Genomic DNA, 120,101 nt, shown 5'->3' on the forward strand with positions numbered 1-120,101 from the left:
ATTATGCCATACTATACTATGACGTTTTTAGGACTTTTTATGCCTTATTATACTATGACGGTTTTTTGACTTATTATGCCATACTATACTATAACGTTTTTATGACTTTTTATGCCATACTATACTATGAAGTTTTTTGACTTTTTATGCCTTACTATTCTATGTCGTTTTTATGCCATACTATACTATGACCTTTTTTTTTACTTTTGATGGTTTTCATTACTATGACATTTTATGTCTTAATATACTATGACATTTTTTTGACTTATTATGCCATACTATACTATGACGTTTTTAGGACTTTTTATGCCTTATTATACTATGACGGTTTTTTGACTTATTATGCCATACTATACTATGACGTTTTTATGACTTTTTATGCCATACTATACTATGAAGTTTTTTGACTTTTTATGCCTTACTATTCTATGTCGTTTTTATGCCATACTATACTATGACCTTTTTTTTACTTTTGATGGTTTTCATTACTATGACATTTTATGTCTTAATATACTATGACATTTTTTTGACTTATTATGCCATACTATACTATGACGTTTTTAGGACTTTTTATGCCTTATTATACTATGACGGTTTTTTGACTTATTATGCCATACTATACTATGACGTTTTTCTGACTTTTTATGCCTTTCATTACTATCACTTTTTATGCCATACTATACTATGATGTTTTTATGACTTTTTATGCCTTACTATTCTATGTCGTTTTTATGCTTTAGTATACTATGATGTTTTTATGACTTTTTATGCCTTACTATACTATGACCTTTTTTTTACTTTTGAGGCCTTTCATTACTATGACGTTTTATGTATTATTATACTATGACCTTTTTTTGACTTTTTATGCCATACTATACTATGTCGTTTTAGGACTTTTTATGCCTTTCATTACTATGACTTTTTATGCCTTACTATACTATGACCTTTTTATGCCATACTATACTATGATGTTTTTTTTACTTTTTATGCCTTACTATACTATGACCTTTTTATGCCATACTATACGATGACGTTTTTTTTACTTTTTATGCCTTACTATACTATGACGTTTTTAGGACTTTTTATGCCTTATTATACTATGACGGTTTTTTGACTTATTATGCCTCACTATACTATGACCTTTTTTTTACTTTTTATGCCTTTCATTACTATGACTTTTTATGCCTTACTATACTATGACGTTTTTATGACTTTTTATGCCTTACTATACCATGACGTTTCTATGGATTTTCATGGCTAACTATACTATGAAGTTTCATGCCTTACTATACTATGACGTTTTTTGACATTTTATGTCTTATTATACTGACATTTTTTTGACTTTTTATGCCATACTATAGTATGTCGTTTTTTTTTTTACTTTTTATGCCTTACTATACTATGAAGTTTTTTTACTTTTTATGCCATATTATACTGACATTTTTTTTACTTTTAATGCCATACTATACTAAGATGTTTTTATGACTTTTTATGCCTTACTATACTATGATGTTTTTTTTTACATTTTATGCCATACTATACTATTACGTTTTTATCACTTTTTATGCCATATCATACTATGATGTTTTATGCCCTACCATACTATGACATTTTAGGCATTACTATACTATATTGTTTTCTTATGGTGTGGCAGTTTGGCACAGTGGGTATAACTGTTTCCTTTCGCCGAGAACGTTGAGGGTTCAAATCCCAGTCATAGCTGGGTCTGTCTTCCTCCATTCTCAGAAAAGACATTATCTCATACACATAGCTGTTTTGGAGACTTACAATAGTATGACGTTTTTTGCCAAATTATACTATGATGTTTAATGATGTTTCATGACTTTCTATACTATGAGGAGTTTGCATGTTTACACTTTGCCAGCCCGGGTTCTTTCTGGATACTCCGGCTTCCGGATGCTCTGGCTTAATTGGCGACTTAATATGTCTCATCTGATTGTCTCACTGATCTTTCATTTGTAGAGCTCCAGATGTAAAACTACACTGAAATGGTTTGTGGTTCTTAAACCCACAAATATATCTTCTTATGCATCAACACTTCAAATAAAACACAGGAGAAGAGTAAAATATGGGACGTTTAAAGACCAGTGTGTTTTGGGCTGAGAGCCACAGACAGGATTGGGAAGTCAGAAAGTATTGAGAGACAAAAATAACACAGTGTTGGTTTGGGTCTGAACTTGAGATTTATTAAAGAGAAGAAAAATACAGAGTAATACCAACCTCATATTTAAAAATGATGATGCTTTTTAATGAATGTATTCATTTTACTCCAGCCAAAACTCCTGCACAAAAAATTAATAGATCAAACCTGCACTTGGAACAGAGCTCTTCATAATTTACCACATTACAGAGTTTAGCTGAGCTGGTGGACACTCTGTCTATATCTCCTCTGTTTTATCAAGTCTCTTTGTTGTTTTGCATTTGTTGTTGACGTGTGCCTTTGACGTCGCTTCACGTTTCCTGTCAGGGTAATTGATGGTGACAGTATCAAGAGACTGGAGACCAAACAAAATCATATCACAGTAAAGTAGTAGTTGCCAAAACTGCCTTGTCATGGTATAAATATTTCATAGGCATATACAAACAGCATGACATGGGTGGTACACAATACTCCTGTTACTTTTTCATAAGTTAATTAGTCCCAATTAGAATTTCTGGATAGGTAAACAACAAGCATGAAATGAGTCCCCCCCCCCAAACCTTTGCATTCCCAATATATCAGCTGAGCAAAAAACAAAACAAAACAATGAATTGTTTATGCTTTGCATCCGTATAAAAGTCTCAAGTGGGTCATGTTTAGCTTCCTCTGTCAGTAAAACAAACACTGCACAAACTAATGCTGTGAAAGAAGTGCAGGAGCAATGATAAGGAGAGATGCAATCAGCCCCCCCGCTCATGGCAGGATGGCTTCATTTATACACAGTCCAACAAAACAGAAGCTTAAGAGTGGTCATACCTACTATAAAAGAATGTTAGTACTGTAGTTTTCATGAGTTGTGTGGAGGTTAGGACATTGTTGTATTGAAGTACTGTATAGGAGCAAGTCTAAGTGTGAGGGTGAACTGAGGCACAGTGCAGCTTGTATGATAATGCTAACGTCAGTGAAAATGTTAACATATTATATAAAGCAGTTATAATGTTTACTATGTTCACCATCTTTGTCAAGATCAAACCACAACAATCTCTGTCCAGATGAGTGTTTTGGCTCTGTATCAGAAATAATCCCTGTGTATGCTAACACGTTTGAAAACACACATCAGATGACCATTCACAAACACAACGTATACTTAAAAAGTTAAAATAAACCCAAAATAAAACCAAGTTCTTGTGATCAGGTATGAGGGTAAAGGATGTGGCAACCAAGGAAGCACTGATTAAGAAAGAGCATTAACAATATTTATTACACAGGTTTAAAAATCATAAAAAGTCATAAAGTCATAAAAACACTTTAACATCCCAATAAAAACAAACTAAAAGTCCATTAGGAAACAGTCCTAAAAAGTCCTTTAGCTTAGCTGCAGATCATGGGGTGCAGGGACTTGGTCGTTCTTGTAGGTTGTAGATGGAAGGGGGGGGGGGGGGTCGAACCAGACTGAATAGTGGATAGCGCTGGGGGACTTGTTCTGCTAGGCCTCCTCGGGTCACTGGGAAAAAGAAAGGCAGCAGTCACTGATTTTATAAGGTCATACAGTCATGCACAGTCTCGCCCAGGGCAAGATACTCACTCATAAGGGCAGGGTGCTAAACCCTGTTTCCCGTGTTGTGGCGAGTATTGTGGACCTCCGGTCAGCTGACTTGCTGCTGCTGCTGCCTCACGCTGCCGCCTGCCAGCACAGCCGTCCATCACCTTTGTCTTTACAGTTGAGTCAGGCACCCGTTCACTTTTCCGTCCGCTGTCTCCGCTACTCCCTGCCCAAAAAGACCGCCACCGCCTCTCTTCAGCAGTTGCAGAAAATACTAGGAGTGAGGAACAGCAAAGACAGTTGTAGCGTTAAAATACAGAATGTAACTGCACAAAAGCAGCTAGCAAAGACAACAAGGTCAGTAATGTTTGTCATTTGTTATCCATGTTACATTCACCACTGGTAGTCGTGACTGATAAGACCCAATCAGGGGGTGAACACGGGTTTTCAAACTAAAAATTGGTCAGAAGCATTTCAAAGTCTCTTTAAGATAAAGACTTCATCCTCTGGGAACAGTGAATGTCTGCACCAAATGTTTTTCCAATCCCTCCAGTAGATGTTGAGAAATCTCAGTGATTAAGTCAAGAGTTCAGTAGACCTGAAAGGTCATGGGGCCACTAAGATAGTACACAAAACGATATGGTTATTAAAGCATGTGTCACCCAGTCACACCACTGGTCTCATAGCTCTGAAACAGCTGAGCCAATCACAGTGAAGTATTACAGATTAAATCAAAATTAAACCAATAAATACTGAAAAATAATTTGCTGAAGCTGTTTAAATGATCGCATCAATCCAATATTTTTTTTTTCAGTATTCATTGTACTCTATCTCATATTCTTTCTAAATGTGAAGCAGCAGTATTTGCATTGTAAGGCCTTTCAAGAATAAAACATGAACCACTGAAAAAAGTGCAAACAAAGTTTGGGAATAAGGGTCGTGATGCACAGGATCAATGAGCTCTGGTAATCCCGCATGACGAGTCAGGATCCAGAGTCCTAACCCACCGAGCTGAAGTGTACAGAGGCGAGTGTGGTTATTTCTGTAGCAGCCTGGTGTCATTTAATAAGAATAAACACGGTGGATGGTCGTGCTAGACTCTTATTAGCGCCGCCTGTGACTCAGAGTGTAATTCCAGTTGAATTAACACAGGAAGATGGTGTCACAGAGCATCCACCTTCTCCCAGCAGCCGCCCACCTCCTAAACTCCTGTTTAAACACTTTGCAGTGTGAATCCTAACAAGAGGGAGAAAACTGTCTCTTTAATTCTATGGCTGCAGTTTCCTCTGGTGTTCCTGCTTCCTAGTTGCTTATTGCACTGATGTATATGCATGAAGATGTGTTGCATCAACCTCCTTGGCAATAAAAAAAAAAAACCAATAGAGGACTAAGGTCTTTTATGGCAGGTCACCTATCACATTTGTATTCATGAGCGGTTAAATGACTGAATTGATGAATAAATGCATAACAAGAATCCGCTAAATTGTTGCATAAATGTCAAAGGATGCACGTGCCACCGAAGCTTTGTGATTTCAATTTGCAAGGTGGAGGGTGGGCGGGGGTGGTGGGTGCTGGGGTGGTGGGCGCTGATTGGCCGTGGAGTGGTGTAAATCAAAAATAAAAACCCCAAAAAACTACATCCTCAAGAAAAATGCAGCGCGCTTCCTGACACCAACTGCGTTGAAGGTATTATTAGTCGGCTGTGAAATACGCCTGATGAATGTAAAGTGCACATTCACCTGCAGCCGACTGTCTGGAGAGCAGTTGTGGTATGGAGCACAGACTACACTGTTACTCGGTGTGTTATCTCCCTGTTTGGCTCTTTGTGTCTGCTCGGGTGGAGACACGACGGCTGTGTGGAACATTCAACAGCAATCTGCTTGAACAAGATGGCTCGGTTTGTATACACGCTTATCACCAAGCCAGGCAGCAGGGCCAGCGTTTGACTGTTATTATTCATGATAGGAGACGCCTTTGATCTGGGCTGTGGCGCTCTGCAGAGCACTTTCTAACTAACTTGCAACAACACACGCACCCGCGTTGCCAAGGCCACTCGTTTAATAAGACATGAGCTTTCATGTTTTTTGTGGTAACCGCTGTGTTGAAGTCGTCCTGTTGTGCCTCCGAGAAAATCATCGTTCAAATTTATCGTCGACAGTTTTTCAATACTGAAAGGTAGAGGAAAGTTTTTTGGACATACAACAGAAATGATTCTTTAGCACCCTGAGGGTCTGAGTGGGCGGGCCAGGTATGAACATGTTTGATTGACAGCTGAGCTGAGATGAGATGTAGAGAACATCATTGTGACTGGATTACATTTTGGGATATGTTGTTAAATTAACTATTATGTCCCGTTTGTGGTGGTCAAGACACAACATGAACACCACATCTTCCTCAACTCCCAAGCAGCCACAAGGACAAATTACTAGACTATTAACTGGTGTCTTTATTTACAAGGTGCTTTTCAGATTTAAGCTTCAGGGTAGACAAAGGCCAAAATAACAAGCAAATCTATCTGAAAAGAAAACACCAAGATAATCTGTCCGAATATAACTAAAAAACAAATTACACCTCTCAAGCCACAGGGGAAAAAACATATAGAATAAAAAAACAAAAACACAATACGACCGCAGCGGTAACATTTACACATTTGGTTAGTGAAAATATCAGTGTAATATTCACAGTCAATATATTTCTTTTCTGCCAAAATATCTGATCCATCAATATAATATCCACTTGTAGTGATTAAATATATATATATATATATATATATATATATATACAGGCACACACATAGAGTAAGTGCTACAAGGACTTGGAGCTCCTGAGATAACTTTTTGTTTATTTCAAAGCACTAAAATCACAACACTTTAAATGAACTGTTACCCTAAAATACCTGTCTGTGTTTCCACAGTCTGATATATTAATTAACTGTGGGTCTGTCCTCAGTGAACCACACTGTTGCACCGGGTGAACATGAACACACATGCTGTGGTTTATTTTGACTCAGTCCCACATACACCGTCCTGCTGCCAGAGAAACTAACCAGAGCACCAAATATGGATTAATCCACTGCTCTTTACCAAAGTGCCATAGCTGCCTAAACCACAGACCGGGCCGTGGGTGTGAGGTTGGGTTCCGTTGTGACAGACCCACCTCCTAAAGAATCTGCTGCCGTTAATAAATGTGCAGCTTCACTCATTGAAAATCCAGCACATTTCTGTTCTTCACAAAAACTGGGAGCTACTGTTGCCACCAGAGACTGATGATAACTTTGACTCTTTATTTCAACAGGGAGACAAGCATGAATGTTTGTCTGGTACTAATAAGCATAAGTATATATAACAATATAAGAATGACACTATTCTAACTAACTCACTAAAGGTAAGTGGAATAGGTGTCTGATGTCTTGTACCGAGGTGAGTCAGGCCGGTCACTGTCTGTGCAGTGTTGTTGTGTTGATGGTTTTGTTTCTCTTGTGTTTTTATTTTCAAGCCATCAATCAATCAATCAATCAATCAATCATCTACATTCCAACTTGTTAATGCCTGGATATGGGATGCTGTTATGAAACCAAAAGTTTTAAAATGTAAAACCCTTTTGGATAATGGGCACCGGACATGTCGTTTACAAGCATATCTGTATGATTTAGTAGAAAGAAAAAAAAGACAAATTTCAGCTGGACTAATGAGCCTGGCGCTTGGGTGAAGTGCTTGACATTTAACAAGCTGCTTCCCTGATCTCTTGAAATTAATCAGCCTCTTTTGTTCAGCTTTTGTTTGTTTGGATTTCTGCTGGATAAAAATGAGTTTTTAAGATGATTAATGCGGAGTCTGTGTTGCTGTAAGACTTCCACTGTGGTAATGAAAGTAAAATCTGTTTGCATGACGTGTATGTTGTTTTTTATTATCAAAGCTGAGCTCTGGAAACATGGATCAAACAGTTCCTGGAAATCTGGAAGGTCTTCCCAGACACGGGCTGCAGATGTGGTGTGAGGATCCTCCTATCAGAGCAGGAACGTCAGCTCACTGATAAAAGCCACTGCTGCACTATAACATCATGTTAAGTCCTGTAATTGGTCATGGCAAGCCAGGCATCGTGTGTGTATGTGCGTGTGTGTGTGTAGGTATATGTGTGGCTTGACAAAGCTCTTCAATCAATAGCAATTACGAAGTCACATGGCTGATTGCTGAACTCACTAACAGAGAGTGTGTCGATGTGCATCGTGTTTCTCCTCAGGTCAACACGCCACCGCGGCGTGTTCGGTCCGGGCTTGAGCGGTGCCCGGGATCGGTGACAGAGGTGGAGCTTGTCTCAGCAGTTCAGCAGATTAGCATCAGATGGAGATGAAAAATTCATCCAAACACCTCTTCAGTACATGTTTACTAAAAAGGCAGAACAGACAGCGCCTTGATGTTGTGCTGCAAGTGTGCAGGAGCTCATTTGTTGAAATAAAGCAGATTAGTCCGTTAGTGAGAGTGATGACACACACACACACACACACACACACACACACACACACACACACACACACACACACTGGGCAGACGCAGCAGTGAATCTGTACAGCTGGATCAATCAAAAGGAATTACGGTGAAATTACAGCGTAGTTTTGTGATATCAATACATGTCCAGGCCACACAAGATTGATACACAATTGTTTCACGACCAACAGCCACTTTACGAGAGCTTAACACCAAACATTGATTTTCTGTGTGAAACTTAAGCCTTAAGTCTTGGACTAAACTGAAACTGGATCATTTATTTTCAATCTTTCACATAAACCTTGTGTGTATCCTCGAGGCCTGTCCAGCAGCTGCTTTACTCACAGGTTGAAAACAAAAACTAGAGACACATTTTCACAAGAGAGAGAGAAATGATAATAACATTAATAACTTTGCTGTTTCTGTTCACTTATCTGCCCCCAACACCGGCCTATAAACAAGTAAGTTAAGAGGTTATTGATGCATTTGATCTGTACATTGGTTGATCATTACAGCGTCACAGACCTGCTGCCGTGGCTGGAGCTGGAGCTTTCGATCGTATCTTCATCAGCAGACGCAGTTTGTCCGGTCATCATGGAACATTTTTTTCTTTTAGCACTTTAAGGCCTGCTAATCCGCGTTGGCTTAAAGCAGAGATTTAAAGGTCATTCTTGACCTCAGACCTTGACGAGCCAATCTCACCACAAGGTCCATTAAGTACCTGCTCTCGAGCCGAGCTTCAGAACGTGGCTGGAAATGTGTCTGACAGGGGGAGAGACACCAGCAGTCAGACCATCAGACCAATCTGATCGACCCAATTGTTAGTGACTTTGCAGTTTGATATCTCAGCAGTTACTTTGGTTGTTATGATATTGTCATATGCCTTCAATCTTTTGGAGGTAATTTTCATCCCGACAGGCCGATCAGAACCAGTCAACACAATTAAACCAGTCATAACAACAAAGACACATTTTTGTTATTTTGTGGCTGTACAACTATTTGCAGAGATGAAAGCATCAGGATCAAAATGACCTGCAAACATCATCTTTGTAACAGATCTGATACAACACATCGGCCAGGACTCACAAGGTCATGACCTTAAAGGAGCTATTTGTAGGTTTTGCTATTGCTACATAGCTAACGTTAGTATTAACAGCTGTTTACTTACCAGTCTAGAAAAAACGTTGCGAGTTCAGCATCAAACTTCTTTCCTTCACTCGCCAGCAGCTGTCTCCAGCGGTGGAAAGCAACGCCAGTGTTAACTCTCGTCTCTACCACGTCTTTTCTTCTGCTGAAGTTAGCACGCCAACCAGCTAGTCCCGGTCTCATCACTTTCCAACAGTGACTCAGTGCAGCCTCCAGTCTGCCCTGAAGACGTAGCGCTGCTCAGAGGTCGTGTTATCACCTCTTGTTTTATGGAAAAACATCGATGGCTGAAGCTGTGGTCAGGTGACAACCAGCGCCACCTGCTCCTGTCAACAGACCTCCTTCTGTGGAGGAGAAAAATTACAAATAGCACCTTTATATAAGGAAAAGTCGAAGACCGAGTTCGAAGCACAAATGGTTTTCAGATGAAGACATAAAATAATTTTACACAGTTAAATACATAAAATGTAAAAAGACAATGCATTTTATCGTGTTTTTTTTACAAGCTGTTTTTATGTAGCTGTGTCCTGTGAGGAACCTCCATCATTTGACGTTTACTGTTTGAGAGCAGATCATAATAAAAGTAAAGTATTGACAAACAGTATATCAGCCTGAATCACCGGCTATAACCTGCAGCGTCTCGATTGTTTTTGTTGTTGTCTTTACAGGCGGAGGCTTTGTGTAAAGTCTGTACATTCATGGTAAACACTGCAGCCCAGACCTCACACAGCTGCCTCAGATGTGGTCAGTCAGCCTGTGTGTGTGTGTGTGTGTGTGTGTGTGTGTGTGTGTGTGTAGGTGGCCAGTGCGTTGCTGCAGTACACTGTTAAGCCCCGGAGAGATACACAACCTGCTATGCATCAGTCCCAGCCCCCCTCAGCTGTCTTTCTTCAGCCTTAGTGGACATGGCAGTCTGCTCACAAGCATTTTTCCTCCACAGGGACGGACACACACACACACACACACACACACACACACACACACACACACACACACACACACACACACACACACACACACACATACACAAACATTCCCCGACAGTGCTTTCCCTGCCGCAGCTCGGATCAAAGCCATCCACACAGTAAATAAACAAATCAAAAATGGCCAACCAAATACCTGGTAACTGCTCTGAAGGAAAAGAAAGAAAAAAAAAGACTTGAGCGACAACAAAGTGAGGGCTCTTGGCGATCGGATCACAGGCGAGAGGAAGCTGATGGACGTGGTGTGAAGATATGAAGGTAAACACGTGCAGGGAGAGCCGGGCCTCTGTGCTGAAGGCCGGACACAAAGATGTCATATAGGCTAGCGAGCACAACGCTGAGGATTAAAATATATACGATGCAAAATATAGATGTGTGAGAGCTCGCTTTGAAATGCGCCCTGAAGTCAACTACAAAGAGACCGCGAGGAGCTTTTAGTGCAAGATCAGCAGGTATATTTGACGGACGGGTGGGGGGGTAAATAAAAATATCTTTTATCAGAGACACTCAAATGTTTGTGACCAACAGCCTGCAACTGTTTCTCTGAATGTATTTGTATTTATAGGCTTGGATTTAATGTGGCAGATGGCATTTCCTAATTTACTGACATCTTACTTTTAAATCTGTCCTTCGGGTAACGAGTCCTTTTTCTTTATCACATAACTGTTTCTTTGAGCCTTTGTCCTTGTACAATTATTTTTAATGACGATGTAGATTTTCTGTACAATCTTTTGTTTAAAACTCTAATTAAAACTGTGATTTATTTAGTTATTTTCACATCCACTTCCTGTTATCAATCTGTAAAATGTGACATTAGCTAGCACACGGTCACCTGATGTTTTTTTCTGCAAGTTACAACCCCATGGGTCGTCAATGGAAGCAGCTTATTATTACTAATGGCGAAGGAGGATGTCAGGTGATGCAATGTATAGAGGGCCACACTCTGCATTAGGAGGAGGAGGGATAAACAAACATGTGCATCAGGTGTCCAGTTACAACGTCTGTTCCGAGACATTAACAGAAAAACCTGCCAGCCTGTTGGAACGGAGAATCCTCAGCTGCCGTAAAATTTGATAACTACATCTGCTGTGGTTTTATTTTGACTCCTGGGGCTCTAACTCTATGAAAACTACACAAACCTGTAAGATTTTTTTGGAAGACAGAAACTTGCGCCAAATACAAGCCGACATAATCTCATGTGCACATCCCGTTTGTGTTCAGAAAACCGTGTTACGTTTATCCCAGTCTTTACAACGTGCCAGCTGATTTAGGTAAACTCTGAGCTACGTACACATCCTGCCAAGACTGACTCACTGTTGCTTTCTCCTCAGATCACTTGAGAATTATACACTGTAGGTCTACTGTATACCGAGTATCATGTATTCATTACATGCACTTACGATGCCAATAACCTGGACCCCTCCCTTTCATCATAACATAAATGAATTACGGTTACCGGGAGAAGTAATGACTTTCAATAGAGGATCCAGAATCTGTGTTCAGCACTTTATTTCACTATGAAAGCAAATCAATTTATAACCAGGATTTATTAATGGGGAGTAATTGTACGTGGTTTTTTCTCTGTAACTTGCAGACAGCCAAATAATGAAACAAAGTGGATGAACTGAGCAGGATGAAATACTTGTAGACATATAATATTTATCGGTGGGGTGGGGTGGGGTGGGGTGGGGGGGGTGGATTCACAGTGATGTTTAAGAACCAAAGCCCTGCGTGTGGTTGTCCAAGCCTTCAAAACTCCAACAGCCTGATCCATTGTTCTGAGCATCGTGTTGGGTTTCTTTTTAATATGCCAATGAAATCTGGTTGATGTAATTCAAACGTGGGCCCCATGCCGAGCCCGTGGCAAAGACCAGGGGCTGCTTTAATAGTTTCTGACAGGGAAATCAAAGATCAAGATGGAGAGCTGTACTAAATGGCAGGTCTTTATAATTACAGGGCAGGTGGGCTTCAGCCAGGCAGAAATAGAGGCTTGACTCGTAGCTGCACGGAATTTGGCTTAATAATTAATGAAGCAGAGCCCGCTCCCTGCAGAGTGGCGGGGAGGGGGGGGGACTAGTAGACCAGACGTCAGAACATGCACTTCACTTATGATGAAATACCACCAAAGTTTAAAGACATATTTCCACCTGCTACATGTGAAATCCTCGTCCATTACTGCAGATGATCAGGCCTCTCGCAGACGACTGACAAGCTTCGTTACTGTCAAATACACGGCACAAAAAAAAACCTCCACCTGCAGCGATCAATTAAAAACAAACTGAACTACAGCTCTGGTTTTTATCGCAGTGGCAGAATACAGCTGATGAAATCCAATAACATTTTGCATTGAAATCGGAGCAGACGCTTTCTCTTTGGGTAAATTCTGCAATAAACGAAAATAACCAGCTAATGTCGGAGCTATTCCCTCTTTGAAGTGCAGCGCTTGTTGCAACACAAGTGGAAATACCACATCTGTCGCTTTTGGGAAGCAAGAACCCAACATTACACTCATGTGTATAACATGAAAATAAAACACATGCTGTTGCCCAACCTGCGTTCGACTGCAGGATAAAAGCGAACTGTGTGTTTTCAATTAACGTGATGCAAATGAAGCCTGATATGTGCTGCACATATGTATCCGTTTTAGGTCAACCATCCCAGGTGGCTTTACTTTCAGTTACATTATGTAATGAATCCATCAAATTAAGTCGGACAAATTAATGAGAGCAAAACTGTGCGGAGCACTTGTGACTGTAAATGTGAACTTTCTCATGCTACAAAACAAGACATCAGAATTATTAGTGAATCAAAACAATTAAATTAAGTCATATCCTGAAGGAAATTGTTTCCACTCAAAGGAGGTGGGGTGTGGGTGTTGGAGGACGGGGGCCAAGGGACTGGGGGGAGATCATTGGCATTAGTTTTGAAAGCATCCTCACTTTAGTTTTAGTGTCTGAAACATTTGCACATGTACTGTATATCGGTACAGTATATGTTCTGTATATACAGAGTGTGCACGCACAACTTTTATTTATTGTTCAAACTGTGTGTGTGAGGAGATGAAACAAGTTCTGGCTTAAAGGAGCTATTTGTAGGTTTTGCTATTGCTGCACAGCTAACGTTAGCATTAACAGCTGTTTACTCACCAGTCTAGAACAAACATTTCCAGTTCTGCAGCGGTGGAAGTAACCCTCTTGTTTTGCTTCTATTTCTATCACCTCTTTTCCTTCTACTGAAGTTAGCATGCTAACCAGCTAGCCACTTTCACTTTCTGATACCGAGTCACTGTATTGTCCAGTGTGCCCTGAAGAAGTAGTTGCTCTGAGGACGTATAATAACCTCTTGTACTGTAAATGCAACAATGATTGAGGCTCTCAGCAAGCGTGCAAGCTAATCAGCTGTTAATGCTAACGCTGGCTATGTAGCAATAGCAACACTTGCACATAGCTCCTGTAAGGTCCAGCTATTGGGTCTTTGTTTTAATCTTTTCAGGGCAGCAATTCATCATTTTCAGGCTGTGTAGCACTTGGAACATTTCTGGCTGCAGTTTTCATTATTATTTAGTCTGAAGAGAAAAGAAAGTGTGAACAATCACTTCAATTTTCAATATTGTGGTGAAACAAAACCTGGCCTCATATTCAGAATCAGAGTCAGATTATGGTGGTGACAAATAAATCTCATCTGCACATGTTGAGTACACTGATATGTACTTTAAATTTGATCTGTAATATAAATACATAAATATGTAAATAGCATGCACAGTAAATATAGAGTTTAAAGTCTCGATAAACTGACCTTTAAAATCAACTTATATTTTATGGCTGGTCTGTTTCCCTGTAGACAAATTGAACATTGTTGCATGTACAGGTGACCTGTTGTGCTCTGACTAACAGACTGGTCGCCTGAGCAGTGACTGGAAGCCGTTTAACACTGTGTTCATTTTCCCTATAACAGCTGTTAGTACCAAATTGTATTGTCCTTTCTGGGGACCACTAAGAGTTGTCAGTTATGTATTGATTTCTGTCTAGGAAATTATAGGGAACTGTGACACTTAAAGACAGTGTTAACATCTTACCACACATCCTTTCTGTTTGTGTGGCTCCATATTTTACAATAAAAAAACAAAACAAAAAACTCAAAATTATAGAGTTAAGCAATACATTTTCAAGACATGATAATAGATGATATTGTCCGAGATTTATATCACTATTTTGAAGTTAAATCTATCCTCATGTTTTGTATTTTATGGGTTAATTTCTCCTTGTTGTTCTTCTCCCTCGGAGCCCCGTGTCCACGTCTGACAGGAGCAGATTTAGTATGTTAGAGTCAAACGGGGTTAACGTCTAGTCAGACAGCAGCTAGGTGGCCACACACAGGTTTGTTTGACCCCTGACCTCTGAGCATTATGTCCAGAATGAGGGCAGGGAGAGCAGCCTCTTTGGCTGATTTGCAGGGAAGTGGAGGAAACATCGACCCAGCAGCTCTGGGATGGATTTTCTTCCTGGTGCTGAGCTGCAGTTTCCTGACTGATTACTGCGAACTGAAGTAAAGCAGACCGACCTCTCTCTCAAACGTAAACACATGTGGTGTGGATTTATGTCATATAAAGGCATGCATTCTTCGCGGCCTAACTAATCTGGAGACAGCATTATCTTGAATTCTCCACCGATACAGTATTTATGTCTGGAGTGCCAAAGCCGCCCAGGAGCCAATGATATGACAAAGCACTTCAAACAGCTCCTGTGCTGTGGCTCCTGCAGACAGGCCGGCTGCCTCAATGGCTTCTCATTGTGAGCCATTTTAAAGAAAGAGGCTATTACATCTTCACCTGTGCGCCGTGGGGGGAGAGCGGGAGATGAGGAGTGATGCGGCTGTCGGCTCTGTCGGCAGAGCGCTCCCTGTTTGTCTCGCGCTCGCCATCCACTGAGAACAGCGCGCGATTTACTCTCTCTCCAGCTGAGGTGTCCATTTATCTCAAGGAGAGATGTCAAAGGTGTGACAGATGAGAAGAGGAGCTAATATTTCCTTTAGCTGATGCCCAGTCAGACAACACACACACACACACTAACTGCTCTGTTCACATCCACCACGTTTCCATTTCGTTGTCACTTTCACAGATGAGCAAGCAGAGCCAGCTACACCCTCAACTACCACCTCCATGTGCAGTTCAGCTGTTGACTACACCAACGACAAAGACCTACCTTTCGATGGCAGCAGTAGCAGCAAATCTCTCTTAAACTCAGGGTCTGTTCTGTCTCATGAGTCAGTGCTGCCTGTCTTTCCTTTCCTCTCCTGCGTCTCGCCTCGCTGCCTCGACATCTTCACCTTTCACCTTCCTGACTGAAGAATTATTAGGATTATTCCTTTGAACTGACATTAAACATTCGCATGTGTAGAGGAAACGTATCTTAAAAAGCTCTGACAGCGTCGTAATCCAGCGATAATACAGAATCCTGAAATATACTGTCTCACACTCCTCAAAGGCACTGCAGGTATTGCACAGAGCGGCGACGTAGGACAAAGAGATGGGTTCAACAAAACACAGGGACATCGGAGAGAGTTCGATTCCTATGTGAAAGCGGCAGTTGACATTGCAACCATGACAACCGAGGTCCAGTATGCATGCCACTGTAGGGGCGCTATTTCAGGAGACACTCCAATAGGTTGTATCAGAGAGTTGGAAAAAAAACCCAAAACAAAACGACCTGTATGGTTGTTCAGGTCGGAGGAGTTTATGATTTAATGTATGACATCATCGGGCGACTCTAATGTTGAACATATTATCATAGTACAAAGGAGGCCAAAGGAAACGTATGAACACTAACCACCAATAATATTATGACTTATTGACTGGGAGAAATGCAGTGCAGTCAGGAGAAGTTTTGGTTCCACCCAAAGAAATTTAACTCAATTTGTGATGTAATTTTTCTTCTTTGTATGACTACAATCTGCAAGGAGGAAAAAAAAGGATATATGAAATAAAAAAATAAAAAAATAATGAAAATAAATGAAATGTTTTTTTCCAACAACATATGCTCCAGATACCAAATAAGTGCACGATTGTTTGTATTCATGCTACATTCCACATGCCTCAGTGCGTATAATGTAAACAGCACCGTTACATTTGAGATTTGAGGATGACTCAACAAATACTTAACATTAAACAGCTCACTCAAAAAAAAAAAATGAAAAGGCTGAAACTGGAGAGCCAAGACTGTAATCTGTGATTTCATACAGAACTAAATGCACAGCTTGGACCTGCTCCACTGACATGCACAGCAGACTGATCCCTCTATAAAACATGCAAAACAAACCTTATCCCTGTAGCGTGTTTTATTGGGACTGTCTCTGTCGTGTTAACTGTCTTTTCTGATGCATTTACTATCCTGCTCTCCTTTTGATATGACACGCTGTAACAGATTAAAGGACAAATCCTTTCTCTGGTTGTTTGCAATGGGGAACAGAAACAAACACTTCCTGAAACTGCCCCACAGAGGAGATGATGTATAGGAGCAGAATCATGTACGTTAAAGCTGCATTTGTAAGGGTTCTTTTCAAACGCAGAACTTAGGTTTGACGTATTATCACCTAATACAGTTGCTATGGCTAAGATGTTAGCAAACAGTTGCCTGCATATTCATCAGACATGGAGCGACATTAGCATTCATTTGGAGTATAAGTCCAATATTCACTCTAGTAAACTTCAAAATCTAATTTGTCCCATTTTCAAAGCTTCATTCCTTATGATTGCAATATTACCTCCGGCCAAAAGGTCACACATCTATTATCTCTGTGTTTTCTTTCTGCTTTCACAGTATGTTTGTTTGTTCCCTAAAAATAATGTGACAGGTAAATATCAGCAGGGGTTGGTGAATTCTAGTAAGTAAAACAAAGTAAGAGCCAGGTCCAGAGCTCCCAAATACTAAACTCCCTGGGGTGAACGCGCTGCATTTTATTTTATTCTATTTTTTTCCTCATTTGAAGCTGCTGATCGATACCAGTGACTCAGCATCTGCTCTGGTGCCAGAAATGTCAGGGACTGAGATTTCTACCATTCAGACTTCTGCTGAGTTCTGCTGCAATAATTTTCAACGTTTTACCCCATATAAAGCTATTTGTATTTAATCTGCTCAGTGGAGGATGACATATACGAGATGTTTCTTTTTCCCCAGATGAGACCGTCTGCAAGGATTCGCCACCAGTCTGACACAGAATACCAGTCAAGTCTCCAAGATATCCCCTAGCCGCATTTGGGCTGTGTCCTAATTCAGGAGTTGGATCCAGAACACAGCTCACTGAAGACCAGACTGAACCTGCGCCTCCTCTGTAAACGAGATCCTCCTGCCTCACACAGATCAAAACTAATGGTGTGTTCAGGCGCAGGTGCATTTACAGGACCGCCACCGGGAAGTTTTCTCTCAAACTGACAACAAAGTGGAAATCTCATGGTAAACTGGGACAAGTTTCGTTGTGAGTTGTGAAGTATATCCGACACATTACACTTTGTGGACAACTGGCAAGTACAAGGGAGGCTGTAGCTCAAGCGTTAGAGAGAGAGCTGGGCTTTAAATTCAAAGTCAGTGTTTTAATCCCCACATGTCAGAGTGCCCTTGAGCAAGACACTGAACCTACAAGTCGGACAAAAGTAATTAACCGCATGAACGACCTCCTCAGATGAAAATCAAGTGTTTGACCTTGTTTAATATGTCTATATGGTGTTTTTATATTACACAAGACATATCATGAGTGGAATAATCAGTCAACACCATGACTTGACATGAGTGTTTCCCCCGTTGAACTGCAGTGAACTAGTGACAGTCTCATAAGAGCAGATTCAGACAGCCGGGGGTTTCATACAGCACAAACCTAACTTGCACGAATGGGGAGCAGGGCACAGGGCCGGATCCAGATTTCTCAATGAGGAAGTAAGAGTAGATGAGCTTCAGCCCCATTTTTCCATATTTTTTTTTCCACTTTTTATGTGGAAAACCATGTGAAACAAAATATTAATCGCAGGATTTTTACAGAGCTTGAATCACGTCTGGAGAGGAACTGTAACGAGCAGAACAAACTGTGGATTTCCTCCATGCATCCCCAACCTTTGACCAGCACATTGGATACTGCTTAGACCGATAATAACTGCCATTTTTTTTTTTTTTTCCGCTTCCTTCATTCATATTGTGGTCATGTTATCTGATGTTAAGCAACATTATGCAGCAGGTGGCCCGGAGTGAAGAAGTGCGAAAGCGAGGGTTTGAACTTCTTCTTGGCCCCATTTCCACCTGGTATTAACATGTGATCTGTATCACGATACATTATCTGGAGCAGGACATCTGAACCACAGGCCTAGTGTTCACGTTATCTCATTTCTGTCTACGCTGGGATCAGATCTTAATATCCAGCTAGACGGGGCTGTTTTTGAATTGTCAGCAAAGCAACGCCGTTGGAAGACGAGCTACTGCTACTACATGTACTGTAGTTCCTGCCAGCCAGGCAGCTTAAGCTAGCTAACAATGATCTGATTACAGTGGTTTCTACATGCATTTATACCTGCCATTAATATTTATTCTTCCTTATCTAGATCATATACTCAGATTACATGGATGTCTTCTAAGATGCAGCAGAATGCTTTCATGGTCTGTTCCTATTCGTAGGATTTATGGTGTTAAGACTCATGAAAGACAACACAAACCTAGCTCCAGACTATATTTTACTTACTACATACTTGTCCTGTGTTTTACTTTGACGTGTTGATCCATAAGAAGATATATTTGTGGTTTTAAGAACCAAAAACCATCTCAGTGTGGTTTTACATCTCCTCTCTCAGGCTTCTCTCTGGAGCTGTAGCAACAACAGGTCGGGGAGCCAATCAGAAGAGAGGAGGCTCTGAGACGCTCCCTCGATTGGCTGACTGTTTTCTGAATGACATCACAAAGTTACAGAAGTCCTGACATGGAAATCTGCCTTTATAAAATATGGGACCTTTAAATCGCTTCTAAAAACAGATTTCTTTCACAAAGCTTTTGAATAATCTCTTTTAATTTTCCCGTTTATTTACATTTTTACATTTCTAATTTGTGTTTTTATTTTTCTTTTGACTAAATTGCTAAAGTGCTTGTGTTTGTTGCTTTATCCTTGTGGAGCACTTTCTCATCTCTTATTATAAATAAAGTCTATTATGAAAAGACACAGAACTCTGGGACAGTGATTGGCTGTGGGTGGGTTGCAGCCAGGAGGAAACTTCAGTGTGGCCACTCGAAACATTTTTTTATTTACTTGCGTTCAGAAGACACACTAGTTTGCCTAAAGCACACTGCGGCCACCAGTTCACAAGCTGAGACAAATGGTATGAACAGAGGATAAGAGTCTACAGACACAAGTCGCTCCACAATAACATGGTTGAATAACAATTCAGCTGCTTATTCAACTGAATTCTCCATGTGCTGTAATACTGTGTCCCAGGGTAGAGTCTGAGAAATTATACCATTGCTGACATTAATATTTTAAAGATTGTGACAGCCGCTATTTTGTGCCAGAATAATAAAAACAAATAAAAATAAAATGCAAATATTCAGTGTCTCTAGTGGGATTCTGTTCTTTGTTGAGTGTAAAATCTTTCAGACAGCATTAAGAGCCTCACAGGCCACTAAAACCTGAGGCTTTTTATCATGGCATGGCTAAACAAGGCGAAAAAATATAACATCAAATCACACGGGACAGAACATCAGTGCTGCATGTTCGACATCACAGAATGTGCTGCAACAAACAGTGTGTTTATTTACTCTGACGCAGGTGATTCGATTATATCCAGATTAAAGCTATGTTGCCATTATTGCAGGTGTTATGTAAACACCTTAACAAGGTTATATTAGTCTTATAAAGGCTGAATTGAATGTACATAACCTGATTAACACACCGGGATAAACTGTCAATCTTTCAAATTACTTTGGCTTTTCCACAAGGTGGATATATACGCGGCCACCTGTACATTTTAACGCAATAATATAATAACCATTACAATAAAGGTTGAACGGTCATAATATTCAGATTACACTTTCATGTTACAGTGTTAAAGATGATCAGCAGTACAGGGATTTTGTAGTTGATTATTTTGTTTTATATCTGTGTGTTTTCTATCAAATAAACATGCATACAATCTTGTGTTGTGACATGACTGCTGCCTGTGATTGATCTGTTTATAGGTAAGATGCATGCACACGTCATACATCATATCATACCACCACTCACCTACCCACCTACATACACGTGCATCTACAGCACCTGAGCCCCATCCCTTGCCCCAGCTCTCACGTTACCTGTCATTAGCCCTCGTCACCAGAATCCTCGAACCAACTTAAAACCATTAAAGCTTTACATAGACAGAGAAAAACGCCTGCACAACGTTTTATATTTTTGCTATTTCCGAGCTGCTTCTTTCAGTCAGCATCGAGCGTTATACACCATGTGATCCGGAAGAACCTCCCCTTTCTTTCTAGTGCAATGTAAAGTCAACATCAAGCATTACCTTTGTGTCAACACATGGTATTTGACATAAAAAATAAAAAAACTGAAGAAAACAACACCCAGTGAAAAAAGTGTGTGATTTGTTGTACAGCTTCATAATAAACCAGGTGATTTTTTTTTTCTTTGTGAAAAGTTGTATTTAGGTGTTATCGAGCACTAACGCTATTGAAGGGCCTAGTTGCCTAGTTGATGGAAGTTTTATACATTGTGTGTTTTTTAATTAATAGTCTTCTCCTTTCAATTACTCATCTGCAGCTGCTTATTTTCAGGTGACAGCAAAAATGTTTTTTGAGTGTTATACAATGGCTCAATTAATTAATTAAATTAAATTAAATCAAATCAAATAAATAGCAGTAAAAATGACAGGGGTTGTGTTGATGTGGGCATGCTGCTCTAGGTGTTGGTGAGAAGATATATACCCAGGAAGTTTATTGTGAAGGCTTATAGTATAGTGGTGCATGTTAACTGTCATAGACTGGTCTTGTGCTCTATCTGAGTGCGTCTACAAAGGTGTTTTCATCTGGTCACTAAAATACATGAACCAATAAGAATGATACAGGTGTAACTCGTCCTTCCCCAGGTGCAAAAACCAAGTTTTGTCACTCTGTGATGTTTCCTGTACTTTATCTAACCACCGTCCATGTGTGGGTGGGTTTGTATCCAGTCAGTTTTTCTTATGATGGCCTTCCTACTAGCTGCAAGAATTTTGACCATGTAATTATCTTCCTTCAGCACCTCCATAATTATATTTCCCAGGTGTATAATGGAACAATACTGACTTCACTCTATCTCAAACTGGCTTTTGGGAAACTCTGCATCTGTATGTCCACAACGCCTGCAGCATCGTTGTTGCTCTTTATATTATGTGTAATAAAGAAGCAAGATTATATTCAATCTATATCCCGCACACTAACATTCGTAAGATATATCATCACATCATCTGTGAAAAAGCTAATTCTATGTTCCCTGTGTCCCTGTGTAGTTACTCCCATCAGTTCCCTTTGCCGACAGAAAGACGTCTCTCAGATACAGAAACATTCACCTTGCAGTAGGCTGCTGGTAAATTGCTTTGATACACTGAACTAAATCTTCCATGAAGTCAAACCTTGCCAGTGTTTGATATAGAAACTCCCCAATTAACCAGATCGACAGCCCTTTTTTTTGCTTGAAGGCTTATCAGTGATGCACATATACTTTCCAGTTCTTATAATATTGTCTTGTGTTTGTTGGCCTGGTATAAACCCAATCCAGAAGTAGATTCAGTTCATTCCAAAACCTTTTGAACCGTTCTATAGGGAAGCCGCCGTCGCCGCCTCGGGCCTTGTTTGTTTGATTGCCTTCTCTATCTCTTCCAGTGATATTTCTGCTGTGGTTGTCTTAGTTTGTATCTTGCCAATACAGGGTAGATATAGTGCGCTTAAAACGTTCATCATTGATCGACTTTTGAGGTTTGTGTATATAATTCTTTATAATACCCCGGGAAGATATGTTCTATTTCTTTTGGATCGCTCTTTATTTCATGTGTATAGGGGTCTTTAATTTTGAGAATGGCATTGTCAGCCTGTTGTTTCCAGGCAAGTAATTTAGTGGATTTAGGGCCCAGCTCGTAGAGCGTCTCTTTTATGAATCTTATTTTTTTTCTCTACTTCTTGACCCAACATTTCATCCATTTAGCTGCTCAGATCTTCGATTTGTTATATGAATCTTCTGGTCCACCTTATTTTATTCACTTATTTTGTTGTAAATTGTATTTTCCTCCATTTTCTTTCTTCTTCTCTTTCGTTCCTTTGTCCTTTTTCTTTTTAGCTCATCAGTCATCTGTGAAGCACTTTGAACTGAACTAACCTGTATGAAAAGTGCCATACAATAAAGTTTGACTGACTGATTGATGGATATGACTTATTATCATTTTATTGTTATAATTGTGATACTAAAACTAGTAATAAAGAAATGCATATGAAGTATTCAGAATAAATGTTTCAAGAATATGAATGAATAATAACCTATAGATACTGCAATGTGCTACTCTGTTTGAATCAACTGTCTGCTGTGAAGCATTTTCAAACCTGATTCTGTAACTATTTCCTCTCCCTCACGCTGGGATTTGACAACACTCTTCAAACAGCTAACAAAAGGATGCTTCATGACAGAGACACAGAAAAGCCCAAACCTCAGGAACCTCCAGTTGTATTTATTCAGCAATAAGATGAATTTATGGCTATGATATCAGAGCTGACAGGACTCTCATGATAAAACGATGCATGGGGAAACTAATCAGTCGGACAAGCTGTTACCAGTTTACCCTGTACTGTATATTATGTCTCCTTGTACACAATATCCAGATTTTTCACACTTCATCAAAATAGCTCACTTTTGCAAAAAACACAAACCTGGCAAATCTGCATAGATGTGTTGATTAGATTAGACTGTTTGAACTCGGATGAAATATCAGCTGGGGGCGATTCAGCAGCGCCATGGAAACAACACTAATAAAAAGGACCTGCAGAGTGTCAATCAAGTACAACTTTCACACACTCACCCATTACTCACATCAGGTCTAACCAGGTAAAATAAGTGATGCGAGACCTTTGTCTACAGCCTCTGCTCATGGTTCCCAGACCAGGTTCCTCCCCTCACCTCCCCAGACACACGTCCTCAGTCTTTCCTCCCTGTTTCCACTCTCCTGACTGCCACGCCTGTTCACATACCTGTTTCCACTCATCACCAGCCCTCATTCTACAATCAACCTTGGACTAAATATACCAGTTCTCTTCCTTTGTTCCTGGTCGGACCATCTGCTCATGTCCCCGTTTCTGTTTCCTTGGTGTTTCCTGTGTACCTGCTACCTGTGTTTCTTTCCCCAAGTGTCTGTACCTGGATTCCTGCCCGCCATCTTGTCCACCCGACTGACTATGAGCCTGTTTATTCTTATTAAAAGCTACTTCACTGCATCAGCGTTCCTGTGTGTCCGTGTTTAGGCCCCCTGCCTGCAACGCCACAATCCAGCACTGTCGCCTAGAAATCATTCATACATTCCTAAATTGTGTTCCCAATTATGTTGGTGGTTACAAAGTTAAATCCTGGCTGGGTTACGTGCAGAGACAACGGCGGTGGACTCACTAGGATTTGGTTGGGGTGATAGTGGGTGCACAAAGCAGAAAACTGTGACACCAGGTTTCACATCCTGACTCCTGTCTGTGGTTTGGTTAACGTTAGTGAAAGACTGTGGTTTTTCTGTATTAAATCCGATCTGAATCCTTCCTTGATCTTAAACAACTTAAACAGAATCATAAATAAGGTTCCTTAAGCTGTGATCGCAACAAGTGGATAGTCTATTGCAAGATCGGATATTGAGGAGGAAAACAAATACATTGTCTGTGAACATTTTAGTGACATTTTCAGTATCAACATATTTGCGACTTGCCAAATACGACAACAACCTCACTGTGTTAATGTTAACCTTCGCTATGCAGCTTTATGTGTCCTTCAAAACACATTTGCTGTTGCAAATAAGTTGTGTAAAAACATAATTTCTAGGAGACAGGGTTGCACAGATGTGAAAACAAAACAATAGTTTTATTCTCTGTGACAAAATGTGTTGTGGAGCTCGTTCTGTGAACATGTGGAGGTCTCCATCAAGTCACTGGGGAGGCTGTTCGATACAGAAAAACTGTCTGTTTGAATGCAGTCAAACACAAAAATGATCTCAATACATGTCACATGATCTACAAACAAAACTAAAAGTTAACAAATGTCTAATCCACCATGTAAAAATGGTTTATTAATTATAGTTTAATCACAGGGTGACGAGCTATCTTGATCTTGAAATTACACCTGAATGCACCCAAAAGCCAGATGTCCCAGTTTTCCAGCAGCATTTAAATGCAGCAAATATTTTTACAAAAACTGATTTACTATCTTTACTGTTTGGTAACCATGGCAACAGATGATAAATTCCTAAATCAATGTTCCTCTCCTAACTATCCTAAAGACAGGAAAAGTGTATTACATGAGCTTCCCATCTTCCCGAACTCTCAACTCTCATAACGCATAACCATTAATCTGTCCTTACTTTCACTTTTTCACCACTTTGCTAATTTGTTTCATCCATCTCGCTGCTCTTTTAATGCTTTTACACAACCAGAGAAACGTCAAGTTTGATGTCAGGTGGAATTTATCCATGGAGAGGCTCGTGGCAAACCTTAATGATGTGTTGGGGTTTGATGAGAAGACGCTCGTTAACAGATACAGGCTACCTCGGGCCATGATCCTGCAGTCAGCAACTACAACCAGCTCTCAGTGGCTTGGAGCTCCATCAAATATGGTGCAACTGACAATTGTGTTTCGTTTTTTTCTTTTCTTTTTTTTTTTTTTTGCTAAAGAAGATTTCGAGAGTGAAGTGGCCACAAATACAAAAATACACCAGCGAGATGAGATGAGATGAGAAAAGTAACTTCGGTTGCTAGGTAACCGACAGAGCGATGTTGGATTGAGTGTTTAGGGTTTCCTAACCTGAGATAAGTTAGGATGAAGTGAGCACACACATTGAACAATCTGTAAATGAGCAGGTTTTACCAGATCTGTGAACTTGAAGTTGTTTATATTCATGTAAAATACTGATATATCTTCTGGCTGTGATGTATTTATTTGTAAAATTGCTTTACATTTGTTCAAATTGTTTGGTACACACCTGTAAATCTAATTCTTATTCGTGTATCATTACTGGGACTCATTTCTCTCCCTTCGCCCAATAATTGGAGCACTTATTCCCAGTGAGAATTTCACCAAAATTTCATCCTCCACTAAACACCCCTAACTAAATCATTCTTAACTTAGCCCTGTAACCCCGCCCCCTCTGACCCTCACCTGACCTATTCAGAAACTGGAGGCTGGATGAATGAATATGCAAATGAAAAAAAATCCACATTCAGATTCTGTCTTCATCCTCTTTGCTTTGACTTTCCTTGTCTCTGTTTGTCCCCTGTTTTTTTTCTTTCTTTCTCTAAAGCACTTAATGACACCCTTGCTTGTTAAAATGCTCCCTATAAATAATCTTGACTTGACAGCATCCTGACTTAGCTTTTTTTTTTTTTCTTTTTTAAAGATGGATGCACGCTGACTGAACACTGAGGATAACAAGATATCTACTGTTTGCCACCTCTCCTGCTGACAGGAATGGCATTAAAAGTTCATCGCCAAATGCACCTGATACATGATTAACTATCTTTTCTGTATTAAAACACACTTGCGTAGCCATCTGCCAAGTACAATTGTGTTCAACCACTGAAACCGTTTCATGAGAAAACTCATTTTCAGTCTCTTAATTATTTTTCATTACAGTGGCGCTGAGGAGTAGATTGGAATTGGACAGTAATTGCCCGGCCTGAGCGGCGAAACAATTCTGATGCATCAGTCTAGATCAAGTGTGACAGGGAGACATCTCACCACTGTGCAGCGCCCATTATCCTGCTTCCTCCTTTCTGATCACCTAAACCCCCCCCCCCCCCCCCCCCCCCAGATTGTGGTCAGTGCAAGGTCAGTGCTGCAGCTTTTCAGGGCGGCAAGGTGCCAGCGGCGATCTGCATGAGATGCTGATAACCTTGTCGCCGGCGTTGCGACTGTTTCTTAAGCGTGCGTGTTTGTGAGTGGCTGTCACACGGTGGTGAACTTTACTATTCTCCTGGAGCTGCCACTGGAACTAAATGGGGCAGCTCCTGCAGGTTTAAGAAGGATGTGTTCAGCACAGCTTGTGAGGCTGCTGTTAGGATTATCTTTTTTTTTTTTTTTCTTTTTAGCCCCCCACCAATCTGCGCCGTGATAGAAAAGCTTCTCCAAATGCACTATCATGAGCAGTGCTGCCAATCAATACAGCTCACTCTGCAGGAGGTAAAAAAAGGGGTCTGTGCTGTCATTTTGGCTTCGGTCCCCCTGACTGTCCTGAAATCTGGGTTTATCCCCCTTGTGTCGGCCAGTTTCATGTTGGATAGTGGAAATAAGAACATACTGCGTGTGCAACAGCTTGTCATACAAATGTCCAGAAAATGGCATGCAGAATAAATGCTGTGTCAGTGGCTGACACAGTGTTAGCGGTTGTGCTAAACTCCCTCTCTGCCTCGGCAATAGAAAAGTGAACAATCGGCATTCGCACCCAGCGCTGATGTAAACACAACACCCGGGTGAACACGCTAATTTTTTTTTTCCTGCTGTAAAGTCTTTCAGAGCACAAACACTGTAAACACGCCTGTCACCTGTTCGGCACGTAGCTGTTAAACCAGAAACGCTGCAGCAACGCTGAGCTCGGGGATGAAAGAGTGAGCCGCAGCCGTGAAATACGTTTCAAAAACACACGATCACCGATCGAAATGTCTCATACAGGAGAACAGTGCATGGGACTAATTTACTTCTTTCCACCGTTCAGTCACATCCCCTATTCTCTTGCATTTGCTTCATCTGTCGAAGCCTCTCTCGGTGTCTGAGTTCAGCTTTGAACCACAGTTAAAGTTGGAGACTTGGAGTCACTCTCATTACTTTCACAGTCTGCTGGTAAAAAAGATACTTTAAGTCACAGGAAACTCGAGCCATTTCATGACTGGTGTAAACATTAAAAGGAGTGATACACATGTAACCAGGGTTCTATGAATTACTGCTATATGTGCTATCTATACATTGACATGGCTGACACTTGGTTAAAATTAGTGTTAACTGTCGCAATTAGACTTTTTATGAGTGGGTACAGATTGTGGTTACGGGTAATGAAAAGGCAAACGTTAATTGCAGGTCTGTGAGAGAATGCAAACTCCAGCTTCCTGTAAGAAAGTCTGAAGCCCTACATTCCCAGCTACCACCTCAGGCTCCGCACCCGTCCACCACGCTACATAAAGACACGCTACTTCCTGAATTGGCACTGAAGGTAGAACCATTAGTTGAAATTGTGAGGTGGTTCAATCATCCAATGTGAGCGTAATTCCTAGGGTACTGTGCTGAGCGAGGTTATTATTTGTAGATAGCCGAGATCGCTCACAATCAGGTGTGGCTTTTGTTTTAATGGACTGTCCAGGGAAGTGACTGGAAATGGACGCGGGCTCTGACAGAGAGTCTGCTGCAGGGGTCCCGGGCTTGTTTTGCCTTGAAGACTTTGCAGCTGCAAGCCAGGTTTCACACATGAGTGGACAATGACCATGAAAGTTAAAACAAATCGTTCAGCCACACCTGAGCACTCGGACGGCAAGGGAGATCCCGCATGTCTTCATTCCTCACCTTAACCCAGCTGTATCAAGGTCAGGCCTCTGCGCTGTGAAACAAGGACAAGCAGGTTTTTCCTCAGGGTGACACACACAGCAGCAGCAGCTCTGCTCCAACAGTTCAATAAATGCTCAATAAAGATCTGGTGGCCTCTGATAGTTCAGCCAGGGTCATTTCTTACGAGGGTGATGGGAGAGCGCTGGGCACTGAGAGCAGTTTACATGAGGCCGACACATAACAGAGCAAACTCGTGAAACCGATGCAGTGGTTTCTGGTTTTAAAACCTGTGGCCTCAAAGCAGGATCTCTTTGCCTTTGGTATTCAGGGAGTTACTGGATAATGAGGACAGATCAAAGGACGATTAATCATATCATTTTTAGCAGTGGTAAGTGTGATCAGTCATGAGGCAAAACCCTTTTTCCTGATGAATCTGTGGCCGAATTCAAAAGCCAGGGTTCCCACGCGTCCTGGAAAACATGGAAAACAGTTGACCAGTTTTCTAATCATAGAAAACACGTGGGAAGATGAGAGAAAAGTAAAATGTCCTGGAAAATATTGTGTTGTCTTTGAAAATGTTTCAACATTCTCCTATTTTTGAGCCAAATTATGTTCACTGTCATGTTGACATTCAAATGGAAGCCTAGTTTATGGATGACAGTATTTTTGAAGAGGCTGCTATTGGTTTTGAACTAACACAAACATTATCTTTTAAATGTACATAAGTCACTGCTGGCTGCTAACTGTGGTAGTTCTCTATCAGTTTAATAGATTAATGTGTTTTTCCCAACTTGTTTTAAACTGTTGAATAATTAGGTTAGCATGTTTGGTTCAGTAGCATGTTAGCTTGTTTTGCCTGTAGCTAAAGGTTTAAGGTTTGTGATCCCACTCTGGGGGAGCAAATGTTTCAAATGTGAGTTGGTTTTGCTGAGGGTTGGATAATAATAAATATGAATACAATCATACAATGAATAGGAGCCCAACTGTATGTTAGTCAAACACCAGCTAAAAACTCGCTAACTGCACTAGCATCTTTGTTAGCATCACTTCAAACCCAATGCTGCGTTGTTCAGGTAAAACCATAACATGAAATGACATGTTTAACTGTTGTAGGTGGCTAACAGGGGGCTTGATTAACCTTGTTAAAGACTTCACTTCCTGTTACTAGCAAAGGGGCTAAAGTGTGACAAACTGATAAGATAAATAAATCTGAGCAAATTCAACTTTGAATTGTACATTTCCCTGTAAAGTTCAGTCAAGATTTTTCAGTAGGTAAAATCGTAGGCTACTATTTATTTATTGGTGTACAGGCGGAAATGGTTTATATAATTTATAAGAAAAAATTGAGTCAGGTTATAAATTAAAAATGAACTTTTGCCAAGCAAGCGTTATGTTACAAAGAGATGATCTCATGGATAAGTATAGCCAAGTATAGACTACACTTATTTTGAATCAGACTTCCACAGATAGGAACATTTTGGTGTATGAGATTCCTGTCTGTCATATGAACTAGATCATCATTGAAAACGTCCTAGAAAAGGATCTTGAGGTGTTAACTAAAAAACTAAAATGCTCAAAATTAAGAGCAAATTTCAAACATGTGAAAATAGCTCTCACTTACTGTAATTTAAAAAGAAGGCTTCATTCAGACTGAAAATAGTGGGCCTCTTGTTACAAGCACCAAGTAGGAAGATGAAATATGATCCAGGAAGTCCGGTTTGAATTACACATCAAAGAGGAGGCTTTCACTCTGGCACAGCAGCAATTATTTGGCTGTAGCAAAGTGTTACACGGCAAAAGTTGATCCCGTCCAACCTTTGTTGCCAGATGACCCTGTTCTTTTTTTTTTCTGTTTCCCAGAGACCTCTCCATCTGGACCCCTGGTGTGCCAGCACAGTGGCCTCACTGAAATGAATGAAGAGGCTGTGTGTGTGTGTGTGTGTGTGTTTTTTTTTTTTTTTTTGATGCAGTGCTAATGTCAAGTTGAAGTATTGATGTATTAAAAGAACCGTGTTTCATGATGGCACCACATTCAGGCTCAGTGTACTCTGTCGAGATCACGCCACACAATACAGCCTAGTAATGGAACAACCACGGGTGTCTGCAATGAACACAAGCACTGGGAAGGCAAATGCTGTTTTTCTCCCATGTAATGTGTGTACATGTAAGAGGCTTTATGACTAGCTTGTCAGCACATCCATCTCTTGCCTAGTTTCCTGCGACGTGTTCATGCAAACAGGGACATTATATTGTTATTTTACTACAGGGTGAAATAAGTGCTGTGTCAGTGAACTGCACCGGAGTCAGCAGGTGGTCTGGGTGGATGGTGGGTGTACACGGCACTGTGACTCCAAAAGCTCTTGTTCACCTAGAGTCATGTTTTTTGTTATATGTAGTTCTTTGATTTAGCAACACCTGCTTCCTGCCCCCCCCCCTTTTGTTACCCCCCCAATCATTGATTGTATCTCTATTTATCTCCTTACTACAAAATAAATATGCATTACCAATCACGTCTCATTTGTGTTGCTTCCCTTTAAGTTAAATAACGCTGTAATTATGAGCTGACTGGATATTTTGGTGCAAAAAAAATTTAACATTTTACTAAGACAGTAAAACTTTTTCAGACTAGTTAGATGTTAATTAACATTTTCCTCATTATGTCAGTAGAAAAAATAATCCTGGCAGCATTACGTTTCCTTCTAAGTGTATTTGCTGCTGCAAATGAGCTGTATATAAACATCATTTTTAGAGATGAACAGTGAAGTTGCTCCTTTCTCCCACAGACTTTTTAATTGCTATTGAACCTAAATTCTGGTAACAAATAATTGTTTGAGTTTATTCATCCCTTTATAGCCATTTCTTTCATGATTAGGACAAGCATGAGGAGTCATGATGATTGACTGTCTTTTCAGGTGTCGCACCACCTGCAGGTCTGAGTGGCTAAAATCAACCTGAAAAATCGCCCTGCAACTGCTCCTGGCGTCTTGATGATGTAATGTTCACTGAAACCTCGAATCACAACTTTGACTAAGATCCTGGGAGCATGAATGTTCTCAGCAAATTTTTATTTTAATCTGCTTATGCAAAACCTTGTGAGCAAAACTGACATTTGATGCAAATTGTGTATTCAAATTCAAATGAATTGAAACAGCTTTTAGACACTAAAGAACACATTCATATGTATTCATATTCATATATATATATATATATATATATATACACATACATACTGTAGGCTGTCATAACAGATAATAGACATCCAAATTTTGCTTTTTAACCGTTCACCTACAACTGGAATAACTTGCAGGTTAATGTGAGCTTATCCTCATTTTTATCCACAGGGCATTTTAAAAGTTTCATTTCATCTTGTTTCACTTCTAGCTGTTCTTGTTTTAGCTGACTCATTTGCTTTAAAATTTTAATTGCTATGTTTATTCCTTGGGTTTAACGTTTAATTATTTTTTATTATTTTTTACTATGTGTTGCCATTTTCCCCACATGCAAATGAGATAAATACAGGCACATCAATAGATGTTGATATTATAAACAGTAGGGTCCAAAAGTCTGAGACCACGTTCCCAGAATGAGAAGATAGACATGTTTAAAATTAATAATAAACTATATAAGAAAAACATTTCTAAGCATTTGCCATTGCTGTTTTAATAAAAAAAATGTATTTAAATATGAAAGAAATTCTTCACCATGTATTTCATATATGTAATAAACGTATATATTCGAATATGCAGAGGATGTATATATGTGATAATAATATAGATGACATGTAAGGCAACATCACTCTTGATATAGGGACATATGTCATATTTCTGTATAGGGATATTTAATTTTCCTTCTTTTATTTCATGGTCCCTTGGATCTTTTTGTTCATTTACTCTATATTGTAAATGAGGTCTCCTCCTCTCTTCCAAGTTAAAATAAAGGTTGAATGGATGCTTTTTGTTTCATTGCTTTGTCACAAACATAAGAAACATACCTGAAATAACATTTGTTAAATTAACCGTAAACAGCCCTGTCAATTGTTCCCTATAAAACATTGTTTTTCAAAGCCATTTATTTTGAGTTTGAGCTTGAGATTTCATCATAAAGACGGATTTCTCGTACAAGTGGGTGCTATTGCAATAAAATATTCTGCCGATGTGTTCAGTGAATTACTAAATATACAGGCACATAAATGAACAATAAAACATTTCATTCTTCCCCAAGTTTCCATGATTGAGAAAGGTGCTGTATTCAATTTGTAGCCATACATTATGCAGGGAAAGTGAATGGATGGCTTTAAACAACAATGTGCTTTGTTAAAAGTCATTTATGTCCATTTAGATACTCCAGAATAATACACAGAGGAAGTGCATTATTCTCCTGGCAGAAAATGGCCTTGTTGTTGGAGAAAAACCTTCCAGTTAAAATGAATGGAGTTATTTTTGTCAGGTTTTATCTGGAGAGGGTGGTGGGAGTGCTGGAAAAAAAACTTTTTTGCTCAAGAGCTGGGAGTATTGTCTAAGGGTCGGCTGATCTGTATGCTTTACCGCCTAGAGAAGCCACTTACTCCATCATCGCAGCAATCCCTGCAGTACATCTTTCCCTTGTACATTTACAGCCCTGAGTTCAGGCCCGTATCCCACCTGTCAAGACAGAGAGCTAAACATGTCCATCTTACTCCATTTGGCAAGAAAAAAAAAAAAAAAAAAACAGAGGAAAGAGCTTGAGAGGTGTGCTTCTCTATCTCCACTTTTCCCTCTTTCTTCATTGTACTGTAATCACAGGGGCGAGTGGGTTGCATATTTATAAATTCTTTATTGGGCAGCTAATGGATTGCACTTGGAGGAAGAGTGCCCACTTTGGCTATAATTACTCTGGCACAAGATACTGCATGGTTTCATACGGGAAGTCCCTTTTTTTTCTTTCTGCCTGAGTGTACTCAATTAAAATATCCATAAATATTGTTGAAGTATTGTCTCATATAGTATTGTCTTGTAATTCAACAGTAAAGTGGTGGGGTGGGGGTAGGGTGGCATTGCCATGAGATAGGTTATGTAAGTGCTCGTAAGACTAACTGTTTGATATGATAAAATCGCATATTCGAGCGAGGCACTCGCACCAGCTCCTCATTGTGATGTCACAATGGGAAACAAATAAACATTCATTATGTAACTTGGCCTGGAAATGCGTCGCCTTTTCCTGGGCAACGAAGGCTCCAACAGGTGGATTCTTCATGGCCACACCTATCCCAAGATTCATTGCACACCGGTAATAAAAATATATAATAATATAATAATAGTAATAATTAATTCCAGATTAATTCTGAATCAGCTGCTGAGCGGCACAAACTAGTAATGACTTGTTCATTACTAATTACTTAAAGGGGCTATTTGTTAGTTTTCTTTTGTGCATGATTTCTTTGGAGCGGATAGTGGTGATTGTTGCTTGACAAAAGCTTTGGCCATTGTTGTCTTTATTATATAAGAGGTGCTACGGCTTCAGGGCTGATGGGAGGCTACAGTGACGAGGCGGGCCGAGGCTAGCTGGTTAGCATGCTAGAAGAAAAGACGTGATAGAAATTGAAGCAAAACAGGAGGGTTGCTTTCCACTGCTGGAGACAGCTCTTGGCGAGTAAAGGAATGAAGTTTCCATAAGTAAACAGCTGTTAATGCTAAAACTGGATATGTAGCAATAGCAAAACTTTTACTACTACTTTTATTTCTATTAAATCTTGAAAAAATACTACTACCCTATAACTACTTTGTGGTCTATCTGCATGTCACTTGGGTCTTATATTTTGACCTCTCTTTGTCTTTATTTCGGTTGTTAATGGATTAAGTTTTTTCCCTTCCTAAATATAAAAAATGTTGTTTGTCTTTAAGAGTTCAAATTCATTTTCCAGTAGAAATGTGTAGCTACATCATAAGCTTCAAACTTGTGTGAACAGGTAAATGTACTTTTAGGAAACTAAGACAGATTACATTTGTCACAGCCCATGTATCTGCAGTGAGTTCCTGCACAGAGCTTCACAGATGAGCTGTAACAGTGGCAACACTGCAGGATTTTTAATGAAATGTCTCCCGGATTCTCTCAGGAGAAAACACTACAACCACTCAGTGATGTGCGGCTGAAGAGTTCACTGTGATTGCTAAGATGAGATATCACAGCAGTTCCTGATCATTGCTGTCACAACAACAACTTCCGAGCGTGCACCTCAGCGAGGCCCAGAATCCCTAAACTGCTCCAGTGGTTTTCATTGTTCTCTCTCCTCTGAATCATATCACCTCTCCCTCACCTTCCTCCTCTGCTTAATCCAATATGCTCTTTACTAGAGCCTCACCTCGCCTCTTCACTCACATTTCTCTCATCTCTTGTCTAGGACGTCTCACTCTAGAGTAACAGTAATGTTGCCAGGTCTTTCAATGGGGGTTTTGTAATTCTAAAAACATTTAATTTAGTATCGCACTTATTTAAAGTTAAAGGGCTTGTGCGGCTCAAAAGAGACAGATTTCTTAACAATGATGAACAATGACGCATCAGGGGCTGAAAATCCTGATGATTAGTAGCTAGCATGGATCAAACTTTAGCCAACCTGGATGCTACGTTTCCCGTTATCCCACGCTGGCAGGACACAGTCAATAGGAGATCCACTTTTACAGCAAAAGGCCAAAAACCACACAAGTTTGCGTACATTATTTCAAAAATGATTTTCTTGAAATTTGCTATGCTCATCTTCTATGGCTCATACCATTAATTGTTTTGTTTTTTTACACTGACCACCTGCATTTTGCCTGTTAGCGCCCTCTGTGTTTCTCTGGTAAGCGACTTTGATTAGAAATGAATCCACGTTTGTGCACTACATGTAAGCTAGCATGAGAGTCTCCAAGATAGCGCTGCAGGAATGAGTCCTAAAACATGGAAATTAGTTAGCATTTTAGCGGTTCTGTCCTCCTGAAGTCTATGGGTTTATTGAATGGGTTTTTGGTCACGTTTTATTCATGCTTCAGTAAATTCCCCGGTCCTCATTTTCTTTAAGCTTTTATTTCTCTTAAAAAAGCACAGTTGCTAACAAGCGTCCAAATCAGACTGCAGAGGTTGTGAGGGGCGATTAAAACTGATCTACTCACCAGTCCACCTTTACAGCCTCGTTGTGTTTATACTTGCGCTCTTACAAACTGTTTCTAACTGTGTAAGAGGAAATGCTTTTGTAGACGAGATCAGAGCTAAAACCAAATTACAATTTGAAGTTTAGTGGTGGTGACACTGAAGTCATGTGACTGTGGTGTAGTTGGTTTATAGCCTCACATTAGCTTTTTACTTCTGCTGATTGTATTTAGGATTCAAACATCATAAAGTGGTGTTCATTAGTGAAAATTATCCTGCTGAACTAAACCTGTCAGCGTCATAAACTATTGTTTGTCAAAGAGTTTATTTTCTGCAATAATCCAAAGGCCAATGTAAAACTCAGGGTATTTTGAATATTGAAGGATTTATGTGTGTTGGCTGCAATATCATATAATTATTTACTGCTATGTGAGCTGCTAAGCACAAGCTTGGCAAGCTCCATGAGGCTCGAGGGCTGCACAGTGATTCATAATGCCATATTGCATCTTTCCATGTCCCATAATGAACCTTTTTGCTGTATGTCGTAGAATCTTTGCCACACAGTTTGTAATCTAGTTTTCAAATCTGTGGTGGTCAACCCCCCTGATTAAATCACCCAGGAAAGTTTTTAGATTGTTGTTTAGTTTTTGTCTGATTTGCTGAACTGATGAGGAACAGACAACAAGAGAGACAGCCATCAGTACATTTCTTCTAAGTATCAAAAGAAATGTCATTGTTTTGGAGAGATTTTTGCTCGATCTTTGATCTTTCCTTATTACCCCCCATCAGAAATCCAAATTAGGTGGGTCCTGCTAAAGTGTGGATCAGTTTCAGTGGACCAAGCACATATTTTTGGGTTTGGTCCATATGATGAGCTTTTGTGGAAAGGAATGGGCCATGCAGATTTCAGGTCCAGAATCCCTGAGTATGATTTCCCCTTTTACCTTACTGTACCTTGGAAATATTCCTACTTTGTATTATTCCTACTCGCAAATGTCCCCGGGCAAGATACTGAACCCCAAATTGTCCCGGTTGACTGTTCCATCAGTGTATGAATGTGTGTGTGTGAACGGGTGAATGTGGCATGTATTATAAAGGGCTTCGAGTGGTCAATAAGACTAGAAAAGCGCTATATAATTGTAATCAGCCATATATAATTCTGAACCTGAAACTCGATTTTTTACTTTACTGTACCTTGGGAATATAAATATAAATTCCATCTACTATTTACAACAAAGCTTTTGAAGAGTTTTTATGGCCGCTAGTAAAAACAAACAATTGGCTACAGAAAAATCCTCCTTACGTTTCCCTTCTTATCAACAAAATAACTCTATTTACTCAATGGAGTAAATTACTCTTGGCTTTCAAAAGGAGAACGGGGATAAACTCTGGGAAAAATGGGATCATAGCATCATCCAGACTTTTAATTGTTGCTCTAAACATCTGTAAGTATGTCCTGATGTGAAAAGCGATATACACACCATCCTTTAAAATGACAATGACTGGCCTGATGAGGGTGCTACAATTAAAGGTTAATTAAATTTCCAACTCTCAAAAGTAGCAACTGTCACATCACTGAGGTTATTTTAATGAAGCTCGGAGAGATGACGCTATTATCTATTACCGAGCCACGGGGTGCTCGTGTCATTCATATTTCACTGTAATCCCTGTGATCAATGAATGAAAATGGTTTCTGAGGTTGTGTTCTGACTGAACCTGGCAGGATAAAGGCAGTGGACATGATGAATTTCAGAACGTTTCAACTTGAGTCAAAAAAATCTGCACAAGCTGAGGCTTTAATAAAGAGTAAAAATAACTCAGAACTGGAGTTCATGATAAGTTTCTCTGAGGTCGTTCAGTCTCATCTCTCAAGAACTGGTGAACAACGACTCACTGTACACTCACACAGGGTAGCTACAGTACATTAACGATTCGTCATGAATAAACATGGACTGCACGGTGTTAAAAATTCATGTGAAAAAAATCCGAAATTCAGTTTACATCAAAATATGGCAGTGCCGGTATAGTCACACTCCTCTATTCATTTTTTAGCTGTCAAGCTAAACACATCTGATTCAGCGAAAGCACTTACAAGGTCTTAAATGAACAATGCAAACACTTACGTATTGTCATTGTTCTGGTCCAGTCAAACCACAGGAACCACCAGACTGGGCCAATCTGTTCTTTTAAGAAGAGCCAGATAAATTAAATTAAGTATGAGACTAAGTATTAATTTTACCAGTTAACACAAATTAGACCATATCAGTCTTTTTTTTTTTTTTTCATTAGTGTCTCCTGAAATAGCCTCCATACGGTGGAAGGCGTACCAGACCTTGGTTGTCACGGTTACAACAATAAACACACGTAGCGTATCAAAAGCGGCACGGTTTGGTTAAGTTTAGACACAAAAGCTACTTTTAGGAAAAGATCGTAATTTGGGTTTAAATCAGTACTTCTTTGACATTAGATGATCTTTGTTGTCATGGTTACAATAATAACAACATGGTTAACTTTGTTGGAACGGTCATGGATAAGAGAAACAACATAAACTGCATAACTGTCCATCCACCCCAACCTCCTCCTATAGCACGGACTCTGTCTCTCTTTATTCTACGTCACAGAACTTTTCCCTTTGCTCCTGTCATACCTACTACGACCACTAGATGTCGCCTGGCAACATGTAACTGCATTGCTTGAGTTCAAAGAAGCGTAGACGTTATCTAGTGTACAGCAGCCAAAGACGACACATTGCAAGACGTGGTGGCTCCTTGATAATACATTTATATAAACAACACAAAGTCTGCGTGCAGGTACTTGCATGCCTGTTGCTGGATTATGAAAAAGAAAAAGAAATGCTGACTTTGTTTGGGGTGTAACATTTACAACTATACTGTAGCACCATATTCTGTTCTGGTGCACCGGGGGGACCAGTGAGTGAGTAATGTAAATTCCAATTTCGGATGACAGGGAACAGCGAACTGAATAATCCTGCGCTGAGCATTTCATGGATGACCTTTCCAGTCTTCAGCAAGAGCGGCAGTAATGTGAAAGGCAGATGGAAGGGAGAGTGATAGGGGTTCAGGAAGGGGGTGAGCAGTGCCCTGTGGCTCCTGCTCCTGTTAGGGTGCTATGAATCTCCAATGGCTTTTTAATATATCAAGAGATGTGCTTAATCTGATAATGATTGCATCAATATGTGACAGTGAGTCCCCGTCGGTGAAATCCAGTGTGCCACCAAATTCTTCAGCCGTGCTTTGAAAAGGTCTATCGTTCAGAGCTGGCCAGCGAGATGGAAATCAGAAGTGAGTGAAGTTAAGCTTCTCCACAGGATTCTGCGCTAAGCGGGAGTTAATCTTGATAAATGCTGGATGTCTATATGAAAATGCCAAAAGTGTATTCAAGATAAGAGGCCGTACGAGCCACATTGTACGCCTCAGATTCTGACTCTTTGTGGCGTATAAACACATTCTTGTTTTCCCTTCTTTTCTGCTGATTTATAATGCCCGAGAAGCTTTTCTTTCAAAGGTGTTATCTTTTCTTTCCACCTTAGACCTTGAAAATCTTCCCCTCCAGTGAGTATTGAAAACAAAGACATGTCCATACAGTAAAATACGGTTGTCTGGCTTCAGAGGCTTTGACAAGGTGACTCATAAGGGGGTGTTACAGACAGAGAACAAGACACGCAGGGAGAGTCTGGAAACTCAAACCCTCTTAGCTTTAGTGCTGATGGATGTTCCGTAGTGGACCATCCATCTGTGATGCAACCCCATAAAGATGTCATGTAACCAAATCAAAGACAAAAAAGAGCCTGTTTTACTTACTGGCAGTCCCAAAGACTTTGCAAGTGCATGTTTGTCAGGAGCGACAGATAGAGAGATCACCGGGTGAAGTGAAAATCACTCACTCATCAGGAGCTGTTTTTTTAACAGCCGTTAAATGATGCCTTCCTGGGAGTATCCCCCCCCCCACACCCCAAAGTCTCTCATTATGTCCTGTAGAGCCCTTTATGATCTCAGGCATGTTTCTTACGATGCCCCATCTGTCTGTCCTGCTGTGACAGAGGGGCCCAGCCCCCTCTCATTCCTATCGGACAGCTCCATCACTCATCCCTTGACTGTCGCTGTCTCTACATCAAAACAATGCCGTGCCAGAGTGAAATAGTATGTCCTTCACCTTGGGTGGATCCCTGTCATTACTTCACCCACACTCAAGGGAAGATGTTATTTAGCACATGTTACAGGAAGTGCAACATTGGTATGTCCTCAAGAGCCGCAGGCGCTGAAGTGTGTGTGGGGTTTACAGGTGAGTATGAGGACAATTCTGCACAAAACACATCAATGCGTTTAATCGACGTGACTGTAAATGAGTAGTGTGTGCCTTAATCCTCAATCACCATGTCTTTGAATGGCACTGACAAAGCATTATAAAGGTGAAGCAGAGTTCATGAAACTCTTGAGGTGATCACTGTCACTGTTTGGTAAAATGTTATTCAAATGAGCACAAACTCTAAGGAGCAGATTATGTTTAGTGGACACAGTGGGAAGATTACAGCGCTCTGCTATGAGCGGATTATGTGAAAATGGAAGCCTATGTGCAATCTTAAATTATAGCAGAAAATGGTTCTAAGTATGACTTTGGAATTAAACAGAAAGGTTCACTCTAGTTTTACTTTAAAGAAGTGGAAGACAGGGAAAAAAAGACTTGCTGCATGTTCATATCATAGACTATAAACTGCCATTAAGTGTTTTAATGATAACAGCTCTTTTTAGACTTTCCAAATGACGGTGAATTCAGAAAAATGTATTCATTGTTTTGCAACTACCTCATCTTGAAGATAGTAACATGACATGTTTACTTACATATTGTACCTGAGCTCAACCAGAGGAGGGGAAAGATACACATCCGCGGGACAGCTGGAAAAGTTGCCTGCAGTTTTCCCAGGAGTGGAGAAGATTAGCAAGTGGCTAAAGAAGCTAGCGCTGAGCAACCATTTAAAATGAGATTGAGTCCTCCTGAATAATTAGCACAAGGAAAGTAAGCTGTTGAGACTGAGGATAAGGCTCAGCAAAGACGGAGGATGAGTCAAGAACAAAGTAAATGAAAAGACACACGAGATTTATACAATAAGGAACCTTTGATGTAATGAATATCAATTCTCAATGCTGAGAAAAAGTAATCACATTACTGTATCTGCTGTCATTTGTATACCAATATAAGAAATGTCTCCAATATCCAACCATGGTTAGTGACACTACAGTTGTCAGTATGGATACTTAAATCATCCTATTTTTGAGACACTGGTGACTGTCCATCATCATGCGGACGTACAAAAAAAATGTGCATGTCACACCTGACACACATGCTAACACACTGTATAATAACAATGACACCAGTGAAGGTATCATGGCTCCCTCCTCGACAGTTCTGCTTTGATGACCTTGCTTCTAAACAGAAAACCGTTGCAGCCCTCGCTGCTGAGCAAAGGGAGCGGCGCGTCCTGCGTGATACAGATCGATACCGGGCCCCGCTGAAGTGCACCTCCTTTATAGCTGCTGAACCTGAGCAAGAAGGGTTAAAGGAATGAGGGAGGGCAAGGGCAGGCGTGGACGCACACAGAATGCCTGATGAGGAGGAGAAGCAGGGTATGGAGCCAGCATGCAAGGCTGGGCCCCGAGATGGCAGCAAGACTGTCTGTACACTCTCTGCTGCAGGTTCTGGGAGGAGAAGAAAGAGACAAATAGTCCGTGAGACAGGTGGCAGCAAAAGAAGGACAGATAAATGTCCAAGGAAATCTTTGAGAATGGTTTAAAAAGGGAGAGAGGATGTGGGAGGCCTACAGAAGGCAAGGGAGGATAAACGAACCAGGAGCTGCATTTACATTTCTGCTGGGTTTGTTGTGGAAAACAGGCGCAATCTTTTATACAGTGCTTAGGAGGAAGTGAGACTCCTTGGCTGTTAGTAGACATTTCTCTGAAGTCAGCAAAACAAAGTGAACGCAAGGCAAAGAATCAGAACCCCAAGTAAATAAAGAAACATTTTGTGCTATGGATGAATTGGACTGAAATAGACAGAACCCAATCCTTTATAAAAGAGTGCAAAAAACAACTGTGAAACCACTGAGCAAAGAGCAGCAGTGATATATGAGTAAAAATACAGCACCCAATCTAGCTTCCATATGTTCTGAAAGCCCCACTGAGGTCAGTTTACAAGTCTTAAACGTGTTTTCATATGGTCAACCATGATGGAAAGCCAGAGCCGTGACATTTTGGGTCACTTGTGGGTGTTCTGTCAGGAAGAGCCAAGAGCTGTATGGCTTTGACCGTGGGGGGAGAGATGGAAAAGCTGAATCAGAAGCTGAGAGAACGGAGAGGTTTAATCGGCCTGCGGCGGATGCTCACGTTCTGCTGTTTGCGTGCTTCTCCAGGAAAGACAATGGACATTACCGGGGAGCAACACATGTCTATAAATAAGGCAGGAAGGCACGGAAGGTAATATTGACAAGGGAAGAGGCGGTGTAGGAGTCCATTAGTCTTATAAAAAATGAAGGCAGGCGTTAGTGGTCAGGCTGAGAAAACAACCCAGGAGTTGAACAATCAGAGTGTTATGCTGAAGACAATGCACGCAAAGTCAGTGACCTGAACCGAATCCCCAAAACTTCTCTTTCCCCTGGAGTTGTTAATGGAAAAAAAAAAAAAAAAAGAAAAGCAGCTGAGATGCATTCACCAAATGCTGTTGCTTTACTCAGTACTGTATCTGCTTCCATTCTCTTTATTTTAAAGGCTCACGAGTTTGAAACACATCTCCGAGAGTGTTTCATTTTCCCCCGTGGGCAAGCGCTATAAGGAGGTTATATTCAGCACAAAAAGGGTTACATCACAATTCGCTCATTATGTATGGAGGACTGCAATGAAGGGGAGCAACTTTTGCTTTGCAATTTAGCCATCATTATAATCAATCACCCAGATGCTGCAAATTACCAAATGAGACCTTTTCGCAATGTGATCAGTGCTATTTGTCAAAGGACATGAAGGGTATGAATGTGGTGGCTGATGAGCGTGTCGTAACATCTGACTCAGAGGAAAGGCTGAATACTGCTCTGAATGTTCAAAAGAAAGCCACTGAAGCCACACTCCAAGTCTCAGTATAAGCCTTTTGTTTTTATTTAGGTGGATGCTATTTGCAACAAGGGTGGACAGTCAGTGTGGCTATTTACACCCAGATTTTTTGGCTCCTCTGGAACCAGCTCAATGAGTCACATAGCAGTGGTTCTGTCAGAAAGGCTTTCTAACCCGTGGCTCAGGAAAGGGTCTATTTTCAAACCAAACTGCGACTGAAAACTCCAGCGCTTGAGCCACAAACCTCCTCCCTACGTGGACTTCATCACCCTTTGTCCCGTCTCACCTGACCTCCTCCAGCACGTTTAATAAGCGCCTGACAGCATCAGATGTTTAGAACGCCACCTGACGTATGGTATTTATTAAATGGCACATCGCAACAACTGGGCCATTGGACGTTCCACACGCGTGTAAAACGCCGAATAGCTGCCATTTGACTATTTTCACCTGGGTTCACTTAGTAGCATCGTGTACAGACTGAGAAGAAATTCAATGTCTTCTGAAAAAGTTCTCAGAGAGGCAGGGAGAACTCGACACCTGTCTCAGAATATAAGAAAAATGTGCCTTTCTTCAATTCTGCGTTCTGATGACTCTGATTTTTTTGTCATATCAGATAGAAAAGGAAACAACTTTTTAAATTTCGCTCATCCCTTCTTGATAATGAAAAAGAAAAACAATATTATTTGCATTTCAATATTAATTTTTGTGCTTTTAATGGGCCAAATCAGATCAAATAACCACTAATTACTTTGTAAAAGATGCTTAATTCAGACTATATAATTGCTGATAAACTTTGGCTGAATATTACAATCTCATCTCATCGAGTAAATCCCAGTAGGAATGATTACAGATGTTACAAATGTTAATATTGATGTGTATATGGAGGAATATTATAGTAGGACAGATCTTAAAAAATCCGAAAAAAACATTTACATCACTTATCCTTTCATTCAGAGCAACTGACGTTTAATCATGTGAAATTATTTGATTCTTTGGCTACTTCTTTAGTAGTAGCCAACAGTTAGAAATAGTACAGAGTTCAGGACCCAAGACTGAAAAACTTAAATAACAAGAAAAAAACTTAAATAACAAGAAAAATGTCCAAAAGTTACAGACCAATAGAAGCGCTGGGAAAAAACAGAGGAACACGAACAGAGCAGGAACATAAACAGTAACTCCAAGCAAGTGGCAGACACAAAAACACTGGGGGAAGAAACACAGGAACAAAACAGAAAAGCCAGACTCTGGGAGCACTGGGAAACATGAGGGAACACAGACGAACAAAGACAGGAGTAATTGGGAACAGGTGAAACACATCAGGGCGGGGCAGACGATCACAGAAGCTGGGGGGGGGGGTAAAAAAAAAAACACAAGACACACTGGGAAGTAATTTCAAAGTAAAACAGGAAATGAGAGTCCAAAGAGTCACACAAGGGGGCAGATGGTGACAGAGAGAGAGCTGTCAGAGAGCTGGACATCTGTGTTACTGTGGGTTTTCCTGGCGGAGGGAAAGGAGCCAAACAAGACACTGACTGGTCCAGTCTGTGGGAGGAGGGGGCACCAGCTAATTAGTCCTGGAGCTAACATCAGAGCGACAGTTACGCTAACTGTGTGCACCTAGCTTTGAAGAGCTACTGCAGCATAAAGTCTGAAAGGATGATCCAATTAAGTGGGAAATGTTATCTCCTCTAACTGAGCTGAGGATCTATTGTATGCAATAAAATAAATGGAAAAATAATTAATAAATCAGGTAATTTTATATTTGTTTTATAATTTTATCAGGTTTTATTTCATAATGCCATTTATGTCTTTGTCTGCCAGTCAATACAGAAAAGTTTATTTTATATTTTGTATTCATTCATTCATATGCTTACTTTTGTACTTGTTTTGCAATATCCTAATTAATAATTTAATATTAAAAACTTTGGGCCTCTGAGGATTGACTATGATTTTGTGACCTCACCTGACCTCGAGCACCATTACACCAGAACTTCCAGTATAGTAAATATATCCAAATCTAATTGGCCAATTTTTTTTGTTTTTTTACAAAAGTAGCTGAGCATTCAAGTTCCCCAGAGGATAAACCTTTTAATTTTAATGACCTTAGCATCTTTTTTCTAGCACCACCCTCAATCTTTGGTAAGCACCCAATACTTCTGTGTTGTTAGGTAATATATATATTTCTGTACAATCAATATTGGCTGAAGTTAATTAAGACCCAAAATCCAATTCTTTTCCTACATATTTTCTCTCTACACAAACTGTTTTCCTACATACCCACATTATAAGCCCTACCCCCTCAATAATATCAGTGCTGCTTTGTCTTCACACAAACCAACATGTTGTCAGTGTCTTGAATGTTGTCACTTGATTACAGGAGTCTGTTTTCGGATGATTGTGACGTAAAACATTAAATAGATAGATTATAAATAAAAGAGTTAGAAAAAAAAGAGGTTTAAGTAATATGTGTATATATATATTATTTTACAGAAAACTGAAAACAAAAATACAATAAAAACTAATTAAAACTCTAATAAATGTATTTCTCTTTGCACTTCCTCTTCTTGTATCACTACACATTATTCCATACCGCACACACAAACATAGAGATGGAATAAAAGAAAAACTAACTTAGTAGCTCCACCCCTGTGTTGCCCTTTTCCCTTCCTCTCTCCTTCAGATGTTGTTATTTTTTTTCTCTTCCCCTTATGGCTTCCTGCTGGTTTAATGACACATGTCCCACTGCTCAGCAGAAAGAAATGTGCATTAATTCTCACTTTCCTGCGCCTTGTCTTTTTTTTCTTTTCAGTTCAAATTTGCACTACATTAGGGTGGAAACATGTGGACTGGTGTTTCCCTGCTGAGCTACAATGGAGGAATAGTGACACAGAAGGAAACTTGTACTGAATAAAATACTAACATTGGAAGATTTACACTTGATTTGAGTAATTCAGACTCCAGAAGTCTGATATTAGCCTCAGCTGAACTTTGAAATATAGTATATTGTTGCATAGATCAAGAATTGTGGATTTCGTTCTCTATAACTCACACTGGAATTGAGTTAGAAGGGAATCTCTTCATAGCTGCTACTTACAGGTGAATATGTTAGAAAGTGTGGTGCCTGCAGGAGGGCTGACAGCTTGTAACTTAATGTTATACATGCTGCAGGCTCGTTCACGAAGCCTATATGGTCGCTGCTTATATTATGTGTATACTATGCATGTTAAAAAATCCCCAGCAGGTGTTCCATTCTTCACACCTGCCTATTTATTGTAATTTATGACAATGAGGAGAAAGCGCGCGTCTGTCGGAGAGCTGCAGTCAGGCTGCTTGTTAGACTTTCCTAATGGAGACAAGAGATTTATAAAGAAATGTGAGCTGTTATTGCAAACGATAACACGTCCAGTTATCACAGGACAAATTGAATGCAGGCTTCCCAGACTCAATCTGCTTACTTAGTGTTTGCCTTTGTGTAACTTGGCAGACTGAGAGAAGGCTGCACAGTTGTGTGGCGGGAGTGTGGGGCATTTTTTTTTTTTTTCCCACTCAGACACCAACTGGACTAAATGGATGCGGGCAGTTGTGATATCATGTGAACAGTCAAAACGAATGTCTGTGCAATTTCTTAAAATGTTATTTTTCTTCATTTTCTATTTGTGGCCACCGCATGTACGTACGGATGAGTGATGATTGTTTATTTGCGGAGCTAAAGGAAGTGGTTAATTATGCTGTCAGCTTCTTCCTACAGAAAACTGATGAAGTGCGTCTGTGTCCCGACGTAGTGCTGAGAAATGCAACCCCAGTTAATCAAACACCAAGTGGTGCGGTCACAGTCTGTCGTCTGACTACACTCACTTTTCCTGCTAATAGCTAATATACAGCTTAGTGTGCTACTCATCAAAAAACCTCAATTATCATCTGTGCTGCACCTAAAAACTTTTCATGACTAAATAAGTAACAATTAAAGTTAAAGGTCCATATTGTATAAAGGCAGATGTCCATGTGTTGTTTGATTATAGATCAGGTCTTCTATATTAATACTGTGAAAGTATCAAAGTGCTCAGTCCACAGAGAAACACACTGCATTCAGAAACTGAGTCTTAAAACTGAGGAAACAAGGAAGGAAAGGAGGAGTGGGGCAGAATAAGGCATGAGCATTATCCCTCTGCACTCTTCACTTACGTGGCGTTTTCTGAGGAATAACGTACACGAGCTACAAGCATCAAGTTTCTGTCCGAATACAGACACATCTGCATAATCGCCCCGATTCGAACTCTGAACTTGAGCTGAAGGGATTTGACCAGCCCCCTCCGATTGGATCGGGACCCTCATCGAACTTTTATCAGTTTCCTTGCACCCATTTTTATCTACCTTGCGAATTGTTCTTCTTCACTGTTGTACAAAATTATCCTAAAGCTAACTTGGAGTATGCAGCGTCAACTGTTGCACGGGGTCTACGCATCATCTTTCCAGGGGCACCTAACTTTTTTGCAAGGGATTGTAACTGGTCCTTGTTCCTCCTCCAGTACGTTATCTGTCCAACACGATATGGGAAAGTGCTACATCTGTGCTATGGTTCAGTTATAGGAGCCTATAAATCCCATGTCAGAGCCCCAATCGGCTCATCTGACCAAAGTGCTTATTCCTCTGGTCCCTATTTATCAATCTCCCCTGCAGTGAGGCAGGGCTGGACTTAGGTATGTGATGGTGTGGGCGGAGCATTCCATTCAAGAAATGAACAACCGTTTTCATCGCATGGACCGGGTCTGTTTTATGAAAAACTGTTCTGACCTGGATGAACTCACAAGTACAGTCACAAGCTACATTTCCCTCCGTTAAAGCATGAAAATTTTCCCAGGAAAACATCAACTATACATCCCAAAAGTAAGGCCTTAAAAGGCGTTGTTAACCAGGAGAAACTGGCTTTCTACCATGGGGATGCCACAGAGGAAAGGCGGGTCCAGCAGCTTGTAAAGTGGGACATTAAATTGGCTAAATGAAGATATAAAAACAAGGTAGAGAATGAATATTCTCATTCTGCATGGAGGGGTATAAAGACGATGATATGGAAAGACTCAGTACTAACACAAATAAATCTGATCTTGGTCTTGCAGACGAGTTTAATGACTTTTTTTAAAGAGGTTTGATTGTCATGATTTTAATTGTGAACTTCAGAGTTTCAGGGTAGGAGGGAGGGTTGTAGCTAGGTAGTAAAGGGAAATTGCTTTAAAATTGTGCTACGACATCAAGTGGCATCATCTTAGTCATTTTTCAGCTATCCCCAGGCCAGGCCAGGCTACCCCCCCCCCCCCCCATCTATAGGGAGGGAGTCCCGTCTCTTCTTCTGGGACCCTCAGAGATTATCTTGTAGAAAAGATGGGGATGATGCCAGAGCTTCCCTTTTAAATTTGGTTCTTTTGGAGGGCAGCAAGAATCACGCACGTCTGCTTTTTATCGATTTCTCCTCCGGATCCAGCCCCACATTCTGGAACAAAGACTTTTTATGATCAAATTTTAATTTTGATTTTTAGCACCGTTTGCTGGCTGGTCGATTTTTTTTACGAACAGGTCGCAGATAGTTCAAGTTAACAGCTCAGTAAACTACTTTGTTCTTGTTTGTTCTTCACACAAATGACAGCGTCAGTGCTCAGAGCTGTGGGTATGTCTTGAATTTTGCAGATGATTCATCCATTATTATTATTATTTTTGGAGGCAGGTTCATGATTTTATTCTGCATAATCTATTATTTTATTGTCTTGTTCAGCATTAAAACCTGGTGTCATGAACAACATTAACTAAACTTAACTCCAAAAGTGTAACACAAACAAACATTAAAGAGGACATCACCAATTTACAGCAAAGTTGCCAACATCCATCAGTGGAGATCAAGATGCAGATGGTGTTGCTAGGGGGAAAAGGTTTATCTTTACGGTGGCATTAATGTGCTCAGTAAAGTTCATGGTAATTAATTAGAAAGTTCTTGTGTAAAAAGGACAGATTTTCACCTGACCGTGCTGCAGGACGAAAGACGTCAGTAACAAATTGATGGTTTGCAGATTGTAAATTGAAGGACACAAAGACAGAGAGGGAACAAGGTGCTGTACGGCTGTAGTGTGGCGTTCCTGGGGGGTCCCCAGCCTTTGCTTTATGTCACCCCCCCCCCCTTTCCTGTCTCTCTCTCTTCACTGCAGCTGTAATAAAGACTAAAATGACCAAAAAAATACTTAAGAATGTATGACAATTTTGTCCTTGGGTTACAAACTTACAAAATGTGGAATCAGCGCTACAGATAACTTTGATGGGACGGACAGGTTTTCAACAAAACACACAGATCAGTCAAAATTATTCAGACGAGATGGTTTTCAGTTAAATATAACTTCTCATGGATCAACACCTCCAATGAAACACAGGAGAAGTGTAAAACATGGACCTTTAAATGAAGTTATTTGGAATAACAAGGTGATTGATTCCACTCTACAATCTTTAACACATGTGGCCGGTATGGCAAAATGAATAAAGGTATTCTAGTATCATACTGAAGTTTATGGATGACTCCCTTCACCTCTTCAATAATAAAAGACTGAGTCTGAGCAGCAGGAAAAAAAAAAGAACAAAAATATTTGTGGTAGTGATCAAACGTGCATTATATGAACAAGGGTCCTTAATATTAATATTGGCGAGAGCGAGGCGTTTCTCTCGGCACATTAAAAACTGGAGATGCATTAAATTAGTTTCACAGACAGCTGTGCTCAGAGAGGCGCCTCCATTACACCAGTAGAGGAAGACACAACTGGCTGATGTCTGATATTCACTCGCACACCAGTCCAATATAGACTCTGATCCTGTTATAACTTCAATCTCCCGGTTTCTCTTTCTTTTTTCATTGCGATTTTCCCATGCAGTAAATTAATGTAATGCTCCTGGACCGTGCGACTGCTATGCTCCGCTCAGGAAGACTAATGAAGTGCCATGAAAAAAATCACACATCACTCATCTGCGCAGGAATCCACACATGCGGTGTGTGTTCCTTATCACCAAAGAAACACCTTATTCCCCCCTCTTTTGTTTTTTTTGTTTGTTTTTTTTTCCTATTATTCTCACCTGGTGCACAGAATCAGTTTTTGCATGAGAGGCTAATCTTTTCAGCTCCTGGAACACAAACATTATCTTGATACATCTGCTATTCCACTGTTCATGGTGCCCTTTTTATGGACCTTGAAATTTTGGCCCAAAGTCAAGTCCCGCTGTGTGCGACCAGCATAAATTCCAGAGGTCTGCTTTACTTATTTATTCTCTTTCCAACAGGTAAGCATTAACCTGCTGCCTGCTTATAATTAATATCATAGCAGTTGAAGGTGAAGCGGTAATGCAGAGTGACTTCTCTTTGTCTCTTTACCTACTCACTGCTTTTCTCCAGCTTCATCCACCTCCTCATCCGCTCTGACAGTACTGGTAATTGTGCATTATAAGGCTCGGGCGCAGGTTGCTGTTTAGTATACAGGAGCTATAGTGAGGACCTGATACTCCTTAATGCTGCAGCTATTAAGAACCAAATCACATTGCAAACACTTCATTAAACAGCCTGAGGCGCTGTCATTGTTTAATGACATATCGATGAGTGTGTTCAGTGGACAACAACCGCAACAGCACTCTCTCTCTCTCTCTCTTTTTTTTTTCTTCCCCCCCTGCGCTCCCTGGGGGTGTCATCTGTCACTCCATCTCCTGCTAATCGATGTCTCTGGAGAATGCTGCGGTAGCCCCACTGGTGACAAGGTGCATTAAAAATGTAGCGCTGTTATCTCTCCCTGGCTATTCATTAATTTTGCATGGTCTGGAGAGGTCCTCGGAAAGCGTGTGATTCATAGCGCTTATTGTCCTTGGTAAACAGGAATTGTGGTCTTGTCATTAGATATTTTGACACAAAGAACTTAAAGCTCCGCTGGTAATATGGGCGATGGATTAAATGGTGCCATGGAATGAGAAAGGTGTGGTGATAGTTCCACCGTACTCTTTCTCATATCATACTCCCATAGCTAATTATTCTTTTTTTTTATGTTATGGCCTCTAAATTGAGCCTCATATCTGGCAGCAGCAGGCAGCCGCTTTCCTGAAAGAAAGCTCTGACAAACCCACAACACACTGCATGTACAGCACCAACCGGCAAATAGACAAAAGTTATTGACTGGCTGCTGAACAGAGAGGGGCATTTAGCCAGAAAAAGACATGTACATCAAGTCAGTGTTTTCTGACCAGTAGGCACATGGTCAAAAGGCCTAAGAGACCTACTGGCAATGTAGTGATGGAGACGGTCACAGATGTACACAGATGTTCCTGACCATGAAGGGCTCTATACGTGAGAACAAGTATCTTAAATCAATGTAAAGACTGTAGAATTGGTGAGATGTGTGTCGCGTTGAAGCGTTTTGTCAATGTGCTCTGATTTTCCAGACCCAGAAACAAGGTGAAATAATCACAAAAACTAAAAGTTTCAGGGGGGATTTGACATATCCACAAACCAGCAACAGCCTCAGGCAGACAAAACTGGTCCAACAGTCCAACACTAACTTGTTCCTTTCACTATCTGTCAAGATTATGCAAGCACAGACACGCAGGACGGGCCTTCCAGGGGAGAGGATGTCCTGTCACTACCTTCAGTGTAGCTGCCCGTCTCTCTGAAAAGCCTGTGTCATTTAACATGTTTGGGCTTCGGGTTCAAAATAACACTAATGGCCTCTCTGAGATCTGGAGAGATCTGGAGAGGAACTTCCGAAGGGGGAATCTGTTACACCACTCAGCAGCACCGCTCAGCCCTGGTCCCCCGGCGGCGTCACACGTCACATTATTTTGATGCTGCATAAATCATCATGGCTGGTTCTGACAGGGGCCAGTGGGTGATCTCATGGAGGTCAAGAGGGTCACCCACTGGCTTTTGAAGGCAGGCCTATGCAAGACGTCTTATTAGAATTCCTCCCCTTTTACCTCACACCGTGACTCTGGATGAACTTCCTGGCAGAGGTCATGACTTGTTTTTCTCTTTGGCTATGCATATCACTGATACATGCCAGAAAACCTGAATTTCATTTTTGAAAACTGACCAGCTTTATTCTTCAAACCTGTTGCTGTTATTCTATACGCTGGAACTAATTTAAATGATTACACGTCCAGTTCTGTTTTACTGCATGCTCTTTGAAAGGAGGCCTCTCGAATACGAGGCTGCTTGTCCCGATCTGCGCCTGAATCTAGGGGCTAAGTTGTGATGTGTGTTATGTCTGCAGGCTGGAGCTGTCACCTGTGCTTGGCCAGACCCCAGAACAGCCTCAGCACTCGCTCTCAGTGTCCCAGCTGTGCCCCGGTCAGACACAATGTGGGGAAGATCATTAACACCCCCAGCATCCATCAGGCCCTCTGGTTGAATGGCTGTTTGAGTAAAGGCCCACATGCTGCACATGCTGCCTGCAGTGTGTCCAGTGAGGACAGAGAGCACATAAAATATCCACATAAAAAAATAAGTAAATAAATAAAAAATGATGTCCACATAAAATATTATGTAAACACCAGACTTTTCGTGCATTAAATCTGAAATCAGGGATTGTGAACCACATCTGCAGAGATATTTTACCTCAAGTGTAGCAGTGACAGTGTCGTACATTTTTATAGGAAACTGGACTCTAGGCAAAGAAACAGTAATCAGTACAAATGACAGGTGGATCTGCCGGGGCGGGAGGAGTGAGTGAGACATTTTGTTCCATGAAAGAGAAATCTAACAAACCTTAATGACAGAGTAGTCAGTCAGTAAGTGGTCTGTTGCTGATTCCAAACAACCAACATAAATGAGCAATTCCAGATCAGGCACCCCTATTGAACATTGTTTGTCCTCAAAAATGACAAATATGACAATATAAAAATTTAGCATTTTCAGTCATTTTCATTTTTGTGACTGTGTCCCGTCGACAAAGGCTGAGGATTGTCAAGCAGATAGAGGAGAAGCATTTTTTGGATGTTTGCGCATTGTGGTTAATCCTGGGAAAAAAATCCTGCTAATATAAAACGGATCTGTAAACACACAAACAAATTCCACTGATAAAATCATACCTGTGAATACATTCAATTAATTTACGAATGAATGAAAAGCATTTGTGAATCAATTGAATAAATACACAGGGAACCAATTAACTGATTAGGCACAGGTGGAACAGAAAAACGGCGGGAAAAAAAACCCCATAAAGACAGGAAGTAAAACCACAACAGGCACAAATGGACATTAATTTCAAAATAAAACAGGAAACAACAAACAGAGTTCAGGCACGAAGTGATGATAACGTAATTTTTTTTTTCTTTTCTCAAATAATCAGCGACGATTAACTCGCACTACATTAACAGTGGTAAGACATGACAAGAGACAGCACCTTGATTAAAGGCCTTGATAGCACAGCTGTTGGCATTGATGATTGTTCTTATTTAGATATAGCACATTGTGATTTTACTATTCACTGTTATGTAGTCTATGCTAACGTTAACTAATAAACCCATACAGACGCCCTGCCCTGCCGGGGTAAGACTGGGGCCATTACACAGACTGTGCTCTCTTTCCCTCTAATTACTGCCATCGCTTTCTGTACCTTTATTTAAAATGCCCTGTGGAGTCGTTCATACACCTCCGTCTGGAGTTGGTTTAAATCCATTTAAAAGTCATAAGTGAAACAACTTCACTCAATGAAAAACAAACTGTCGCTCGGCGCTGGAGAGTGCATCGTTCCTTGCTTACAGGCAGCTTAGAGAAGGTGCCCTTGAGCAAGGCACTTAACCTCTGCTTGCTTCAAGTGAGCGTGTTCGGGCTGTAATCAGCAGGAAAGTCTGATTGCATTCTGCATGTGGATGTGTTTAAATGTGAAGCAGGACATTAGGGAAAATGTGCAGACGTGCTCAGCACATCTTCACAGCTAAAGAAAGGTGAGAGACATTAAATCAGGTGGTGAATTCTAATTCTTTTCTAGAAGCATGAATTCTGTCAATTCTCTCTTTTTTATTTATTTAGTTTTAGTCCATGGAGATTTTGAGGTCTGTTTTCAAAGATCTTCTTTGACTTGAGCATGGACAACATGCTTTTTAAGAGCATCCATAGGGCGAAACTGTTTTGCTTCACTGTCAACAAAAAATGTGAACGTGAACAGGCTCTTGACAAGGCTGAACATACACATAAAACTCCTGGTTATCTGATATGCTCTGGCAGCCCTTGATATCAGAGGTTTATCAGTCAATTTCAAAGTGAAAACATATCTTTGTTTCACTGCAGCCAACGCTGAACAAAAGCCAGGAGAGACGCATTAGTGTTGCATCAGAGATCGGAATGAAGCTTTGAGGAACAACAACAAAAAGGCAGAGAGGAGACTCTGCAGGATATTTTGTGTGTTGCTGCATTGGGAGAGACACGACCGGTACACAGCGGCACATTTCTCAGGATTTTCTTCTTCGTTCTGTTTTGCATCTCTAAATTATGAGGGACGATTCTGGCTTTGCGAAGATCAGCTACCAGCAGAGGAACCTTTCGGTATGGATTCACCGCTGACAAATTAAAGTCTCATAGCCAGTGTTCAGGGCACGACTATGCATCATTATTCATGAATACTTCTACCTCGGTGACTTCTTCCTGTCCTGTACAGGAAATACAAAGATCAGGATATGTACTAACCTTATGCAACATGGATTAATGGAGTGATGGAGAAAGGCCAAAACCTACACAATTCAAAACACTTAAAGGTCCCATACAGTCTAAAGGTAGATGTGTCAGTGTGTAGTGTGATTATAGATCAGGTCTAGGTTCTATATTAATACTGTGAAAGTATCAAAGCCTCAGTCCACAGAGAAATGCACACAGCCTGTATTCAGAAACTGAGCCTTAAAACCAGCCGTCAGGACTTCTGGAACTTTGGGATGTCACAACAAAGCAGTCACTGCTCTCAGCCACGCCCCAAGCCCCGCCCACCCGGACACACCATCCAATCACGCTGGAAGATTCCTAACCGAGTGAAATGACCCAGACGTATCTCAGTAGCAGCCATGATAAGAGCTTGTTATTTATTCAATCACACTTTATTCAATAGTCAGCCAATCAGAAGGGAGGCTCAGAACCTCCTCTCTTCTGATTGGCTCACTGACCTGTCGTTACTAGAGCTCCACAGAGGAGCCTGAGAGAGGAGATGTAAAACTACATATATCTTCTTATGGATCAACTCTTCAAATAAAACACAGCAAAAGTGTAAAATATGTGACCTTTAAAACTAAGATATAACTTAAGATGACTGAGTTGTAATGACAAGTTACTTAACTGGATCGTTGTCAAGAATGAACTAAATCTGGCATGAGACTATGAAAGTATGAAACGTATCCCAGGGAGGGAAGGCAGCAGTCGCCACATTATCTCTCCTGCCAGCTCCTAACAAAGTCCTGTAATGCTTTTGAAATGCATGACACTTAAATGTTGTGCCAGATACTTTGAAGAGTGATGGATTATCGCTAATGTACAGGCGAGGGGGGTCAAGCTTTAGGTGAGGTGGTGGGGGGCTGCTGCTGCTGCTTGTCCTCAGGCTGTATAGAATTCAGTCTGATCGTGTGCAAGATGCATGAAATAACAAGCAAATGCTAATACGCTGAAAAAAAACCCAAACCTCATCTCCTATGGTTCTTATCTAGACCGTAATTTATCTAACAAAAAAAATCGATTTCACTTGTTTTTACACATTTTCAGTGAAGCATCAAAAGGAGCTGTGTTTACATGTTTACACAGTGATTTATTTCTGATTGTGGGCTTGAACCAAACATTTCACTTTACCGTGTGGCACCTCAACTTCCACGTTGGCATCACACTATCCGAGGTTTGACGGGTTCAGTTTGACAGATGAAAACATTTCTGTCTGTTTAAAAGGAGAAGTCACCCAGGCCGTCTCCAAAGAAAAGTCACTAAACAAATATCTCTGTGCTGATATTGAAATTTTCAGTATACTGAATACAATTCTATATAAATAGCCTTGTTTTACACTTACATGCATTTTCACTTTTCAACCCACTGAGTCCATTAAACTGCTCCTCTATACAGACACAGTATAATGTCTTCTTCTTAGAGATATTATGTCAGATATTGTTAACTAAAAGTACAACTACACACAGATTTAAATGAACACAGCAATCATAGGTTTTTCAAAAATATCTAGTATAGTACAATAACATAAAGTAACTTAATTGAAGCAATATATATGGGTATGTACTGTTAACGCATAAAGGGTGGTATAATGTCCAATAATAATACAACTACAATAGCAGAAAGCTTGATGTAATATAGTGCATCCTTTCAGAGTGAACAGCGGATTTGAATAAGGACACTTCAAGTTGTAAAACACGTATCGCGCTATATAAAGTTATTATAAGGACGGCAAGGCAAAGTTGTTGACGAGTTAATCTGACTGTAGAGTGCCAATTAAAACTCACTATAGAATCAACAGTGTCAGTTGTTAGTTCAAACACTTAAAAGACCTGTGGTTTTCGTTCTCCTCTTGTGGCCATGAAAATAATCACTTGCTTGTCAGAAGCTAAGTCGGAGTGAATGTGATGTTACTGTAGCAGCGTATGACTTCATGGAGGAGGAGGTCGGGTGGACGGGCGGGTAAACAAAGTGTTTGAGAGACTTGCTTTTGGGTTCTTTTAACCATGACCACCATCCTTGCTTAACCTTAACCATGCACTTTTAATTGCCTAAACTTTACAGAGCGAAGTATGATTAAAATGTCAAATGACCTATTTTTCATTTAAAGTTGGAGGACTTATTTTCAAGGTAACAAGCCTGCATAGTTTTATCTAAACTATTAGTCTTGTACTTATGGATTCATACAGTTTTCTTTATGCTCATATGGTTTAATCTCCTCTCGTGTTTGCAGCAAATTCTTTTGAGGTAACGCTGCAGACCTATGTTTATAGAACATGATGTGACGGACACATCGACACGTCTCAATAAAGCCTCCTATCTGTATTTCTCACATCCGACAGATCGGTGCACTCTGCTGAGAGTGCATTTCATCATCCTGCAAAGTCAGGAAATTCTGATAAAGACTGCTTTAATCAATGTCACCCTACTCAAAGGTATTGTCATGTTGATGTAAAACGTAAAATGATGCCTCGTGGCACTTCCTCCCATCCTGCGTGCTTTGACAGAAAGTAACTTCAAAGCTTTTAACTGCGTGTTTTACAGAGTGAGATGTTTTGAAGCCCATCCTTTGCTCATTTCAGGCCTCGTAGAGTGAATCCGTTTGCATCTTTGCATTGGCTTAGTCAGCATTCACATCACATTCAATTTTTCCTTCATATACCATGACGGTCCTTTAACCACTTGATATACAGTACTCCCCTTTTGTTCCTCTCATTTCTCTCTGTCCGACACTATCGTATATAATCCGTCTTCATTGCAGGAACATGATGTTTATGTTGTGTGAAATATTCAATCACAAGACTCCATTCTTATGACTGTACCTTCAATTTGTTTTTTAGATAATCTTTATGTCAAACTTAAGGGAAAAGTATTTAAAATGATGCATATTTGTTATCTTATGAAACTTTTTGATGTCCACTAGAATAAAAGAAGAAGAAGTTTGTCTGCACTGCATGAATTTGTAATGAGTGTCTCATTGGTCATTAGTGAGCTTTGAGACTGTCCTCTGTAGTGAAAAAATCGCAGCTTCAGCTCTTCGTTCAAATGCCTGAAAGCGATCTCTAGAGATAGTAGAGATCCTTTTGATTGTTGGTTTTCAGGAGGAGAAATGGAAGTAGCCTCACGGCAGCAACCGTCCACCTGCTTCTCCTCCAGTAACGTTTTAGACGAGTCGTCCAGCGGAAACAGATGGTCGTTCGTCGTGGTCGGAAGAAAAGGAAAAGTGGAGCAGAGAAGGAATGAATTAAAAAAAAGAAAAGATAAAGCTCTTTGGTGCAGATGCATCTAAATGCAACAAAATAAACAACCTGTTCTCCACTTAGAGACCATGAGATCATGTTTTCAGGTTCTCTGTCCATCCGTCTCATTGTGGTGAACTCAATGCCTCTGTAACGTCATTTGAACTCAAGGATGAACTGATTAAATTCTAGTTGTAGCTTATGTTCAATTCCAGTGAAAGTGTGTGAAGTTTTTTGACACCTTTTGATATACTTGATGCGTGATTATAAAGATAATCATTTAAACATCTGAGCTCTGTCACTCATTCTCTTTTATAAAAGTGTTTTTGACGGTTCACCCAGAGCCACAGCACACCTTGAAAACTGATTATTCAGACAGGCTGCTGGCTGGTCAGTCATTTTGTAATCTGGATATCTGTCCTCCCAGATCGACACAGTGGCCATATTTAAGAGTAGTCGGGTAGCCGTTACATCAACAGACAGGGTTAGCCTACAAAATGAGCAGCCTGATGGTTTGCACGACCTGGGATGGGGTCAAATTCCCAGCCTGGATTAATGTTTCAGTCCACCCCTGTTGTTGAGTGTCATGAAAAATGTAAGCTCTAGGAGGCACTAGCTCGGCAGCACAACTCCTGACCTGTTTATGCATGAAAACCACAAACAAACAAGCTGAGCCCTTCACAGAGGTCACACGGGTTGAGGTTTGGTCAAAATGGAAGTCAGTTATTATTGCAGTGTTTTATGGGAATGCCTTATTTATGTGCTGAGGATTTCTCTGTGCCATGAATATGAAGCAGGCATCGCATGATAAATGGGAGTTATATGGGGTTGGGAGGATGTAGTAATAGCTGAACTCAATGTCAGCGGTGGGCTCGCTGATTGCATCAGAATTCTAGCAGACCCCTGAATGACGCGACCTCGGCCGGAAAAGGTGCCTCAGACTTGACTTCACCTACATGAGAGGGGAAACTCTTTTACAGGGCATCAGAGAAGGAACGTTATGGTCAATATCACTGTGCTGCTTCTCCCTTTATAAGACTCAGACACCATCCGGGTGCGATTTTAATCAGATTTTTAATTAAATTTTGCTTCATTGAAAATCTCCCTGGGAAGTAGATAAGTGTCTGAAGAACAATAGAAAAAAACAAACCACGTTGTAGCTCTGTGTTTCCGTCTCTGAAGTTAACACATGGGCTGAATTAGCGGACATTCTGATATTTTGTGGATCAATATCCGCCCGTCCCCCGTGCTGTCCACAGGCTGAGAAAAGTGTAGCTGAAGGCTCTATGTTATTCACGGGCCCTCAGGCCACTGCTTAACTGATGATTACCATTTTAACTAGTCCTCATAGGACACAGTGCAATCAATAGGAAAGGACATAGCTCTCAGAGAGAATATAGATTTTTGTTATGTAATGGGCACAAGCTTTATCACAGCTTATAAAAATGGAGGATGTCACATGAAAGAAGATAAAACCGGGAGCTAATTATTGGCATTATACAAACATATAATAAATTTCAGAAAGGCAAACTTATTATTTAGTCCTGTGTGCACGAGCGCCTGCCTCGTCTTCACATTGGTGTCTCTCCCGTTACCTTAAGATGAGTCTTTGACAAGTCGTCCCCAGTGCAAATCATACCATTATTATTGATCCCCCTGTCACACACACACACAAACACACACATGTATTCTGACAAAGCTGAAAGGACTTGAGAATATTGAATGAAATGAATTGATGAAATATTGATTGGACCATTTTCAAGTTCACATAATGCATGTGAATGCATAAAGATAACAGCTACTTTACAGCACAATAGGTCGGTCGTGCAGAAACGGCTTTTGGCTGCTTTCTACTAAATGCGACGGTGAAACTTGTGAGACGACACTTTGCTCACTTTTCTTTGACACACTTTGGAAATGTAACTATTGCATGTAAAGAGGAAGCGGAGGAGGCAGAACAGCCCCCCTGGGATTTTCTAAGTAAACGCACTGTTTTTTTACCCACTTGCACAGATTCAACTCTGCACAGAGAGACGTTTAAGTGCGTTATAAACCACTGCATGTGTGTGTTTGTGTGTGTGTGTGTGTGTGTGTGTGTGTGTGTGTGTGTGTGTGTGTGTGTGTGTGTGTGTGTGTGTATAACTTTAAAGAGTTTTCATGCCCTGCCAAAGATTGTTAAAAAAGTTTTCCTGTGCCCTACAGTGGCGCTGTTAGCTAGCTAGTTACAATGCTAACTAATGAAACAATGACTAATGAGATTAAAGCGCCTCTGCTTTACACAACTGCAGCTTCTTTTTTTTTTTTTACATATCCAGACTATTTCAGGACAGTAGATGACAATCTAAATCATAGAGAAATCATGATGTCGATGTTTTTTGATTTGCAAAGTCAGTCACCTGACCTCCACTGTGCAAGTGTGTCACTCACTGAAAATCAGACCATAGATAAAAGTTTGTCCTAACTTATCAAATTATCTTTGCTCCACTAAACATGGAGAACTACAGCTAAGACCTACAGCTATAATTCTTATGCTGATGTGCTTTGTAGTATCTCTCCTGACTTCCTAAAGCCTCCCCAGCAGAGAGACTTTGCTGATTAAAATACATTTCTAGCCAAAAGAAAGACATGACAGTAATGTTACATAACTTGCTAACACACAAAACATCCACTACGTGTTTAAAGTATTTAGAGAAATTAATAATTACCTTGAAATCAACATGAATGCTTTTAGTCCTATTTAGACTGGGGTGTCAGTGCATTTCAGCCTGTTGTGGCCAAAATTAGTATTACATAAAAAAAAAACAGAAAAATCCTCCCAGGGCTTTGGCAGGTTATTTTTAAAAAAAAATTTCCCACATGCTCTTAAAAATAAATATAACAAAAAGCAAAATTCCTGACGAGGAAAAAAAACAAAAAAAGTCTCTCTCTTCACGCTCACATCACCACATGCAGTTCCCCTACACCTTGTTTGTTTATGCCAGGTTGGGAAGATACACCAGCACTCAGGCTTTATGGGCCTTACATGTGCTAAAAGTTTATTAAAACCCATTCACACTGAAGTTAGCCTCTTACAAGACATTTGTTTTAAACATGTCTTCCATCGCACGGGACCACAGCAGAGAGCAACTGCCATCCAGTGATATGTTTCACGAGAATGTAAAATATGCAAACTAAATGACTAAAATATAAAACGTAAATGAGCAAGTAACTAATGCAATCCATTTCTCTAATGTAAGATATAAAAGAGCAGGTGAAGAAAAAACAACAGTCAATCTAAAAGTTGGGCTGTATTGAAAACAGGCTGTGAGATCATTTGCAAACAATAATCATCAACTTTGTTTTACTCGCGCTCAGGTTTTAATTAAACAACACCGTGATATTAATTATGTCCATCTCTCTGGATGAATCAGATTATTGCATCTCCTCGCTCGTACGTGCCCTGGAAACGTAACGCTCTCTAGACTGCAGGGTCACGGATGAACTGCACAAAGCTTCCACCCTCACAGTCATCCGAGCGTGTTTGCTCTCCTGAGGCCACTTCATGTCATGCAGGATGTAATTTGTTTTGAAATCTTATTCGCATTGAAAAATAAATAAATAAATAAAAAGCTAAATGAATTAAAATGAACGAGTTTTGACAGGTACAGGAATCCTGCCACAGAGCCTGTTCAGCGTTCTGTTAGTTTAAACACGGCATGTGACTGTGCACAAAACAATGGAACCACCACATGTAGATGTCTGGTGTTCATTTGAAACATTAAACCTCTGGACACTGAAGCTGACCAAGGCTGATTGGACTGATTGGAAAAGACGACCCCCCCCCCCCCCAACTGTTCTTCTTCCAAAATTTTTCCTTCGTCTCCGCTCCACACAGAATGCAACGGAAAAGAGGGTCCTTAACTCAAGTTGCCTTGAGTGGTGTTTGGTTTGAGGATGATTAATGAAGGCTCCTGCCCACAAAAACCAGCAGTGTTCTTCCTCATCAGACAAGCGATGCTGATTAAGTTGCTGAAGTGTTCTCTGATTACTACCTCACCTCTTATTCCTACTTTTTTTTTTTTTTTCCTGGGGTTTTATGTCTATGTGTGTGTCTCTGTATGTGCATGTAGTGTCAGCACTGATGCGATGAGCAGTGTTTTTTGGTGGTGGTGGTGGGTCGACAGCACCACGCTCTCAGCCCCACCTGTCCATTAGTTCTACATGACTGAGTCTGCTGTAGCTTTCATCACTGTGATATCCACATAGACACCTGGCCAGGGTTTTGATGTGTGCCACCCGCCCTCTGGTAACTGGACTCTCTGCAGTCCACTCCTCAAATACTCCATTGCACCGGCTACACACGCACGCACGCACGCACGCACGCACGCACGCACGCACGCACGCACACACACACACACACACCACTGCTGGGATGGTGTGCCAATACTGGCCTCTTATTTAACACAGACTCATCCACCCTTGACGAGCTGGTGGTTTCTCCCTAAACAGAACAATATGAAAAACATATTTGAAATGAAATTTGGTTTTTGCTTTGTACATTTCATTTTTGACCTGCAAAGACTAAGAACGGGGATTTCAGTCGGTCCACTTGCCCAAGTATGGGCTGGATGTATTTTACTATCTCTATACTGCCCCACAATACTGACTCTCGGCTGCTTGGAGCCAAAAATATGCTGGTACTGGCCTTCACATGCCCAGTTTGGATGAATCTTGTAGCAGCCATGCAAGCTCTTAAAATCAGCTAGCACTAAAAAAAGATTGGTATTCCAAAAGAACAACAATATCAAACTGAAACACAAGGAAAACATAGCAAAGTGTGCACCGGTCTGGATAATAAATGATACAAGAAATCAGCAACACCATGAGAACTCACACAGGCTCAAAGGACATCACTGTTCGTCATTTGTCCGGCCTTTGTTTAATTTGCCTGCAGAGCCAACTTTCGCAAAGGTGAGTCTGAAGTGCGACTGCAGAGGCTGTGAAGCCGAGCAGCAGCATGCACATGCATAAAGTGTCACTGGAATCTCCCGAGGGCTCTCCAAAGTGTTTATACCGCACACATAATTCATATTTGTTTACCCACTTATGTGGTCCTTGTGGGAAATGATGATCACTCAAAACAATATTAGCACGTCAAATATTGTACCGAATTTTTCAGGGCCACTGCGGGACTCAGTTTGCCAAGCAACACAAAGAGTCCCTATTGATTGTTCTCATGTTTGACCAAACAGCTGCTGTGCACCGGTGTCAATCAGTTTATTATTGTAAACATGGCTCTCCAACACGTTTGCTTGGTAAATAGCAAGCTTCTCTTGAGTACCTCACGTCCTCATGGCCTCATTTAAACAGGCTCTGAGCCTTGATCTCCTTTGAGTCTGGAAAATATTTGAATGCGTTGTCTTTACATAAATTCATTCTTTGTGTGACTACGCTTCACTTCTGTATGATGCGTTATAGTGCATGAACTTGGAATAACTATCACAGTAAAGATTAGTGTCTGACATCACGGGGTGAAGCCCGTAAAGAGGCTGTGAGACAGTACAGCTGGCCACGGCTGAATTATCTCGGTCACAATCTGCATTTGGCATTCACAAGTGGAACAGCAGGGCCAGACAACCTGAGCCAGAACAAACCTTACAGGAGCAGCAGACTGAGCTTCCACTTCCACAGCACAACTTGGAAGTGGTAGTGAAGTCTTTCCTCGTTATTCACTGTCAAATGAAAATGCAACCAAATATTTTGGATTAAGGAGGTTATGTGCTCCTGGAATAGCCTCGATTGATTCACATTTGTTTTGTTTGGTACATTATATAAGCCTGTGTTTGTTTTTAGCCCTTATTTATCATCTCCAGGAGGAACCTGCTGGGACGCCAAGCAAAAAAAAACAGCAGATCAACTTTTGGAACAAGCCCTAATTATATAAAGGAGTTTTAAAGGTCCTATATTATGTAAAATGAGATTTCCATGTCTTTTCTGATTAGCAAGTCTCTGTTATACTATAGGTCCTATATTTTCCTCTTCTCCTGTGTTTTATTTGAAGGCTTCGAGCCTCTCTTCTGCAGCTCCTCCCAGTGAAGCTCGTCTCTGACTTTACAGACACACCGTCTTCCTCAGACTATCTCAGTCTGACCTGTGCTGCAGCCGCTGATGAAAGACCCACTGGCCCTGGCTCGTGATGACACCAATTTACCAAACAGCCTGAAAAAGTGCAACACTGGATGACAAATAGAAAAGTATCACAGGAGTAAATCTATAAGTGACAGCCTCTGCCCTTGAGACCAGATACATACAGACTGTCCAAGTAGGCTATAAGTTCCCATTACCAAAATTAGATCTGTCTTCACAGCGCTGGCCTGATGAAATGCTGTGATGATGATGATGATGATGATTGCAGTAGGTTGCCTAGCAGCAGAAGTAATAATTATTCCAAAGAAACAGTAACACTACAGTTTTGGGTTGAGTGGGCGGGGAGGTGGTGGTGGTCTAATTAATTTTCACAACCCATAGACACAACCTTAAAAAATGAGATGAGCAGCATATGATATGTGGAATGAATATGCATGTGACACATGAAACTAACAGTTGTGTCTTACACACTTTTGCACGCCTCGTTTCTGAAGAGTCACTTGATCCAAGTGCCGGAGGTTCTGAATGCAGTTCGGCTGACGAAGCGTAAATTAGTAACACGGTATGTGTGAAACAGGGACTGCCCCCCTTTCAGTGCAATCCAAACACAGATATGCCTGGGACATTAGCAGATACAGATGCTGTAGCAACTTTACATTACACCGCCAGTGTGAATGCAGTATGCAATTTGGTGATCAAAGGTCAAAGGTCAAAGGTCACTGTGAGCTAATAAAACACATTTACGGCCATTAACTCGCAAATTCAGGCACCGATTATGACACAACTTAACACCATTTTGTTTATTTATTTCAACACATTATCACAACACAACAACTTAATAATACAAATGATGAATAAAAAAGCATCGCGTGAAAATTTAAAAAAAATGCTGTAGTCAGAACGCAAACAAAAATGTTGCATAAAAGACGAGCAAAACAAATGATCAATTATTATCTATAGCACATATCACCAGAGTGAACTCGCTTAGCTGCTCTGGTAAGCTTAGGATACTGGTCTTCATTTTTTTCTCCACCGTGACAGTGGCCTCCGAATCAAGTTTTCTTCAGTCATCCAAGCACATCTTAATTTCATTTCTCTCCTTCTGTGGTGCTCTTCTTCTTCAGTGTGGATATTTCCTGCTGCTTTTCCCTTTTCTTTGGTGCAGGGCCACTTTCTTCAGTACTGCTGCCACAGGCCTCTGACTGAGCGCTGCTTCTGCTGGAGATAAACTCTTAGCCATAACCAACACTGTCGATCACGCCTCGTCCTGTTTCTCTGCATCCCCGAACGACAAGCTCTCAAAACAGGGTGTAGGACAGCAGCTTGTACATGTATATGCTGGCAGACAGAGATGCAGTTAGATCCCGTGAGAGTTGATGTCCTCCACTGGGGCAGTTGTGAGATCTAGATCCGACGGTTGGGTAGTATCGGGGTCTGAAAAGCACAGCTGTCACCGACCTCCTCTGTTCATGAAGGCGCTCCAGCACTAAGCATGTCAAGATATCTTGGATGAGTTTCTGTTCAGCCACTTTCTGCTGCTTTTTGTTTCTCAGTAAGAGCTGAGAAACAATTATTATTAAACCAGCATGCACCAAAGTTTCAGCTCCACACACGCCTTGGCACTTTTCTTGAAATGCCCCACAAGGCGTCTGTCATCAACAATGTTTCAACAGATCAGATCTTGTTTCATTGTCGCATTTATGCACAGCTGCAAAGTGTGTCCCACACAGCGAACGCCCTTCACATTACCCCAGGACGGGCTGTCAGACAGTAGTTCAGCACATAACACCATATTAGCTTTACTGCCTACGACAGCGACCCTCTTCTCTCTCTAGTAATCTCAAACGCCTCCATCACTTCACCAAGTCGCTCTGCTGTCGGCAGCTGCGTGGCTCGTTTCCCACACTAATGGATGCAGTTTCATTCCTGAGTTTCTTTTGGAGCCAGTCCCAAGTGGCTATTCGAAGGAACTGCAGGTTTGGCTGTGCTAAGTGGCTAATGTTAGGCTGCTAATTACGTGTTTCAAATGATGAGCCATGTTTAAGGTTGACAAATGATAAGGTGAATGTTTGCCTAAAGAGTTTGTCACCTTCTTGACATCGACCTTTACCCTCTGATCATCCCACACTTAGGTTTCCTGCCCCGCATATGTAATTAGTAATAACTACAGGCAGCAGGTGAGTAAACGATGTCTGTCCGAGACTGACCGACCAATCAAAAACTAACCAACTAAGACTCTTCTCATTGATCTGGTTGACTATTAGGGGTCAGCCCTATTGTAAGTTGTAATCTGTTAGTTGTGGTTGTATAAACCCAATATCACAGTCAGACAACCACTCTGTTATCTCTGTTTCTTCTGTAGTAAACTAGAAATGGTTGTTTGGATTCCCCAAAAAAAGGAAATCAAATGAGAATTTCTCTAAACAGCTCAGCCAGTACAATTTTTTGAAGCCCTGCAAAATTGTATTACGAGTCCAAGATTATTTTTCTCAGCTCCTATTTGACTGAAATCTGAACAGATTCTAATTTCTGAAGGAACTGTGCTGCAGCCAAATAATAATCATGAAAAATAAAAAAGCAACACTGTCACTTTATAGAATAATTAAGAGGTGATCCGTTATTCTAATGTCGACAAATCTATCACGTAAACAAACAAAATAAATAAATAAAAATACACAATTGAGACTTGACTGACAGACAAAACACTCTGAGCCTGTAATTTATGAGGTCAAAAAATATGTACCAATGGAGTCTTTATATAGAAGTGTTGCACCATTACCTGGTGTTGCATCAGCCAGACAAAGCATCACTGTGCTTGCCATATGCAGAGCTGTATGTCATGTGTTCTGAGATCCTCTAACTGGCAGCTTGAAGGCATTTTTACTTCCCACTCCTAGGCTGTCGCCTATACATGAAAAACAGCACAGATCTGGATTAAAGTATCGACATGTGGAGTACACAACCTTAACCACAACTCCTGGACTGAAAGAAGGGCTGCTTGTTTGTATCTGAAATTCACAGCTTTGCCTGCTGCCTGAGTGAGCCCTTGTAATCTTTGACCATGTGTACTTTCTTAAGTGCTAAACGTAGATGCATCAAGTCTGCTAGATTACTTATTTACTACAACCAGCTTAAACTGTACGAAGATACTGTAAACTTCTCTAACACTGTCAGAGTCCTGATGCTGAGTTCATATGCAGCAAAACCGGAGATATTGTCTTTTTATATTCCACATATTTTTTATGCTTGTCAAAAAATGGTGTCCACATTACCCACAATGCAACTTGACTGCTGACAGTTTGTTTGGAGATGTGGCCTGGAACCTCTAGCCTCAGGCAGAAATGAGGAGCAGGCTACAGAGGTCTAGTTAACTCACTATGTTATAACTCCACACCCACAGTTTTTGTTTTGTTTTTTACTTTTAAAGGATAGCTAATGAACGGATGGATGGAATTAATGGAGTTGCTCTTTAAAGTCTGTATGACACATGGTAATCATTTGGTTTTGATCAGATAATTAGGGTTACTGGGGTTTAGAGTTAGGTGAGGACATTCTCTATGGCTTCCCCCCATCATGGGTTAGAGGAAAAATTAGTTTCAAACAAATGAGTGGATTTTCAACTTCAACAGTAAACCTTTTTTTTTTTTTTAATCAAATTAAATTTACGAAAAAAACCTTATGTTAGGTTGGGAAGTTGACGATACAAGTAAAAAGCTATCAAAAATAAAATGAATCCAACGGGTATTCACTTCTTCAGATGGCGGGAGGACTGAAGAACGTTGCAGCCAAAAACATCTGACTTTGACATCTTAGTGCCAACGTTAGTGAGGGAAACAATAATGGCGGACAGCTGAGGACCATGAAGAAGCTGAATGGCTGGGGGAGGTCCTCAGCTAAACAGATTCCTTCATGATGTCAAGAAGGGAGCAGCATCTAAATGGTGTGTTTACACACACTTTTATGAATGATGGCGCAAGAGAAAAAGAAAGTGGATGGTCTTTTCACAAAGTCTGAGGGTCTGTAGACACGCCAAGGACATTTATGTTGAAAAGACATGAAAAAGTGCTTTAGCATAAATGTCCCCTTTAAAATAAAGTGTCAGAAGTTTCAAGCCCTAAATTCCCATCAGTGACATATCCGGAAATAGGCCATCAAGTATGTTTAACTGTGTGTCTGGAGCGGTGCCGGGCTCAGATGTATTTCTACTTTGCTGGATGTACAGTAAATTACTTAGAGCAGTAAAAGAGACGTGTTCATAGAAAATCAAACTGACATGTTGACTTCCTCTCCGGGACCTCAGAGACCAATGGCCTTTTGATCTTTACATCTGCTGGAGTAATACTCCAGCCCATGTAGTTCACCCTGGTCTCATATTGACGATTCTCCAGAGTGCACAACTCCATCAAGGTGCACAACAGGGAGGCGCTGGAATCCACAAGGAATGAAGAAAGCATAGCATACAACATGTATGACGAGTGAAATACAAGTTGTGAATTTAGTGGAAAAAAAAGAAAAAGGAATTGATCCATATTGTTATTGTACTTTGTACATTTCGTATTCTTATTAACGTAGTTTTCAGCTAATACCAGTTAGCACATCACTGCTGGGCTTTGATTTGATTGCATGGTTTTCCCCATTTGATTTATGTTTGTCCAATCCAGTTTCATTACTGTGACTGTGAGCAGTTTTGTGTTAATTTTATGAAAAACCTAGTGATCATGAAAATACTGAAACTTCATCAAAGTTGGATGAACCTAAGTTAAGAAATTGTGTTAAATCACCTGACTGAAATTTAACTTCAACTTTGAGTTTTCCCTACTTCTCTTTTTCTTTTTTCTTTTTACAATGTATGCTCTCATCAACTTTGTTGCCCTTTCGAACCAGAGCTAAACAGAGTGAATATTCATCATCCGAACTCAAACCCAACTCCAAAATAAATGCTAATGTTGTTCTGTGTCTGCTGTGTAAATAGGCAACTGTTTGCTAATGCGTTCAGCCTTAACAACTTAACGAGGTGAAAATATGGCCGATGTGTTTTCAGCTGTCCACAAGTTTCTCATAGGTTCGCCCTTCAGTTTTTGACTTGACTTTTAAATGCTGAAATTAGCATATACTTGCCAATTTGCAGGATTTTTATGTGCTGTCTCATTAAATATAAAGAAAACAAACTAGTAACAAATTAGTAAAAATGTAGAGGTAGTACCATTTAAATACAGAGCACAGTAGTAGAAACTCATTTAGCTTCCAGTGTACTGAAACCCTTAAAAACATATTTCAGCAACCTTTTCGAAACACAGAAAACCCCTCAGATGAGTCACAGACGCTAGAAGGAGGGAGAGAAGGAGGAGGTACTTCAGCTCTGTATAAAGGCCATGATGCTCGTTGTTGGTCTAATGACAAGACGTCTTTGAGACTCTTGCACACCTGGGCTCTGATCTGCTGTCTGTCACTTATGCTAGCTGCTCCCCCTCAAGTTAACACTGCCCAGCAGATCTTCACTGTATTTGTGGTAACAGAGACGAGCGTCCTGAACAAGTTACTGTATGTGTAAATACAATTTTCTATGGTTCAGTCTGTCCAGAGGGTCCAGAGTTCAGAGGCCGGACATTTTGATACACTATTAAAGAGCGAAGCCAGGGATCAGTGAACTCCGGTTACAATGCACAACCATCACTATCTCCTGTCTCAGCTGTTGCTGCATCAGGCATCAACAGCCCTGAAGGAATACTTATAAAACCCACATAACCACTTGCACCTCATGCTGCTCTGCGGTACAGTCTCACCGAGTGTGCTGCGAGTTTCCTTCAGCTGCAGCCCTAACCTCCTGTCGACCCCGCTGCCTTTTTCTCCACCTACTCTCCCATGGCGCTGTATGCTCTGACTGCTTGCATCTCAAACTCTCAGAATGATTCAAGGATGATAAATCAGTTTCTTGCCAAAAAACTGCTCAAGCTCCATAAAAGTGGATGAAGATCCACCTATACTTGTGTGGGCGGAGAGGGAGAGAGAGGGAAATAGCTCACTGTGTTTAAATAGATCAGTCTTGACAGACATTTCAGTTCCACATTTAAAAGACGGTATTCATATAACACTTTTATGTCAAAGCAAATAGATTACAAATATAAATAAATGTTATGATTATAAGAAAATAGCTTTGTCTTCCATGGCTGCAAAACATCAACAGTTTATTTCATTCAAAACCATAACACATGACAGCAGAGAGCAATGCATTATGTCACCTCTCTCCCCTCAGTCTCCATTGACTGCAACTGGATCATTATTAACAACATAGAGATTGTCAATATTCAGATAATGATGTTCATTTGTTTAAAAAAAAAAAAAGAAAAGAACAACAAACAAATGTAACACTTCTCTTATCAGAGAGAGTAATTTGTAAACCGGAGCCTGTGAGATTTGGATTTTGTTGAGATATTTGTCTCTAAAGGATTTCTGTTTCACAGATGAAACATTCAGAGATCAAATCGTAATGGCTTATCTGGATAAGGGCCAATATCAAATTGCGTGCATTGATGTGCCAAAAATGTCTCATGTTCCCTCTATGTGCTTCTCACAAGGAAGGTACAGAGCTTAATGAAAAAATGAAATGGTTTAATATGTTTTTTTCTCAAAATATTTGTCATTATTCATTGTTTTTGTATATATTGTCATCTATGTGCAAGTCAAGCTCTCAATACTTCCTGACTTCCCTATCCTGTGTGTGGCCCATTGGCTTATTGAACATGTAAATCTGCAAAAACAGTTCTCAAGTATACAGTTTAAAAAAGGGCTTAGGTCATTGTAGTTTTTAGAAAATGTTACTAAAACAGATGGGAATAGTGCATTTGTTGGGGACTATTTTCAGCGGTGGATTAATCCACACCTGGTTCTCTAGTGAATATTTTGGGCAGCAGAATGGTGTATGTGGGTCTGAGTCAAAATAAACTTAAGTGTAGGCGTTCATGGTAATGTACAAGCACCCACTCGTGTGTTTAATAGTTTTTGGACAACAGGCGAGCTCTATGCTTCCTCTGAGCTAAGATGTATCACAGCATGGATACACACAATAGACTGCTGGCTTTGGCTTGTTCATAGCCTGACTCCAGATGTCTGAATTGCTGTCAACGTCTCAGATTTGTTCAGCAGTTCAAATACGCATGTTGTTGTGGCCATTGGAGGCTATTTTCGTGAGCTGTAGAAATCAACCGAAGCTCTGTAGGGAGGAGTAAGAATGGGAAGTCATCTTCCTTCATTGGCTAGCTAGCTACCTAGCTATAACCATGAAAAATGGCAGAAAACGTAGATGAACTTGACACAGCTACACTGATTTACCTGCACTTTGTGACTGTCACTCAGCCGAATGAAAGCAGTGCAACTGTCAACTGCTTTTTGTCAGATGTACTTTAGATTGTCCTAAGTAGACTTACAAAGCAACGCATTAAAGGCAACCACTACTAAAGCTTTTGTGTCGACAGAAGATGACGCCAGGGGAACAAAGTTGAACGAGAATTTGCTAATGAGTATTCATATAATAGTGCATATCCACTGAGTACTCATGGGTCAGAACATCAACATGTTGACAGGCGTGATCACCGGTGTGATCCCATCACCAGATGGTCTAGTTGGACCTATTTTTAGTCTTCTCCTCACATTCCCAGATCTCAGCAGTCACTCTGGTGAGTACAGTTTCATCAGCCAATAGAAATGATAAAACCTAAGTTTAAGTTGTAATAAACCATAGTTTTTCTTTGAGAGCGTGGGCCTGGCTGGAGAATGGCCAGTCCCTAAGCAATCCTTAGCGCCATCTCTAACTGATCTAGTGGGCCATCAGACGACAGGACAGCACAGCACGGTGGAGTGCAGGAAGAAGTGACTGAGGTCTTAAAACAGCCCATTGATATGCAGGAGGTGCACTGCTGCACCTTTGCTGAACACAAAGTCATTCTGCTTCATTTAAACAAGTTTGATCCAGTGATTTTTTTTCCTTCTGCCTCACACTGTCAAATTAATAATTAATATGTAATACTCCTCTGATTCACTTATCAATTTTAAAACACAAACAGAATCTAGAATGGGCTCTCACTGCCAGTTTTTACCCCTGAGGATACAGCCAGACTTGTGGAAAGTAATGAAAGAAACCAAGCAGTAATTTCCCTGAAATGATTTCATACAAACAAAGTTGAGACGACTCTCTCATGCTCAGAGCTGAATGGAGCGCTCAGTTATAAGGAATCCAAAAAGAAGGGATGGGCTGTTAATTATTTCCAAAGTGGCGTTTAATGGCTGCATACTGCCAGGAGAAACATAATACACAGAGGTCCACAGGGCCATGGGGGAGGGGCGGGAGGGTGTGGGGTGGGGCGGAGGAATTGTTCATTTACACTACTATTCGCTGATGTAAATGTTTGCAACAGTTACCACAGGTGTTAAAGGATAATTTAGTGTTTTAAAACATGGGTCTTTTGTAATAGTTTTTTCCCTTAAAGTAACAACACGATCATACTCGTCAAGTTAACTGCTGAAATCTGGGGACAAGGCAATATTGCAAGAAATTAGATGGGTCAAGCGTATTAAAGGTTTAAACAGATCTCTGGGAGTGTCAACTTCCAATTGAAACATCAAGCTTTATATTGCCATTGGTATGTTATACATACAGTACATAAGAAAAATAATGTTTCTCATGGATTTTTTGGCTCTTCTGTTGAGTAACCTCCTGGTGTCTACTACTATTTTAGAGCAGCAAAGACAAATTGATTCACCCAGGTGTGAAACTATAAAGTTTATTAATAAATTACGTGGTATCAGATCGCTGCATGGACTCACTCGCCAATACCTGATCCAGTATTTTAAGCAGTATCCGAGGTATTTCCGATATGATAACCTTTGTTTTCCCGGTGTTCAGAGGGAAAGTTGTTCGGCCTCTTCTCTGTAAACTGTTTCATCATTGTTGCTGATGAGGCCCACACTGTGTCATCAGCAAACCTAATGATGCGGTTTGAGTAGTAAGAAAACAGTAGGGGGTCAAGTGTGATTTGAAGGGTGGATTTAATGTGCTGCATAACCAGCTTCTCAAAGTACTTCATAATAACAGGTTTGAGTGGTATGGGCTGGCAATCCTTCAGACAGCACGCCGGAGACTTCTCAGGCAATGTGTGGATAACTGTTTCGGCCAGTGAGATGTTGAAGATGTCTGTGAGAACATTTGCCAGCAGGAGGAAGTCTTCCTAACGCTGTCGGCAGCCATATGCAGAACCTGGTCATCTGGGGGAGGGATGGTCTTCATCACCTGCACACATCTGTCATATACGGAAGCAGTTCAGCACATCTGGAAGGGCGGTATTGCTGCCACAAGTCGGTGGTGGGGCTTTATAGTCCACAGTGACCTGGATCCCCTTCCAGTGGCTGTTGATTCTCTAATGCATATTTCTGTTTCGCTTCTCAGCTGCCACATGACACGGGTTATTTCTTGCCGCCTTGAAGGTTGTCTTCTCCTCATCCCCGGCAGTGTCCTAACCTCCGCTGTCAGTTATGGCTTCTGGTTTGCCCTTGAGGTGATGGTTTTAGTGACTGTGACATCATCAATACTCTTGCTGACATGAGCTGTCACAGTCTCTGTGTACTCCCCACCCGCCCACCCATCCACATCAATGCAGTCATCGTAGGAAGCTGCCTCTTTGAACATGCCCCAATCAATGCTTTTGAAGCAGAGCTGAGACAGCCCCTCTGGCCAGCCCTTAATCTGATTCTGGATCGGTCTGGAAAACTTTCAGGAGTGGTCTGAACGGCTCGGGCTCCATTTCTTGTTGATGTAAACACACAGTCCACCGCCAGTCTTGCTGGACAGTGATGATCCACTCTCATCTCGGCTGCAAGATAGTCCATCCAGCTGAATGGCCATGTCTGGTTTGTCGCTACGTAGCAATGTTTCAATTAAAACAAAGAAGCAAAAGTTCTTCATTTCACGCTGGATAGTGTGTCTTAGTTAGTAGTGTAAAGTTCAACTTAGTGTCCGGTAAGAATATATTAGCCAACGGTACAAATGAGAGCAGATCTAGCTGAGTTAGCCTTTAGCCTAGCCTAGATATCTACACTACTGGGTCCTCTCACACCGCTTTAAGTGCTTCCTCCTCCAGATTGGTGCTGTAGCTTGGCTTAGATTTGGAGGATACTTCAAGTCATAAAAGCACTGGGGCTTGGTAGTTTGTACTCACTCTACCAGTGTCCAGACGATGCTGGTGGCTGTATGGGTTTATGCTGCAAAGAAGGCCGCTACATGTGTAAGCGCCACCATGGCAACCAAACACATAGTATACATACATGTAGCCATGTATGTTTATATATGAAGGAAAAGACTGAAGTTGTTGTTGGTTTCAATGTTGCTTTCATGAATTATTTTAATGTTGGGCTGAGGAAGCAGTTGAACCAAGTGACAATGGAGGACCACAGTGTTATCAATGTGTATTGTCCATGTAAAAAAAAAAAGAAAAAAGTATTACTACTACTGCTATTACTAAGCCAATCAAAACCAAGTCCAGGAGTGATGTGTTAACTGGTGTGATGCTAGTCCAAGTGGCTGAAAGGGTTGCCGTAAAAACTAAAGATTTTAGAATGAGTTTGAAAACTTGAACATTTTAACACCTTTTTATTTTTTTTCCCTGTCATGAAAACTTGTCTGGACAGACACCTTGTCATGGCAGGTAAGTCGGCATGCCAGCCCGTTATTGCCGCCACTTGCCTCTCCGCCTGAGTGTGCAAGCTGCCTCGGTCTCAGCCAGGAAATCGCCGAACTGGAACAAAGAACATCCACCCTTTATCGGATTAAAGAAGGCAAACAAATCCTCGAGTCCCTGGTTAGCATCGGGCTCTGCTAATGCTACTGCAGCTGGAGGGGGACTTGACACTACTGTGTCTTCCCGGGCTGTGGACGTCTGGAGCAAACTACAAGCTAAACTGACTGACAAAATAATTATGTTGTGGGCCGTAAAACCAAAACGAGGGTTAGGATCTGAAAGATGCTAAAAAGCGGTAAAACTGAACAGAACTGCAGAGTGAGATGTTCATTTCTTTTGGTTTCATCTCTATATGTCTCATTACACATCTGATCCATTTGATCCATCCATTCCAACAGAACAACTTTAAAGTTTCTCTTGGGGGAAGAAAAGGTAGAAAAAAGATAGATGTCTATTTCTTTTGTGATTTTTTGGTTGCTGCTTCCTAAAAATCAGAGAATGCAGTTTTATAAGTTGGAACTAGAGTAAAATTTAGTCCATTATTCCAAAAACTACTCTTCTAATGTATATACAAATTTTTAATTGCCAGCCTCTCTCTAAAGCTGCCCAGAGTACCTTTTGTATTATGCGTCGTGTGTGTGTGTGTGTGTGTGTGTGTGTGTGTGTGTGTGTGTGTGTGTGTGGGCAGGGGTGGCAGTATTCAAGTAATGGCCGGGTGACAATGGCTAAAGCGCACATATAATTCCATCAGTCACAGAGCTAATCACTCGGAGTCCTCTGCTTCAGCAGACAGTCACACAGACACAGAGGAGGCCCAGCCAGCGTCCAGTCTGCAGCCTCCCAGGTGGTCTGCGCTGCACACACCGTGTCAAACCACTGGAAAATCACACCACAGCCTGTCATTTGGCAAACGACGGACGTGGCTTCATTTGAATACATGCTTTCTGACAGCCTAATTAGACCAGGGCTCTGTAATTGCCGCTAATTGTCAGTGCGTGACAGATCAGTCAGGAAATCCAACAAGCACATTCAAATCAGTACACTCAGTATTGGCACCCAAAAAAAAAAAAAAGAAAGAATTTAGAAGGGATTCCTCAAAGCCCCACAGCTACTATACTTTGATTTATTTTATTTCGTTTCTTAATTTTATTGTTTCGTTTGTTTGTTTGTTTGAAGAAGTCACTTTTCAATGGCCTAATATCTCTGAACTGACAAGAACCAACAGTCAAAACAACTCAGGCAAACCCTGATGTTAGCCTCACCCTGGTTCACTCAACAAAAATGGGATTTTTACATTGACTTTTGTATTACTGCAGAATATAGGCTCTGCGATGAACAAATGTTTATACTTTATAATACTTTTCTTCACTAATGAACACCACTTTATGATGTTTGAAGCCCAAAAACAATCAGCAGAAGTAAAAATGACTTCAAGATCACCATCATTAAACTTCAACTTAAAGTTTAATTTAGCTCTGACCTTTTCTACAAAAGCCTTTCGCCTTAGTAATAAAATATAAACACAACAAGGCTGTAAAGGTGGACTGGTGAGTAGATTGGTTTTCCGGTTCGCTGTGATGATGTTTAACTTAAGAAATCCTGACTGGGATATTTACTGAGGTAGAATAAAATGTGAAAATGTCTTGAGCTTGTGTGAACCGCAGACCTTATTTTAGCCATTTAACCAAAAAAGAAACACTCATAGACTTCAGGAGTTTCAGGAATATCAGACTTACTTTTTAAGAGATTTTATCTGTTTTTTATTTTTATTTTTTATATGGTGGCCCAGAAAGCGCAACACTTCTTTACCACTTTGACAACACATACATGCATATATATTATCTTTTATCTATATTTTAATGAGTGCTCTGAACACAATGTTGGTACAGTAACAGTGTCTGACTGTAATAATGAATTGTTCTTGTTCATTACTCCAGTTCTAATCCCAACCTCCCACTGTAATAATGGAGGGAGATTCACTGTTCATCCAAAAAAAAAAAAAAAGGAATGTCACCTAATCAACAAAATGGCCGTTCACAGTATTAAGATTTCAGAGTGCAGAAGAACAATGGCAACACACCAGGAGTGACCCAGGAAAAATTAACTTCAATAAATGTATGAGTCAATTAAGGCATAATGGTCACATCCCCCAAATCACATTCAACTGAGCTAAAACTGGAAGCATTGTGTCAAATCCTATTAACTTCTGTTCTATGCTAATCCATGAAACCAATAAGCAGCTATTAAAAGTAACTTTTTTTTTTTTTTTTTTTTTAAATCACTGGCTTGAAAAAGATGCATCAATAACAGGATTAGTAATTAATAAAATCCCCTGCCTGACATGTTCACAGACAGTTTAAACCATTTTTAGTGAAAATATTTGTGGTCAAATCTCAGACCAGAGTTCATGTAAAATGTGTTGAATTGTACGTTATGAGAAAAACAGACAGGAAATATCTCTGATGGTTATTAAAAGGTCATTGATTCCTAGTATCAAATTATTATATTATTGATCAGACCATGACCAGCTCTTCATCATTTCTAAAAGTCTTCCTTTTTTATACTTTTCGGTTTACAGATTGAAAACAGTATTAATAGTAGTAAGTTGATAAGGTTTTTATCTTCATTCATGGAAATCATATATCATATGCAGCATTGATATGATTGTTGTGCAATATCAATCACTAAACAAATATATCATATTATATCATTTTCTACTATTTACTACTTATATAGTTTTACTCTGTTGTTAAATTTCCACTTTGTTTTTTCCACTAAGTTGGTGAAAACTGAAAACACATTTATTTCTTTTGATTTTAGGCGAAGTTGACATTTTGTAAACCTCAAAATAAAACTTTTAAAAAACACTCTCCAGAGCGGACAAAGGTGAAAACACTGTGTGGATGAGGAAAACAGAGCTTTTAGAAAATTACGAAATACATATTTATTATGAAATAATAAGTATTTCAAAAAGTAAGGATCAACTCATTGAGATGGGCCTCCTTGTTTTTGTGGGTGTCCTGAGACAAACAAATGGAGAAATTAAGGTTAAAGATTAAAGAAAAAAGTATACGAGGAAAACAATCAATATAAAATAACATCAAACCACACAGGGCTCTGTCCTGACCTCATATCACACCCACCACCATTGAAATATGTGCATCAACTGCACAAAACTAACGAGAACTGCCAGACCAAGTGTCAGCACCCAATTATGTAAGCAGGAATGGAAACTGTGAGATACAGAAGTTTTGACTTCTCTTTTTCACTCTTCACATCACTACTTCTGCCATCTTTTGTTACAACCTGAAGCTCACAAAGTTCTAGTAAAAATATTGGGGAGTTATGACGGCATGCATTTTACCCAGGGTTCAGGCTCCATTTTTGAGCAGCACCGTGGCGCACTGGTGAACTGTTAACTTTCCTGCAGTGCACTGAGGTTATTTCCTCATCTGGGCCAGTTCAGTATCTTGGTGACTCCATATGTCTGTGTTGGTGGAAAGATTTCATCAGCGTGAAAGCGTCACAACTGTAAGATACATCCATGAAACTTTCCATATGTGTAGACGAGATCGAAATCTGGGCTGAGTATGAAAATGGGTGTGGTCCGACCCATGGCAACTAAGCACTCGTGGGTCCGAGGGTCGACATGATGTACATCCACTCAGGTAACAGGTATAAACACTTTTTGCCTTTCGATGTGTTTGGATGACACAGAGTTCATTTGAAGCATTAAAAGTTCCCCTGTAAAGTTCCTGTGTACAACTCTTTCAAAAGAACCACCGTATTAGTGATGACACCCATGCTGGCCTCCAGAGACTTCAATGCCATTACTGCACCATATAATTAGGAATTTGTTCATTCAGGGGTCCCTCTGAGACACATGTGCCTGTGCACATTTCCCAAGAGCGGTCAGAGCGACCTTCTACTTACAGGACGGTCAGTCCACTCAGTAGGGCGCCCTGCCCCCTGCTACCCTACATACTGCAAACGTATGTCGGCAAATGTCTGTGCTATTTAGCGTCTTCGGTGATGCATCAGAGGTGAAGCGACTGTGATTTTCGTCTCTGGAGGCGGCTGAATCCCTGCGCCAGAGAGCGAAGTGATAATTCACTTCTGAAGCCATTTTAGCACATACTACATTACTAGGCTGAAAAGATTGCTATGTCCGTCTTTGGGTCCAATGCACCAAGACAATTACAAAAGTAAGCCATGCATATCAGTCATGCGCTGGCTTGAAATAAAGCCCAGCCATCACTTCTCACATAATGCCGCCATATAACCTTGTTTGGGAAATTGGACACTGTTGGCAGTTATTTATTACTCATCAGCTCTAACTCATTATAGAGTGGTGTCACCTTTCATTTACTTTCACTTCACCATGAGTGCAGGCAGGGTGGTCTGTGATGACGTTCATATTCCATTTAAAAAAAAAAAACTCTCTTCCATCTGCTTATTTGCTTTTCTCTCACACGTTAACAGTAATGAAGCGAGAATACCCAGCAGAATAACAAGGAAAGCTCCTGTTATTATCACAATCTCACTTTGAACAACTGCATTGTATTAATAGGCACATCCTTCTTAGTGGATCCTTGTTATACAGGACAAGATGCAGAGTTCAGTCTAAACAATAATACGCATTATACGCATAAACATATACATATATATATACACACACACACACACACACACACATACATAAATCCATATGCATTTTTTTTTTCCTTTTTCCTGGTTTCTTTTCTTTACTCCTCTCCCTCTCTCTCTCTCTCTCTCTCTCTCTGTTCCCAGTTGTGTGCATATATTTACATTTATATTTACATACAGGCTGGTAATTGTTGTTTTTGTAAAGCTCAAGATTTTTAGGTTATTTAATTGGTTTATGATCAGATAAAACAGATAAAATTGTGGTTAAGTTTAAGGTACAAGGGTCAACTCCCTAATATATTTCTGATTTTTTGTAACTTTCCAAAACTGACAATCCAATAATCATGGCTGCTTACTGCCTCCATCAGCCAGGTATGCTCCTATAACCGAGGACAGACGTTCCAAAAGTTCTTCTCCCTATTTCTATAACTAATTAAATCAAGATTACAAACATTCCCAAAAGGCAAAGATTTAAAAAAGTTTCAATCATCGTCTTTCAACCCAGTCCTTAAAGGTTTTCTGATTTGTCGCTCCATATTGGTAGGGAAACATATCCAACAAGTCCTCATACCAAATGACACCTTCCAAAAGGGCCTGCCTGTTAGGACTATTTTCAAGCTTTTTTCCCAGTGCTTTCAACTGCATCTCACAGTTTTCATGAGTTTGCTCAGTCAGACTCAGTTACACTGAGAAAGCTTCATCCACTGATCAAGAATGAGGGAAAAAAAGCTAGGGAAAAAAAAATGTTTTACTACTACTACTATTAAAAGGTACCAAGGTCAATAATTAACTTTCACAGTCTATGCGGTTATGGTTAAAGATAGGCAAAGGTCATGGTCATGGTTAACCAGCTTTGAGTGTTGGTAGGAAACAAGTAGCAAACCCCAGATCTGGTGCGAAAGTCAAGAACCCTGACCTGACCTGTTTTGAGTTGCCATAACAACATTATGCTCCTTCCTCTGCTTCTGAGAGAGGACAGTCATTATCCTCATGACAAGATGTCGCTTGTCAGAAAAACATAAACCGAGGTCATTTAAAAAAAATGACTGGTACTTTCATTTTTCTGGTGAGTGTGGCCGTCTGCCTTTACTTGGTGGACCCACATTATCACCGTCAACCTCCACAAGGCTGAACATCAGCCAGCATGAAATTATTATGTGTGTATCATTAACACAAAATAAATACCAATACCAGCACGTCCCGACACCCCTACTTCTTATTCTTTACTATAAAAAATCAGCACACACAATATTGTATGGCATTTATTATCTATAATCTGTGAATTTCCTATGATGCCAGACTGACAGTAGTAAGACAGTTAAACCCAGAACCTAAATCTAATGAGTGGCAGTGTGCTTTCAGCGAGCAATGTGTTATTGACGTTGGAATGGGTAGAACAGAAAAAAAGAGCACGTACCACAGATCAGACATCCTCAGTGGGAACAGTTTCCAGTTTCCTCTGCTCCTCCCCTCGTCTCCTCGGGGTGGCGGCTCTCCCTGGACAGAACTGGGCCGCTTTTCACCACTCTGAAAACAGAAGGCATCCCCCAGGTTGAAAGACCTCAGAGCAGTCAATGAGAGCCTCACTACAGCCTAATGAGGATTAATACCTCACATCGAGGAAGCACATGGCAAAAAATATCAGGCCCTGTGGGATATGGACTAAATATGACAGGCCCAAAGACTTCTTGGCCCACAAGGATCACACACTGGGATCTCAAAGGTTCGTCAGCTGAAGAAGTGCGCTGGGGGGGATTGCAGTGAAAATCTAAGAAATAACATGCTGTTATCTGTACAAGCTAAATCCTTCCAGGAAAATAAACATTACACACGGTATAGATATACATAAACAACAGAGGCATTTACATCAAAGCGTACCATTATCATTCAGTGTGAAAGTATTTCAAAATTATGACTTAGTATGTTTGTTTAACAAGTCAAAATGATCAAATGCTCTCTTATAATGGACCAACTGCTTAACATTATTATGGCTTCATATTTGGATATTTCACTTTTTACTTTATAATTTGGGTATTTAATGGTTTCTTAATTAAATCTTAGCATTGCCATAATTATGCTTTAAAAGGACATAAATCATACATAAAGGAGGTACTTGTAATTTTTGCTATTGCTTTGTAGCCAACGTTACATTAACAGCTGTTTACTTAACAGTCTAGAAGAAACATTGTGAGTTCAGCATCAAGCTTCATTCCATTACACACCAACAGCTGTCTCCAGCAGTGGAAAGCAACACCAATGTTAACTCTTGTGCCTATCACGTCTTTTCTTCTACTGAAGTTAGCATGCTAACCAGCTAGCCCCGGCCAATCTCGTCACTTTCCGATACCGAGGCAATGTAGCGTCCAGGCTAGCCGGAAGACGTAGCACTGCTCAGAGGGCGTACTATAACCTCTTCTGAAGCTTGTCAATCGAACCCCCTTAAAGAAAAGTGTAGATTTTTCAAATATTCCACTTTAAAATGTTCAAATCAACTTGTGTTATACTGCATATCTCTTAAATATATGGAAACAAAACGTGGCTGGACTTGAATGCTGTTTATAGCAACTATTTTCATTTTCATGTTGGTTGAAATTAGTTTGAACAAATTCTTATCTGACTGTATGAACTTCGTCCCAATGTCCTCATTTTAAGAACGATAAGACAGTAATAATGAATCTATTTGCTTTCCTAATACTAACTAACTAATTTTATTTGTGTAACACAGTCAAGTTACAAAAGTGCAATAAGATAACAGAAAATAATTTGGGCAGTAAAAATGTGTTTGATTACTAAAATCGGCCTCAATTAATCCAAAGAATTAGAAACTGACAGGGCTCAGAAAAGCAGACACAAATGTTAAAGGTTGGTTTCAACAAGAAGTCTGTTCCAGGGTTTTGAGGCCCAGCCACCGAACACACAATAGCACAACTGGGGTATTATTTGTGGCGTCGTCTCGGGATGTAAGGTTGTGGGACCATATGGGCACAAAAGCTCACAAATGTATGCTAGACCGAGAACATGGAATCAGTTCCTACTGGGAATGGACTTCCAAGTTTTAACTCATTGATTTGTTCCTGGTGTCGACAAAGCCTGCAGAGATCCAGGGAAACGAAGCCAAGATTTGTGAACCTGGGCCTCCAGCTGGCTGAGGCCAAACAGATGGCTCCAGAGGACGCTGTTCGTGACACAACATCACGCAGTCACACGGCAGAAGAAACTGGCCGTGACAAAGCCTGAAAATAAACACACTGACCACAATAGGTGGAAGGACATAGCCTTGCTTACGTGTGTGTGTGTGTGTGTGAGATTTGGCCTGGTTGTTGCCGGTCTTGCTCTGGCGCTCATTTGCACAGCTGGATGACTCTAGAGGACACCGGGACCGGCGCAGTGGTCAGCCAAAGCTTCGACCCCCGGCCCGGCCTGTGCTCCCCTCAGACTCGGCTGCGTCATGCTTGCTCCCCCGTCCACTGAAACTCTGCTCTTGCAGTCCAGGCAGTGATCCAAGAGATGGTGTTGCAGCGAAGCGGAGCCCCTCAAACATACTGTAAATGTAGCTGTAAACAATGACAAGGCCAGATACAGTGGCTCAAAGCTGCTGTGTGTTATTTTACCTCTATTTACAAGAGCTTGGTCTGCTCTGCTCAAAGTTTTGCTTTTATTCCCCCTGCAAACTCACTTTATATTATTTTTTACAATTGCACCAGGGAGCTGTCTGGTAAAGTCACTGTTTTATAGCTTCCCTATTTTGCAGTTTTCACCCGAGCAGTTGGAGGCTTATGGAGAAAACTTTTTTAACTTCCCAGATTGTGAACCTGGGGAGTCAGACCAGCAATCATTTGATCAGACACTACTTAATCTCCAAGCTTCTGTTGCTTTATGAAATTAAAACTCATGCATTTTACAGTAATTCTCCTATAAGCTATTTCTGGCTGACAAATATTACTCATGTAAATAACACTTAGGGTACACAGTCTGCCATTGGTGAAACTTTTCCAGGTGAAACTCCTGATTGAACAAGGCAACGGAATCATTGTCACAAGCACCGATGTGTATTAATAGTGTCACGGTCACACGAGAGTTAATTATAACTGCGCCAGATGAGGCTGTGGGGTCCACTCCCTCTTTTTCCTCTCGTTGTCACATTTAATTTCATTTCACCAAACATTTAAATAGGTGCCGTGCTTGTTGTCTTTGCAGCTTTGGATCACTGTCATTCTGCCAAACTAGCACAACAAATGCACTCTCCTCTCAGTCCCCGTTCGGCCCAAGCTGCGTTTCACATCGACACAAACTCAATTATTGTCAGTAATTACAAGTATCTTGGGGTGTTTGAGTAGAGGCTGAATTACAAAAGGTGCAAAACACGGATTAAATTGCTTGAGCTCTTGATGGGGGGAAGAGGGCTGTTAAACTGTCTCTCAGACTCAATTGGCCTAATGTCTCTAAAGCTGGCGGTGTGCACGGGAGGCTGTGGTTTATTGGTGTGTCTCTGTGGTCAGTTTGAACAAATATCTCTCTGCCTCTTTGAGCAATGAGGCACCGTGGGTGAGATCAGATGCAGGGACATGCAGTGCAAATGTCCCTGGACATGAGGACTGAACTCTCAAGAACACAGTTATGTACTCGCCTCATGTCAAGTCTGCAAGGGTGCTGGGCTGCCAGGGAATAAAATGTTCTTGAACTTGTAGCAAAATACAAAGTATTTATGTTTTTTTCAGAGCACTTCTTGCTGCTATTGAGTCTAACAGAGTCATGGACCTGGTGAAGTCAGCAAAGCAACTTCTCTGGAAGTCGTTGTGTGTCAAGGGTGTGACAAGGCCCCTAATTCTCCATGTCGACCTCCTGCAAGTCCAGACATTAGGATTCAACCATAGTTGCCAAAATTTTGAATAACTAATTAATAGATAATAATTAGATGCAATATGTAACTTTTGCCACCAGGGTGTCACAATAAAACCAATAACAAAAGACAGCGTTTGGTGGCATTGTGAAGTAGCATGGGATCGCAGGAGCTGTTGTTTTCATCATCATTGCCGTGAGCGTCTCCCAGTTTGGATTCCTTCAGTGTCAGTCGTTCAGGAGGTTTTTACTGGGAGCCGATTATCCACGGAGGTCTCCTCCTCTCCAAATCAAATGGACCAGGGAATTAAAACCAGTAGAAACACTGAATAAAGCAGTTTCACATTAAAAGGCAGTGATTCACTGACGCTCCTCGGCGGACACAGGACACCAGGGAGGGACTGGGAGCTGAGCCGCCAAACATTTACTCAGCTTTTTTCTCTGATAATTTAAGATCTAGACGTCCGATGACTAAAATCCTTCATCTGGTTAAAATAAATAGTTAAACTGAATCAAAAGTAAAATTGAGCTACTGGCATGCAACCACAACGCTGAAGCATGGCAATAGGGGATATGATGTCATTGACAGGCGACCAAATGACACAGATCGAAGATTTCTCTTGGTTTGAAAACACGAAAAAAATATATACTGTATATATGAAACATAGTTCATTTTTATATTCTGAAAGTAATTTTCAAGAGAAAAAAAGACAAAAATGGGCCAGTGACTTTTCATGAAGCTAAATTAATAAACTAACTGATGATGACAAATATATTTGCTGAAGTGATGTATATATATATATATATATATATATATATATATATATATATCAGTTATATAAATTGATTTTCTCATCACTGTTTCAGCAGCTACAAGATCACATCATGTCATGATCTCTCTCTGAAAGGCCTGACTGCACATGGAGTTTTTAAAATCTTCAAACAGAATGAAAAACTGTGATGAAGATGAAAACGTGGTTAGCGTATACCTCTAGCTATGAATGAGGACTTTAAAGTGTAAGACCTTCATTACATATTGCATTTTGGCTTTCTGCAGAAATATTTACTTATCTGAATATATCAGTTAACAGCTTTATATTGCCACAACTTCAAAAGACGAAGGAGGAAGTGTTCAAACAGCTCTGGGTGGAAAGCAGGTTACAATTAGGTCAGTGCGCTGGAATTGTAGAGATGTGAAATAAAAAAAAAAACCCTGAGGGTGTGTTTTCTTTTGAGACTGCTGCACCACAGCACTTTTAAAATAGAGGCTCTTCTGTTAAGAAATTAGAATAGCTAATAATACAGCATAATAATGATTTGTAGGCTAAAACAAAGGGGAATTTTAAAGGTTCTAATAGCCTTTTTGTTTATCGAAGAAAGTTAAATTCATTAAAAATAACTGGAAATGCCACAAAAGATTTATTATAATGTACTTTGCAATCACACAGGACAAAGAGGAGCTGCAGTAAGTGTGCCCTTGAGTGTATTGTATTCACATTTCAAACCACTAATTCTGAGGTGGTTTGCATGTGCATGCCACACGCTCTCAGCCACCTCTGGCTCGTGAGGCTCATCATTACATCTGCCTGTCAAACCAAAACATGCACGAGTCACTTCCTCAGAGGCGGGTGAAAAAAACACCTCCAAGCTAACAGACCTCTGCCTCTTTTACAAGCTCCTGCTTCACTACTTCCCAGCAGCTGCAGCAGGAAGCAGCTTCTGGTTTCTTCTTAACGTGAGAGACACATGCAGTCTGTCCCGAGGGATCGCAGTAATCTGATTTAAATTCAGCCGGCGGGGTCATTATCACATGTTAAGCAGCTTGGGACTCCAGAGGAACTCCATGCTCAGCATGTAGATATACAGTACGTCAGCAGACACATATACATTTAGACAGATACTGTACATGGTTTGTTTCTCTCTCAAATTCAAATTTACTTGACTGGAAGGACCTAATTAAGTAAAGTATTGCCAAAACAGGCTGTACAAGGTTTATATTGTAAATCTATATACAAATAAGGGAGCTATTTGTAAAGTTTTGCTATTGCTACATAGCTTACGTTAGTATTAGCAGCTGTTTACTAACCAGTCTAGAAGAAACATTGTGAGTTCAGCATCAAACTTCATTCCTTTACTTACCAACAGCTGTCTCCAGAGGTGGAAAGCAATGCCAATGTTAACTATTCTCTCTATAACGTCTTTTCTTCTAGTTAGCATGCTAACCAGCTAGCCCCGACCCGTCTTGTGACTTTCCGATACCGAGTCACTGCAGCCTCCAATCTGCCCTGAAGAAGCAGCGCGGCTCAAAGGGGGTATTATAACCTCTTGCGTTGTAAACGCAAAGATGGCTTGAGCTCTTGTCAAGCCACAATCAACACCACCCGCTCCCGGCAAGAAACCAGCAGAGAGAACTTACAAAATAGCTCCTTTAACTCAGGGTCCACTCTGGCTTTTCCTAGAGTATTTAGTTGCAACTCATGGCTGGACTTACTGTGTGGTTATTACTTTATGGTATTTTAATTGACTGTAAGTTTGTTTGTAAATACTATATGCACAGTTAAAGCACTATATCAAATAAGATGGTTTAGAGCGTTTATCAACCCCAGTGCTTCCTGGTACTGATCATGATGTGTAAAAAAACTGCACAGTACAGAGAGCTGGCATTGAATACACAATATGGTTTACTTATCATTGATCATAATGTCACTGATCAGGTAACAAATTCAACCATACCAGATAAATGTTCACTGTTTAGCACATAATATAATAATAACTATGGCTGTAACCATTCAGCAGCAAGTGACATATCCATCCTGCCAACTTCATTTTATTCAGTCAACAAGGAAGCTGTGTTTGTGTTTTTCATTACAGTTAAAAACAAAAATCCTGATATTGAGTTTGTTTTTTCTATAGCTTGTAAAGCTGAGTATCTCATCCAGTCTTTCAGTTGTTAAAAGGATGTAGGTAGGTAGCCACCCACCTATAAAGAAAAATGACATGCACAATGTAATTACAAACTACAAATCTATGATTCTATGACTGTTTCTCCAAATGGTGGAAATAACAGTTAACAATAGTTTTATTCAGTCCATTTAAAATCTTAATAACTTTAAATCAATATTTATAAAGATCTTATTTCAGATTTTCATCTCAATTTTCTGACAACTTTTTCCCTTAAGGCATAACATATAAATAAATAAACATACATACAGACACACACACACACACATATATATATATATATATATATATATATATATATATATATATATATATATATATAAAAGCAGCAGTGAGGGTGCTGCTGTATGTGCCCGCAGTATCTCAGGACTATCTTGCTGCAGAAGCACATCCTGCTCTACACAGACTCCAGAGGCAACAGCAGTGCTGTAGACAAGCCGCAGAAGAAGCTACACAGAGGCCTGACCCACTTTTAGAGCTGACTAGGAGTGAAGTGTTTGCTGGGTGGGGGAGGAGGGGTGCTGGGGTGCTGGACAAAGGAGCAAACATCTCAGCTCACCAATATCACCTCAGGTCAGAACCAATCACACATACACACACATCTCAGCATGACAAGGACAACGTTAGGGTATCAGCTCTTCTGACGGACACACCGGGAGACAAGACAGTGCAGTCTTTGAGAGGCCATCACTGTCACAGCCCTTCTCGCTATTACCGAGCTAATCACTTAGCCTGTCCACTACCCAGTAGTCCCCTGTGCTATTCATCACATTTCCATTTTTCTCCTCTCCTCACCATCTTTTTCATCCCCTTTCTTCTCCTCTCTCGTCTTTCCAGCTAGCCGTTTAAAAAGCTTTGTCCACAAAATAAGAATTGTGATAATTAATGACACAACATGTTTCTCATTTAAAATCTAATCTAAAGGAGGTGGACACAAATTATCCAGCCTAATTGAAAAGCTAAAAGCAATAAAGCAGCTCTCTGCGACCTTAATGTGATTCTTGAATGGGTGGGGAATGAAGTAAGGGGGCTCCAAGTTGGTTAATATCAATGGTGGCAATGTAGATTCAATAACTTTGCCCTTAGTGCTGCTCACCTACACTGGACTCTATATCAAAAATAATAATCACATTATAGTAATAAAGGCTTTTAAAAAGGTACTTAAAGAGCCTTTATATAGATAAATGACAGAATTATTGTACAGCGAAATTCCAAGTGAGCATTGTGTTAAATGAGTATTGAGTATTAAAATGAAAAGCCGATAAGGTAGAGCTGATCTTTTAAAAAAAAAAAAAAAAACAACAAATGATTTCATGAATTTAAAACAGAGCTTTTTATGTGTGTATGGGATTGTCACTTCTTTTGCGACTGAACTAAACGGCGTGTTCCGTCTGTCGGTCGATCTCCACTCTTAAATCACAGCGCAGCTCTACACACAACGAGCAGCTTCATTACAATCAGCTGCTCAGAGAGAGAGCGTGTGAGCGTCAGTTATATGCGTTTATACACGTTAAACTGGGGCAGGGCAAATAAATTTAGTATTAATTTAATACTATAAATAATAAGTTACTACATTAATGAAAAAACAAGTCAAATATCGTCTTGACATTTGCAAAGACATGAGCAATTGGCGATCGCTCTGATGAACGCTCACAGATATCATCATCGATCGGCATAAGTCTACTAGTAAGTGTTCCTTGAGTTGGGATAGTTTTGTTAAATTAGCTTAATGCAAATTGCATTTTATTTTGCAGTTTGTTTTGTTTCTGTTGTGAAGGGCTGTGGAGAAAAACTTTATTTCACCCAAAACTAAACTACTTTCCACACTAAACAATTTTTGAATTTAGCTTTTCCAAAACAATTAATAGTGAAACAACACGTTGGCAGAACATAACTGAGCATGGATGGTGGTTAAAGTGAAATTTAATAGATTGTGGTTTTGCTTGAACAGAGCTGCAGAGCTTTTAATCACTGCCAAATCACCAGGCAGACATACAAGATTCTCATGGGGGGGAAAAAAGGAAGAGAGGGGGCCACATTTGATCTCCCGGAGAGGCCTGAATACTGGGACACAAGGAGCTGACCCTCGCCATTCTCTACCTCCATAATTCCATTGAGACTATGAATGTGTCTCTCACATTTGCTGGGCTTCAAGCCTGTTCTCAGACATGTTCAGACAGTGGATAGAAAGAGAAATCTTCAGGCTAATTATCCCTGACCTGGGGAGGATTGGGGGACCTGCCAGGCATCCTCTGATTGGTGCTCTCACCAGTTGTCAAGACCAGGATTAGTTAGGACAGCAAGGGAGGTGGACAAACCCCCCGTGGTGAGCCAGTCAAACCACCACACCCGACAAGAGCACCAATAGGCCTCTCTCTCAGGGTGCAGATGGAAATGCCTGCAGAGAAGACTGAGTGTGTTATGTGGCTACCTATTATGCTTGTCTTTTGTTGAAAGATGGCACTGGTGGGGAGAGTGAAAGGGGACTTCATCTTTTTTTTCTAACAAAGCCTTGTGAGCTCCAGAGTAAAGCGTAGTCCGACTCAAACTCCAGCTGAATATTTGATAGGCCTTCAAAAGTCCAAAATACTACCTGTGACTTATCTAAGACGGGCCAGGTTTAGGGATGGGAATCGAGAACCGGTTCCAGTTGAGAACCGGTTTTAACTGGTTCGATCCATTGACATCATTTGCCTTTATGCTTAACGATTCCCTTATCGATGCCTTCCACTTAGTTCCGCGTGCCTTGCAAAACACTGACGTCATGCTTTTGCGAGAGGCAGTCAGTGCCAACGACAGCGAAGGATACGAGGAGGTGTGGCTTAATTTCAAAACAAACATAAAACAATTGTAGACGCAGCAGGGCAGGTACGTATAGTAGTTACGTATCAGTGATGTGTTGGTCGTGAACGAGCCGGCTCTTTTAAATGAACGAATGAATGTTTTTTTTTTTTTTGTTGTTGTTTTTTCTCTTTTTATGTAAATGAATACGAGGCAGATCAAAGAGACAGACAGCACCCCCTCCTCGAGGGATTGAACAACTACAGGGCAGTTATCTATCTTATTCAGTGTTCAGAGACTCATAATAAAATTTGCGTTGTTGACACTGAAAACCTGTACAGGCCTACTTACTCCCACACAGAAAATCCACAGGAATCGATAAAAAATCTGAGCGATAAGCAGAATCGATAACGGCATTGGTATCAATAAACTCTTATCAATTCCCATCCCTCGCCAGGTTCATGGGACATTTTACAGCCCCAGCTTGGTACTGATATACACTAAATCAGACATAAAATGAGACCTGGTTCTGTTTGTACTATGACCATCCAACGACAGCACCAGTTTGAACTTGGTTTGCAGGCAGTGCAGTTTCTTTGTTGAGGTCAGTTGTGCGTGAAGTCTCACAGGAATTACACTCGTACACACTAAATACAGGTCAGTACCCTTTTGCACTATTTTAATCCACCTTTTAGCCAATCTGCAGATGCTACACCACCAGAGTGAAACTGCAGGCTGGTCAGACACAAAGCAGATGCAGTGACCTAAACACAGTTTATGTCAGGAGAGTGTACAGTTTAGGGCTGTCACATATTTGATGTAATATACACATAAAAGATTTGCAAAAATTACAAATTCAACTCAGTTATCTTGAATTATGATGTTATTCATACACTGAGTAATAAAGTTGATTGAACTAGTGTTCTTTTTTTTTTTTTAGGCTCTGCTTAATTTTTGGTGTTACCATTATGTTACATTATTGAGTTTCCCCAACTCAAAAGTTCAACTAACTTACACACATTTCTTGGAAAATGTTTCTGCATTTTTTTACGTTTTATCTAAGTAACATACAGTATATGACAGTGTGTGGCTGTGTGAATTTATTTATTGTTGAGGTCACCATGTTTCTAGATCTCAGAAACGGCTCGAGTGATTTATATTTTTAAAAAACAGATAGAAATTACAATATTTATCAAAACAAAACAAAACAAAAAAGCAAACAAAAAAAAACTAAACAAGGTCTTCATGAAATGGAATTTTGCTTTAAAAACAAGTTTCAGTCAGTAAATTCTCATTTAAAATGTGTTATTCACATTGAATAATTTGTTTACAGGCCAATTAAACCGGAGCCTGGGTTGTTTTCAGCTCATTTCAGGTTGAATGAAAACATATGATTTGCATTCACACAAAGCTCAGACAATTAGAAATGGACATTTTAGACTGTTTGGGTCCAGTCTGACCCTGTGCACATATTGGCCAGTCACCATTAGTAGATGCCCTTTTCCAGTCTACAGAGCTCCTCAGAGCCACAGCAGGGTAATGAGTGTGTTCCTCAGAGTAGCAGGTTAATGTGTCTATATTGCCGTGGTGAAGCTAATAGAGTTGTGATGACTCCACACCTGCCACAGGCAGACGTGGGGAAATGGGGGGAAAAAAAAGCCACCGTGAAGTCTCCCGCAGGGCCCAGAGCTGTCTATGGGCAAGAGTGCAGCTGACAGATAAAGCATTTGACAGTGACACATTGCTATGGGATGACAACAAAAATGACTAGAATTTTAAAACATACTTTGACTCCTTCCACCACCCTCTCCTCCCTGTCTTGCTCTGTGCCAGTTTCTTCTTGCCAATCCTGCTCTTGCTTGGATTTTACATAAATAAGTCGAGGACGGGAAATTACATAGAGACACAGACATTAAGTGTCCGTCTGTGTGAATTATTCCATCATTATTTCCTCTCACAGACATAATTTGGCTGATTTTCTTTCACGGACGACTACTTTTCACTCATCCACCCTCCATAAATTCTCCAATTATTGATCATTACATCTTCCCAGAATGCTCTTCATTAAGGTTATATCCTGTTGTTTAAAATAATCTTAACAGCACTGGCAACCGAGTAATAATACAAATTAAATAACCTGCATTACCTATATAGCTTCATTCTATTCCAGACATTCACAGTGAGGTTATTTTCACATACAGTGTTATCAGATACACAACACTGAACACCTGATTCAAACGATACTCGGTAATGGAATTGACTGGAAAGCTAAAACTCGAGAGCTTAAGTGTGATATCAGGACTTTCTTCATCTTTTGGACATCTTTCATTACAAAGTCCATAGATATGCTGCCGAAGTGACATTTAATTTCAATGTACAGGCCTTATTGATGAGTGTATTAACACATTCTAACACCAATAAATAATGATTAGCCTATTTCAAGATGGCACACCGTTTTTTCAATTAGATTAAGTGTGATCACACTGCTAATAGCCTATTGCTACCCCAATAGCTATCCAGACACCAAGCTAATATCTAAGCGCTAATATCTACCCAGACATCAGGCTAATATCCCCTGCCCAAGAAAAAACAACATGCAAACATGTTATGTTGCTAACATGCACTAAAAGGTATATTAAAGACAACTTTTAAAACGAATGAATTCTATTATTGGTGGGCAAGGTAAATGCTAACATACTAGCTAGCTGGGAGCATGCTAGCACTAGGCGGAAACATGCTAGTGTAGCTCAGCTTGCTAACTGTTTGTCAGTTGGTAGTTGCTAACTAGACAATAACATAACACAGTTCATTCAAGATCAACTATTCTCTAACTGCCTGTAAAACTCTTCCGCGTTGGAGTTAAGTTGTTGGTAGAATATAGCTAAAAGCTATCGTAGCTTCCTATGTTTTGGACTCAAAGGTTCAAAGGTCAAGATGACTCTTCACAGAGCAAAAAAAAAAATTACTAAAATAATTATTTAAAAAGGTACCCCATGCACTTTATCACCCCTAGTTTTGCTTGGAGCAATGTTTGAATGAGCAGATCCTGGTTATGTTTGTACTTCACAAGCAGAGGATGCATATAATGGGTTCATGCCATTCCACTAATTGAAATATTTGACAAAAGATAGTTTATATGCACAAATGAATGACAATTTAAGAACTTTTCACCAGATTCACCAATCTTTTATTTTCAAACTGTTCATAAGGATAAAAGTCACATATGGCAATATACCACTTGCAACTTTCTGATGATGGCATAAGTGGTCGATCATAAAATAGCAAATAAAACACATCCAACAATTAGAAACTGAGATACAAAACATTTAATCAGTATTTTAAGGCTTTTTATACCTTACTTCTGGTTAAGTTGAAGGTGCATGGAGCTATATCAGACATTATGTAAGGTCACAACATCCATGTAAAAATAAAGAAAGGTCATTTGTACTTGCCTAACAAATACAACCATGAAGACGGGAAAGTAACTGGGAGGGCAATCAAATATCATCTATACAAGTTCAGAGTCCCGAGAAGGTAAGACAGATGTGTGTGGGTGGACGATGGATGTGCAGGACATTTCACAATTTATTATAAATAGTCTCTATAGGCTTTGCAACCCTGGATTTGGGCAGTTTATCTTATTCTTCCTGGCAGATCCTCTCAAGCTCTGTCAGACTGGATGGGAAGGGTCTGTGAACTGCCACCTTCAGGTCCCTCCACAGATGTTCTGTGGGGTTTAAGTCTGGCCTTTAGCTGCACCACTCAAGGACAGTCAGAGACTTGTCCTGAGGACACTCCAGCATGGCTGTGTGTTTCAGGTCAGTGTCGTGCTGAAAGGTGAAACGTCGCTGCAGTCTAAGGTCACGTACTCTCTGGAGCAGACTTTCTTCAAGGACCTCTCTCTATTTGGCTTCATTGATTCCTTCCCTCAATTCTGACCAGTCTCCTTGTCCCTGACACTAAGAAGCTCCCCCATAGCAGGATTATGCTCCACTCTTTATAGCCTTGTACTGGTCTATGCCGCACCACAATTTCATCACACACGACAACAGAGAAATTCTTGGACTTCTTTACTTGGTTTTTGTCCTGACATGCAGTGTGAATTGTAAGACCTTATATACACGGGTCCAATCAATTCAGTTTGCCACAGGTGGCGCCAAACAATCCAGACACATCCCAAGGATAATTAAAACAAACAGGATTCAACTAACCACAGTTTGTAGACACAGGTAAAGGCCTGAATATTTTTGTGAATGGGAGATTTCAGTTTTTTGTTTTTTTCTTTTGATGGACATTCCAAAAATATGTTTCCACTTTGCCATTATGGGTTATAGGATATAGATTGATGAGCAAAAATGACAATTTTATCAATTTTAAATTAAATCTACAAATGTGTAGAAACAGTATAAAGTGGTTACAATTATAGATTATAGACTGTATATAAAGATGGACGTAGCCTCTGTGACGTCCCCCACAGGTTTCTGTAGAGCTGTTTTGAAGCTCAGAGTGAGCTGCTCCACTGTCGCCATCTTGGCAGTGCTTGACTCCTCCCATACCTCCCAGCTAATCCAAAAATGGGCGGAGGTGGAGCTTGTGTGGAGCTGAGACATTTGTGCATGCCAGTTTAATAACTTTGGCAAGCATACATTCCTTTTAGCATCATCAGCACAGCTGGGTGTCTTGCTCAAAGGCTGACCCAAGGCTAATTCATTTTCAGTTTAATTAGCTAGTTAATGAGCTAAGCTAACAGCCAGGTATGGTGAGTATGGACATCGATACCTGCTAATTATGGCCAACATATAAATAAAATTATACTGGAATCACCTCAAAAAAAAACAAACAAAAAAAAAACAGCTGAACAGAACACCATGAGTTCTGTTTGTCAATTACCCGCAAAACAAGTTACATTATTAGCCATATTTGCATAACAAATTCTCCGAAAGGCACCAACACAACAAAAACAAACAAATTAGCTGAGGTGATGCCTAGCAGACAGCAACGACCTGTCACTCAAAGCAGCCAGGCCCCATACAGTCATGAAGGAGGAAGTTAGCTATAGAGACCAAAACTGTTTTTGTACCAGGCTGTAAACATGTTTATTTCTGCTGTAAAGTTGGACGTTTTAACATGAGAGTCTATGGGGAATGACTCACTGTTGGAGCCAGTTCCTGGTCATTCCAGGAAGTACAGTTTTTAGCACTTCCCTGTTGGCTTCCTTTTCAGCCCTGGAGGTTGCTGCTTGGTTAAAATACTTTATGAGGCCGCTGTAAAACATCATAATAATTTATGAAGCATCGCAGCAGCTCTTACGATGCATTATACATAAATTCTTATTCATTATACAGCAATTAATAATATATTATTATGATCTTTTTTTTTTTTTTTTAGAAAGTGTTGTTACCTTTTGGGTTTGTCCACTTTCCCTCTTTTTGCATTGTGCACTTTGACCTTAGGTAGAGAAGTCCTACATTTCCCAGCAAGACTTCTGACAGTACCCACAAGGTCTCTCTTTGAAGTAGTGCAGACAAAAAGTAAAGTACGTTTTACCAGATGAATAAAGTAAAAGAGAACAATGCCTGGAAGTGTTATTAAAAAACCAAAAGCAAAAAAAAAAAAAAAAGAAAAACATGAGACATCATCAGCTGTTAGAAGAGCAGAACAGTTATAGAAAATGGGATGGAATTTTCCTTTAACTCCAGCAGCGTGCAGGTGCAGGTATAAAGTAGAAGTTAGTTGTCGGATTAGTTTTAATTCCATGTCAGCCCGGCCAAATAAGCAATGTATCACTCAGCATTCACATGACACGGTGAGTTTGACACGGCACCAAAGCAACGCACGATTTCGGCGAAAAAGTTTCTCTATCCAAAATGTAATCAGTTTGGAATTTATTTAATCCCCGATTCATAGGGCGAATAGTAATATGTCTTTTCCTTAATCATTGTGTCTCCAGCAGAGTTCAATAGCATGCTACATTCCTCCTGCCGACGTCTCAGCCTGTGTGCACAGAAAAGCCTTTCATTCCCTGTCACATCACTCTGACAACAGTGTAAAATGCATGGAACATCTAAGCACAGCCCAGCAGCCCTACACAGTGTTGGTTCAGCCCCAACAATAATCCACCCCAGATCCTTCTAATTCTGTTAAAACAACAGATCAGGGCAGCCACGTCTGACGGGAAGATTTCAACAGCTTATCTTCCAACTTTCCTATGATGGATGAAACGCTCTCTGTTCTGTACTGTTTGATCATGTATGTCTGTGTGTGAGGATTCATGTATAGTCTCTGCATACATTTCTGTTGATTCATTGATTGACTTATTTATTTTCTTTTCCCACTTGGGAGGCAACAGAATAAGCTGATAACACCACAGACATTTTATTATCTTATGTTACAAACCGAGCTGACACAGAACGACATTAGCATTCATTTGGAGTTGTGTTTCTGCCCTCCTTATCAAGGCAAGTCTCTCCTTTTTTCTCTCTTTTGGTCTCCACCAACTCCTGATAAAAATATCTGAGTCTTTAGCGGCTAAATGCAAGACCACGTTCACCAGCTAAATGTTAACCGTTGTCTGTCTGCTCTTTGATGCCGGTTATAGTGTACAGTCAGTTTACTGCCATTTTTCAAATGTTAATGCTTCAGTGTTTTTATGCCTCACAAATGAAATTCCATTCATCAACTCTTTTGCAAGAGTTAGCGACTCACGCAACACAAAGTGGCAGTAACTAGTGACTTTAAAGATGCGAGTGGTGGAGCTGATCTGTTTTGAGCTGTGCTGCTTTATGACACATTTTCTGAGTGGTAAAACATTCTTACTTGACATACTTTTAATTGTAATCTGTCTGTGAATCTATAGTAGGATACAGTAATTTGCCGATGATTAGGGGCTGGGGATGGATAAAATGGCTTAGATTCTCCAATAAAAGAACAGCTCATTTTAAACAACATGGAAGAAATGAACAGGAACTAGTTCATTTCAATCTGTGTGACCTGAACTTTGAGTTAACTCTTGGGAGCTGTGAACTTAAACAACAGGTAAATGATCATGAGTGAGAACTGCTGATCTCTTTGACTCTGATGAGCAGATAGTAAATATTGCAATGCTGCAGTTAACCTCAAAGTCTGTATCTCCCCTACACACACACACACACACACACACACACACACACACCACACACACACACACACACACACACACACACACACACACACACACACACACACACACACACACACACCTGCCTGAGTCAAAGTTATGAAATCAGCTCAGCTTAACCTGCGTGAGCTCCGTTGGTTTAACTGATTGCATCCATATTTTGATTCAAAGCTCCTGGCATCCTGGTTCATCTCCCCAGGTGGAAGCATTTTCATTGTCTGGATTCAGTCACGGATCCTCTCCATGCTGTTCCCATCATGCACTGCCTTCATAAGCTGGAAGCTACTGAATAGTACCTCACTGAACATACTGTGGTCAGACAGAAAAGCCGCCCATTTATCTGTGTTTGTCCTGAAATCCAGTCCTGTGCAGAACCCCTCCTCTCCTTTCAAAGTGGAATTATGTCTCCTGAGGGGCCGCTAAGTCTCTAAACCCTAATTACTGTGCTACCAGTTGATTTATGGGTTTATTTTTAATGACACATTAAAATGCAATTAGCATCTGTATCCAGAACAAACTGTGTGCATCCAATGAAGGACTTTCAGAGGAAAAAAAAAAGACATGCATTCCGTTAGACAACATCTGCAACAGTCTCTTTGGCACTCTGGCCTCAGTATTTTAGCTCTTACTTCAGATGAAACAGCTCTGCCTTTAATGGAAGTCTATTAAAGCCACGTATATTGACTTCTTTAACAGTAGAGTGGAGGAGAGATGAGAGTACCTTCAGACTACAACCTTTAAAAGAAATCAAGGCTGATTTACTCAGCCAACATTCCTCCACTTCTTTGTTTTTCCTCTTGCTCTGCTCTCCTCAGTAACTCACCCACACCCAAAACTGTAAATAGAAGATCAACCACACACACATGCCCACACACACACACACACACACACACAACACACACACACACACACACACACCACACACACACACACACACACACAGACACTGACACTGTCTACATAATTAAGTTGTAGAAGAATCGTCTTGGCAAATAAAAAAAACGTGTCATGATCTGACACGGATGCAGCAACTTCTCCGACCACTAAACCTCAGGATCTGTCACTAGACAGTATACGCCTTAAAAGACTCAAACAGTCAACGCTGCAACTGACCCACACAGCACAACAACAGAACATAGTGTGCTTTAGAAAGTCAGCTTTAGACACAGCGAAAGGCAGAAATAGCAACGAGATCAGCAGCTTGCATTCCTGCATGCTGCGCTGCATGCTGATCAAGCTGACAGTAGCCTATTGTATTCTCATAAAAAATGGATTGGCTTTACAAAGGACAGCAGACAGACTATTTTTGATAAATCTTCCTCCTCTCTGGTTTAAGAGCAGTTTTATGGGGGGGGGGGGTTCCTCTTATATTCAGGTTAGTTAACCGCAGCTAACTTAATTCCTTAACAGCTTCCAGAAGCCTGTGTGGGTCCACTTTAACTCACTCTTAGCTGCTTCCAAGAACTTTGAAAAACTGTTCTGAGCACATTTTGAGCAAAGATTGTAGACAACCTGCTGGGTAAGTATACCCTCAGGGTCAGGGGACATTGGGGAGATTGACTGACCACAGCTCAGTTTAGCTCAATAGCAATGTAAAGCTGGTAGTCAGAGATAACCAGTCAAGAGCAGCTGCTGTCGGACTCTATGTGTCTTTGCTGGACAGACAGGGAGTCTTGTTGGAGCTTTGAGCGTCACTACACCGCGTCTACACCGAAGACGGCAGTTCTTCTGCTCTGTGTGTCTACACAGGACGCATTCAGTAGTTCACTTAAATAAATACAGTCAAAGACATTAACGGTTGGCTGTCATTAATCTGTGTTATCAAACTAAAAGTAACCTTCATCTCTCACACAAAAATACAGCACAGATCCCTGTTTAGATGTGAAGGATCCATCGTTTGTGAGTGTGTGTGTGTGTGTGTGTGTGTGTGGTGTGTGTGTGTGTGTGTGTGTGTGTGTGTGTATGTGTGTGTGTGTGTACAGGTGGTTGATTAACACATATCTTTGCAGATGGGCTCTCATAACAGGTCACGTGGGTGTAGGTATTAAAAAACCCTGACCTACTGCCTTGGTGTCTGCAGCTGTGGAGGCTGACTTGCTAATAAAATCTGGACAATTAGCAAACACTGGTAAACTGAAGTTGTCCAGAGGCGCCCGAGCACAGCTGCACAGACCGACACGACGCAGCAGACCTGCACAATATTGATTGCTGTTTAACTGAGTGTGTTGCATGATGGTTAGACTAACCCTCATGTGCATATCCTCAATGGGACAATACAGGAAAGTGGGCGATGGAAAAAGAAATTCGTGCTCTTTCACAGCCTGCTCTCCCTCCGAGCGCTGATATCCAGAGCTAAAGTGAAGATAAAAATGGAGGTAAGGTCTCTCCTTTGATCGGGGGCCTTCTGTACCGTGTTCTCTTTAAATATTCTTCTTTTCTACATGCTTCCACCGCTCATCGATACTTGTCCCAGCAGAGGTCTTAAGATGTAAACCTCCTGTTGAGATCAGTTGGTTGTTTTTATCTCTGTAAAGTATCTCCTCTAATATCACAGCACTGAACACAATCTCACAGGTCGACGTGGCACAACAAGGCATTTTTACTCTTTTACTGTGTAGATGTTTGAAAATAAAAATTCATCCAAGAAATATCTCATTTGCAAAAAAAAAAAAAAAAAAAAAAACCTTCACTTTGCACAAGGATCGTCTTCACACAAAGCCAAATAAAATTTGCATAATAAAACCAGTGACACAAACTGTATGTCTGAATTATAGGAAAATACAGCATGACCAGTCTGGGCAATGACCCCTCATTTACTGGCTGCATGGAGGACTGAGATATCCACCATTTGAAAATGACTCTTAGAGAATTGTATTATGGGTCACAGAAATTATGACCCAGCTCATGACCTTTACTGAGGACTGAATTGTGTTGTGTGGTTGAAGTCTCACTGAACAGCAACTACAAAATATGGCAAGAAATACTGAAAATACACAAACAGGAATGAAAACACAAACATTGAGGGAAAAATTCTCCAAATCCAACAACAACTTTTACTGGGTTATTTGTGGTATTAAATTATTAATAATGGTAATTATGGTAAGTGAGACTTCTGGATGTGACCTATTACAGCCTATTTAATTGGTATACTATAAGTTCCTTGGCTGCGGGTATATTCTATTTATTTCTATAGATCAGTGGTCGGCAACTGTCGGTCGATGGGCCTAAACTGGCCCACCAGCAATAACAGATCAATAAAAGATCAATCGAATAGAGAATTATCCCCCACCTGATGAATGCTTAGTATACTTTTACCCATCCTGTCAGTGAATCCTCTGAAAAAAATGTAGATATGAGGCCTGATTAAGACCCTGAACATCTCTTTGCTTGTGTGAAAGGATTCAGAGGCAGTTCAGCAAAGTAGACAACATATGTTTTTGATATATAGGTGTCAGCAGAAAAAGCAGAATCTCTAGGACAATAACAGTGGGTATATCCAGATATCAGACAAAGTAGATGCTTTACAGGGTCTCATGTGCATGGACAGACTGTGAGACAATGGGTCCCGGCCTGTGTTTGAGGTCATACAAGCAGACATATTTTTGAATGTCCAGGAAGAAATTTCACTGTCATTTCAAACAGCAGCTGTAACTCTGAGTTAGCAGTTAGCAAACAGTTATGTGTACTCATAAAACACAAAGCTGGTAGGTACTATGAGTAAAGTGCACACTGCATGTCCAGTTTTACCAAACAACACCAAGATGTCAGCTTTAACTGGTGACTTTTATGTTGTAGTTTTGCTTTTTGGGTTCAAAACCAACAAACATAGTGAAGCCTTTCCCTCTATCCATGTCTCAAACAATGTTAAAATGGAGGGGCATACAGTATGCTGTGGTTTTTTGTTTTTTTTTTTTATGTAAAAGGTGAAAATTTCAATGGTTATGTTAAACAAATCAGACGCAGTCGAGAGTGATAACCTGGGTGAATGTGTGGGAGATCAAAAGGATCCTCCATACAGCTGAGTTAGTGTGTGGTGACAGCTCAAGTGAGTGGACTGACCCACTACAAGACAGCAGCGTCAGCGGAAATGACATGAATACAATTGATCTTGGCTCCGCCGTTGGAGCGACCTTGTATATAAAGTCTGACAAAGGGTCAACAGCTTCTTTCAGAGAGGGGCGTTTTCTGCTCTCAGCTCCAGACGTTTAAAAAAAAAAAAAAGAAAAGGGAAATGCCACATTAGATTGGAGACAACACTGCTATCACTGCAGGCGATTCCCCTGAGAAGGAAGCTCTTTCTTTAGTCGCAAATCCCCCCCCTGTGCTACTATTATGCAATTAACACAGGTGGAACATACGGGAGCCTCAGACTAACGTAATCACTTATGCAAATGTACAAAATAAAATTCAGAGGATTAATTGCAGCACGAACACGTGCCGAGAGAGATGTCACAATTATCTCAAGTACAGATGGAGATCAAGACCATGTATTCATCAGGCTCGCTTGCTACATAAGGCTTAAAGTTTAGTGGATGTTATTTTCTTGGCACCTCTGTCTCCTCCATATGTCGGTTTGAAAGTAAAACTGAGAGCTGGAAAACTCTATATACACCTTTATTTGCATATACAGTGGCATTCAAATGTCTGAGATGAAACATGAGAACGGGGACAAAATGTGATCTCAGTGACTTTGACTGTGGCATGATTGTTAGTGCCAGACAGCTGGTTTGAGTATTTCTGAAGCTGCCGATCTCCAGGGATTTTCACACACAACAGTCTCTTGAGTTTTTACTCAGAGTGGAGCCAAAAACCAAAAAAAAAAAAACCCCAAAAAAACATCCAGTGAGCAGCAGCTCTGTGGATGGAAACTGCCATGTTGATGAGAGAGGTCAGAGGAGAATAGCTGGAGCTGACAGAGAGGCTATGGTCGCTCAGATAACCACTCTTTACAACTGTGCTGAGCTTAAAAGCTTCTCAGAATGAACAACATGTCCAACCTGGAGGCGGATGGACTACAACACGTCAGGTTCCACTTCCTGTCACCAAGAACAGAAACCTGAGGCTGCAGTGGACACAGACTCAGCAACACCGGACATAGCCTAGTCTGACAAATCTGAATTTCAGATTGGTGTCAACATGAATCCATGGACCCAACCTGACCGTCCTGACAGCCCAGGCTCGTGCTGGTGGTGTAATGGTGTAGAGAATGTTTTCTTGTCACACTTTCAGCCCCATAATACCAATCAATCATGGTTCAAATGCCACTGCCTATCTGAGTATTGTTGCTGACCAAGCGCATCCCTTCACAGCCACGGTTTACCATCTTCTAATGGCTACTTCCAGCATGTTAATGAACCATGTCACAAAGCAAAAGTCCCTTTGTGATGTGAAAAGTGGAAGGAAAGTCGATCTTGAATGGATCTTGTAAAATCCATGACATGAAGAACTGAAACTGTTGCAGCAATTTTAATTAGCATAGTTAAAATCGAAGCCGCACTCATTTTGACATGTGTTTTGATTTTGTTAAGCTCTAGTGTCTTTGAATATATTACCAGCATGGTATGTGTATGCAGATTTTTTTTGTATTTTGACACCTCACCATCCCATAGATAGACAAAGATCATAGTTTTATCAAATTTGTAAACATAATATACAACCTTTAATTGGATATGAGGCTTAATGTTGTTTCTGAAACTAGATATGTTTTGCTTAATCCTGTATCTTGGTTGCACCGTCATGAATGCAGCATTACTGTATGGGGGTACCTACTGCATAATTCATTCAGGCGTAGGATGTTTTATGTATAATGTCAGTATGTTATGAAGTTACTAACAAATACAGGCAATCTTCCACTGATTATTCAAAATTCATCAAAGTAAGATGTCCTGGTAGAAAGTTCAATGTTTAGTTTGGGAGTGAATCGAGGAGAAACAGCCCAATTTCAGACCTGCGTTCCCCCCTGTGGGTTTAACCACACCCACATTTACTTTCCAGACAATTACAGCAAGTTCAGTATCTTCCTAATAGGGCTTGATTAGCATTTTAGAAACCAGCTCTTACAGTCCGATAACAATTTCTTAAATGTACCATAAATCATAAAGCGGGCTTCAAGTATTGCAAACATCCATCATTTTCTAATCAAATTTTGGCCAAACTTTCACGTCTCTCCTGAACTACGGAGAATCAACAGGTAGGTGCTAAACACAAGGGAACCTCCCCGTTTCCATTTGTTAAATATGGAGTAAAATTTCACTCAGGACGAAAAGTGCTTTGGAGGCACAGAGTACAAGAGGTTGATCTTAAGTCATCAGTCCATACACTGAAGGTCCTGTCTTTTAAACATTTCAACTTTAAAAGGAATTGGTATCAGTGCTGATATTTAAAATGTTTGAATGATTCCAGCCCTATTTAAACTTAAAAACATGCCCCACAAAAAAAACATGACTCATATCAGTGTTAAGTACATTTCTAAGGAAAACTGTTTAAATTCTTTGCAACTGACAACCAGCCAGGTAATAAGAAAAGGTCTTGTAAGATAATAAACAAATGATAAAGGTAGTGTCAGGTTTAAACAATGGATTTCTCACATGTTATCTCCCATCTACCTTCAACTAGCAAAGCCATAGAAGAACTAATATTTGGAGGAGTCTTTGGTCAGAGGCTCCTTCTATCAATCATGTAAATTACCCCTCACCTTGCAATATTTATGATAATGCAACCAATGACACAGTGTTAAATGCATCCATCCCTCACCTCCTCTGATGATCTGACAAACAGATCAGGAAGAAGCCAGTATCCTCTCGCTGCTGCTCACACTCAGTCCATCATCTTTTGTCCTTTGTGTGTGATGAATGGCACATTTATGGAGGGCTTTTTTTTTTTTTTTCCTCTCCAGTTGTTCATCCCCATGCTATTGCATCTCAGCTATCCGTTTGGTAAACAGATGCAAAAAACAAATGTTGTGTTCGAATGCAACTAATTTGCCTGAGCCAAATCTGTTTTTGGGGGGAAATGAATGAAATGCTGCCTGGATTATTTTTTTCCTTCAAGACGTTCATATTGTACAGATCTGCAGCAACATTTTTCAATTGGCTATTCCTGGATAGTATTGTGAAAGTTTGGCTAAAGGTAATGATGGTGGTCACCTTTAAACAGTGTGAGACTGGACATGAACTTGGGCTTGTATGGACAGTACATAGCTGCAGGAACATGTCCAAAAACAGATAAACACATACAGTTAATATATAAAAATACTGTGGCACATAAAACAAATTATTATGCTGTAAAAACCCTTATGGCACAGGTATTTTGTAATGCAAGGCTGATAAAAAATAAGTGATGTTTGGGCTGTCACGATATCAGATTTTCACTGCATGATTATTGTGGTCAAACAAATTCACGATAACTATATTATCACAATATATTTTTATGTTGTTATATTGTTTGGCTGACAATATGTCATATGGTGCTGTGAAGATGTGTTGATCTGCCACTATTTTGCTGTAAATTTGTCTAATATTAGTTTATGTGGGGGTGGTCAGTCGCTTGGTCAAAAGTGTAGCACCTGCTCTTAAAACACTTCCCAGAAGCTCTGTACTGTACATACGAGTCCAGGTTCATGTCCAGTCTCGCACTACTAACAGGTTATCACCATCATTACCTTTCCCCAAGAGAGGCTGGAACCATAACAAAAGCATATACAAAAGCATACGAAAAGAATAATTACACTTCCATTACAAAATTATCATATGTATTATTAAAGATCCCATATTGTATAAGGGTAGATTTCCATGTGTTGTTTGATTATAAAGCAGGTTCTATAGTCTAGGTTCTATATTAAGCCCCCGCCCACCCAGACCCACCATCCAACTTTGCATGATTTGGTTTCTCTGAGTGTTTACCTAAAATCTGCTATATTTAATTGGATGACTCAGAAAACAATAAGCCAATCAGGAGAGAGACTCAGAGCTTGACTCAGAACCAATGTGGGTGAGACAAAATATACTGGGCGTCTGGGTGCTATAGTAATCTCAGCACCCCTCCTTCTTCCAGTGGGTCCAGGAATTTATCACAGTTCTGAGACATACATTTAAAGAAGCTTTAAACAGCTAACTTTTGAGTTCACTCATAAAAAAGTGTAGTATTTTAACTTCTATCTGAAAAAGAAATTATTTTTAGCAGTTTGATATGAGCCCTGGAACACAGGTGTTGAAACACTTATACACCCTGACCTTCTCTTACTTTACTTTGCACAGTATTAATATTGAACTACCTCCTTCCTGGCAGTGAGCATTTCCACTGAATTAAAAATACCAAGGCAGATTAAAATGTTAGTGCAGATTAGCTTTTGCAACATAATTGACAAAGCTTTGACAGATTTCCTATACCTTTTATTTAAAATTGGAGGAAATTCAAATGAGCAAAACAACGTTTACTCCATGAAAGATTCAGTTCCATTTTTACTGTGGAACAAATTTCCCCTTTCAGACTCGTAAAAAAACAAGGAACGGGATTTATGAGCTTTTCACAGGCATCAAAACTTTATGCTGAAAGAACACATTACAGTCTTTTGGAAAGACTTAACATTTCAACACCGATGTCTGTGCACATTCAGTGAGAGATAGCCAGTGGAAAAAAAAATAAAAAAATCACTGGTTTTGTGACAGTTACACTGGAGTGAAACCTGCTGGAAGACAGCCACTCATCCAATTATTTCATGCTTTAAAGTCACTCCATATGGATTTTCCATGTCATAAAGCTGAAGTGAATTCTTGCCTGTCTTGCAGTAATGCTGACTGAGTCTTTATTGGCAAAGAAAAGGAGAACAAAACCTTTGCTTCACGAGTTTGACCCACTAAACATCTACAGAACAGAACTTAAATCAGTCAGGGAATCATTTTAACATGCGTTTAGTCGACCTTTCCCATAAATCACAGCTGAGTGATCTGATCGAAGTCTCCAGGATGTGGAAAAGTTTCGCGGTACAGTGCAGTGTTTGGTTTTTTTTGTGTTGGGAAGTATCTCTCTCTCTGTGTGGCTGCTGCGTGGTTTCTCTCCCATATACTCAATTTCCCTGCAGATGTGCACTGCAGCTGACAGCTGCGTCAGTGGCTGAAATAGAATAAGCAATTGCAGGGAAACATTTCTTGTTAACAATTACAGTTGAATAGTGATCTGAAGGTTAATTTGGTAATCAGTGAATCCGCAGTAATGATAGCTGCAATGAATGATGACGACGGGAGACATTTATCATTGAATCAGAATGGGAGGACGTTTCCCAGCTGAAACTTAACTGGATACAAATATGAATTCTTTGAAACCGAGCATAAAACATGGAACTGGAAAGATTTTTGATTAGTTTTACTTATATCTATGTTTGTATAAATAAAATTACCATTTTTATGATCAAAAAGAAATGCTACGAAAGGACACCCCTGTTGGACTCCAACCCTGGTACAACCCTGACCACTTTGTTAAAAATATGAAAGCTACAGGATCTATTGATCCATATTGACTATACTGGTAAATGCATTCGCCAAGCACATTATTAGGAACAACATACTAATGCTTGGTGAATCCTCCCTTTGCTCGTATAACAGAACACTGAATTTATTGTCATGTTGATGAAACCAGTTGATGACTGTTCGATGCATCTTCAGATTGGGGGATGGGCAGCTTTAGACAAAGTAGTTTTTGGTATTATTAACTTTAATTTTACTGTAGTTCTAATAAAAAGCTCCATTATCTGATTTTCAGCAAGCAGAGACCCCCTGAGTACACCTGCCACTTCGTGTTTTGGTCTGATGCTCCGGTTTTGATAGGGAAATGGGAGGGGTTAGGACAAAACACAACGTACTGTAAATGTAAAGCTTGACCCCGGTGTTTTCTGTATTTCAATTAAGGAATCAGTATTGAATTATCCATTACTCTGAGAATCAATAGCTCATTAAAATAGTGATATATTTTGACATTAATTACTTCTAATACCCAGTCTTAATGATTTTGTGCAAAACCAGTTTGTAGAAATGTTTTCCGATAGTAAATAAAGTCCACCTGCCTAAATTATTTCATAACCTACCTCACTTATTTCATAAAATAGACCTGCCTTACTTAAGAAACAAGTAAGACAGGTCTATTACACAGAAGATATATTTGTTAATATGACATATTAAAATGTTATATTTGTTATTTTAAGAACCAAAAACCATCTTGATGTCATTTCTCATCTCCTCTTTCAACTTCTCTCTGGAGCTCTAGTAACAACAGGTCAGTGAGCCAATCAGAAGAGAGGAGGTTCTGAGCCTCTCTTCTGATTGGCTGACTGTTTTCTGAGTGGGCCAATCAAAATATAGCAGATTTCAGGATGGATTGTGGGTCGAGGTGGGCAGGGCTTAGAGCATGGCTGAGAGCGTTGACTGCTTTGTTGTGACATCACAAAGTTACAGAAGTCCTGACGGCTGGTTTTAAGGCTCAGTTCCTGAATACAGGCTGTGTGCATTTCTCTGTGGACTGAGAGCTTTGATAATTTCACAGTATTAATATAAAACCTAGACCTGCTTTATAATCAAACAACACTTGGACATCTACCTTAGTACTATATGGCACCTTTAAGGTTTCCGAAAGATTGTGGCTATCAAAAGCAAACCATAACTGCTGAATTGTGACTGGATGCAAATTTTGGTTTACGACGTGAAAGTAAAACAAGCTTCCTCCCCAACCTCAGTTTCTATCTTCCTACATACAGGACATATAACGTCCTGCACTGCCACTGAATGTTGGCACTGGACATAAACTGTGCACTACAAAATAGTTTATTAGAAAGGTAATCCCTGGGACACTCAGCTGATATGTGCCACACAGCGGCAGAAACACCTCACTTCCCAGCATCTTTGCCACCCAAGTCTAATCAATATCAAAACAAGGCTGCCTGTTTATCTGGCCTTAAGATTGACGATGACCCTGTAGCACCATGTACCGCCACTACCATTCTCTGAAAGCTAGTTTACATTCAATATACCACATCAAGGTCATTAGGGGACATGTAGGCTATACATCATACAGTAGCTGGTGGCTGTGAGCACTTATTCAAAGGAGGGAACAAGGCATTCAAGGGCAGCCTGGTTTTTCCAGCACAAGCCTCCTCAGCTGCTCTTTCACTATATTAGCTCACCTCTTAGTGGCAACTATGCTCTCAACGGCTCAAACAAACATCTTCCAGAGCAGTTTTGTCTATTTGAAGGGCACGACAAAATGAACACTTCTGCCCCTGTGTGATCCAAATTCTGAGAGTGAAGAGCACTTTTTCCTGTTTTATTTTTTCAGCAGTCCTTTCCATTAGACCCATGTGGTGAACACCACGCTAGGATCAATACAGGTCCCATTAGAGACCCCTATCGGGTCTGGCTTCTGAGCATCGACCCACCCACCCTGGTCTGTGAAGAGACCCTCCAGGCCCCCGCCGGCTGCTGTTGCACTCCTCTTCCATTGAGCTGCAGCTCCTAAAGGTGCATCACGCGCACTGCTAACCTCTCATGCATTCTAGCTGAGCACTGTTATTATTACAGTTGATTACTGGATGGTGTGCAAAGCATGTTTATCAGCTGTGTTTTTCAAAATCAAGCTGCGTGTGAGAGGACAGCCAAGCAGCTGTTTGCTAGTAGGGCTGGACTATTATACATTCAGTGTAAGAGATGCAATGAATTGCGGCTGATTTCAGGGGCATCACGGCGTCATCTGCACACGTGCTGGTGCAAAAATACACCACGGAGGGGACAGATGTTCGTTTCAGGAAAATCTACAAATCTTCACTGTCTAATCATTCCTAAAGAGATGGCATATCACGCACATTACATATCGGTTTGTAAGTAATCTCCAGGCGGCGCTTCCACTACAGCGACTGCATAAATACTCATCTATTGTTTTGTTTGCCCGTCTCTACTCACCCAAGCCACTGGGATCTTCCATCTATTCATTCGCCATGAATAATGTGGCACATCTCATGTCAGATGGAAAGATAATGGTGTCACAATGCCGGGCCCACATCTCCCGCTCAGCACAATTTACAATAGGCCATTCTGCCACTTCATGCCTCACATTGCTGCCCAGTGAGAGGGTGATTTGCAGAGAAGCACGTACTGACCTTACACAGGCATACACCCACACAAATCACTCTTGTTGACCTCTTCCTGCCGGGATGCTACTGATCAGTCCTGATTGGACTGGTTTGTTCGCTTCCCGTGGCTCGGCTGACAAGATGCTGAATGCGGTGTAGCCTTAAGGGGGATTCACTGGCTGTTCAGTACGTACAGCGTCAATGATCTTTGCTCTTCATAAAGCAGTTGTTCAATTTGTTAAGCAATGAAAGCTGTTTTAATACAGAATTTTGACTACAAGATATAGAGAAAAAAAAGTACAATATAAGACATTAAACTGAGAAATATCTGAGCATTTTGAGTCCTTCATTTTGGAACATGAAAACACTAATAACTCTTGTAGCATGTTCGTGTTCACTATTACCTCTGTGGCTTATGTGACTTTTTTCCTGTGTGCTTTTTCAAATCAAACACACAACACTTGTAATTAGAGTGAATATCAACGCAAAATCTATTCGTTTTTTTCCAAATGTCAGTGCTTTATTGCCACCCAAGTGAATCTGTTGAACTTTCCCAAAAATCACTCTGTGGCACCAAAGTCACTTAGTCCAATCATCAACAGAGGCTGCTGCTTTGCAAGCTGCGAGTAAAGATGGCAGAAATATTTGTACTTACTGATAATACAGCAAGACTGCACTGCCGAACTGTTAACCTTCTGCACTACTGAGTTTCACACGCTTTGGTTTTGATGCTACAAGTGAAACAATTGCATTTCATACAGTTAACACTGCTGTCTGGATTAACCTTCTAGAAAGGGCGGGGACTGAACATGAGCTACTGAGCCCCCGTTAACCCATGATTCCTCTTCATCTCTGTACCTATGTGCAGTTTGTCTGTGACGAGATACAGAATACCTGACCCCAATTTTGCTGTGTGGAAATTTGGTTAAAAGTGCAACATAACTATAAGCATAAAGCTGAACAAGTGAATCTAATTTTCAATACAAATCTGAAGCTTTGCCAGGTTTGTAACTCAGCCTTGGCCACAAGGCACATTATTCTCAGTACTACTACCTTTCTATATTTTACTTGCTTTTCATTTTCATTTTTCAAGCCTCTATTTAAATATAGTTGCTGCTCATATTATTATAGTTTTTATTGGGGTTAAGGTTAGTGCACTTCCTTCTTGTACTTTATTTTGTTCCCTCCGGTGGATCAATAAAGTTTAAATTATCATTCTTACACCTTTGCTGTTTGAGATTTAAGGGGGCTTCACGCAGTTTGATAAAACATACATAATAGCCAGGGGTTAAAGAAACTCAGGGCTCAGCTCCGTTTCCTTCTGTAGCACAAACATCTGCTTTCAGACACTGTTTCACACAGACTAAACAAATGTAGAACGTCAACCCTGTCTCCGAGATTATATTTCTGTAAGACTAAACTGCAACAGCGAATATGTGGTCTAAGAAACATAATTACAACCAGGTTATATTTCTATAAAAACAATGAGGACAAGTTGTTAATTTCAGATATGCAGAGTCGCAAATACGTTAATACTGATCATATCAGTAACAGGTTCACAGACAACATGTTTGTTTATCTAATATTTATGTATATTATTCGATATCCACTTCCACCGTTTTAGTCAAGTTTTTATGGTTTCATACAGAAAAAGTTCACAGTAATGAAACACTCAAGGCCTCAAGTGCCCTGGATTTGTTCACTGACAGTAATATTGCGAACTGTACCATATACTTCTGATAAGGATGACAAGCATACTTTACTGAGTAGGAGGATGTGTACTGTATTGACCCATTAAGACTTAAGGCCTCTTCTAAAACCTCAGCACTGAGTGAAAATAACCTCCTAAAACCTGAGTGTTTTCTGAAAAACTTTCACTAAGATGTTCACTAAAATCTTTATTTCTCAGCCTTTGAAGCAGACAGAAACATGAAATGAAAACCATTTGAGAGCTTAAACCTTTGACTTCACCAATGTAAAAGACTGGCAGCCAAAAATTAGGCCTGAGTTGTAACAAAATAAAAAGCTTGAAAGCTACCCTGTAAGCTGTAGCTGCAAATGCCGCATAAACAAGTACACAATTTGAAGGTTTCACTCTTTTCTCTCCTGTAGGTAAATATTCTACTCAAGTGTCTATTAAAACAAACACTCGCACCTTTACCTTACACACTCAACAACACAACATCACTCATAAGCTATGAGCGACAACAACAACAAAATGCTAGCAAAAACCTGATGTTAACCCTTCTGATGCTAAAGGTAGCCACCCATGAAGCAAAGTTATTCTTACCGGAAGTCCAGATCACCACTGTCCTTTTTCCACCGGAAAAGCTGCTCCACTCATCAGTCCCTCAGCAGATAATGTAGAAAGTCTCTCCTCCATTGTTCCCAGAGGTTTAGCTGAGTTTTATCTGGTCACACTGGTTTCCCCTCGTCCCTCGTTGAGGCTGAAGACATCCACTACAGTGCTAACTGACGGTTAGCTAGACGTTAGCTAGCTTGGCGGCAGGGCGGCTGTTAGCTTAGACAAAACACACCCGAAACTGCATTTAACTAAAATAAAAAAGAGCAGCAGCTGCAACTCACTCCTTCCTTCACTGTTACAACAAAAAAAACAAAGTTCACAGCTGTAGCGCTCCTGTATATTAATTCCCAGAGTTTATTTCTGTTCAAACGCAAAACAAACAAAAAAAACGAACGACTTACTCTCACACAACCTTGCTTCACCTGTGTTGTTGTTTTCCCGCCCCCCAGCCAATCAGGGATGAGGAAACTTGACGTTATTTGTTTTGTTTTTTTGCCGTTTTTTTTACCAAAGGAAATATACAATTTTACGGTGCCCCAAATGAGACATGGGGGAAAAATTGTGGGGAAAAACAATCTGAGTTTTTGGTGCGCACGTGAAAGTTTCTCTTGCTCACGATAAAGTTGCGCATGCGCACGTTAAAGTAGGCTTATTCATGGGAGGCCGATTAAGGTGAAACACCATGAGAGTGTGCACGTACTCATCAAATTAACCACATACATAATGAAAACTTTACTTACACATCAAAAACATGTATATACACACTGCGCATTTACACACCCCAGCATTTTAACACAGCTTGATATAGGCTGCTTGTGTGTGTTAATGTGCTGACTTATAGATCCATATGCGCTCATTGCTTTGGCACTGAGCTTTCTCGTGCGCACGCGAAAGTTTCTGGTGCCCACCAGAAACTCAAAGACCCCCCCCCCCCCTACAAGTTTGTTGTTTAATAAACTGAGTGACTTGAGTTGAGAATTTAGTTCCAGAGAAAAGATGAACATTTAGGAACTGATTTGTCAAATTTCTGTTTGTGGATGAAGGATTTGCTTTTAGAATAGTGAAGTTAGGAAGATATTCAATTTGGTCAGTAAAAGTCTTAGATGATTAATTTCAACTCGTGAAAAATGGGAGCAAAAGCAAATGTTTTGAAAAGCGTTTATGTTTTTGTTCAGTGCAGTTCAAATATAATTTCCTCAGGAGAGTCACAGTACTTTTTTTCCTGGCCTGTTGAATGGTTTATTACAGAGAGTTTTTAGTTTTAAAAGTTTAAAAAACAAAACAAAATAAAAGCATGAAACACAAATAAGATGCTATGCATTAAATTCAAACATGACAAGATAAAAATATATTTGCACAGTGGTTCTGATTATTAAAGCCATACAGTCTAATGTGATTTCCACGTAGTGCATTAGATTAAGTGTTGGTTTCTGCTTTGAAGGAGCCTCTCCTCGCGAGCTGGAAGCAGAGCTGAGATTCTCTCAGCGAAGCAGTGAGCTAATGGCAGAAGCACCATCACTCATTCTGCTCTGCTGTGTCTTTGAAGAAACCATTGTATCTGCCAAATCCATCAACCTTCCCCACAGAGACATTTGCCAGCCTTTGAAACTGATCATCTACCTTGGGGATTGAGGACCATAGCGGCGGGAGCCATATTTTACTGCCTCCTTAAATATTTGATGCAGGAAGGTGCCATGGGCCTCAGCCATAAAAAGGACCCCGTGAAACCAAGGTAGCCAGGCCACTCTCAATCAGCCCAGATCACCCTGCAACACTCTGAATACAGACGTATGATGAATCTGACTGTGGCTGCAACACTTAATCAAGATGAAATTTAGTTTCAGGAAGCAAAGGAGGGTGGGACTGTAGTGTTCTTCAAGGTACGGCGCTCAGATTTGCATTAGAACCACATTATCCTTTGATTTGCCAGGAACAAATGATTGTAATCAATGTGGTGTACTTCTCTGTACAATCCTGTGTGAATAACAATGTCTACTTCAGACAGATCTCCCACTAATAAATGGCAATTCACAATATTGTAGATGAAAGCACACAGACTGGAGCTACAGATCTTTATTATAGATACTGTACATTGAATATTTAACAAAAATTTCTTATATAAACCTACATGTTTCTTTACCTCTTTTTGGTGAGACCTGACTGAATCAGATGTGTATCTTTCCATTTCAAGAAAGTTTTGTAATTACGTGAAGTCGTATGGGTAGGTTTCATTTAGATATAACCCTCATGAAATAAAGTTTATTTTGATTTGGTCTGAAGCTTGTGGCAGCATTGTCAAAATGGCAGCGAACTAAAGCTGCTGCAAGAATTTCTGCTTGAATTATGTCATTATTATTTTAGATGATTTTGCACCTCATGGTTTATGTCTTATACCGAGGTTCAGTGTTGGTGCAGGGAGTGGTGTAACAGGATCTGACACTCATGCATGAGAGTTCAAAGACCTGGAATCACCATTTGCCTTCTTATCGACCATTACTTTATTAACTTTCCCAAACTGTAATCATACCCTAGTTGCCATGTGCAGAAAATGTCAAAAGTAAGCATTTTTAAAATGTTGTAACTTGATGTAAAGAACTGAATTTGAAGAGAATGAAGAGAATCACTGAAGAGAGTTACAGGCTGTAAAACCAAAACAATGAACTGAGATGTTAAAACGCTCCGAGAGCTAAATCACTGAAGCCTTTTGATGTCGACCCGTAAAACATGACGACAAAGAAGAAGAGCTGGTTCAATGTGATGGTCCCCCACCTCCTCTCCAGCAGAGCTGCTGCTCAGATGCACTTGTACCTGTCACTCAGGCGTCTTAATTACCTCCGCCATAATCGTGTCTCCTGATTTGTCGATTGAGAGCGAGAGTGACTTCAGAGGAACGAAAGTACTTTGTGCTGAAAATCTGATGTTTACCCTCATAATGATGAAACCAGAGGGAGGATTAAGACGAGAGATGTTGTTTGACTTCTAGATTATTTTGTTGACGTGAGACATGTGAAACATGAGTATCTTCTTTCTCAGGATTACACACAACACTAAAGGGGAAGAATCAAGGCAAAGTTCTGATTCTGGCTGAAAGTGGGAGGCCATGCTCATTGTTGATTTCACTATCACTATCACAATCCAGGTTAAAGCACTGACTCTTACCCTTGATTTAAATGTGTTTAAATCCACATCTATTGAACTGTTTAGGAAGTAGAGCCCTGGAGACACTGTTGTACTTATTATACTTCAAAAACTATGATGTTCAACTTCACACCTCGCTCAGGTGGTGTACAAGGTTTCGCCAGTACATTCCTTTCCAACCAACTGACTGTTATTGAATATCATACCACTCTCTTCCTGTCTGTGTCCACACCAGCAGCTGTCCACCAAAGGAAATATATATATATATATATTTGTAATATAGAGTTAAGCAATATCTAAAATTTAATATCTAGATACAGTCCAGTCCAAATATCATGATATATGATATAATTGTTGTGGGGGTATATATATATATATATATATATATATGTAGCCTGGGCTGCCCTCCAGTCTGGTTTTATGTTTCTCTTTAATAGATGTTTAATAGATGTCATATGAACAAAATCTATCCAATAATTCGTTTTTCATATTTTATTATTAAATCTGTCTTTTTTTTCTTTTTTGTAACTGGTTTGACGTCATGTTGTAACAAATGCTTCACACAGCAGTCGACCACTTGACCTTACAGAAGTTGGGGATTTTAAAAGGCAGAAAACATGCAGGCTGCGTTGTCCAGGAACTTTGTCTAATTTGAAACATGGAACAATGGAATTAGAAACTTTCTCCAATATCTAAAACCTAATGAGAATGGATTAATGTTCTCCTCCTACAGGCAGGTCAGTGGCTAAACATTTGGTTGAAGCGCCCACTCTTTCTTTTTTAGGAATGCAGGCCCTCTTTCTCCAAGAAATCACCTCTATTTTTCTTCAAGACAGGAGCAACAGATTAGCCATGAAAAGTCGACTTTGTTACATCTGTAAATACCACATTATATTTCCCCACAGGATACGTCTGAGCTGTGAAAAGCAAAGCCTTTGTTTTCTAAATGGGTCATGATCTGTTTTCCTTATGGAGTCCAACAGGTAAACCATTAGTCAGGCCCGCACGCTCCTCCTAATCAATTTACACACTTTAGAGCCATTCATCTCCATATCCCCATTTGACTTCTATATGAGATGCAAAATGTCAGATACTGTAATAACGGTGGAGCAGGGCTCAGGATTATTGCAGAATCGCCAAATACAAAATGATTTCTTTCCCTGTTATCATCCTCTGGCAGTCTGCCGGGTTCCTCTGTTTGTTCTGTGGCAGTGCATCGGCGTATTGGAGAGATGTAGATGAAGACATTTTGTAGTCTTATGAATACAGATCTAATATGTGACGCACTGCATTGTGATGCATCAAACAAAGCATGTCTAAGTTCAACACTGCATGTATTTAACATGTGTAGATACAGAAAACAGACACGGGCTAATGCTAACTGTACCTTGAAAAACACTGTATATTGAGTGTACTGGTGATTAGCTGACTAGCCTGAGAGCTAACATTTATACATAGTAGCCCGACTGTTACTGGAGTTTGAAGCCATTTATATAATAAGAAATCTGATATCTGCCATTATTATTATTATTATTATTATTATTATTATTATTATATTATTATTATTAATAATAATAATATTATTCTTATTAATATTATTACCATGGCATACCATACTGCTGTATCTTGACAAACATCAAATTTAGAGTTGGATGTTTGAAATGATGAGTGGATTTTTCAATCGTCACATAATTCATTTCAGTTTGCCTTTTTTCTTAATGTTATAATTTTGTAAATCTTGTGGATAAGAATAAAATAAGAATAAGGATAACAATACTTATTACTCAGCTCTGGCACTTTGTAATAAATATACGTGGTTCTAAAAAATATTGTAGGTGGCAAAATAGACCAGGTCCTGCTCGAACAAGCTGTGAAAGCAGAAAACAACGTGCAACTGCTGATAGGTAAGATATGAGATGTAGTTCAGTCAGAAAGCTGCTGGGTAACAGATTAGAGTTCTGCGTGCGCGTCCGAAATCTACTGTTCTACAAAGTCTCTACAGAGCTTCGCAGTTATTGGTGGTAAACTGGATAAAGTACTATTAGTATTTTGTGGTATAAATGAGTCTTTTTTTCCCTCATATTTATCTTTCTCTGCCTGACTTTTGCTTTGCAGGATGCTGGTTTATAGTAGCAGTGACAACAACAGTGAGTTAGCATGGTGCTAAGGTAAGCTGCATGCTAAGACATGTCCAAGCAGACGCAAAGAACACGAGTAAACCACAAAACACACCACTTTCATGCAGCACTGTTTGGCAGAGACACACACACACACACACACACACACACACTTCCAAATACTGACACTGTGAGAACAGGAGCGCTGGAGAAATAAACACCACACAAAAGGCTTTTGTGTTGTATTTGCCAAAAATACTCATGACGATCATAACTTTATGTAACTTTCTCACTACAACCTGCCAAGATGTGCAGGTGTTAATCTCTCAGAGATAACATTTATTGACAGATGAATATAACAGGACTCTCATGATGGGTTCGAACAGGTTGTTTTTTTAATAAGGCCTTTAACACAGTTCAGGCAGCCAACTCATGTGGAATGAACTATTTCATTGTGAACTATTGTTCATTCCACACGTGAAATAATCAGTAATCAGAAGGTCAGTGGTTAAATCCTCGCTTGTCCAAGTGTCCTTATGCAAGATACTGAACTCAAATTTGTCCCGGATGCCTGTTCCATGTCTGTGTGGGTGTGGTGTAAACACTGATTAGACTAGAAAAGTGTGTGCATTTACCATTTAACACACACAGACAGCAAAATAAACCCGGCCCATACTTGGACCACATTCTTGTTTTCTTCTGGCCCAGTATACACCCGGGACCACGGTCCCGAATCTGGCCCATATACAGCATGACTGTCAGATGCTACTTCCACATCTGGACCAAGTCTGGCACACACACAGACAATCTTCCGGCCAATACCGGAATCTGCCCACATGCAAGTATATGGGCCAGACTTGGGCCGATATTGGGCCAGAAGTTTCAGTTTGGTTTTGTCACTGGGGCATAATCTTCATCAGCACATGGAGTTTGTTCAGTTGCCATGGAGTTGAACAATGAATCTGTGCATTGCTTATTTGTTTGAGTAGATTTCTACCAAAGAAAGTCGTCCCTTTAGAACGTGATGAAAGTGTGTTCTGTGGATTATCCAGTGGAACGTGAACTCTGTTTCTGGAAGGAGATGTTGATTTTAAACGTCTTTGGTAATTTGGGTGAACAGACCCTCTAAGTTTCTTCACTAAGCCGTCTAACTTCTCTCATCCTGAGATTTGTTTGACAGTAATAACTATAAAGAGACGCATTGGTTCCAGAGTGAGACACATGAGTTCCCAGTTTAAGGACTGACTATCAAACTAAGTGTCTATCTTTAGATGTTAAAGCCAGGCTTTGAGATAAAACACCAGAGTACTTTTTCTTCCTCCTTGCAGACTCTTACCTCTGAAGATGATCTCACCATTTAAGCAGGATCAGGCTTGTAGCTTCAATTAATGGGGAATCGAGGAGTAGCCACAGTGAAACAGATGGACTAAAGCCAAATTCATGTGAAAACCAAACCGGGGCTTGCACAGAGTGAGTCGAGCAGGCTCGGAGACAGCATGGTGAGCCAGCGGACTTACCAGAATAAATAATCAGAGCCGCTGAAAGATGTGATCAGAAAAAATCAGTTCGAGCTCCTTCGAAGAGTTTTCTGCAGGATTAAATGACAAAACGTGGGAAGGCTGTTTGGACATTTCTGGCTGTCTCATTGCATGTGCGTGTGCAAACAAGTTTTGGAAGTTTGTCCACACAGTTTCTCAATCACAGTCAGACACACACACCTGAAGGGTGGCTGTAAGTGTAATCCAGAAGATAAATGATTAGGAGTGTTTACGATAACTGGGATGAAATATATCCATGAAATCCACGAAACAAACTTCCTCCGTTGCTTCTTGATCCGTGTGTTTTTGTTGCCTAAACCCTGTGCTGTAGTGTGGATGCACAGAAAATGAAGAAAGTGAGAACTTTAAAAAGGTTGGCTCGGGATTTAATCTGGGTTTTTTTTTTTTGCAGAACTGTCGACGCTCTTGTGCGAGGACAGCTGCCACACCTGCAGTGCAGCGGGAACAACGCTGGAGCTGCGTCCCACATCCCTTTTCAGAGCTGTGTGGCCGATGGAGAAGGGGACAGAGAAATAAATCATAGTAAAAGCAGAGCGTTGGCAGGAAAGAAACTGGGCGGTGTGGAGAAGTGTCAGGGAAAAGATCACCACGGGATCTTGATATTATTTGGCTCTGTGATTCTGAAACTGGATCGGAAAAGGTTCGTTCAAGGTGTTCGGTTTAGTGAAGTTTAACACTGTTTTTCAAAAGCGACTGAAGTACAGATATATATAGTTTGTGAGAAAAACAACTACTGATGTCTGGGTTCAGTTTTCTCTTTCTTTGCCTCCTTTTTGTCTTTCCATCTTGTTGCTCTTGTGTTGTTCCATCCGTCTGAGCACGGCGGCATTTGAATTGTTTCCTCTTTGTTGGTTTCATTTCAAATAAATGATCAGAACGAGTTTCATGTCTGGATATATGGTGCGTTCTAACAAACCACCTTTATGTTGGGTTGCCAGGTTGTGAAAACTTCCTTTGACTTGACTGGATCATGTGACCTTCTTCCCCTTCAGGTAAAGGGCTGCAAAGGATTTGTACCAACACCTTATTAGGCATTTTTTTTAATAGATTATCAACATCACAGCTGTTTTATTACCACATAAAAAAGCACTAAAACACTATTATATAAGGGGTAAAGCCTTAGAAAGAGCTATAAAGCCGTGGCTTATGACTTATAAACTCTAAACTAAACTGTCATCAGATCCGATGCCCTACAGTATCAAAACAAGGAGCATGATTAAATGATATAACCTGTCATTTCAGGTGGATTTGTGGATTTTCAAATACGGTTCAAACTAAAACGAGGCTAAAATATTCACAAAATTTGATTAATGACTGAAGAAAAGACAAAGATGTCAAGTGTCTCATCTAAAACCAGTTTCTTTGAGTAAGACAGAGACGCTCCGATCCCACTGTTTCCACAGCTGACTCGAGTCACAATGATTGGCACAGTCGACCGTTTTAGAGCAGTGAAGAAGAAGCCATTTCCAGGAAAAACTGTGTGATACTACAAAGTTTATACAAACCGTTTGATATCATCAGCTGTTTTGACGGTTCGTTTGTTTTGTGTCGTCTTTGCTGCATCAATAGAGTGTTTACTGCGCTTTCATATCTGTAGCGTACTGGGGTTTTATGATGATGAAAACTGAGCATTTTAATTACACTGTAGAGGAGCAAAAAATAGCTTTACACTCTCTGAGTTTCATGCTTTGTATTGGAACTATGTCTTTATTAAATAAATAAATGAATAGATAAAAAATAAAATAACATTACGTGGTATCAGATCGGTTCATAGACTCTCGTACTCGCCGATTCCTGATCCAGTATTTTAGGCAGTATCTGAGACTAGCATCGGTATATAGATAAGACTTAAATATCTTTAGGCTTCATTAAGTGTTATGAAAGATGCTGAGGAAATACGGCCCATGTGGGAAATAGCTTGTAAACGAACACCACCCAGGATATGAGAAATGACAAAAACACTGCAAAGGACAACAGAAACTTCTATAGAGATTGTATTATATTTCCAAAAATATATGTACAGTCTATTACAAAGGTTACAAAGCAAAAAGAATTGTCTATGTAACAAGAAATTGTCTAATTAAATGATCTTCTGTTGGGGAAAATACTTTTGACCAGTGAATATTCTTCAATCCTTTCATCACAGAAAAATAAATAATAAATTGACAATTTGTATTACTGTACAACAAACTAAAAAGGCAAAAAAAAAAAGAAAAAAAAAGACAAAGTCAAAGTAAAGATGGAGATCCTATCAACTGTCTTTGGTCCTAAATGAGAAATTATGTACAACTGAAATCTTGTGGGGTGACAATAATTCATCTGCAAGATACAAAAATATAGTGCATTTTCAATGTATTCAGAGCTCTCTACTGAGTAATATGTGTAAAAAAAAGAAAAAGAAAA

General features: G+C 40.3%; 2 long non-coding RNA genes across 3 annotated transcripts; one reads left to right on the top strand and one right to left on the bottom strand.

The window, feature by feature from the left end:
- Positions 1-2,961: 2,961 nt before the first annotated feature.
- On the bottom strand, positions 2,962-111,316 carry LOC130187152 (uncharacterized). 2 transcript variants are annotated; one of them, XR_008830396.1, is made up of 6 exons: positions 110,870-111,316; positions 80,148-80,257; positions 9,357-9,678; positions 8,714-8,950; positions 3,747-3,978; positions 2,962-3,665 (listed from the first exon to the last, which is right to left on the bottom strand). It is a non-coding gene; the product is annotated as an uncharacterized LOC130187152 (long non-coding RNA). The 2 variants fall into 2 exon arrangements; XR_008830397.1 differs by lacking the exon at positions 8,714-8,950.
- A 4,541-nt stretch (positions 111,317-115,857) lies between these two features.
- On the top strand, positions 115,858-118,570 carry LOC130160780 (uncharacterized). The gene is made up of 3 exons (XR_008826054.1): positions 115,858-115,926; positions 116,138-116,190; positions 118,090-118,570. It is a non-coding gene; the product is annotated as an uncharacterized LOC130160780 (long non-coding RNA).
- The last annotated feature ends 1,531 nt before the right edge of the window (positions 118,571-120,101 follow it).

This window comes from Seriola aureovittata, chromosome 19, assembly GCF_021018895.1.
Source record: "Seriola aureovittata isolate HTS-2021-v1 ecotype China chromosome 19, ASM2101889v1, whole genome shotgun sequence".
NCBI classification, from domain to species: domain Eukaryota; kingdom Metazoa; phylum Chordata; class Actinopteri; order Carangiformes; family Carangidae; genus Seriola; species Seriola aureovittata.